Here is a 144,179-nt window from a genome sequence, read left to right as displayed (position 1 = left end):
GGCCTTGCCGTCCGTAGGGCTGGCGTTCCCGCTCGGGTATCAGCGCCGGGCTGGGTGAGCACCGCCCCGGGGTGGTGTTCAGGACGAACTCCCGCAGCCTCGCGGGTCTGCGTCGTGTCCGACGGGGATGTCCAGCCCCCTCCTCACGCGGTTGTGTGACGGTGACGCGGAAACTTGCATCGGCAAGGGAGGCCGCGTGCCCCCAACCACCTCTGGTCGGGCTCGGGGGCGATTCCTCTTCGTCCTCGTCTGGGTCGGATATGATGGGTTCGGGGTCAGGGGTCGCTCTGGCGGGGTCGTCGGAGTCGTCCGCCGCGACTTCTGTCACCCGGTACCTGGCGTGGCGGGGCCGGCCCCTTCTCCGCCGGCGTGGCGTGGTGTGAGTCACCGTAGGTTCCTTATGCCGCGGGGGCGGCTCGCTCTCGGGGGCCTCCCCTCGTGGCGCGGTTTCTGCGGGACAGGGTTCCTCGCCGGGGTCGTGGGGTGCGTCCGCGTCCAGTTCCCCGTCGCTGAGGTACTCGGGCTCGTCTGGAGCGGTGTCCTCGGCTTCCTCTCGCTGTTGCTCCAGTCCTCCAGGAGGGAGTGCATCAAGGGGGATGTCTGGTCCGTCTGCCGTGTCCCCATGTTCGGGTTCGGCCGGGAGTGGTTCCCCGGGGGTCGCCGCCACTCGCAGGTGGTCCCGGTGGATGTTCTGCACGCGGCCGCCACCCAAGTCCACCATGTAGGACGTCGCCCCCAGGCGCCGCGTCACGGTGTAGGGCCCCTCCCAGCGGGGAGCGAGTCCGGCGCAGTAATTGCGCGGCGCTGCCGACAGGGGGTACGCTCGGGCGTACACCCGATCGCCGGCCCGCAGTTGTGCCGGGGGTCGCGCTGTCTGGGGCGTGATTCACTGACTGTAGCGGGCTTGTCTTGCGCGTGCTGCGTCGTGCTCCTGGGTTCGTCGCTCGTCGCGCTCCTCCGGTTGCTCTCCTGGGTGCGGTACGCCGTGTGTTGCCAGCTCGCCGGGCAGCGGCAGGTTACGCCCCTGGATCATCTCGGCGGGGGTCAACCCAGTGGCCGCGTTCACGCGCCGCCGAACGCAGAACAGTGCGTCGGCGACGTGGCGGTCCCACTGGGTGTGGTCCTCCCCTAGGCGCAGCCGCAGTTGAGTTTTCAGATCCTGATTCTTGCGCTCAGTCGGATTGGCCCTGGGGTGGTATGAGGGTGTGGTGTGGTGGATGATGTGTGCCTCTTGCCACCACCCTCTCCACCGGGCCCCCAGGAACTGGCTGCCGTTGTCCGTCAAGACGGACTCCGGGTAGCCGAAACGAGTGAGGAACTCGCACGTCAGGACTTCGATGATGGTGGACGCCCGTGCGTTGCCGCAGGGGTAGGCTTCTGTCCAGCGGGTGAACATGTCGGTCACGACCACTAGGAAGCGCTTACCCCACGGCGAGCGGGGGTACGGCCCCATCACGTCCAGTGCGAGCGTCTGGAACGGTGTTGACGGCTGGCGAGGCTGCTGTTGCTGCGTGCCGTCGCCTCTGCGGGCCTTGCGGCGCTGGCAGATCTCGCACTCCCGGACGTAGACCCGGACATTCCGGTTCACCCCCGGCCAGTGGTAGTACCGGCAGACGGCTCTCCGGGTCTGGTCCGAGCCCGGGTGTCCGGCGAGGTCATGATCATGGTAGAATCGCAGTGCTGCCTCGCGCGCTTCGGGTGGGACGTAGGTCTTCCACTCGTCCTCTTCATGACCTGGTCGCCCCGGAGCTGCCAGGCGGGGTGCTCTCCTCCGCGCGCTGTCTCGCGGCGCCGGTCGGCGTCCGGCGAGCGGCGCTGGGCCGTGAGGACGCGCTGCTCCAGGTCGGCCTCGGTACTGGGAGGGTCTTCGGTCCCTTCTACGCCGAGCGTGAGGCGGGTGCAGGTAGGGTGTCCGTCGGCAGTCGTGCTGGTGTGGGATGGAGGCAGGATTTCGTCCCACTCCTCCTCGTCCAGCACCTCCCGTCTGCCGTCTGGCTCGCGCGAGAGCAGGTCGGGGAGCTGATTTTCCGCGCCTGGCACGTGCTCGACCGTAAAGTCGAACGACTGTAGGAGCAGCGGATCAGCTTCCCCTTCCTCCCCTGCATGGTGTGGGCCAGGTGAGGCAGCGGTTGTCGGTGCGGAGGGTGAAATGCCTGCCCTCCAGGTGTGGACGGTATTTCTTCACGGCCCACACCACCGCCAAGCACTCCTGTTCGTTGCTGTGGTACCGCCTCTCCGCCGCGCCGAACTTCGCGCTGGCGTAGTCCACCACCTGCCGTTCTCCGTGGTCGTTCACCTGGTACAGCACGGCTCCGGTTCCCAGGGCGCTTGCGTCCGTCTGGAGGACGAGTGGGCGCTCGGGGTCGATGCGGGCCAGTGTGTGGCACCGGGTGAACGCGCTCTTGACGGCCTCGAATGCCGTCTGGGCGGGCGAGCCCCAGTGGTAGCGGACTTGGGGCGACAACAGGTCCGTCAGAGGCGCGATGACTTGTGAAAAATTCGGAATATAGTTCCGGAGCCAGTTCAGCAGCCCGATGAAGCGCTGCAGTTGCTTCCGGGTGCGTGGGACTTCGGCCATCGCGATCTGCTGGAGGTGTCCTAGTTGGGGGCGGTTCCCCTCCGCGTTGACCACGTGGCCCAGGAAACGACCTCGGCGGCTCCTAGATGACATTTGGCTGGGTTGGCTGTCAGGTGGTTTGTGGCCAACTGCTCCATCACCAAGGCCAGATGGCGGCAGTGGTCCTCCCAGGTGTCTGAGTATACTATGACGTCGTCCAGGTATGCTAGGGCGAACTGTCCGATGTAGCCCTCCAGCACACGGGTCATCGTGCACTGGAAGGTGGACGGGGCGCACTTTAGGCCGAACGGCATGGCTCTGAACTGGAACCTCCGTCCGTCTGGCACCGTGAACACCGTCTTCTCCCGGTCCCCGCGTCGTATGGGCACTTGCCAGTACCCGGACTTCAGGTCCAAGGTGCTGAAGACCTGGGCCCTTCCCAAGCCGGCTACGGCGGCCTCGACGCTAATCTGGGGGGGCGGGGCGCTGACGGTCACGGCATTTAACGGCCGGAAGTCCACACAGAATCTGCTTGTCCCGTCTTTCTTGTTGGCCAGCACAATGCACGCATTGTACCGGCTGTGGGACGGCTCGATGACTCCGTCGTGCAGCATCTCATCCACCTGTTCCCGGATGATTCGCTGCTCGCGAAACCCGTAGCCGCGGGGCGGGTCGAACACTGGGTCATCAGTCAGGGTGGGGTTGGAGTGTTCGGTGACGGTGGTCCGCCTCAAGGTTCCGTCCACGGCAAACACTTCGGGTCGGGCGGCGAGGACCTTGTTTACCTCAGCCTGGTAGGACGGGGGGACGTCGTGGCGCACGTCCGCCAGGGTCAGCACCGCGTCCTGTCGGGGGGGCGTCTGTCCTAGTGCGTACACCACGTACCTCTCGGCTCTTCCCAGGTTGAGGCGGGGGGGGTCCTAGCTCCAAGACCGCATCTTGCTGGACCAACCAGGGGAGTCCTAGCACCACCTCCTCACACAAGTCTTGCACGACTATTGCGGACACACTACTGTTCAATTCCTGCGTACTCACCACGATCTCAGCATGCCCCAGCATCCGCCCGGTGTGTGTGGTGGTAGCCAGGCGCAGCTCGCCGCTGCCCAGACGCAACGCGCCTGCGGGCACGAACGCGGGGCGTACGAACACGTCGCTCGCTCCGGTGTCGACGAGCGCGGCAGCTGGCCGGCCATTCACCTCCACGGGGATGCGGAACAGGTTGTCCCGCGGGCGGCCCAGCTGTCCCAAGGTCGGGAGGGCGCGCACCCCGCCAGGCGCGGGGTTGATGGTATGTGCGGGGGGAGGGGGCTCTAATCCCGGCCCCCCCGGGGGCCGTTTCCCGACTGGGCCGGGCTGGTACGCTGTGGCGGAGGTGGTACCACGTGCGTCTCCTGGCGCGGCGGTGTGGCGGGTCGCGCCGCCCGGAATCCCCGCGGGCACTCGCTGTGCCAGAGAGGTTCGCCACGCGGGCAACCCAAGCGACACAGGGGGACTTGCTCTCGTGCTCCGGCGTCCCGCGGTCGCTCCGCTCGCCAATTTGGCGGCGCCTCGATGGCTCGTAGTCCTCGGTGTTGGTGTGAGGGTGAGTCCCGTAGTGCAGTGTTCCGCCGGGCTTCTGGTGGGCTGTCACCCCCTCGGGTGCTCGTGGTCGGGCCGCGCTTGCAGGCTCTCTGGAAGTTGCGTTCCGTCTCGCGTGCTTCCTGCACGTACTCCGCTACACCGCCGGTGTGGCAGCGACGCAGGAAGGGCTGCAGCTCGTCCCTCACTAAGCCCGTGATGATGGGCAGTGCCCCGGACAGGGGAGTGCCGGGCGAGATGCGGCGAAACAATTGTAGTTTAGTGGCGATGAACGCCTCCACTGCCTCGCTGTCCTTCTGCCGATCCCCATAGAATGAGGCGGAACACTCGACGAGGGGCGATCCCGTGTCGAACCGGTGTCGGAACGTGTCCGTAAACTCGCCCCATGGCATGGCAAACCGGCCCCACATGCTCCACCAGCTCCGAGCGGTCCCTCGCAGCTGCTCGCTGACCCGCTCTGCCCACTCCGATTGGTGCGTCCGGCACCCGGTCAGGCGCGCCTCGCACTGCGTCAGGAATTCCCCTGGGTCCTCGTGCAGGGCTCCGGCGAACTCTGGCAGAGTCGCTCTGCGGGGCGGCAGGGCTCATGCCAGGTCTTCCAGGCCGGGCCACACGCACTTGGCCTCGGTGATGTCCAGCGCGTGCGTCGCGCGGCCAGGGTGCGAGCTCCAGTCGCTGGCGTGGGTGGTTGGGGGGGCGGTGATGGCCGGGGTGGTACGGCTCGGTAGGGGTGTGTGGTCCACCGGTGGTGTTCGCGCCTGTAATTCTGTCTCCGTGCTGTCGTGCCACGTTTCTATGAGCGCTTCGACCTTGATTGCCGGCAAGTTGTAATCCGGTGCGCATTTACATGTCTGTAGAGGGTTCGCTTTCCCCGTTACCAGGTCCCTGCCCTGTGGCCAGTAGCAGACTCGACAGGTGTTCATCTTGAGTCTGTCTGCCATTGCGTCGCACGGCGCGTCGGTGTTGACAGTCGCTTCGTGCGCGCACCTGGCTCTGTTTACAAACAGACTCCCGATGAATGAAGAGGGGTGAGGGGGGTTAGCGCGCGCGCTGATTCGGGCCGCTGGCCGAGAGGCGCCCGGACAGCCGCACAAAAGGGAGAGCCGAGACTGGCCACTGCGAAGGGGGGATGCGGATAGCCGTGTGTAGCGGCGGCCGAGAGCGCCCGGACAGCCGCAGAAAGCGGAGAGCGCGAGGATGTGAAGATGGGTGGTGGGGGGGGGGGGGGGGGGGGGGGGGTGGTGTGCGGGCGAGGATGTTCGCTGAAGCCCTAAAGAGGGGGGGTGGGGGTGAAAGTGAAAGTTGGCGAGGGTCGGCGCGGGCGGTGACGCGCGCTTCCGGGTGGTCCCTTTGTCGCTGCCCTCCTGTGTGCCAAATTCCACTGCGCGCGTCCAAAATGGCCGTCTTCTGTCCCCTTTGTCTGATTTTCGGCTGTAGTTATGCCCAACGCAAGGGCGCCATTTGCTGTCACCCGACCTATGTGAAAGGCCCGGGGGGTACCTGACGGGCGCTACGGGTGTCGCGATGCTCTGGTTGTCCGGAGGGGCGCCAGGCTAGCGGGCTGCTAGGCCGTTGGTGTGGGGTCGTGGGTACTCTGCCCCCGCGTGCCCCGCCAGGTACACGGCTTGAATCTACCCTGAATGGCTCTTCCTTGACTGCGAAGGCCGCTCGGCCGTGTGGAGGACGGGAGACTCCGGAAAATTAGTATACACGAGTTGGTGAGAACTACCTTTAATCTTGTCCCGCTACAAAACACTCTCACCAACACTTGGCGACGTCTAGCCGTTACACAATTAACATAGAAAAAACATAACACTACGCGACACTGATTGTTACCGCGGCAGTCTCGCGGGACGCGGGTCGATGCTCGCTGGAGACGGCCAGCGCTGAACATTAACGGGTGCAGGGGGGGCTCTATGAGCGGGCTCCTAAATTAGGCGAAACACTTACGTGAGTGATACGATCTGCCGCACGGTATCACGATGAAGACGGTCGGGATAGGCCCGGTTCCGTAAAATACGCGCCGAGTCGACGTGGGCAGCTATGAGTTAATGAGGTTTAAATTTAAAGATTTAGTATAGAATAAAAATTAATAAAATGAAAGAAACTTTGGTGCTGCCCACGGACACACGTCTGTTCCCGGCGTGGAGTGGTTCGAGACTGCCGGACATGGCCGCCTCACAAGGAAGAGAAACTTTCTCTTCTTTGTGAGTCGGCGTCAAAAAACATATATTAATTTAATTTACTATATTACCAGTTAAAACATGTTCCAGGTGCCCAATTAAAATGTAGCACCTGCTAATTGGGTGCTTAAGGCTTAACAATAGTTTTAATGTATTTAATTATTTAAAATGTGACATCAAGTTGGCGACTGTATTTATCAACATATTCTCTCACTGTGAGCTGTAATAGTTGGATTTCTTCTAATCTGACACGATCCTAGTCACGGACATTTTAATTAAGGCCAGTGGCCGCGGTGACTTTTAATAAGGTTTGTTGTCTATTGGGGTCACGCCCGGGACGCTCGCCTGACTCAATCCGGCTGGGCTAGGGGCGCGCTCCGAAAACGGGATACGGTACTGACGGTGTGGAGCACGGGCTTAAAGGCCATGGTCGGTACGACGTCACCTGTAAACACTTTAATTTTAACTTCTGCTTGGACATCAGTTTTTTCGCACTCTCTCTTCTTTTCTTGTCCCTATCCCGTTCCTTTTGCAGGTGTATTTCTCTCCTTTCTATGTCCTTAAGCTTCTCATGGAGCTTTCTCATTCGATCTGTTGAACTCATTTTATCTGAAAAACAAACAGCGACATTTTGGTGATATACAGACGTACTCCTAATTAAGTTATATGTTCTTATTTTATGATATAACAGTCAAGTGCATAACCTCCATTTGACATGTGCAATTTTTAATACATAATACAAAAAATTATTTGTATATATCTTTTCTGTCATGGGTGTGACAATCAACTAAAGTTTTACTTAATTCCCAAATCATTGAAAGATAAATTTCTGTATAAACAGCAAGTCTTAACATTTTAAAGGGTTCCTACAAAATTGTCTTACAAAATGTATGCAATTTCTTGTGTTAAGAAAGCTGAATCAATATTTTTATGTTGTGGTGTCATAAAGTAGTCACGGGTGTGACATAAAAAGAAGCAAATTTACTTTTTACTTTTGTGCCTTTTTCTGTCACAGGTGTGACAAGACAACATTAAACTATTATGCCAATAATATTATAGATACCACTTACCTCTATCAAAAGTTTTTTCCAGTTTCAATAAGAGTAGACTTGTTGCTCCAATTTGTAAATAGTTCACCTCAATTATGTAAACATTGTAGTCAATATCACTGTTGCCAAAACACCCTAAAAAGGTGTGACTACTTAAACAATGAATGCCAACATACAAGCATTAAAAATTACAATCAAATTTAATTTAAAAGTAAAATTATTTGTTTAGGCACATAACATGAATCATAAATGATAAGATGAGAATTTAATATTTAATATTTTAATTTTTATGCTGAGGCTCACTTTTGCATCCGTATCAGGGCCTTAACTATGAGGGGGGGGGGGGGGGCAAGAGGGGCATACGCCTCGGGCGCAAAGCTGTGGGGGCGCCGAAATCGCTTGCATTGTAATTCCTACTACAACTGGTAACTGGTAAAATGTTTTTTTAACTTGCATGCCAGGAATGTCTAATCTGATTTACAATATAACGTCTCAACATATTTAATGAACAAGTCTAGTGATTTTACGGACTACTTTATGGACATAGTGGGTTCATGCATGGAAGTTACAGTAGCACAGAAACTGTTATATGTAGGTATGGAAAATGCTTAAATAGGACCATTTTTCCGTGGGAGGGCCCCCGGACCCCCCGCTTTATTGGTGTGGTATGTGCAAAGATAATGTAAAAGGGGGGGGGGGGGGCGCATGAATCCATTCTGCCCCGGGTGCCAGACACTCTAGTTGTGGCCCTGCACCCTATTGCCAAATTTTCCTCTTGTAATTTATGCAACTTACCAGAATCTGAATCCAATTTACATTCTTGAGCTAACTTCAGAATGCGCTGAGTTCGAGATAAGAACTTGTCTGTCATGTTGACTTATTTACACATTATGCACTCACTGGAAGAAGTTTGAACACTTTTATAGAGAACATCACATGTACTAACTAGAACGAAACTAAACACACTGATTTGGGGACAACATTTGACATCGTCCGGGCCTGCGGCCCCTTTTTTAGTCCGATATGCCACCGCCCAAAAACCACCCAATCTCCATTCAAACCTCCCGCCTACCCGTGCGTACGTGTGCATGCGTGTGTGTTCGCCCGGCAAGAGGGCGCTGTCGAGCCAGTGCGCCGCACCCCTAAAATATAAGTAAATATAATTGTGTTGTTTGTTTTTATACTCCCTTAGTGCAACGTGACGGCAGATCGGCCGGGGGAGGGTTTTATGTACTTTTAATTAAAATAAGGTAACAAAATAGAATAGCGTTTCCGGACATTCCCGAGGAAACCCGAAGCCAGACAATAATTAAATTTACATCTTAATAATTATAATTTGTACAATCTTTTCTCTTTATTCAAAAATTGTCACATAATTTTTAATTCATTCTTGTCATGTTAATTTAGTTTCCCGTGGCACGAATTCGCAAATATCTTTTAACGGCAATTGTTTCGGCGGGAGGACGCCATGTTAGCCGAGCGAGCCATTATCTCAGCCCAGTCCGCCGCCATCAACGACCGAGAGTAGTAGCAATTGCACTCCGGGGACCTCACCGCTTGTTTCACCGCCAAGTAATTCTGTTTCAATTTAATTCCGTATAAATCGTTTTCTTTTTGTCCTCGGAGCTCCTTTCGGTCGCGGGACTGCATAAATAATTGTCTTACGACCAGTAACGGTCTTTTCTCTTTTGGATTACGGAATGTGAGATGTGACCACGTGGAGGTCTTCATACCTAAACCGATTCGTGCCGCGGGCGTTTTAAACAGTTTCAATCGTGTACATGTGTAAGTTGCATTCGCCGAATAAATCAGGTGTGTAAATCTAATGTATTATTTTCTTATTTATATCTGTTCGACCACGTGGCGTGTGACGGCGTGTGGGACGCCTGAGAGCCCACTGCGTAGGTAATAGCGTGCCCGAAGCTGAGAGCGGGCAGAGATTCGTGCGAGGTGTATTCAGGGGGGTAATTAAAATCACGCCTCACATGGGCGATGTCACGACCCTGGGAAAGAGTCTCACATCGGTCCGTGCACGTGGCACGGTGGCGCCCATAAAACCCGAGCATGCATTACAATTCAATCAGTAAATATCAGAGACTACGGCCCCCGTATCAAGAGGTGCCGCCACGAGTGGCACCGTAACAAGTGTCTCCCAAGAGCGTGGGGCGTGATAGAATTCGCCTAGTACCGAGACCTGTACGAGCGCTGAGATAGGCGGTTGCTGCGCGGAGCGCGCGGAACTAAAGTTCGCGCTGGAACAATTGTTCGCGCGGAGCGCATAGCGGGACTCTGGCGCGCCAGTCACATGACCAGCCGAGCGCACACGCTTCCAGGAATCCGCGCACAAACAACACATTCCAAGCGCAGTAAGTAACACAGTCAGGGGCATAGCCAGGGTTTTTTTTTAGGGGTTCAACCCCACCCCCCCTAGCTCCAAATCTTTAATTAATTTCTTATTTACCACTCAAAAAAATTTCATATTAAAATTAATAAAATTTTTACCATTACAATATTTAAATATAAGTACCGAAAATTGCTAAAATAGCACTATTTTACACCTTAAAATCAAAATTTTCCCAAGGGAGAACCCCCGGACCACCCGCTTAAATACGGGGAGGGGGGGGGGGGTGGCATGCTTCTTAACACCCCCCATACACAAATCCTGGCTATGCCACTGAACACAGTGCTGATGTGGATGTGAGGACTGTTCGTGCGGAGAGTACCACGTGCATAGATATGTATCCGGATGAGTGTATCGGTTGTTACTACCCCTGCCCGAGTTGGGACTTGTACGGCAGGACCGCCGCCGGGTATGAGTGTGGCAATTGCACCGAGTACCGCATACACGGCGTGACGAAGTGTGGCGCTAGTTCGTGTCCCGGAGGAATTAACGAGGGCTACCTCTGCCAGGAATGTGCCAGCCTGTGGCATCGTAGCTGTATCAGCGAGCGTGAAAGGACCATACTGCGCAAGTTTTTCACCTTCACGTGCGCGCGATGTACCGCCTACCTAGCCACCCAGGCGCGAGTACCAGGCAGAGACGCCGAAAATTTCTTCTTCACGACACGTCTCGACGCATCCCGGTCCGCCGACGACGCTCAAGCCGAAATCGACCCTGATCAACTCGCCGACGCATCACGTGCCAACGACGCCGACACCAGCATCTCGAAGGTACATCCCAACGTCACCCGCACCGTCACATATTCCGACGCCTACCGCCCTGACGAAGACGCCCGTCGTCCCGACGCCGAAACTCATCGACTTGACGCCTCCCGACGCAAGTATGATCCCGCACTACCCGCAAGACCACGTTTCGTCGACCCGACACCACTCATCTCGACACCGACGCTTGCCATCCCGACGCCAATTCCGCTCCCGCCACCTCCTGTCCTGGAGCCGCCAACCTCGGCACCTCTCATTGACCTGGCTTCTGCCGACACTGGTCCGAACACATCATCGCCAGCAAGACCACGTTTCGCCGACCCGACGCCACACATCCCGACTGTGATGACGCTTGACTCGCCAAAGCTAATTGAGCGACGCATGACGCCGACAGTCCCGCCGCAGTCTGCCACGCCGTCCAGAACCCGCCTCGTGTCGGAGACACCTCCCGACGCCGGAATGACCTCGCCACCGCACCGAACCGCCGTCCCGATGCCACCCAGGTCCATTCCGACGCAACCCGCAACGTCTCCGCCGCACGACTCGCCACGGACGCCACCAGACTCGACGCCGACGCTTCGCGCCACCTTGTCGCCACCACCTGGCTTCGACGTCATCCGGCCTTCGTCACCGCCAACCGAGTGCTCAGTCGCAAACGGGACGCTTTGCGACAAGATGTCCAGGGCCCTGATGCCGAGACGCCTGAGCGCTGCCCCACCACCTGGATTCGCTTCTCTGTGCCCACCTGGATTTGCGCCTCTGTGCCCTCCTGGCTTCGAGGCACAGACGGATGAACCTGACCGAACGAGACGGACGCGCGCGACGCCGACCCCACCCTCGTGCCCACCTGACGCGATGCCAGGAAAGTCCGAGACGCCACGACGCCCGATTTCGACGCCGAGCGCCGCAGTATCGGTACGCCGATCAAGTGCCTCGCCACCCGAGACGCCACGCGCATGCCGCAAGTTGGCAACATCGAGACGCCGCAGCTACGAGGTTGCCTGAGGTCCCTTCATACGCCTGACGCAATGCAGGTCGACGCCACGACACCTGGAGGCCCGACCGTCCCACCACCGAACGTGACAACCACCCGTGCACCTGTCACCCGTATGTCACGACGGGCCGTGAAGCGCCAGCATGTCGGCGACGCTGAACCAGGCCGTGCCGAACGCCGTCCGCGCTTGCTTGTTCGCCGCCTCTCCTGCCGGCCGGCACCCTGGCCACCGCCGCGCGCTGTGAGACGCAACAGCCGCCGCAGACGGAGATTCGGAGCTCGGAGCAACTGGTGGGTCTCCACACCCAAGGTTAGTCAGCCAGCGCCCATTCTACCCGTGTGTATTGTCCGTCATGTAAACATTACTCGCCCGCCATCATGTGAACATTGTTCGCCCGTCACGTCAACATTGCCACCTGCCCGCACACACGTAAACAATAACATTGCCACATGCGCGAGGTAAACATTACAGGCCTAGCCCCTCAACCATCTGTCACTCAGCCCTTCAGCCCTGTCATATTAGCCTAATTTCGGGGGGGGGGGGGGGGGGGGGGGGGGGGGGCGGCAATTGACATTGTCCGGGCCTGCGGCCCCTTTTTTAGTCCGATATGCCACCACCAGACTTGCCAACTTTTGAAACCCTCAATTAGTAAAATACATAAAAAATAATATAACACGCGTAAACTGCTCACGGCAATTGAAAAATTAATAAACTTTCATATCACATTTTTTCTAGTAATCAAAATTATGTAATCATTTTAACATACTTGCATTAACATTGCAGACCAACAATCATTCTCATTATTTACCATTATGGAAACATTTTTGCTTAGTATCACATCAAAGAAATAACTTTGTTCCTTGTGGTACCCTACAAATCAACAGAGTGTACCTTTGTTACAATATACACTGATATCAGTTAACTTCCAGTAGAATCTCCCTGGAGTACTGGTAATGAAAGCAACCTTGACACTATCATTTTCAAACTTGCATCACAAAATGATACTACTACCTACTAGTGGATATAATTTGGATTCAGAGTCATTGCTGCCGTCGGTCGCGACTGAAAATGCCACAGTTTGTAAATTACAACCAATTTTATAATTGCATCTGTTGCCATTTCTTTCACGATAGCCGTCGACTTTGTTGTTGCGCAACCAAATTTTTTTTGCTACTTCAGAATTTGAAAACATTTTTCTGAATAACGGGACGGCGTGATCCGAAACATTTAAAGGAATATTATTTTCAACCAAAAAGTTTGTTAACATACATTTTGCACGTATTACAGCATTGTCTGTGCTGTTATTTTTAGCGAAGTAATCACTAACCTTTGAACTGACTGCGACACTTTTAACATTTGCGAGATGTTTTGAACAGTTCACGTGGAGATTGATGTCATATCTTCCGCCGTGCCCAATGTTGATGTCGCATCTAAACACTGCTTGATTTAAGAATACACTGAAAATCCCGCGTGTATGTATCACGAAATGCCGGAGAATAATGCGTATCACGTTTCGGGGGCATTTTCTTCTTCACTTGATTCCACTTCCGTTAATTGTGCACATAACACGTTTTTATTACAAACATGCAATAAATTTGTTTCCTAACCTGTAATAAACAAAATCAAAATTGGCTCAACTTTAACTGAAGAATCACAACATACGCTTATGCACGACACCATCTTGCCAAACTAAAAATGCTATTTAAACTGGTTCGTGATTGGTTGTAAGCGCATCAATGTAACTCAGGCGGCCAATAAGGAAAGATATACAATCGAACAACAAATTACGTGGTTCGCTGGCCTTCGACCAATAATATAACTCAATTACCGCACTCGTTTCCACAGCAACAACACATGGCAACAGCTTTCACAAACCATACAATAAAACATTTAAGGCAGACGGAAAATACATGTTTTAATAAACGTCTCGTACTTAAAAGTCGTAAAAAATGCAGACATCCTCGTACAATCGTAAAACGAACGTGATTTTCGTACATTTTACGAAAAAATCGTAAAGGTTGGCAAGTCTGCACCACCCAAACACCACCCACCCTCCATTCAAACTTCCCGCCTACCCGTACGTACGGGTGCGTGCCTGCGTGTTCGCCCGGCAAGAGGGCGCTGTCGAGCCAGTGCGCCGCACCCCTAAAATATAAGTAAATATAATTGTGTTGTTTGTTTTTATACTCCCTAAGTGCAACGTGACGGCTGATCGGCCGGGAGGGTTTTATGTACTATTAATTAAAATAAGGTGTTACGTTGTATGTTTTTGCCCGGCTAACCACACATAGAAACGTAACAAAACAAACAATGTTCCTGAGGTTCTGCTTTATTTGGAAATTAAAGAGTTTATTAAATTATCTTTGTTTATTTCTTTAAAAAAATGTTTTTTCTCATCGTTACATGGCTTCAATACACAATTTTACAAATGAATTTAATTAGAAAAACTTCGTTACTTGTACAGTTTTTGTCTTTTCTTATACGAATTTTAACGATATCTTTGAATTTTGATAGGATGAGGTCCAAATACATACCACAGCACCATACATATTGCCGTTGATGGTCGAGGAGTCTTGTCACTCGCCAAAGAAGAAAAAAAAAACTTAGTAATGTCCCTTGGTTAATTACCTAACTCAAGGTACCGTTGATCGCGGACCGAAATCACACGAGTCGGGCCGATGCCGACGCCTAGGGCCTAAATTTCTAATACATAGTCCGAAAAAAAAATGCAATTAGGTTAAAAAACTACGGTGTGGCCTCAGCCCCTAGGCGTTAAATTGTCCCTTAATAATTTTTCATTTGTTTCGTGACTTGCCGACGACGCGACCGAGTTCGGCGACGATCAAGCAACAAGTGAGTTGGTCGACGAGATTACCTTCCCTTGTAAAGGTGAAAACAAGGGAGGCAACCCCGTGGGCCAACTGACCAATCAGCGTACATAATTCCAAAACATGACCATATAAGGAAATTCGTGCGGGCACATCACTTGACGCCAGGGCTTGCCCTGATTGGCTGGCTAGTGGTAGCCTCCAGAGACCCTTCCAGACGGTCGCTACAGCTGTACGTACAACGTGACGCGTAAATCCCAAACACGCATTTACAAAGTTAAAAATAGCTTTCTGGCGCCAGAGTGTCGCGCCTGTCCGCTCTTCCTTCTGTACCTTCCAGACTATTCTCAAAATATTACACTAGCAATATCCAATAGAATATAAAATTACCCAAAAAATTCAAATACAATGTTAAAAATTTAGTAAACAAAGTTGAAATTCATATAAAAACTTTTGTTTAAAAATGATGTCCTGTAAAATTATAATCTATACTGCTTTAATTACTGACATTAATTATCAAATGTTAACATTAATTATTATGAACTAGAGTTAACCCTCAAATTAATAATTAAGTATCTCAAGGAAATAAGTATTTTAAGGCTTTCCATGAAATTTAACCAAAGTAATTAATAACAATTCTTAACATATCTGAACTGTTTTCTATATCAACAAAAAAAAATATCCTTCACCTCAAATTTATTCTTAATATTCTTATGACCCATTTTGCAATGCTACATAACCCCCCCTACTTTTTGATTGAATTTGCAAAATTAAATCAAAAAGTACAAAAGTGTAAATTGTTGAAACAAAAGAAATAACATACCATAACAAAAGTGTAAACAAATGTAACAAATTAACATCAACATTAGAAATGCAAATCTTGACACAATAATAGCAAACCATGACTTTTCATATTATAAATCCTTAAAACAAATTTACAAAATTATAACCCAAACATTGAAAAATTACTTACAAAAAATTATTTAAATTCTCCATACCAAATTAAAGTGGCACATCAATCTTTAACAAAAAACACAACACTTGATTATAGAGCATCAAACTGTAAGTGTTGCATTCCTCACTTAAATTTCCACAAACAACAAGTTGACAATTCTACATTCATGGCATGACAAACAATTCATTATGACACAGTCGTATGTTTATATTCTTGAAAAACCAATTACATGAACTAATGTCCTTCCTCAGGTTTCAAATCATACCTCCCCTTTCAGCAACAGCAGCACATATATTAACATTGATGAGGGGTGGGAGCGACCAAGGAAAAGGGACTCACCCTTGCAAAAAAAAACATCGGACTCCATGCCGGAAACATATTTAAAATTAACCTCCTGGCCCCCCAACTGCCTCACAAACCACACTACACAAAAAAAATATCTGCTGATTATTTAGGGGCAATACAAAAAAATTCACCTAAACTCTGGCCATCATGAACACACAACTGCTTCTGCAGCTTCAAAACTCGACGACTGTTATGCATTAACTTTTAGTATTACATTTCATACCTTTAATATAGGATATTGACACCCTGTTATTTAATTCAAAACAAACATTTAGCATTACCAATATGTGTAGCATTTTAATTTAAAATATCAAACATTTTCAAACTTTTATCATTTTCCGAAAACATAACTCATAATAAATTTCAGTTAACATCTTCCCATGAGACAACATTAAACAAACAAAACATTTCATTGGAATTTCATGTTCATTTGTCATTTAAAAAATATGCAAAATGTTCACTATAGTTTACTTTAGTCCAACATGATAAAATTCTTGATGACATTAATTTGTTTACAATATCAACATAAACATACTTTACACAATAATCAAACCTTGCATAGCTGATTGTCCAAATTGTTTCATTGACTCACACTAAAAAAGTACATACTCAACTTGCTTAAAATTTACCCTTTTTATTTTACACTTAATTAATTTTCCATGGTCTGAGTAAAGAGACGTGCCAATTAGCATCATTTACTCTGTAAACATTGTGGCCTACCACAGCCTTTATTTCATATGGCCCATCATACAATTTGAAAAACTTGGGTATCTTACCATCTATAAGGGATGACAACTTGTGTGAAGCAATTAAGACTTCATCCCCTTCCTTGAAACTCGTTTGGAAGAGCATAGCACCAACTGCCTCACCTGATGCATCATAAGTAATATAAAACATTTGTTTATATATAAATTCAAAAAACTGTTTCTTAAATATTGCAATATTAATTCCTTGTCAAAAAGCCAAAAATTTGAAAACATCTCTCTTACTACAAAGTGTCAACAACTCTTCACAAACGGTTATCTCCCTCTCATCAGTGCAAAATACAAATAACTTTGAAACTGGTTTCTCTACAAGCTTCAAGCAGACACCCCCTGGTCAACGAAGAATCCTCAATAACAGCAAAAAACTCTGAACAACTTACTTAAACTCCAGGAATTACGTCTCCATGACTACCTCAACGACGATGAATAAACACAAAAACTTCAACATCTTCAAAAACTTACACCTCGGCAGAAACCTCGACGACGACAACAAATCTTCAACTCCAGGAATTACGTCTCCATGACCACCTTAACGACGATAAAAACTTCAACTCCAGGAATTACGTCTCCACGACCACCTTAAACGACGACAAATACAAAAACTTCAACTTCGACGACGACAAATAACCTCAAAACAAATTATTTCCTTTAAAATCCCTTAAAAACCGCTGTTACTCTAATTCTCTGCTGCTTATGATAAACTCCTCAAATCCCATGAAATAACCACTTTAACTCACAAATTCACCAATAAGAATATCTCCACTCCTCATATCTGCACCAACAAAACATTGACAACATTATCACTTCAAAACTGTTGACACAAAATTTTCCTATATTTCATCCCAAAGAAACAACTTCTAATGTTACCCTGTCCATTCCCTCTAATATTACTCAGCTTTTCCTCTACTAATCTTTCAAAAATATGCAAAATGTTCACTATAGTTCACTAGTCCAACATGATAAAATTCTTGATGACCTTAATTTGTTTACAAAATCAACATAAACATACTTTAAACATTGCACAGCTGATTGTTCATAATAATGTTTCATTGAATTATTCTAAAAAAATACATACACAACTGGCAAATATATATATATATATATATATATATTTTAATGTTTTCCATTCATTCTTCTTATGTATTGTCCATTGCAATGCAACACCATCCACATCCAATTTAGTGATAAACAATTCTACCTGTTGCTTATCTGAGCCACTAAAATAGCTAACTATTTTCTCACATTTGGTTACAAATTGTATCAGAGTGACCCCTCGGTCATCACCAAACAATTTCGGCACTGTCCGTCCAAAAGTGTTCACTTCATCTACAGTCAAAACTGAACCTCCAATGCTACCCTCCTTTGAATTTTCTGTAAACGTCCTTTCAACATTAGCTTCAAAATTCCCCTTAACTTCCTGAACCACTTTCAACTGTAAATCTGTGACACCATCTTGATTTTCGACAATTCTGTTTTGTACTCTCTCACCATTATGTACCAACTCCGAAATTTTTTTACGATGCTCCTGAACTGTTTTACCTGTTTGTATCAAATTTTCCTGAACTTGATTCACTGTTTTTTCACATGTGTTTAACCTAGACTGTACCTCCTCAATCTGCACTTCACAATCATTTACTTTACAGACACAGGAAGATATTTGTTCATTAAGATCATTCTTAAGTGCATTAAATCGGCTCTCAAATGTATTGATTAATTTTTTTTCAGTGGCATCTCATTTTTGTTCCATTATATGTCTAAATTCAGTCTGACCCTGTAACATGTTATGCATCCCTTGTGACATGTTATGCATCATTATCATTAATTTTTCTAACATTTGATTAGACATACTTGACCCCCCCATAACCTCTACTGGACTACCATTTGCAGGCTGTTCCATGTTTTCCGACTGCTCCTGCACTAATTCAATATTCAAATTAGGATCGGACATTCCTGAAGTTTCAGGAAAACCCGCAAGGTCATCCTGACTGTCTGTACTCATTTTTCTTTTGGTTTTACTATTATAAATGACCAAAAAACGTAAACAACCCTTTAAAAACACATTAAAAAAAAACTTTAACAATGATAACCACAAATACAAAATTTAGACCATAAAAATGTAAGTTTCTGTCCAATTTAGACTTGCTGTTTCCGGCGATTCATCCCTCGTTGTCCCGCGAAGTACCGATTCCTCCCTCGTTGTCCTGCGAAGTACCGAGATGATCTATGTTGCTGGAATCGTGTCCCACGATGTTCTGCGAAGCGCTGTTCTACGAAGTTCTAAAATGTAGTTCTCGTTGCATTCTTTCCCACGATGTCCCGCGCTGTTAAACGGTGAATGCTGGCTTCTCACCAACGAGCATTACTCCTACGGAAAGAGTGGTAACTTCCATGTTAAATGCGTGTCACATTAAGCAGACTGCTATGGAGCGACCGCAGCGATACCATGTGTGTCGTGGTAAAACCTGAACTAACAAGCGTGCGGCGCATGCTCATAAGGAGCCCTTTTTTTTAGCTGCCACGTGCTTGCTTTTCCCGCCATACAGAAAATTAACGATTTGTTTGTAAACAAAGATGCAGAGAAGCAAAACATTCTTCACAAAGGATGTTACTTTATATTATTTTCTAAACTAAATTGGTCAATTACTTTTATATTGCCTTATAAAACACTTGTAATGAATTTTCTCGGCAATCATTATGTACTAAATCGAAACAGGCGTAACTCGGACCTATTGCATCTCTGCATGTTTATTTCTAAAAGTTACACTCGTTAAATACTTAACCTTCTTTAAGCTTTAAATTGCAAAGAAAGGCTAATAGTCTTGTTAAGGTGCCTGATATTATCTGGTTTGTACCATATGAAACCCCGACATCTGTCATGTTAACCATGTATATATTGCCAGAATGGAATCACTTTCGTGAGCATTTTGTTTGGTTTAAGTTACCATGCGCATGTATAAAACGTACCTATATTTTAAAAACATACAGGCTTCTAACCCAGGTGTGAATACATTTAATTACACTTTTTAACACATAGGTCAGGAATGTTCTGTTATGAAATGAATCTAGTTATCATGTTCGTTACTAAAGTTTTTTTTCTCCTGTAGGCCTGACTAAATCCTACTTTGTTACCATTAAAACCAATTTTACCACAACTGGTTTTACAGTTTCAACCCCCCCCCCCCCCCCCCCCCCTTCAGTGGTTTTATACACAGTTAAACATTAATAACATATTACCTCAAAATGCTGAATTACATGGTACACAAATAGGTCAAAATTGCATTTTGTAATAGATTCTCACTTATAGAATGGGCCTTAAATATTGGCCAGCGCATACAGCTGGCTTCACAAGGAGGTGGGAGGGAGAGTTTCACCACAAACTATGTGGCATTCCTACAGACCATGACATCTTTCTGCACACTGCAAGCCCAACCAAACCCCTGCTTGGCAGGTCCTCACAAGGCAGCAGTAGCTAGGTAGGTAAACTATCTTTCAGGCGGAGCAGCAGTATAGCCATACAGACTATACATTAACATATTGAGAAGCGAGAACATGTTTATACTTTACTAACTACTCAGTGAAATTGCGCTGTTGCACTGCATTGCCAGTCGCCACTTCTCAGAATATTTTTTTGCAGAATAAGAAGCATCTTGAAGGTTGGGATATAATGTAGGCTAACATTGACCCATAATCAACACCGTTAATATTTGTTGAACTATTCAGGTTTTTAATCAGAATATATAAAACTAAAGCAGAATAATTAAATATAGCAGTTTTTGCCTAAGTCATGAACATACATTTATCCAGACGGATCAATAATGCTGTGTACTCTGTTTTGCAAAAATCTGGCTTCTGGGAGCCCTAGTAGATCAAGCTGTCAAAACAACTGTCCAAAAGTTGGCAAAAACAGTTAACCATGATCACTCTGATGTTTGATATGAAACCTATTTCAATGAATGAATTAATGAATGTCTTATTTATGTGCCATACTTTCTGAAAAAAGGAAAGAGGAAATTGAATTTGCTGTAAATAAAAAAATGTACCTTCAGACATGTTATACCAATATATTTAAATTTCATTCAAGATAACAAATTAAAAGGTTCACTGTTCACAAGGCACAAAACCTAAACCCTATGTTTACTGGTGCCAATAAAATGTGTAAATATAGTTGTCTTGTTTTCCTATATTTACAAAATTAATGTTAAAATTATATTTCAACAATCAAAAACAACACTGTTACAACAAATTAATGCTGTATAATAGTGTAAATATGTACCAAGGTAATTTTTCCAGTTGTTAGGGTTTCACCCACTCACTTTTGTGGTGCTGTAGTGCCATAACTGTCACAGGGTATACTGAAAGCTCCAAAGTCAGGTTATGACCTACTTGGGCCAGATTATTTTGAAATGCAGAATATATTTCATGCAAAGGTAACCTGAATAGGCTATTTATATGTATTACTAGTTTACCTGAGTCAAACAACATAATTTACTCTACTAATTAGTTTATTACATCCGCCAGATCATTTCAGAGTACAATTTTCTACAAATATATTGTACAAGTGAATTTTATACATTAAATATCATGATGAGCAAAAAATCAACCAATATATGAAGAAATGTTTACACTCTTCAGCAGCGAGAAGAAGAAAAGTTATTATTTTATTTATTTATTTTTTAAAATGTCCAAGTCGACTACAAAAATATACAATTATATTGTACATGTAGTATAGGACTCGTCAAGAATATTAAACATTATGAATACACATTTAAGTACAATCATATACACATAAACGTAAATAATTAAATAGTAAAAAACAAATAATGTACATTATATAATAATAATAATAATACATTTTTAGCATAGTTTTGCTTCCATAATATAATTAATAGAATAAAATCTGAACTCAACAGCAAATCTTTCAGTATGTTTTTTTTTTTTTTAATACACAAAGTTGGTTTTCTGATTAAAAATGTGGTGGAAGTTTATTGTAAAAACATATAGCAGAGTATCTCGGACTATTTGCAAAACATTTTGTACGATGTTGTAATATATGAAAATTATTTTTTGATCTAGTCGAATAATTATGTAAATTGAAATTCTGCAGTTCATTCAATTGTGAATGAGCAAATATATGTAATTCATAAATGTATAACAATGGTAATGTTAAGACACCTAAGCTTTTGAAAAGTTGTCTGCATGAGGTACGATTATTTACATGCATTATTATACGTACAAATATTTTCTGTATTTGAACAATTTTAGATGAGTCCGTGGAATTACCCAAAAATATTATTCCATATCGTAAGGTTCAACATAACCAAAGTAAATAATTTTTAAAGCATTTAGATTAGTCCATTTTGAAAATGTTCTCATAGCAAATAATATTGAGCTCATTTTTTTAGTTAAATGAGCAATATGAGATTTCCAATTAGGTTCTTCTCAATATATTTACCTAGTATTTTGGTTGAATTTGATTGAGATATATTATAACCATTAATCGATACAGTTGGGTCTTGCAAATTGTATAAGTTATTAAGTTTAAAATGCAGCCACGTTTTTGTGTTATTAAGAATTAATTCATTAGCCTTAAACCAATCTATGATGTCCCTAGTTAAAATTTTAATATTTGCAATAAAACTTAAAGGGTTATCTCCATGTATAGATATATTAGTGTCGTCAGCATATAATACAACATTTTTAGGCAAATCGTTAACGTATATAAGAAAAAGCAAAGGTCCTAGTACCAAGGGCAGATCCAGAATGAAGGTCAGGGGAGGGCCAAATTAAATTTTATAATACAATATTCACACATTTAGAATTTAAAAATATTTAGTTTATTTTATTTGTAGTTCAAAAACGTCCTGTTATCTATAGCACTGCAGTAAAATAACACTTAAGTTTGGAGAAACTATGGTAAGGAATTAGGAGAAAACTATATGTATATTCCGGGTTCAGGGGAGGGCCATGCCACTATGGCCCCCCCTCTGGATCCGCCAATGCCTAGTACAGAACCCTGAGGAACACCAACAGATATGTTTTGCCTATCTGAATGAACATTATATTTTATGTTGGTTAAGGGATCTATATGTTGTACTACTACTAGTGAACGCTGAGACAAGTAAGATGTTAACCAATTAAGCACTGTATCTCTTACACCATATGTGCTTAACTTTTTAATTAATATTTTATGGTTAACACTATCACAAGCCTTACTTAGGTCACAAAATAGCCCAACAGGATGATTCCTTCTGTGTAGGTCCATAGATAATGCTGATAAATTCATAAAGTGCAGTTATCGTCGATTTACAACGCCTGAATCCATGTTGACTGCCCACTAAAATTATATTTTTCTCAAAAAATGACAATCTATTAAACATTAATAATTCTAATATTTTTGAGAATGAGGACAGAAGAGATATTGGACTGTAATTCTGACAGGCGTCACAAAGACCTTTTTTATGCAAGGGAATAACTTTTGTAACACTTCCATAAGGTAGGAAAATAACCTTGCATAAAAGATTCATTATAAAGATATAACAATGGGTCAACTATATAATCAATACCAGTCTTTAATAATAAAATCAGGTACAGCATCTAAACCTGATGAACGTTTACCTTTTGATTTATGAACTACAGTCATTCAGGGTAACTTTGAACCATTGGGGTTAACTTTGCACCACCCTTCAAATTTCATTCCCTTTGTGTAACACAAAATATACATTTACTATTATTTCTCTTTGGTGGTTGTATACTGAAGCTTGGTTCTTGTTCTATTATTAAAAATGTAAGTTGGTTAGACTGGAGTCTAAATATTTTTTCAGTCACTTGTTATCTATGGTATTGTTTTGGTGTGTCTTTTAGAGTTCTATTTTCAAGTTGATGATAAAGATTAGGTAAGTGTAATTTATTATTGTTTGCATGTTTATTCTCAACATTGTTGATTAATAATTGTGCACTAAGAATCTTTAACTTTTTTTTTTAATTTAAGTTATTGAAATTAACAATAGACATTCACATAACCTCTTAACCACACATTTAGGGTAACTTTGAACCGGCTCAAAGTTAGACAGTAGTGTTACTGCACTGATAATAAACACAAAAACTGCCAAGTTTTGAGTTAAATAACTTACCTGACATAGGCTATTAGGCCTACATAAAAATTAATCTGTTCACTTAATTACATATGTTCACTTAATTATATACAAGGGTGGAATATAGTGCTTTAGAAAAAATTTCATTCTGTAGACTTTGGGAATTGTTTTGGCAGACAAAACTTTGTTTAGGGCTAACTTAAATCTTTATAATACTGTACCAGTTTATTATGTAATCATTTAATGATTACATAGTTTTGAAAAACCTACCATATAATCATTTGAAACATTAATAAATGTTAATTCTGTTTGTTGTAGGCCAAAATGCCAAAAGTGAAACCTGGTGGTTCAGTCAGCCCAGGAGTACGACGATATGGAACCAAGAGTCGCTACACAACAGAGGAACTGGAGAGGATCCTCAGTGACATAAAATGTGGCAAAATCAGTCAACGAGAAGCATCAAAGTTGTACAACATCCCAAGAAACACATTGAGGAATAAACTATTAGGACAACACAACAAGAAAGTAGGAAGACCAACAATATTCTCAAAGGAGGAAGAACTGTTTTTCATTCAACACATTCTGTACCTTAGTGATGAAGGCATTCCAATATCTCTGTTTGATGTTCGGTGTGTTGTAAAATGCTATCTGGATACCCAAAACAGAAAAGTGCAACAATTCAAGGGGAATATGCCGGGTTGGGACTGGAGTCAGTCATTTTTGGAACGACACAAAGCTGCTCTGAAACAGAGACTCGAAACAAATATCAGCAGAAGACGGGCACAAGTGAATGAAGAGACATTAAATGAATTCTTCAACAATTTTGAAGGTGAAGTTAGTGAAGTTTCAGCATGTAATATTTACAATTATGATGAAACTGGCTTCCACGATAACCCCAGTAGAAGAAAACTTCTGTTTCGCAGAAGCTGTCGTCACCCAGAAAGAATACGCAATTCTACGAAGAGTTGCTACACTGTTGTATTTTGTGGAAGTGCTGATGGCAATTTCATTCCACCTTATGTCATAATGAAAGGTACTCAGAAATGGTCTGACTGGGTGTATGGTGCACCGGAAGGAACACGTCTGAACACATCAAAATCAGGTTGGATCGACAACAAAGTTTTTGATGATTGGTTTGAATACCATTTCCTTCCTATTGCAAAGACAAAACCTGGAAAAATTATACTTATTGGTGATAACATGTCTGCACATCTGTCCATTTACACACTCAAACTTGCAGCAGAAAATGATGTCAGGCTATTGTTTTTTCCACCAAATTCCACTCACTTACTGCAGCCACTTGACGTAGCATACTTCTCTAGTCTGAAAACATACTGGCGTCAAGTTCTATCTAGTTGGAGAGAAACTAAAGGTGGGAAAAAAGTGGTGGCATTACCAAAAGCAGTCTTCTGCCAGCTATTGAAGGCTACACTTGAAAAGGGGCAAGAAACAGGATGTAACAACTTGAGGAAAGGATTCGAGTGTTCAGGACTAAACCCGGTAAACAGAGACAAAGTTCTACAGAAACTTCCAATGTATGCCCGAACTACTGACGAAGTACGAGAAGATGTTGGAAATGAGTTCAGAAAATACATCGAGTCAGTAAGAACAAATGATTTAAGCGCTGTTCACAGAGCTAGAAAGTTTTGCTTGCCAGTGAGAGCTGGCAAGAGTGTTTCTGTAGAGGAAGTTGAAGCCTACTATGCAAACAAAGAAACGGAGGAAAAACAGAAAATGACTAGCAAAGGAAGAGGTGGAGCAAGAACTCGAGGAGGCAGATTAAAGTCATCTTCAGTTAGAACACAAGGAGGACGTTTGCAGAGTAGAAATGACTTGTTCATTAGAAATTTCAGACGGAAATCCATCTAATGCTCCTGTTACTTCTGCGCAGGAAAGCACAGAAGTAATGTTGGACCACAGTGATGTAGTAGCAGAAGTGGAGAACACCAGTCAACTGGCATATGCGATTAATGAACCATCAACTTCTATTGCCACAATAGTAATTGAGCATCAGGCAGTAGGTGAAAATATTTCTCACACAGAACTTGCAAGTGTTGCGAGTTTACCTTCTAACATATACAGTGTTGAAGACTATGTTGTTGTCCATTATGAGGGGGTACTTTATCCAGGGCAGATTATTAAATTAGAGAACAATTTGTGCATGGTTCGATGCATGGAGAAGTCTGGCATCAATTGGAAATGGCCTAAAAATAATGATGATTTGTGGTATGAAAAAACTGATGTTTTTAAAAAATTGTCCCCACAGTGTATAACACCTGCAAGTAATCGTGGAGTTTTTCAGGTTACTGATCCCTTGCTTTGTGCTAAAGTGCTTTTTTAACCAAAAAACTTAACTGAAAAAATGTTTGTTTTTTTAGTTATACTTCTGTAGTAGAGCACTTAGTTATAGTCATTTCAAATGTTAAATTAAATGCTACATTTAGTATTCTATCAAAACATTTTTGTTAATTTATTCAGGTAATATTATTTATGTATTTATTTTATCAATGTGGTCTGTGTTATGTAGAAACGTTTGAAGATTGTTTTTTTTAATCACTTTTCAGTGTTTTTCCGTACAAAAAATTACACTTTAATACTTAAACTTTATTATTTCTCTTTCTCATCATTGCCCATTATAATACATCAACATCTAATTTTAAAAGTGCATTATATTAATTGTTGGAAACTGTTGGCCTAGATTTTTAGTGTATGTTGTTTGTTTCTTCCAGTGGTGCAAAGTTAACCAGACTTCTAACTTCCACAAAATAATGCATTTCTCATGGGAAAATGTTCCCTGGTTCAAAGTTACCCTGATTGTCAGTGTAACTTTGCACCACGATAAAATTGAAATTTTTGCTATATAATTAATAACTTATTGCATTCTTAGCAACATGTAACTATTATTTAGGAGTACTACTTCCATTTTATACCTTTTACCATACGAATACCAAAACAACACAAGTTAGACAACTGTTTATAGACAGAATGTGGTTCAAAGTTACCCTGAATGACTGTACTGACAATAACTCAATTTTAGTTACAGGAAATATGAAAATAGAAGACGATGTATAGGTTGTGCCAGAAATGGAGGCTGTATTGTACACATTATTATTAATAATCTGATGAACACGGAGTTGGTTATGCACTATTTTATAAAAATATTCACTAAACTCATTAGAAACAAATCTTTGCTCTTCTGGTTTTGAACGACAGTATCTTACTGCACATTTTCGCTCATAGGCATATCGTCCAGACATTATTATCTTTCCACGTTTTCTTGCTAACCAAATATTTTAAAATGATTTCTAATTTACCAGATGCAAGTTGTTGTTTACCACTTAAACACAACATGGCGCCAGCAAGTCAACCCTTGCGAGTCAAATAAATATCCTACTCATTTTAGCGGAGTATTTTCAAAGCAAATTATTTTTATTATAATACTGAATAATTTTAAAAATTGATGTAGAAACTTCGTTACAACTACAAGTAGCTATGCTATACTTGTTGAAGTCTTTAGTGTGATTGTGTGATATTGCATTTAGCGCGGTCACCTGTATCATGGCGAATGACGAACTAACAAAAAAAAAGGGTCCATCATAAAAAAAAAGCCTGTGCAACGATTTCCTATTCCAGTTTCCTCCCCATGCTTCTCATGCTTGTTTTCGTTTGTTGATGTTTACAAGTACGACGCGAAGATCACACGATCCACTCTCGAATCACTCGTTCACAAGTTATAATTTTGCCGATGTTCCAAAAGGTATTACCATAGTTAATTTAGCCATGATTGGCTTTTACTTGATAAGTTTTTACTGTTTTTCCGAATGTTTATTTTATCATCAGGCAGTGTCTAAATTCGTGCCCCGCGGCTGGGCAGCCATGTTGTTACGTTGTATGTTTTTGCCCGGCTAACCACACATAGAAACGTAACAAAACAAACAATGTTCCTGAGGTTCTGCTTTATTTGGAAATAAAAGAGTTTATTAAATTATCTTTGTTTATTTCTTTAAAAAAATGTTTTTTCTCATCGTTACATGGCTTCAATACACAATTTTACAAATGAATTTAATTAGAAAAACTTCGTTACTTGTACAGTTTTTGTCTTTTCTTATACGAATTTTAACGATATCTTTGAATTTTGATAGGATGAGGTCCAAATACATACCACAGCACCATACATATTGCCGTTGATGGTCGAGGAGTCTTGTCACTCGCCAAAGAAGAAAAAAAAACTTAGTAATGTCCCTTGGTTAATTACCTAACTCAAGGTACCGTTGATCGCGGACCGAAATCACACGAGTCGGGCCGATGCCGACGCCTAGGGCCTAAATTTCTAATACATAGTCCGAAAAAAAAATGCAATTAGGTTAAAAAACTACGGCGTGGCCTCAGCCCCTAGGCGTTAAATTGTCCCTTAATAATTTTTCATTTGTTTCGTGACTTGCCGACGACGCGACCGAGTTCGGCGACGATCGAGCAACAAGTGAGTTGGTCGACGAGATTACCTTCCCTTGTAAAGGTGAAAACAAGGGAGGCAACCCCGTGGGCCAACTGACCAATCAGCGTACCGTAAACTGGGGTGAATAGGGACAGTTTTTAATTGTTTTTACAAGTAACTTTTAAATGTAATTTTTTTTGTGAACAGGCAGTATTTTTTCCTTCTTGCACTACCCTTAAGCTATTCATAGCCTGTTATAAATGTTTGCTACCTGCGGTCATTTAACATATATTAATTTTTTTATTGGTGTCCCTATTCACCCCAATGTCGGGGTTAATAGGGACAATGGTGTATCATTAATGGTAGTCCCTATTTTTTAATCACTGGAGTGTATAGGGACATAATTTACAAAGCATCAAGCAGACATTTACATTTGTACCAAATAAGGAAATAGTAATTATTTAATTTTACATGCCATTTTCTATTTTATTTAATGAATGGAGGCTCCTAACGAAATGTTGACAATATTGATCTGTTTACAAAAAAATAATAATATTTGGAACACATGTCAATAATTATAAGAATCATGAAACTGCTCTCAAATTTACACTGAGTTCAAGTCGAAAGTGGATTTGGAGTGAATGAGTAACGTCCCCTGCGCACAGTTGGTTCATTCAGGACAGCTAAAATGTCATTCTTTGAGAAGTCACTTTCATCTGGCACATTGGGAAAAACAAATATGTTTGAGCACTTGGTTGATTGCCGCAGAAATGTTCCAATGTACCGGTGCTCATCCGTCTCAAATTTCTTCACTATCCTTCCTATGAAAATCTTGATGCCCCGATCGTATGCAAATCTGACTTTTACCCAGTCCCCTTCTGTTGGATATTTTTCTCCTTCCTTGCCGTTAGGTATCTCACATTCACTGGATGCGTGTCTATTTAAAACCAATTCATCATGTTCTGACATCACATGTTCTGATTCAGAATCACTTGTATCAGATCCCTCTAAATCTGCAACTGTCACACTACGCCCTGCAGGGACATTTAGTCTCTTTTTTCTGCCCCTTGTTACTTCTTCATCAGAAGTTCCATACCTCATAGTTTTTAGGAATTCTGTTAGGCTGCTGTCTACAGTCTGTTCTTTTTGTTCATCCTCATTATGTCCAGAAGGTAGCTTGTCGAGCACTCTTTTCCTGTTGAGAGGAAAAATGCCTGCCTTAGCAAATCCAGCCTGGATGTTATGTTCAAGTTCCCTCTCCATCAAATTCATGGTCTTTTTCAGGAGGGAAGGGAAATATTTCTTATCAAATGGCTTGTGTTTTCCTTGAGCCTTTGCCTTCGTTTCTTCTAGAACTTTTCTCCAGCTCATCTTGAGAGGCCTGAATAGACTGACATCCAAAGGCTGTGTCAGATGTGTCGAGTTTGGAGGAAGGAAAACAAACAAGATTTCATTTTCCTCGCATAATCTGACTACTGTAGGAGATAAGTGTGAGCTTAAGTTGTCACCTATAAGAAGTTTCTTTCCTTCGAATTGACGACAGTATGGGATGATAACTCGTTTGAACCAGTCGAGAAAGCAGTTGCCATCCATCCAACCGGACTTACTACGATTGTAAAAGGTTCCAGGAGGTCCACCTTCACTCCACAAATCGTACAAATATGTGGACTTGTAAATCACATATGGAGACAACATCTTCCCAGAAGCAGTTGCAGCAAACATGACAGATACACTTGCTTTACTCTGATTCATTACTCATTCGGGGTACTTGCAGCCTCTTTTGAAAATGAGTTTCCGCCGGCCTGGGTCGTCGGAGAGTGCTGTCTCATCATAATTAATTATTAAATGTGATGGTATGCCATCTGCAGTCGCTTCTAGTTCATCAAAGAACTTATTGATGACAGGAGGTGAGACTTCAGCTCTGCTCCTTTTAATGTTTTGACATAATCTTTGAGAGAGGTCAGTTTTGTGTCGAGTTAAAAAGCGAAGTGCCCACTCATAGCCAGGCATGTTGTTTTTGAATTTTGCTATGGTCTTGCCCTCTCTGTCTAAGTGGTATTTGACAAAACAGCGTAAGTCGAACGCACTTAGAGGATATCCCCATCCAGCACAAGTTTGGAGGCACTCAACAATATCCTTCTCAAAATCTGAAGGGAGCAAAGTTTGACCACCTTTACTCTTGAAATCAATATGTTTACCTTCATTGTCTCTAAACTGCTTCAAATAACGATGCAGGGCAGACTTTGAAACTCCAAATTTTTCTTCAGCCTTCCTAAGAGTCATGCCATTTTTAACTGCTTGCACTGCCAGATTCACCTTTTTCCTGTCTATAGGACGATGCTCTTTTGAACGAGGATCCCTTTTGTATTTTCTAGGCATTTTAATCACTGAAAAAGAAAGTAAAGTCCTAAATTACAACTTACAAAAAAAAATTTAGAACTGAATAATGTTAGTTATAATAAATTTAATTTAATAATATGACTAATAACAAAAACTGTAACAACAAAATTTTTGTAAGTGATTTGTACAAGTTGATTTTATGTCCCCATTCACCCCATTTTTATGAAGAAATTACAAGCTTGATAAAAATCAACTGATATTTTTTTTAAAAATAGGAGGATCTTTAATATTTTTTGTGTAAAAACTTACCAGACAACACTAAAAGCTGACATTTACTTCAAGAAAACATAGAAGCTGAAATAAGCTTGTAGCAAACAACATTTGTGATGGCACAATATGGCCTCCCAATTCAACAGCTGTTAACTAGGGCTGCCAACATGAAATAAAAGCTACAAAATACAATTGCACTTGCTATTTTAGATAAACAAACAATTTTTTAACGTAGTCTACTATATATAAATTTAATACTCATTAGTTTAAGCAAAATATATTATAAATATAGTTTTTCCCAGTTTTTGTCCCTATTCACCCTAATGTCCCCATTCACCCCAGGTTACGGTACATAATTCCAAAACATGACCATATAAGGAAATTCGTGCGGGCACATCACTTGACGCCAGGGCTTGCCCTGATTGGCTGGCTAGTGGTAGCCTCCAGAGACCCTTCCAGACGGTCGCTACAGCTGTGCGTACAACGTGACGCGTAAATCCCAAACACGCATTTACAAAGTGAAAAATAGCTTTCTGGCGCCAGAGTGTCGCGCCTGTTCGCTCTTCCTTCTGTACCTTCCAGACTATTCTCAAAATATTACACTAGCAATATCCAATAGAATATAAAATTACCCAAAAAATTCAAATACAATGTTAAAAATTTAGTAAACAAAGTTGAAATTCATATAAAAACTTTTGTTTAAAAATGATGTCCTGTAAAATTATAATCTATACTGCTTTAATTACTGACATTAATTATCAAATGTTAACATTAATTATTATGAACTAGAGTTAACCCTCAAATTAATAATTAAGTATCTCAAGGAAATAAGTATTTTAAGGCTTTCCATGAAATTTAACCAAAGTAATTAATAACAATTCTTAACATATCTGAACTGTTTTCTATATCAACAAAAAAAAATATCCTTCACCTCAAATTTATTCTTAATATTCTTATGACCCATTTTGCAATGCTACAAAGGTAACAAAATAGAATAGCGTTTCCGGACATTCCCGAGGAAACCCGAAGCCAGACAATAATTAAATTTACATCTTAATAATTATAATTTGTACAATCTTTTCTCTTTATTCAAAAATTGTCACATAATTTTTAATTCATTCTTGTCATGTTAATTTAGTTTCCCGTGGCAAAAATTCGCAAATATCTTTTAACGGCAATTGTTTCGGTGGAAGGATGCCATGTTAGCCGAGCGAGCCATTATCTCAGCCCAGTCCGCCGCCATCAACGACCGAGAGTAGACGCAATTGCACTCCGGGGACCTCACCACTTGTTTCACCGCTAAGTAATTATGTTTCAATTTAATTCCGTATAAATCATTTTCTTTTTGTCCTCGGAGCTCCTCTCCGTCGGGGGACTGCATAAATAATTGTCTTACGACCAGTAACGGGTCTTTTCTCTCTTGTATTACGGAATGTGAGATGTGACCACGTGGAGGTCTTCATACCTAAACCGATTCGTGCCGCGGGCGTTTTAAACAGTTTCAATCGTGTACGTGTGTAAGTTGCATTCGCCGAATAAATCAGGTGTGTAAATCTAATGTATTATTTTCTTATTTATATCTATTCGACCACGTGGAGTGTGACGGCGTGTGGGACGCCTGAGAGCCCACTGTGTAGGTAATAGCGTGCTCGACGCTGAGAGCGGGCAGGGATACGTGCTAGGTGTATTCAGGGGGAAATTAAAATCACGCCTCACATGGGCGACATCACGACCCTGGGAAAAAGTCTCACATCGGTCCGTGCACGTGGCACGGTGGTGCCCATAAAACCAGAGCACGCTTTACAATTCAATCAGTAAATATCAGAGACTACGGCCCCCGTATCAAGAGGTGCCGCCACAAGTGGCACCGTAACACATTCATTTACATACTGAATGGAAAAACTGATAAAGTGGGCACGTTTACAATTTCCGGTTCAATTTTCAAGACTATGAGAACGACTCTGTAAGTCGGCTTTTTTGTAAGCTGGTGTATCACTTCGCTGTCTATCTGCAGATGAGACATCACATAGGTAGTTTGAAGCCTGGACCAGCTAACAACCTGACACCATGAATATTATGTAACAGTCAGTGTCGCTGTAGTCGACAGAACCAGATAAGTTTCTTTCGGAAACAGTATACCATTACATAACTTTAGAATAAGATAAAAATAAGAGGGAGATGAGAGGTTGAACATTGCCGTGAGATATCAGTGTCCTCCGATTTCGTTCAGCAGAGCCTAAGAGGCCAAATGTCACAAAAAATGAAGCAAAATTAGGATTGGTCGTACAAGCCCGCTCTGGTCCTGTAAGAAAATTTAATTATATGAAGTCTCAAGGGCCCACGGCGGGCGTATACAACCAATGCCAATTTTGAGAAATTTTTACTATTCAATTACACAAAAATGATATAAAATAACAGAAAAAATTGCATTTTACTAGTAACAAACAGATTATGCTGAAATTTCTTCGCTGGTCCAGACAAAAATTTGAACATGTGTTCTTGGTTGTTAAAGTGTTAAGCTCACACATAAACCTTTAGGTTTTACGTCTACGCGAAGAAAACAACATAAAGTTTGTGGCTCTACCACCTAACTCGACACACTTGCTACAGCCATTAGATATGGCATATTTTCGTCCTATGAAAAGCCAATGGCGAAAGGTTCTTGCAGATTGGAAATAGAGTGCATGCACATGGTAGTAAATGTGCGGCCATACATAAGGATCAGTTCCCAAGACTGCTTAAGAGCCTAATTGATGCCATTGGAAACAGTAGGTCAAATTTGAAAGCAGGCTTCAAAACGTCAGGGATATATCTTTTGGATAGGACTCAAGTCCTTAGGAGAATGCCATCTTACATTTTGAACGAATTGGATCATGTGACAGGTGTCATTGGAGATAGTTTGCTTCAAAAGCTTGAAGAGACACGAAATGCAGCAACACAAAAAAGAACAGTACAAAGGCGCAAGAAGTTGAATGTCCCTCCTGGTAAAAGTATTGGCTCAAGTGATATTGGTGTAGGTGATGTACCTGCCAGCACATCCACAGCATCTGAAAATGTTGAAAGTCAACAGCACGTCCGACAGCATTATCAGTACACATTCGAGAAAAGGACTCTATTGATGGCGACGAAAGCAGTAGAGAATTTTCTGTGCACAATAGCGATGAAGGCATGGACACCAGTTCATTCAGGATGATTCTGATGAACCAAGTGATGAAAGAACCATTACCAGTACATCCAACAAACAACATGATGGGGTAGACATACAACCGTAAAATATATGCTGGTTACATATGAGGATCGTCTGTATCCAGGGATTATCACCAGCAAAACTGCCAATGGGTACATGGTTAAGGCAATGGTGGAAAGTAAAAAAAAAATTGGAAATGGCCCACAGTACTGGATGTGATCGAGTATTCTCTAGATGAAATTGTCCAGCTAATTAACACTCCAAAGCAAATGGGGTCCCGGGTGTCTTCAGAGTGCCTGAAGCAAACATTTACAGTGAAGATGTATGGTGAATTAACAGCCTGTTACAATAAACATGTGTGGTAAAGTAAAACCCAGTTTGTGTTTTAAAATGTTTTAATTTTCAACATACTACATGTGGGAAATATCTAGTTTAAGTTTGAGATCACAGTTATAAAAGGTTACTTTATGTTTTTGCACTTTTCTGTGTTATTCTTATAACAGTTACTGTTGTCACAAAGTCACCCCCACATGTGGGGTGAGTTTGTGACAATTTCAGATGTACTTTACAAATAAAGTGTTTGTCTTATCGTGTATTTCTCTTCGTCATCTTGAATAGAATATGTATATAATATTGCACAGCTAAGTATGTATTCGGAAATATTTTGGTAAAAATTCAAAAAGTGTCACAAAGTAACCACCCTTTATGGTACCTATGTAGTCTCCGTTTATACACAATTAAAAATTATTTGCACTCATCTCAGGTCCATGGTTCGAATCCTGGGGTAAACCTGTTGATGCTGCTGGTACAGTGGCATGCTGGTGTTCTCCACAAAGCCACAATCTAGCCATAACTAGCCTAACTGGGTCATGGTTCAAATTCCCAATATTGCACACCAAGTTTCACTGACTTGCAGTGCAATTCAGAATTTTCAGTTTAAGAGCAAAGTGAATCTGATGGTTTGAAATGAATAAATAATAACAAAAAACACCCAAGCATATAATTACAGCTGTTCTCGTGGCACATTTAATGGTGCAACACATCAATTCCCCATCACAATACAAGTTGTTTGCAGTTGCCAATGTTTATCTAGGGGAAAGAAAATATTAATACTGATTCTGCTGGCAGATCACATAAAAGTTAGTGAAAAGGAATTAGGGGGGCTGGAGTTAATATCACAGTATTAAAAGTTCTGTTCAATGCATTGTGCGAGCAGCATCTCAAACCAATAGCTATGATAAGTACAAAATGTAAAGTGGTTTCTCAACAGATATATGCACGAGAACTAACGAATTCCTTAGAGTCGTCCGGGCCCGTAAAATTTCATCCCGTGAGGTAGTTGGTCGGCCCGTTAAGATTATGCAGTTAGGTTAGAGCCTACACTGAAAATAAACCATGGGCAGGTTGAGGTTAAAACAAAAAATAATTTGATGGACTTCCATAGGACACCATCTGTCTTGTCCCAAGGTCAGTTGGAAAAATCTTATTTCATACAATTCTCACTAAGGAAAAAGATTGACACCCTAAATATTAACAATGGCGGGCATCCACTTAAGGCCGGGCTTCAACCAAATTCACTCCGGCCGCGGTATAGGCATTTACATGCAAAACAAATTCCCGCGCGATTTCTACAATTTTTGTGAAAACGGCGTCAAACAAAAGCTATGTTGTAGATTTTGAAGACCTTAACAGCGCTATATCTTTAAAAGTTTTAATTTTTTATTTCAAGATGGTGATATTATGTGATATAATATTCAAAGTATCATATTTTTCAGGCTATTCATTTAATCGCTTAAACGGCTGTACTGGAACCTTGACTGAGTTGAATTCTTTAAAAAAGTCAGCGGGACTGATACTCTATCTTTAAAAACATAGTCACAGGATGATTATTTGTAATGGAAACATTGAGGCCGCGAGGCCCAGCACGTGGTTGTGGGCGAGGGGTGCCAGGGGGGAAGAGGATGACGCGCTAGGTGGCGGAGACAGGCTGCCGTGTTGCCAGCTCCTTCCTGGAAGGTCACCCACCCCTCGCGACTGTGAGCCAGGGAGACGAACACGGGCTAGTCATCTGTCACGCCTTGCGCGCGAGGTACTGACATTTCTGACAGTTCTGCATTTACAACTTCACTGGTTAGTGTTTAACTCTTTACAGGACAGAAAATAAAAACAAAAACTGATAGCATGATGGTCATGTATTAAAAACAGTATAAATTGTTCTCGCGCAGTTCGTCTTCACAAATTAAATTTGTTCATTATTTTAAATAGCTTTTTCTGTGGTCGTTTTTTCGTATATAATTTAGGAGGATTTTATGTCACACTGTTATGCACACCGGCGCTTCATCGAAACAATCCTGTCTAAACCAAATGTTTATTAAAATTTTTAACTTCACATTTATTGTGACACAGATCTCAAATTCCTATCTGAATATCTACACATACTTGATCAATTTTTATTTTAATAACGAGTTTAAAAAATAACATAGAATAGCTTTTGCTATCTTTAGGTTTAGGCTTCTCCTGAAAATGCAAATGTTTCTGAAGACGCACAAACTATTACATTATGAAGGTTTGCTTCAAACTTTGATATTATTGGTAGACCTGAGTAGATAAAAAAATATAGCGACACTCACATTCTGTCAATTAGAACTTTTTGTAATAAATTTTTTTTATGGCGTTGAGGCCCGTGGTTAGTTGCGCCCTCGGCTACCTTGCATGAGGGGAAGGGATGGGGAAAGGTGTTTGGCGCCAGCGTCTCACCGAGGTCACTCATTCTCTCTTTTTTAGTATTAGTGTGACGCTCGACTACGTATGACTTATTCAATGAAATTTATCAAGTCTTGGTACGCAGTGTGCGATTATCGGCAGCACAAAATGTCTCAAGAAACGGCCACAATTATCAAAGCGAAAGAAATCCGCAAAAAAAGAAAATGATTCTGGCACGTAGGCCTACTGCTAAAAATAAAAAGTATGTACATGTGTTATATATATATTATATATACACGGATATGAGACATTTATATTTGACATACTGTAAAACTTTTAAAATATTATTGAAAACAGAATACTGGAAATTAATTTTTAACATTTGTAAGAGTTGTTAAATATATTTGCTCTAAAACCATTTCAAACGAATTTAACGTTTCATTTTATGCGTAAAAATAAGCCTATAGTTTGAAAATGTATTAATGATACATTACACATTTGTTCTAGTGACAATGTTAGCCGTAAAATTGCGGATGCATGCGGGGCAATTTTGATTTTTATATGCAGCTATAGTAGTATATAATAGGGGCGCCGAGCGCACGGGTTCTGGGTGTGGATTGTGATTGTCTGTCCGCCATATTGGATTGTGACGTCACGGCGGCCATCTTGGATGAGTGTAACGGGACATAGCGTAACGGGACAAGTTTGACCTTGACCCCGGCGGCCATTTTGGATCCGCCATCTTGGATCCGCCATTTTGGATGACGTCATTGTGTTCTCGAAAATTCCGGCATTGTGTTTTCCGCCATATTGGATGATGACGTCACCGTTGCATTTTCCGTTACGGCCGCCATCTTTAACTTTTTTATTTATTATCCGATTTTAATGAAATTTTTTTTAAAATTTATAAAAAAAATTCAATTAATAAAAAATATTTAAAAATCATACATTAACGACACGGAGCTCGGAGTCCTCAGTTCGAACCCGACGAACGCAAAAAAAAATAAAAATGGCGACCGATCCTTCCTCCGTGGTGACTTTTGGCAGACTAACTCCCACCACTTTTCTTAAAGCATATATATCGTCACCTAGTATGACGTCATGTCCGCCATCTTGTCTTCGTTGCTGGAGACCACCATCTTGTTTTCGTCGGCGAGAGTGCGCTGACGCCATGTTAGTTTAGTTCTTATCCGCTAGAGTGCAGTAATCATTTATTATTACTGAGGTTCCCGCCATCTTGAAATTTGGCCGCCATCTTGGAAATCCGTAATTATTTAGCTAGGAATTCGGGAAAAGTTCCAAAATTCATTAAATAAATCACTCATTAACTGACATATTGATTCGACGGATTCCCGTCTTTGGTTCGATACCCGATCGATGCAATAATGTTTAATTTTATGTAAAAAAAATAATTGCCATAAACCATGTTCAAAATTCATTAAATAAATTGACAATAAATATACTGATTGAATAGATCGAATAAGGTCCTTGGTTCGATCCCTGACCGATACCAAAAAACAACTTTAATTTTAAAAAAGTATCACTAAAGTGTAAGGTTTGAGAAAATAAAAACTCCACAAGTTCTTTTAAAAAAACTTTTATTACATACATACTACACTACTACAAGTACAAAAAAAATACACAGACAAATTACTAAAGCCTTGCGGATTTCTCGACGTCTGCATCTGCCACCCACGAATTGAAGCGAGGTGGAAAGCCCCACCACTTGACGTAGGACAGTCCATTTCTTCGTTTTATAATCTTCTCCACCAAGTACGTATCGGGATACAACGTAGGCTGAATCTCTTCGGCATAGAAGCCGCCATGGATAGGTTTGTGGTCCAAATCTTCGAGGTAGTAGGTCCTAGGCTCTGATTCACGAACATGTGTCACACGGAAAAGTTCGGGACTCCAGTTTGCAGTGAAACCTTTCTCGAAGATACCTTTCTGCTTGGAGATTCGCACAATGTCACCGACGTTAGCTTTACGCTTTCGTGGATCTTTCTTCTTCGTGTTGGGAAAAACTGTTTGAAGCAGGCGATTATCCTTTACGTCCTTTGGCTTCATTTTCGTGGTAGAATGCACAGTGGAATTATACTCGCTTATTAGTTTCGGCAAGATGTCAAGCCACTTGTAATTTCCGTTAGCCGTGAACTGCCGCCACATCTTGGAACGCAAAGTTCTGTTAAACCTTTCGACAACGGAGGCTTTGACGTTACTAAATGTAGAGTAGTGTTTGATGCCATACTTCTTCATCAAAGCCTTGAAGGTCGCATTGTAGAATTCTTTCCCGAGGTCCGTTTGCAGGTGCGACGGTACACGTCCATCATGCAAAATAATGTTCATGGCCTTGGCTACGTCAGTTGCAGTCTTTGATTTGACAGGTCTAGCCCAAGCGAACTTGCTATAAACATCGATGACTGTCAACATGTACTTGAAACCTTTATTCAATCGGGAATATGGTATCATCTCAACAAGGTCCGCCTGGAATAAATCATCAATTCCACGAACTATGACTTTGCGACGAAGGTATTTCCGTCTAGCAGGAGCATGAAGTTCGCGAGCGATTCCGGTTCGACTCATTGTATGTAGCCGGCTTCCTTCAGTTCTTCAAGTATGGAGACTATTTCGTTGATGTGCGAATAGTTTCCTACACTAAGCGATGCATGTAGAATTCTAAGGCGATCAACTAATTCATTAGGGTCGTCCCAATATACATAGTCAAATGTCTGACCACTTTCTAGCTTTTTTAAACCTTGGCCATGTATTGTTAGTTCACTGAAGAGATTAGCGAGAATGTCGATTTTTTCATGATCTACGTCTTTATATACACCACTATCTGGATCGTTATCGCGAAAATGTGCATTGGTTAGCTCTAGCAGTTTTTTGTACTCTTGTAAGTCGTTGTGAGAATATCCTTTAGGCTCCCTGCGAAACAGCAATTCGTACAGACCCGGAGTTCCGCGCGTTTTGAACTCTGCTACGCGCACGATATTTCCTGGTAGAAAGTCTATTTCTTTAGCACCGAGGAACCATTTATTATGTTTTCTGTACACTCCGTAGGTCGTGTCATTATTCCGGCTCGTAAACGATATCAGGTATGGTCGGACCATTGCATTAACTTGATGTCCCTTTTTCGGTATTTTTTTCTTGTGCATGGACTCTGTACTTGTTAAGTCCTCTTCTTCTCGATCTGGTTCATACTTTCTCTTCTTTACAGTCGACATTTCATCTTCAACTTCTGTCTTCACAATGAAGGCTGGTTCTTCCTTGTTTTTAAGTTCGTCGAGGCGACTAGTGATTGGTTTAAATATCTCCTCATTTTCCATCTCACGTGCAAGTCTGGTTCGTCTAGCAAGTAAATATTTTTCGCGAACAGACTGTATAGCTCGATGAAGGTCACTGGCCAGGTCCGACATTGTACTGGCTGAAAACTTATTGCAAGACCTCCTTTTATACTTTTCTATTCGTTCGCAGAAACTTCTTTCTTGTGTTTGGCCAAATCTGAATTTGTTGTCGATTGAGATAGTGATGCTTTCAGACTACTTTGAAAAGTCCTCAGATCGTCCCGTCTTTGTGCATTCGAAACTTCGATCATGTCGCGAATGCGAGAATCCGAAGCTTCCACGCGCTGGTCTATGGCTACGAGGTACTCAAGTAATTCCTTTTTCACCCCGTCTATTTTTTGAGCCAGTAGCGAAATGTATTTGCGGATAACGTCGTCATGAGACTTGAGAGCAGTACGTAAGTCTCGACTGCTACGACCGAATTTCGAAATGCTATGACTCATGTTTGGTGATAAACTGATCGAAACCTCGTCTGTACCTGCCCTTATATAGAGGCCAGTCTTTGACTATAACTAGGAATCCGTGTTCTTCTTTCCAACACAAGGAGCACATGTCTTTGAATTCCTGGAATGTCATGTCGGTGTTTACGTGATCATCATAAGCGTGGCGTAAATTAAGTTCGTCCATGCGAAACAAAACTATGACATTTGCGTTGTCTCGTAGGAGATGTTTTGGAATACGACTGTACGTCTGACACAGGTAAACGCAGTCTACCTTGGCGTGTCTGCCCATGGAAAAGTACTCTTGTATTATGCCTTGTTTCTCGCACATCACATCGTCGAAAACAAACACGGAATTGGCTTTTGCTTCGCTTGGAGGTACAACATCGGTATTATCGCTAAACGGAAAATACTCCAGACCATCCACAGATCGTAGAACAGTTGCTAGGCGCTGGTACTTTGGCTGTTGCAACGACTTGGAATACAAGTAAACGTTCTCGAACCGAAGACCGTTTGGCTCCTCCAGTAAACTCAGTAAAACACACGTTTTACCGCAGTTGGACGGACCCGCCATTATGCAACGTACGGCAGAAGGCAACAGTAAGCCATGTCGTGATTCACGCGCACTAAATACATCGTCTTGCGTAATGCGCACGGGCAAACACACGTCTTGCTTGACGACCTGTATTGTACTAAGGTAAATGTATAAAAGAAGCGTATTTATACTTTCTGGTCAGTTGTGCGTAATGACTCGAAGAGGTAAGAACAAAAAACACATCGGCGCAGGACTCGTGAACTCTCTGATAAACAATCTACCATTCGAGCTACACATTCCCGGCTACAGATTTTGCGGCCCCGGCACGAAACTAGCGAAAAGGTTAGCTCGTGGTGACGTGGGCATTAATTCTCTCGACGAAAAGTGCAAGCAGCACGATATCGCATATTCATTAAGCAAGGATCTGGAATCCAGGCACCGGGCCGACGAGATATTGGCACAGGAAGCCGAAGATATAAGTAAATCGTCGAACGCGGGACTAGGAGAGAAAATCGCAGCGTGGGGCGTATCTAAGATCATGAAGGCAAAGACGAAATTAGGACTGGGTGCTCGTCGAACCAGCTACATCAAGTCAAAGACTAACTCACGCAAGACCAAGAAGCGCAAGATCGGTGCAGGCGTGCAAAAAGCCAAGCAAAAACTACAGACTCTCGACAAGAAGATTATAGGAGGATTTCTTCCTTTGCTTTTGCCTGCATTGGGTGCTCTCGGAGGCCTTATCGGTGCAACGAGCGGTATAGTGCGGGCAGTCAACACTTCGAAGAATGAGCGCAAGCAGTTAAAAGAAGCACAGCGACACAATGCCAGCATGGAAGCCATTGCCATCGGTAAAAAAAACGGCGCAGGACTGTACTTGCATCCTCACAAGACAGGACGAGGCATGAGAAAGAAACGTGTAAAGAGAAAATCCTAAGTTCCCTACCGAAACGACCGCTCACCAACGTAGATTTAATAAAGTACGCACGCAAACTGAAAATACCAAATTTCCGCGGCGTGTTTATGCGAGACACTTTGCCCAGCAAGCCAAAGACACGTGAGTGCGCCATAATTAATTTAGACACGTCGGCGGGTCGCGGCACGCACTGGGTGGCGTACATAAAGTCTGGAAAAAAAGCTACTTACTACGACAGTTTTGGAAATTTACGCCCTCCGCCCGAACTTAGGCGGTACCTGGGCCGGTCCACTACGTTGTTTTACAATTACGAAACGGAACAGAAGCCTAATCAAACAAACTGCGGACACTTGTGTCTTCGCTTTTTAACAAACAAAAATTAGCTGACAAATAAAAATTGCTACTTAAAGGTTGTACAGTGATGTTAATTTATTAGTCATGTCGATAACACTTACCCTGACAGGTCACGCATCTGAGCTGCGGGCGGTTCATTTCCCGCCTCTGGATTTAGACGGAGAATGGTGTATCGGACTCGTAGATTTTCAAACGTATAATGCCATACCGAACATTGACGAAGAAAATTGCAAGATTTGCTTCCTGAAAAGTGATGGGACCGCTCATGAAATACGGTTACCTGTTGGCTCTTACGAAATTGACGACATTGCAAATTACATCAGGGATATGTTACCACAGGATGTAGACTTTCAACTGCGTGGAAATCCAAACACTCAAAAAAGCATTCTAACATGCAGTGAAAATGTCGACTTTACGAAACCTGGCACCATAGGTACCATGCTCGGATTCGAATCAAAGGTTTATGATACGGGAAGAACGTACGAATCTACGCGCGCAGTAAACATTTTGCCTGTGAATGTCATAAGAATAAACTGTAATTTGGCAAGTGGAACGTATCTCAACGGAAGACTAAGCAACATGCTGCACGAGTTTTCGCCGATGGTCCCGCCAGGATATAAACTGGTCGAAGTACCGCAAAGTATCATTTACGTTCCAGTCGTCGTGAAGTGCGCACACGAAGTCGTCGTCCGAATCGTTGACCAGCGAGGACGATTGGTGAATTTTCAAGACGAAGAAATTACATTACGTCTGCACTTGAAGCGATGGGCATAAAGTTCGTAACACCGAACAATTATAAAAGAAATCGTATTGCCGTGAACAAGAACAGTTCTCTACCAGACATCGGTGCATTAACACCTGACAACATAAAGTATCTTCTCAGTATTGGACAAGTGCCGAATAAATATGGAAGACGAAATCCTCAACGTGGAAGATCCGGTCATTTTTGATGACAGCATTACGAAAATGGAATTGCACGAGTACCAGCCTTTCCTGCTCGGACCGTACGCACTACCATCGGAAGTACGCATTGCAGTACAGCACCAAGATATTTGTACTTTACCTTCGCAGTCATTTCTACGTATAAGAGGCACGCTTACAAAAGCGGATGGTACGCATCCGACAACGACGTCAATATCCTGCAATGGTATTCTACACCTAATCGAGCGCATTACTTATGTACTCAATGGCGTCGAGGTAGACCAGACGAGAGATGTAGGCATAACATCTGCTATGAAAAATTACCTTTCGCTCACGCCAAATGAACTGTCTGCTGCAAAGATGGCCGGTTGGGCTCTCGAGGATGAATATAAGCTTCCGGTTTATGCCGAAGGGAAGTTCGAAGTTTGTGTTCCTCTGTCCATGCTTCTTGGATTCGCTGAGGACTACAAGCATATAATCATTAATTCGAAACAAGAGCTCGTACTGCTTCTAGCCAACACGCACATTAATGCAATTGTCGCCGCTGCAGAAAACCCTCAAGATGTCTCGCTAACACTACAGTCTATCGAGTGGATGCTGCCCCACATCCAAGTGAGCACCGTTGAACGAGTCAAGATGTTGAAGAACATAGAAAATGGCAAGAATTTCGATGTGCCATTCCGATCCTGGAGCCTGGAAACTTATCCTGGCTTGCCTCATAGTCAGCGTATCAATTGGATAGTAAAGTCCAGCTTCGCTACGGAAAAACCAAGATACATCATCGTCGGGCTTCAGACCGGAAGACAGCTCAATGCAGGAGTAAGTCGCTCCGTATTCGATAACTGTCAAATACGTAATGTAAAAATATTTTTAAACAGCGAAAGTTATCCGTACGTTGACATGAACATGGACTTTGAAAGTGGAAGATTCCTTCTAGCATATCAAATGTATGCCAAGTTTCAGCAAGCTTACTATGGACGGAGACAGTCACCGATACTGAGTCCCGACAGTTTCAAGAACAAGGCACCGTTAATGGTGTTTGACGTTTCCAAACAGGATGATCGAATAAATTCAAACATCATCGACTGTAGGATTGAGATAACGACTAGCGGAAATATTCCACCAAACACCTATGCTTTTTGTCTGATACTTCACGATCGGCTTGCATCGTACAATTGTCGAGACAAACTTGTGAAAATCCTGACATAAATACTGTTTCGTTTTCGATAATAATTTAGTTACGACCGAGCATTGCTAGCGACAAGATGTACTGCAACCTGCAAGGTTTCCAGAGTCAAAATGGATTCGTGCTCAAGGAAATTAGCGTCACCTCTGGAGACAAGACTCGAACCCGCAGCTTCCGACCTCCGTATCCTTGGAAACTACTAGACGAAAAAAGCAAACGGTCGAACGAATGGCTATGTAAATATTATCACGGACTAGAGTGGGACGAAGGAAAAATTCCGTACCACCAAGTGAAAAACACTATTGGAGATTTACTAGTTCAAAACGAAATAATCTACGTAGCCGGACCCGAACAGAAGAAATGGCTGAGCAAGTTGTGTGACGACGGAGCAGCTGAAATCGTAGATATACAGACCGACTACGGCTGTCCTTCCCTGCGCAAGCTTAGTGCAATATACGACATGCAGCCATGTGACAAGTTTGAACGTGTCTCTGCCTGTACAAACTCGCAGCTAATGCAGAAATGGCACACACAATGTTAGTAGGAGCCTGCATATATTACTGCTACATCAAAAACTTCTCCCGACTTGTGAGACCCCAGGTTACAAAACATCAACATAAGATTTATATGTGTAAGATGTGCTTTAAGTATTTTGCTAATCGACCTCGAAAATCAGGACTCACAGCTATACAGTGTCTTGAACAGCACAAGATTAAATGCGGAAATAAATCTTAACCAAGGCTTTAGTAATTTGTCTGTGTATTTTTTTTGTACTTGTAGTAGTGTAGTATGTATGTAATAAAAGTTTTTTTAAAAGAACTTGTGGAGTTTTTATTTTCTCAAACCTTACACTTTAGTGATACTTTTTTAAAATTAAAGTTGTTTTTTGGTATCGGTCAGGGATCGAACCAAGGACCTTATTCGATCTATTCAATCAGTATATTTATTGTCAATTTATTTAATGAATTTTGAACATGGTTTATGGCAATTATTTTTTTTACATAAAATTAAACATTATTGCATCGATCGGGTATCGAACCAAAGACGGGAATCCGTCGAATCAATATGTCAGTTAATGAGTGATTTATTTAATGAATTTTGGAACTTTTCCCGAATTCCTAGCTAAATAATTACGGATTTCCAAGATGGCGGCCAAATTTCAAGATGGCGGGAACCTCAGTAATAATAAATGATTACTGCACTCTAGCGGATAAGAACTAAACTAACATGGCGTCAGCGCACTCTCGCCGACGAAAACAAGATGGTGGTCTTCAGCAACGAAGACAAGATGGCGGACATGACGTCATACTAGGTGACGATATATATGCTTTAAGAAAAGTGGTGGGAGTTAGTCTGCCAAAAGTCACCACGGAGGAAGGATCGGTCGCCATTTTTATTTTTTTTTGCGTTCGTCGGGTTCGAACTGAGGACTCCGAGCTCCGTGTCGTTAATGTATGATTTTTAAATATTTTTTATTAATTGAATTTTTTTTATAAATTTTAAAAAAAATTTCATTAAAATCGGATAATAAATAAAAAAGTTAAAGATGGCGGCCGTAACGGAAAATGCAACGGTGACGTCATCATCCAATATGGCGGAAAACACAATGCCGGAATTTTCGAGAACACAATGACGTCATCCAAAATGGCGGATCCAAGATGGCGGATCCAAAATGGCCGCCGGGGTCAAGGTCAAACTTGTCCCGTTACGCTATGTCCCGTTACACTCATCCAAGATGGCCGCCGTGACGTCACAATCCAATATGGCGGACAGACAATCACAATCCACACCCAGAACCCGTGCGCTCGGCGCCCCTATTATATACTACTAGCTATAAATACCATTTTTATTAGGATGCAATTTTGTCTATAATTTTTTTGTAATCTTTACTGTCAATTTTACGAGCTGGCACTTATTTTCAGCGACAATAGATTATAAAACAGAAACTGAGAAAACAATCCCGAAATATTTCTGTAAAATATGCTTTATGTTATTCATTTTTTAAATTTTACCATGAATAAATTATTTTATACGTCTATGTAAAACAAACATTTTATTAAAAATTTTAATTTAATGTAAAAATCAATTTACGTTAAAAGTAGTAATAATTTAGAATTTCTGAGTTTCGGTGACGCCTTTGCCCACTCACCGATGGATTGCCATTGTGATTATACACACGTCTTATATTTACTATAATGTGACTGAAAAACGTTATATAATTAACGTTTATTTTTATTTAATAGTAATGAATAGTATTAAAAATGTATATTATTGTCATGTTATAATTGCATGTCTGACATCTAACAGGTGCACAAGTTAGTATATTTAGGAGTATTATTTCTGTGACAAAACAACTTATGTAATTAATGTTGATTACATCGAATCACTGCAAGTCACTTTTGGAGAAAGAACTAATATCGTGAAACGAACAAAAATGCTAGCTGATTGTGAGCTATGGCACAAAATGAGACGTGTGCGGTTAAAAGTCAGTAATTTCGGCGTTGTTTGTCGCCGGAAAGAATCTATGTCCTGTTCAAATCATGTTAAACAGTTACCTACTTTACATGCCCCCGTTTTCGACACTGGCAATGGAGTACGGTGGTCGCAATGAGCATATTGCCATTCAGAGGTTTCAAGCACAAACCGGATTAGTTGTACAGAAGTGTGGTTTATTTTTGGATCTCTAATACGGATATTTCAGTGCTAGCCCTGACGGACTTGACCAAGGGCTCCAAGAAACTGCAATAAGAAAAAGAAAGTTTTTTCCACGTGTCAATGAAACGGAAGTTTAATTATTAAACGTTCACACCTTTATTTTTATGAGCTGCAAGGGACTTTAAACATACATAGCGCGAATACTGTTACTTCATGGTAATGTCTGTTGTTCGTCAGAATTTACAAGTAGAAAGAGTAGAAAGAGATGAGCTCATGCGGGAAACAGAAATGTTGCCGAAACTGACTAGATTTTATCGTAGGTGTTTTCTGCCTGAGATAGTGGTGCCAAATCAAAGCATAGACAGAGCCATTAGAGAACCAGGCTACATTTTGGAAGCTGAAAGAAGCTTGGCAGAGAAACAGCAATCAAGACGTCAAAAACTGACCCGGAAAAAGCAAGGGATAAATGAATGTAAATATAATTGAAGTAAGATATTTTTGTTCTTTGAAACTCTAGACGATTGCCATAAAATGTTCTGTTGTGTTCAAATTTGTTCTAACATCGAAAACATTAAGTTAAACGAAAGAAAACAATTTTTTTTGGAAGTAACTGTACATGAGTTTTTATAAGGTTATAATTTTATCTGAAGTTTATATTTTAATTCTGTGGAGACATACCTTTTAAAATATTGTTTACAATGAATTTCGAAGAACTGATTATAGTTGTTTATTTTGATTATAGTTATTTATTTGTTTTGTATGTAGTAGTAATATACGTGTCTTTTGGTCTCTATGCTGATATAAACTGTGTTTCTACTATCAGTTATAGCCTATGGTTTTTCTTCTCATTTTTCTATTTTGTATGATATATTATACTGAATGAGTAAATGTCACTATTATTTTGAATTCTTTGTAAAATATGAAATATAAAACATGATTTTCAAACCTAATGTATTTTCTTTAACTGTGGTTCACATTTCGCAACAACTTAAGAAGTGGTCATTCTACGTAATAACTATTTGTAGTACCGGTAAATGTAATAATTAATACACGGTTACCATTAGTTGTAGGTACAATCATTAGCATTAAACATTATGGCAGAGGGAACATACATTTTTTAAAGAAAAGTTAATCTAATATTGTGTTAATCCTGATTTAGACACATTTTTCACAATACCAATCTTTTGAGCATTGTCATAGCCACATCCTCTGATAAGATCCTTCATAAAGATTAACTCATATTGCTGAATTTACTGATCAATAAAGAAAAATATTTGTAAAATTTACAGCTTTGAAACGTATGGAACCGTATTTATGTTTCAAAAATACATAAAACATTTCTTGTAATTATTTTGACACATTCTCAGCTGATATTAATTGCCTGAAAATAATTTTTAAAAATCAACGCAAACAACTTTAATTATTATGTAATACTTTAGCTGTGAAGTTATATGTGGATGAAAATTATACAAATTCTGGCAGGTTTCATTAATGTTTTATTATTATGAGGTTTTTTTTCTTGCAGCAATTGAATATTAAAAACGTAAATCGGTTTCAGCTAAAAATGCCCTACACTTAACTGAAATTAATGATAAAAACATATAAATACGTTAATGTGTAGTTCTTACTAACTTATAACAAACTTCTTTATCTTGGAGAGATCTCAGTTTCGCAAAAAACTTCGTTTTCAAAGTATAGTTATATTTCAATGATACATACAAACACACACATACATATATATATGTATATATATACATATGTATATATATGTATATATATAATTATTTTTCATGCATTAAGCACAATTTTACTCTACTGAAAATCTCTGTGTGTATTAATAAATGCTGATTTATCATTATTTGCTTGGTAATGGGAAACTAGAAGGAAATATATATATTTTTAATGAGGTTTGGATGGCCACTTCTAGAAAATTGAGAAAATGACAAAGTAAATACGAACCTTCGTACACACGTACTGATTTCACGTTACTTCTATGTAGGGACTCGGAAATTTCGTGAATTAATCTGGAATCAGGATAGAATTAAATGTTTTAAATGTGCTCAACCCATGTTTGCTTTTCCTTTGGCTGATTTCTTATCCTAGTTGATCAGCACTACCTGATTTACTTTTTTTTCTTCTCCTAGTTGGGCATCGCAGAGGGGTAGCTAATAACTATCGCCCAAAAAGGAACTCAGTGGAACAGTATAAATGTTTTCATACTAGCTTGCGACAAAATGAATGCGCGAAATTTACCTATCTCTATTTATAGGCCTATACAGACTGATAATACTGGCTGTGATTCGATTCGCCAGTAGTATAGGAATGTATGTCCGGGCACAGGCGCCAGGCGCTGGTGTCGGTGCCGGGTCAGTGACCGACCGACCTCTGAAGTCACGGCGGCCATCTTGGACTAAAAAATTCCTTAAAATTTCTCAGAAATGACTCAAAATGACTCAAAATGTCCCATTTTCCAGGGAAAAATTCCCGTCTCGAGGGAAAATTTACCGTTTTTAGATCTTAAAAATACCAGCGGGTAGAAATATCCATATTGAGGCTTAAGCATCCATGTCTACAGCTTCCGATAAGCCTCTGACGTCATAATTTAATATGTCATCATGTAATATGACGTTACAGTTGCAATTTCCGTTACGGCAGCCATCTTGAAAATCATTATTTACTATCCTATTTTAATGAAAAAATTAAAAAATTAATAAAAAAGCTATTTATGAAAAAATTTAATTTTTTTCATTAAAATCGGATAATAAATAATGATTTTTAAGATGGCTGCCGTAACGGAAATTGCAACGGTGACGTCTTATTACATGATGACATATTCAATGATGACGTCAGAGGCTTATCGGAAGCTGTAGACATGGATGCTTAAGCCTCAATATGGATATTTCTAGCCGCTGGTATTTTTAAGTTCTAAAAACGGTAAATTTTCCCTCAAGACGGGAATTTTTTTCCCTGAAAAACGGGAAATTTTTACAAATTTTGAGTCATTTTTGAGGAATGTTTAGTCATTTTGAGGAACTTTTGAGTCCAAGATGGCCGCCGTGACGTCAGAGGTCGGTCTGTCATTGATCTGGCACCGTCACCAGCGCCGGCGTCTGTGCCCGGACATACATTCCTATACTTCTTTCGCCTCTTTTTACTTTTCCGTCCCTGTTTCAGGTAAGAGGTTTAACAGATTTGGTAACCAACCTTGTTTTGTCTAATCTGGTATTTGTCAGTCTGCATTTATTGTAGGTCTTGTCCGCACTGGCCTGTAGATCATAAAAGACCAACTATAAAAATTTCCATGTTCACATATTATATAGTTCGTTAGGAACGCTGCATCTGCAAAGTTGTTGACAGCTCGTCAAGCATAACTTTACCGTCGTTACAGCCAATATATGACTGAAACACTGTTGATTCTTATACTGGAAAGCTTAGACAGTACTCTGTAATTTTTTTTCAATCAAACTGAAATATTCATGCACACAAAATTACAGATATTTGTAAATATGTACATTTGCACGAAAGCAAATCGCTGCAAATGTGGGATTGTATTATTGCCCGGGCATTTATTCTTTGGGTTGTCCCAGTACCTGAATTAGTTACAGTTATTTATAAACATTTCCCTGTATAACTTTCCACGACTAAATGCGCACGCACAAAAGCACAATAAACAATTATGAAGTCCAATTTCTAAATATTATTACATTTTCCAAGGGTTAAAAATGTACCCTTGTACAAAAAAGTCGTAATATAATATTATATTGCAATATTCGTAAGCGCGACAGTAAATATCCAGCTTTGTTTAGAAAAACGCAAATCATAAATTCAAAAATAACCATAACAATGTTTTGTAGAAATTTACTATATTTTCTCTAGTAATATTACGAAATATTTCTTGGCAACCGATTTCTAAAGGAATTTTGTGAAAATGTCCAAAAACATTTTTTTTCTGTGTAAGGAATACTATATTTAATTATAATAAATTATTTTTATACTACTAATTAACAGATTACTTCAGTTTACAAATTTGCAAGCTAAGAACACATATCCATGAACGATACGGAGTACTTGATTTACCTATTGTACTTGCACTTGGCAATTCTTTTATAAACTCTAAGTTTTAATACATACTTGTATTAGGTCCTCATTTTTTACATTTCGTTACATTGCCAATGTGTAGCAAGTATATGTATGTATGTACATCGTATTTTATTTCTTACGAAATATTTGTGTCTTGAAATAAATAAATATATTTCAAGAAACGCATCTCGACTACTGTTTAATTTTTTAATAAATGACAAATTGTTTAATGTTATGAAAATAGTCCTGCCCTATAACTCGTATATATATATATATGTGTGTGTGTTTGTATATATATATATATATAATCATGTTTATATATAAACATAATTCAAACCTTTGGTCACAAGTGTAATATTCGCATACATTATGTGGATAAGTTAAAATATTTTTAATTAAAAAAAATAGGTTTGTTCATAAAATGAAATGTGTGTGTAGGAAAACCCGCCAGAGTGACGGGGCTTATGTTATGGGACGTGTAAGTGCATGTCATCCTTGAACGTGACATGCAATAGATTTCAGTTTAACTGACCATTGGTTGTAGGATTATAATTTAAAAAAAACGTTATCAATGTCGTATTATCAGAATTCATCTCCAAAAAAATCCTGCTCTATATGATGCCTAATGAAGATTCCGGCTGTCCCGGGCACCGGGCTTCTAGTGCTGAAGCTCTGCTGAGTGGGTGTGCCTCGCCTAACCGTCCGCCCCTAGCTAGGCACGCGGCTGTTCTCCTCAGTTGGACACAGAGCTGGCAACACCGGATGAACACCTGATCCCGCCGGCGCCCCCCTTCCACCCTTCTGCTCACTCGCTGCCACGGTCTTATCTCTGTCTGCGATCTCTCGCTCTCAGCTCCACCCCAGAGCTATCTGGTGACCGTGATTCACAACCGCGACCTTGAAGCTTGCCCTTAAAAAGAGTACCCAACACAAAATATTTGTGTTATAATCAAGGTACACTTAAAATGGGAAAGCTACATTGAACAAATTAGTAAAAGACTTGTATCTTGTTACTTAATAAGACAACTAGCTACAAAATGCAGTAGGTATAAAATATTTAAAAGCTGCTAATGCATATTTCCATTCATACATTACTTATGCTATAATATTCTGGAGAACAAACTACCAAGAAGTAAATGCCATTTTTGTATTACAAAAAAGAACAACCAGAATAATACTAAAGATTCACAGATACATTGTAAGCCACTCTTCAGAAAACTTAGTATTCTTCCTGTACCTTGCATTTATATATACAATTTGGTGCTGTGTATTTATAAAAATATAAACATTTAATACAAAATAAATTCACAGATTCACACATACAATAGGTACATGGTATAAACTAAATTTACCCATGAAGCTAGTGAAACATATCACCACATCAAATTTAGAACATCATAAAGGAGAAAAACTATTCAATAACCTACTGCAGAATCTTAAAGAAAAAAAAATTTCAACACTTTAATCAAGGTGGTGTTTTTAATTTTATACTACAAAATTGTTACTTCTGTACAACAGAATATTTAAATAGGACGACTTAACTTCTTTCCTTAAAACTTTATTAATAAAAACAATTTTTTTCTTTCCTTTCCATTATCAACACAATTTCAATGTTTGCAAGATTAAGAAATTAGCATATTACCTAACACAATCTTTATCTCATCTGTATTACCATTTGTACCTCTATTTGTATATGGTTGGATCTATTTTTGACTGTAAAGCATGTATATGTATTACTGTTTTAATTTTATCTGTGTATACATGTATCTAAGTACTTTATCATTAAAGGCTGTGTTAGTATCTGTATTATTAACAACATTGTGATGTATTATTATTATTATGCCTGTACTTGTAACTATGCACGCATATATAAAATTTAACAGTTTTTTTTATGTTTCCCGTACCGTTATGTTTAAACATTTTAAACATTTATACGGTCAAACAACAAACAAAGATGGTGTACATACCAAAAAAATAATTTAAAAAAAACTATAAAAACTAGATAATCAAGAACACACTCTCAGAGGATGGTAATTTTAAATTAAAGTCTTTTTACACATTGTTTTGCAGATATAACTTGACGTCGTCCGGGCCTGCGGCCCCTTTGAGCCCGATATGACACCGCCCAACCACCATCTCTATTCAAACCTCCCGCTCGTGCGTGCGTGTGTGCGTGTGTGTCTAGCCCGGCAAGAGGGCGCTTAGAAGCAGTGCGGCGACCCCTAAAATTGCTACATTTAATATTAATTGTAAACCTTTTTGTTTGTTTTCATCCGCCTTTGCCCCAGTGCTGTGCAATCTATTTGTGTTTCTTTAATTTAAATATGTTACTTGAAATAACCACAGACGTTGCCCGGGCGGACCCGAACAGGCACGGACTTGGACGAGGGTAGGAATGTTTTTATATAAATTATCATTAAATAAGTAACTATTAACAAACTTTAAACTATCAGTAATTTTTATATATTTTTTAATGTTGATCTGTAATTTGCTTAACTTTCGCCGGGGCACGGAATCGTAGGATATAGTAACGGTAATTGTGTTGGCGCGAAGGGCGCCATGTTGCCACCTGCGAGCGATGAGCTCACCCCAGTCCATCTTCATCACTGACCGAGAGCAGACGCGCCAGCACCCCGGGGACCTCAACCTTTGTTCATCACTGACCAAGTAATTTCTGTATCGTTAATTCTTTTTAAATCGCTTTCGTTCGTCATCCTCGGGGCAGCTCTCGGTCAGCGGGCTGTTTAATTAATTAATTGCCTCAGTCGAGTAATCGTGTAATAAGTAAATTTTGTAGCATGGCCACGTGTGTGGACCATGCCTTCACCTAAGTCGATTCGTGCCTCAGGCTTTTTCTACCGTGAAACGTGTAACGGACGTGGAGATAACGTGTTAGTGAAATTAAATCTGGGAATGAATATAAATTGAGTATTTTTATTTAACCACGTGGTGAGTGACTTAGCCTAGGAGTGTGGCGTGCCCGACGCCTAGAGCGGGCCAGGTCTGGATAGGTAGGGTAGAAAGGGCTGGTAACTCGTCCCCACTTGGGCTACGTCACGCCCTGAGCGAGAGACTCCGCCGGGTCCACGTGCCCTTCCACGTGGTGGCGCCCATACTTAACATCTTAAAATCACCGGGAACGTGCGCGCAGCCCTCAAACTAATTCCATCCATAATTAATAGCTGTGTTGAAATGGAGTGGGTAAGTTCCACTAGCAAGGCTGGCTACTACGGGGGTGCAGATCGGGCTTACAGTAGCACCAGGAAAAATAAAGTGGTTGAGAACACCATGTTTAAACTATGAGCTGAGGTTGCAAGAATGCAGGATATACAAATAAATTAATTTAAAAAAAAATCTGTAAAGAAGCCAAATATATTTTACTCTTTGTAGTGTTATAAAAATACAATAACATAAAAACTCATAAAAATGATTTCAAAAACACACATGATTGACACACTGCTTAAAAAATGCAAAAAATTAAGAAACAACCACCATAATAGTGCAAAAACACTACCGTGATTGAGTGATTGTTACTTTACATTATTAGCTATTGGTACCTAACAATTAATTAGTTCAACACTGCAACAAAGTTACATTAAACTTGAAAACAAATGACTTTTTCTGAAGCTGAAGATTTAACTAAACGAACACCTGAAAGGATGAAAAACTAATAATAATAATAATAATAATAATAATAATAATAATAATAATAATACCACATCAGCACTTTAAGCATCTCATTAAATTACAAATTAATAACAAATAATTTACACCCTTAGCTGTTACAAAACTTTGTACTATGATGACAAGCATAAATACATAGTTAAAACATGTTATTATAAAAAAAGTTCTCCAAGAAAAATTTGTATCTTTTACTTAGATTTTCTTTTCACAGATATATAAATATAAGACAAATTGTACCAGCAGAGCTATTAAGAACATATTACAACTAAAATAGTTGTAAATCCTATATCCAGCCAAAAGAAACAGTAATTTACTTTCTTCTTATCAACACATATCTATGTCAGAAAATAATTCTGACATTCTTCTAATCTGCACATTAGAGATTACATTATCAACAAACCAGGAAATATTTTTTTAAGTTAAATTAATAATGAGCTCCTATTTATAATACATAAGATCATAAATAAGAATAAACATTTCCAGCTATTAAACATAAATTAATATCAGCATCATTTTGAAAGAAATTAATTATGATAGCACTACCCTAAACCTACCATCAAATAGGTAATAATAAATTACTTTCCCATTAAACACATTAATAAAAAAATTAGACAAAATTTAGTTGTGACACCATCTAATTATTGATGTCATGGTGTGTACGTCTTGGGAAAAATTCTGTTTTCCTTAAAAATCACACATTGTACGTACTAAAGGCTGGTGTGCAAGTTAAAAATCTAACATTTTTATCGTGCAAGATGATGTAAAAAAAAAGTTAAAATCATATTCTAAGTGTCAATGAAATAATAAACATTCAACTGTATAGCAACAGAAAGCATGGTATGCAAGGGACTTTTTCTGTTGGCAGCAGAAATTTATTTTAGCAGGAGTCTTCCAATATATTTCTGTATGTGAAACACCTAAACATGTATAGAATGATTTTATAAAAAGTATTTCAATTAAAATTTAACTAAAATTGATTAAGAATATTTACACAAAAAAACAAAAGGTTTAAAAGGCAGAGAGAAAGCATCACGTTTTTTATGCTCCATACTCATTTTGATGAAGCAGGTAACTCCTACCTCGCATCTTGGAGCACATCACAAGCATGAATAATCACGTAATCATAATAGCCCTGCAGGTACACTGTTTATGTCAAACACATAAGACATAGGAGTGATAGAAGGCCTTCTCTTTCTCACAAGGTAAAAAAAACCAAATTCTTAAACTACAGCTTTAGTTTTGTGTCTATTGGTTACCTTAACAGTAACTTGAAAGTGATATCACAGTACTAAGACAGTATTTTTTACTGCAAAAGGAACCATCATGTTACAACTTTTATAAAAATTTAATATGCAGATGTCACAGAATAAAAAATAAATTATACAACTGTATAGTGCTAAAACAAATACTACAAATACAAATAGACTATCAATTAAAAAATTCAATAGACAGTTAGACAATTCACATTTTTACCCACGACGGAACGGAGGTGTATGAGTTTAGGGCGAGAGGTTGTTAGTGTTTGCCAAAAACAAATGTTCCCATTTATCTCCAAAACAGTTTGACTGATTTAGATATGGTTTTCTGTAAAAGGTTTGCGAATTATTGGTGATGGTTCTTAGATAGGTGTTATAATGTTAACTTGCCAGAGGATGCTTAATAAACATTTTATATATAAAATTGGATGTTGTATACATGACGTTGATAAACTCCAACACTGTTTGACTGATCGCCATAAAAATTGGCACATTGAAGTGTTTTTTCATGGCCAAGGTTTTTATGCTAGCCATTTTTTTTTTTGTAACTTGCCACTAGATGGAGCTGCAGCTCATCAACTTCTAAACAGTTCAACCGATCATCATGGGTAAACTAAAAATCATAGGTCATAGACATACAAGCAGTTATTGTGTGTCATTTCTGTATGTCCAGCATACTGTCATATAGCGCTTTACATTTTGCTTTAACTCGCGGACAATATATCACCCTGTGTTCAGCCCGGGTAATGCAGAGTACCGCAGCTAGTTTACTATTACGTTGTTCATATAATTATTTATTCTTACACGAAAATATAAAATAGTTGCAGTTTGCAATATCTACAAGGTATTGCAATTCAAAACTTCACTCTCAAGAGAAAATGGTGTCTGCCGCATGGGGTTGCAATTAAAAAAAAAAGTAATTGGTAAAATGTAGGGGTATAATATTTTGTAAGACACCAAACATACAGGACAGACAAATAGACAGAAATTTAGATAGTAACAAAGCAAATCTCTAAAATATTTAAAATAAAAAGCATTTTAAAAAGGTTGATTTTGTCACAAACTGTCATATAAACAATTATGACTTTTCTTAGTGCTTCCTACCTTTATGTACCTATTTGCTTCTTGTAGAGTTAGACACAGCAATAATGTCAAATATAGGTACTACACATATTCACCTACCTAGTGATATAATCAGTCGGGCCTGCCATTCCCTGCCCCGAAAGGAACTAAAATTTTGCAGTTTTATGAGTTTGTGACTAAATGAAATTGCATTGGGTACATAAAAAATGTAGTCTTTATTGATATAAATTGGTGCATCTCTACGAGACACATAATAGGTTTTCTATTCTGCTATATTTTAACTGAAATTGGGAACAGAGATGGCAATGGCAGCCCTGATGGATTTTCTTGGGTTTGTCTTTATATTAATAGGTAGGTGAATATGTGTAGTACCTATATTTAATATTATTGCTGTATCTATCTCTACGAGAAACAAATAGGTACATGAAGGTAGGAAGCACTAAGAAAAGTAATAAATATGTAGTTAGTTATATGACAGAATTCCTGACAAATCAACACTTTTTAAAATGCTTTTTATTTTTATCTTTTGTTGATTACTTCCTTTTAGTCGGGGGTTTTACAAAAATTTTATTTAATCCTTTTTCAATAACGTTTATATCAATTGCGGGGTATTTTAAAATTTTTAATTTTGCTTTTTTCACCTATGTATTTTCAGCTAGAAAATGTATTATTTGAAACTACAATGATAAAAGCAGAAATACTAGAGTTCAAAATATGCTTGCACAGTTTATTAATCCATTACATTACCTCTACTCAAATTTTTTTTTTTTTTACCACTGACGAAGCTTATATGGGGATTGAAAACAATCTTAAATAAAATGATATATAGCATGTTTCAGCACACAAACAGAATCTAAATTGCTTAATGGAATTTTGGAGAAAGCTCCTACTTAGTGAAAAAACTATGGAGTTCACTTGAATAACATTAAAAACCTGTTTCTTCTAGAACACAATTTTTAATTATTGTAATTCGAGCTTTAAAATTTTACTTCTTTCCCAAGTTTTTATGACTTACGGGCTTTTTCTGAAATTCTAACATGATACCTCCGTTGCATTTTTCATTTTGTCACCAATATTTCCAACAGCTATTCACTAAGTATAATTTAATGGATAAATATGCACAGAATGTTAAAAAAAATATTTCTGTAGTTTACATTGTAGAGCAGCTAGTATGAACAGTTTGTGTCCAGATGGATTACATAGAAGACTCTACAAAAACCTTTTTTTTGTATCAATGGCATAGTGAAATATCAACCATATTATTGTATTTTTGTACGTTACGTGCCATGTGTTTCCAGGGAAAATGATCTATGATTGTGCAAGGCAAATCTTTTATTGATATACCCACCCTGTTCTTGATCAGCTGGCATGAATAGCACATCCAAATATACAATTAGACAAAAGTTAGGCATGGGCATTTTTAATAATTTTGTAAATTTTGGAAAAATGTTGTCCAAGTGTTTGTAATAATTATTAACCACTTGCACGACCATAGTGACATATGCTGCTCTACAGTACCGTGACATAAGAATACAAGATATATTCAGCAAATACGCATTTCTAAGGCTGGCATTCATGATAGTTTTGGTTGTAGATCTGCAAACACAGTTATGTGAAAGACAAGGTCACCTCATAAATAGTTCACCATTGTAACAAGGTTCATGAAAGAATTCTTCAAGATCCACGATGATGCAGCCGTTTGTGAGACTTAAAAAATTTGGAGTCCCATAATGGAAGCGGTAACTTGCAAGTCCAGCTCTGACTAGCGGTGACTAGGAACAATACAAACACAAAATCATTAGGAAAAGGCAAAGCAAAAATTGCTTTTTAATACATTATTAGCTACAAAACAGTTTTATAAAAATATATAGTGTGTAAACTTAATTTATTTGTGACTAATCTGCCGACAGCAATTCATTGCAATCTGTAGGCACACATAATTTTCAAATGATAAGCTGTTCCTTGCATCTAGGGACTAAAACAACTAGGTATCTGTTTAGCGATAGTTAGGGAAGGGAATTTTTTGGTACTTTCAAGTAGCATAAAGCGGTATTTTCATATTAAGTGTTTTAATGATTTCGCAATAGTTTTCTCATGATGTATAAACAATTTTAACCTTCTGATGCTTCCAATTAAGTGAATTAATAAATGAGGAAGTGTTTTTTTTAATTGAGGAAACAACATAATACATAAGAAAACTTAGTAAATACAGTAACATTTCAGTTATTGCAAATAATTACAAAAAAAAAGTTTAAAAAATTCACAGACAACCCTTAGCAAATACTTGTAAAAACAATGTAATTCATTGAAACACTTGGCGAATAATATTTTATCTTTAACATAATGTCTATGTCTGAGGAAACAGAAGTTTAACTTTCAAAATAAATTGCAGTGAACATTTCAACATTTTCTTGTTTCAAACGATGACGCTTATCTCTTAGAATGTTGTTATAGTTAGAAAAAAACCTTTCACAGTCAACGTTAGCACATGGTACCCAAACAGACTGCAAAGCAGCACGAGCAAAGTCAGGATGGTACACTGAAACCGCCATAAGGAGTGAAACAATGTCAACAGTTTGGTTTTCACTCAACTTTGTTTGCACAAGGAACTGCAGTTCCTTGTACCCCTGAAGTAAAATGTCTTCACATCTTGGAGAGCAAGAACAATTTTTTCAACTTTTTGCCGAGTTCGGGAGAGATGCTTTCGAGCACAATTTCTGAGGGATCAAATACAGCAACATTTTGATATAATTTCTGAGAAGGATCACCTGCCTTTAATGACAGGAGTTTTGTTGATGTATGTGATGCTGCTGTCACCAAGGCAGATGTGATTTTCCCTTTGAAGACCATTTATTCACAAGCAATCAAGAGCTCATTTACTTTCTGCTCAAAGTTTCCACTTGTAGCAAGCTGCAAAACCTGCTCTATTTTGTGGATTTCACCACTCAGTGTGTGACTGCAAGGATATGATGACCCTTCCAGTTTCTTGATAAGGTGTACAGTAGCCTCACACACTTCTTTTACAAAAACTGCCTGGATTTTCACACACTTAACATCATCCCTTGATGCAGTAGAGAGTAGTGTTGTTGATACAGGAAATTTCATCAAAAATTCAACAATGGCCTCAAGATTGTCGGCGAGTTAGGAAGTGGAGTCGTACCAGGAAGACCACCTTGTCAACACTGGCATTGGAAACAGGGGAATGTCCTCACAACTAAATTGAGCTTGTGAGCCCAGCACTGCACAATAAGCACATGGCCGGCCATGATGTCTTTTAGTGTGTCAAAACACTTTGCCATGTATCTGGCCGAGTCTGAAACAAGCGCTAACACGTTGTCAAAGTCAATATTGTACTTCTTTAGGGAATCCAAAATATCCCTGGAGCAGTTTTTGGCATTTGCTGTTTCCAGAGTATGGACATCACTAACAACCGTATCAATTTTGTCACTGCTATCAATTACTTTAAATAGCACAACAAATACACAGCTTCCTCTTGAGTCCGTAGTTTCATCACACAGAATTACTAACAGTTTGCTTTCACCTTTTCTCTTACTACATCATCTCTCTCTTGCTGCATTGATTGCAGATGCTTTTCTTTTAGTACTCTTAGACAAGGAATATCACCAGCACCTTCAACAAACACGTTCAGGAAATCTTTCAGATGCGGATTTTCAAGTTTTTTTTTAGCGGAATATTTGCCTTCAGAAAAGTTTCCGTCACTCGTTTGCCGAGGTATTCAGCCGTTTTTTCCTTCCTTTCCGCACTACTGAAGCATGTAGCGATCAAAGTCTGTAATTTTGCTTCAGGGCAACCTTTTCGTGCACTGATGTGCTTGGCAGATTTTAGGTGTTTTTCTATAGAATCTTTACGCTCCCACGCAAACTGGTCCTTGCAAAATTTGCACATTACGGTGAGGCTATCCGAGCAATAGAAACCGTTTTTCTGATATTGAAATGCCCTGTCGCGAGCACTCAATTTATTGTTCGGCATTTTCGATCCCTATTCTCACTTAAAATCACCTTTGGAATGTTTTTAATTCACCATGATCAAATCACCGATATTTGCCAGCAGTACAAGACAATTTGTTTATTTACATCTACATATGTACGTGCGCTAGGAAAGTTTTACCGTGACTGCTGTCTGGCAGGTGCGCACTGCGAAGGTCGTTTTACTTCCGAGATGGGTTGCGAGGGGGGTAGTGAAGTGTGTTGACTATGAGGGAGGGAAAGCTATTTTTAGAGTAGAGCGGCCCGAAAGATATTCGCCTAGCAACACAGTGACGTCATCCTGTCTGCATTCCAACCACCTGCATCTCTCTTTGTCACTATTGCCCTCTTCTTTATCAAGTCACGCTTGGCCAAGCCAGTCTGCATCATCCCGCCCCTCCCGCCGGCCGTTACATAAATACAGTGAAACCTTGCTATTACGAGAGTTGACAATGGCAAGAGAAATCCTTGTAACTATGAGTACTCGTAATAACCGAACATAGAAAATTGAAGTCCAAGTTAGATTCCTGAACTTTCCAAAAATGTTTCAATTTCACACCATATCTCGAAAACGGTGCACTTTAGTGAAAAATCAGATAGAATAAAAGTTGTAGCAAATTAAATTACGAATAGAATAAGTCTCCATGAAATCTTTTGTATCTACGACGGTTTTTGTTTTAATCACGAATGAAATGGTTCGACGTAATGGCCGCGCTCTGAGACGTGCAGCTAAAATAATCACCATGCCCTGCATGAACAAGGAGAGGAGGTGGATGGGAGAAAAATGGGCGGGGAAAGAGGGAGGGGAGGAGGGGAGGAGGGAAGGATGTCTATTATCCACTATACTCGCTGCATAAGCTGAAGCTGTTTCTGAAAGGAAATACCAGCGTGTGTAGTGGATTTCATAGTATGGCACAGCTCAGACGCTGTTGCAATGAGACTAGAAATTTTCCACAATTCAAGGATGGATTGCTACAATACATGCACAAATTGCTGAAAAATGGTTGCAGTGTCATGCATGAAATATTGTCATTAAAAGCGTTATGCACGGGAAAACAATTTAGTTGATGCAGGTAGTAGGCCTAAGTGGAATATAAGCTTCATGCGTCACAAAAACCTGTCAAGATGGACAAGAAAATTGCTTATGTTGGAGGGGGAGAAATGGTCACGACAGCTCACACGTTTATTTTTAGATTTCCCCCTCTACCGAAAGCTAGACAGAAACTGTCAAGGGGGGGGGGGGAAGCGAAGGGGAAGGGAAACTTGTCGCCTTCAAGTGATAGCGCTAAACAGAGAGAGAGAGCATGTTGTTTGTCATCACCAGTCCCCCCCCCCCCCCCCCCCCCCGCACATCCTTCTTCAACCGTCCCTCTTCAACTTGCTAGAGACCCAGTCCGCTGACGCGACGTAGCGACCACAGACCAAGGAGAGAGAGAGTAGCGAGTAGCGACACATCACGCGCAACTACCCCCCCCCCCCCCCCCAATCGCTCCTCTTGCTGGCTGTGTTTACTACGTGAAATTTTTCTTTCTTTCTTTGGAGATGCCATTCAAATCATCGTACTTACGAGAGGACCGACAAAGAAGCACTCCTAATTACAAGTATGATTTACGTAGTCAAAACTGACGGTGCATTACAAAATTGTCGTAATTTCGAAGGTCTCGTAGTAGCGAGGTTCTACAGTAGATAATCCAGTTTTTCCACACCGTTCGCATTGTGATTTTATTACCCTGTTGCATTTGCCATCAAATACCACAGATTTGTAATTAAGTGTATGTTTAAAACTGTTTTATTAACAATAATGTGCAAGTTTTGCTATTTTTCGTGACTATGCTATATTTTGCATTTTGCCTGAGAATTCACGAATAATTCACGACCGTGAAAAATTCCCTTCCCTAGCGATAGTAGATTCTGTTTTTGGGAAAATTCATCCAAAATTTATAAAATTATTAAAAATGCCCATGCCTAATTTTTGTCTAATTGTATATTTGGATGTGCTATTCATGCTAGCTGATCAAGAACAGGGTGGGTAAATCAATAAAAGATTTGCCTTGCACAATCATAGATCATTTTCCCTGGAAACACATGGCACGTAACGTACAAAAAATACAATAATTTGGAAACTACAGAAATATTTTTTAACATTCTGTGCATGTTTATGCTTAACCAACACAGTGAACCAATCGAATGTGTTTGACATTTGTGCCAGATACGAGAATGTTAGTATTTGAGCAGGTTCTAAATTTGAGACCCCTCCCAACCATACTAAAGCCATGAAGCAAAAGGCAGATTAAGAACATTGTATCCTGCTAAAAGAATGTCTTCCTGAAGGTTGCTGTTTCATTTGTAATTTGCCTCTCTTCCTGGTCAAACACTACTAATCAGGTAATTTCTCATCTGTGATAAGAAAATCTTTATCCCTTTAAAATTGTTTTTAGGCCTTAAGAGACATTTTGCAAACTAACATAATTTAAGTATACATGTAAAGGCCAACTAGCAATTACGTAGTGCAAATTTTGACAGTTGATGATTCATACTTAAGCTATTTGATTTACACATGTTCTAAATACAAGCTTTCATGTATTTACTATAATGTACTAATAAAAATAAATTATAACAACAAAGTATAAAGTTATTTTAAAACTATAAAAACTTTAAACTGGCACACTGGCAAACTGACACATGAGCTGCAAGGAAGCTAATGCAACTATTTCTCCCAGTCCAATATAAAACATTCTTACATGAAACTGTACAGAACTGGAAGACCAAAATTAGGCTGACAAAAAGTGAATTCATAAAAAAAAAGGTTAAATCAAAAGTTAACATTAAAAAAAGATAACTTTTTATACAGCTACTAAAATGTTGCACCACAATTTACTGTTAATACAGTACTTAAAATAAATAACTACAAATAAACGATGAATGCAACTTCTCAAATAAAAGGGTAACTAGGTATATAAAATAATTATTTGCAAACACTAAAAAGAATCCTTATACTATAACTACAACTCTGGTGGATTAAATAACAAAATTTCTTTATATTTACAGTTGTAAAACATGGCAAGTAAATATTAAATAGCACATAAAGCAGTCAAGAATGTTACTCTACATTTCTAGCCCCCTGTGATTTACACAATTTTCTAAGCAACTTAACACTTAATAATATTGCTAATGGTAACTATGGTGAAGACCTTACACCTTATTAATTATGGTAGAATCTGTTAAATAAAAACAATGGTTGTGAAAACATATGGTAGTGTAATTAATATTGAAACATTGAAACATTTAGTTTTGATTTTTATACGCAAATTTTTAATGAATATGAATGGAATGAAACATTTTGGGCTAAATAAATATTAGTGTAAATAACAAATGTTAATTTGGTTTATATGGAATTCCTGTACTTTGTATGTATCAGTACAATAATATAATTTATACAGTGTATATATAAATATATTACAGTTTTTTAAATTTCTATAAAAATACTCTATTCAAAATCAGTAAAATACTGTATAAAAAATTAAATCTCATATGTATTATACTTTAGTAAGTAAATAATTTAAGTCAAAGAAATTATGCTGTGGCATTAGTAAAGTACATAATTAAAAACAGATAAAGTTCATTATGAAAGAATAAAAAATATTTTCTTCAGTGATAAATGTTTTATAACACAGCAGATACTATGTTGACTAGTACAAACTTAAAATGTGTTTTTTTTTTGTTTATTAATCCATAGTTATCTGACTACTACGCACATCATGAGATGAAGCAGTCGTGATGATACACACGTTACCAGTAACACAGACCATGCCACCCATTGACTAAATGACTCCATTTCAGACCACTGCACATTATTTAATACCAAGTTTGATACTTAAGGCAATACTGAAGGCACTTGAACCTTAGCTGATTTTACACACATCAAAACAGATACACTTGAATATGCACACACACTCTCTATACCAATAATTAGAGCCAATATTAAATGTTTTAATTTTTTAAACGATGTTGTTTTTAAAATGGAAAATTTTTATATTTTCATTTTCACAAATTTGTAGAGGTGAATAGGAATGGCATTTTTACTTCGGGACGGTATTCGGTTGGGAAAGATATCGGATGATCAGGATCGGGAGCAACAGCATTGAAATTATGACACTTAACTTGGTATACAGAAAAAAAATATTAACCATTAATATGTCTCTCAAAAACATCTCATCCATCCCATACACCAATAGTAGTCTAAATGATATCAAGTTAACAAAAATAAAAACATTGATACATAAGAACAAATAGTAAGTAACACATAATGGAAATAAAAATAAATATACTATTACCTACTACTTATTTCCCAAAATTTACTTTTGATCATACATGATGACCAACTGCCAAAATTTAAAACTGCTCTGATGTTTCTGAAAGAAACAGGAATTTATGGCTTAAATATTTTAAACCAACATGGTGTCTTTCAGTTTCTTTGATAAAAATGGAGTTTTGTGTCTTTTCAAATGTGACGTGTTTGGCAACATTGTTAATTACTGCTTTCATAAAATTAATTTTTAAACATAACCTAATGATATGTTAAAAATGTTTACGTTAGTAAAAAGTACAAAAATATTATTTAAAATATGTTTGATCACAATAAGTACTTTAGTCAGAGTTTTTTTTTTAACAGCATTTATGAATGATGGTTGAATTATGTTTCACAGATGTTTGTTTTTGTGATATCTTTGTGCTTTGTCTGCTCAATACATGTGCAATGTTGTGGTTTGTTACGTGATGTAGATTGTGGTGAAAATTTAAGCATATAATGATTTATAATAAAAAAAAATTAGTTTGGTGGAAATTATTACTATTAAAAAATTTGTTTTTCCAGATGTATTATCCCGGGGACAAAAATTATTTTCCCAACGTTCAGGAATGGTCTCTTTCCAGACTTTTACCCCGAGATTCTGGATCCCATCCACCTATACAAATTTAGGTTAGTAAGATAAGAACAATACTGAAAAAAAAACACACACACACACACACACACACACACACACACACACACACACACACACACACACACACACACACACACACACACACACACACACACACACACACACACACACACACACACACACACACACACACACACACACACACACACACACACACACACACACACACACACACACACACACACACACACACACACACACACACACACACACACACACACACACACACACACACACACACACACACACACACACACACACACACACACACACACACACACACACACACACACACACACACACACACACACACACACACACACACACACACACACACACACACACACACACACACACACACACACACACACACACACACACACACACACACACACACACACACACACACACACACACACACACACACACACACACACACACACACACACACACACACACACACACACACACACACACACACACACACACACACACACACACACACACACACACACACACACACACACACACACACACACACACACACACACACACACACACACACACACACACACACACACAGAGAAGAGTGTCCATGGGTGTGTTTTTTTTTTACACAAATCTACAGTTTTACACCAAACTCAATAAAATTTTGTACATTGACTTTCAAAACATGAGGATGGTCACTGCCTACCTGAGATTTTAAAAAAACTACCCCTATACCCTTAAATGCAGTCTCTTCACTGTGAAAGCCACTGCAATGCCGGATACTTCCTCTAGTTGAACATAAATGATAAAATAAATCTTTCTATTTGATATTTTAAAAAGAGAATATAATACATCCATATTTTGATATATATATGAGTTTGGGGAAAATTTACATGGAACAAAATAAAAACCAACAAGAGTTTAGGATTTTAAAGTAAATATATATCACAATAAATGAAGTATAATTGAGGGCATAATATAAATTAATTTTAATCATGCACATTTTATAAATAATAATATGTGTATGATTAATATAGAATATTAAACAGAAATTTTTCTTTAAACTACTTGTTCCACACCTTTGGTACCAGCAACTTACTAACATAGGGCTATTCAGAGAATTTTGAATCTTTAGGGATAAAAATATAAAATGTGTAAGTTGAGTTTCATTTAGTTTAATTTACAATTTACTTGCATTTGTTGGGACTATGGCTCACTGTAACATATTACTCCTACCAATTAGGGAAATGGCCACCTTACATGTTATACCTCAAGTTATGACAGGTCGTAGAGTAAATGTTAGCAACTTATCTGGATAACAAATCAGCAGTTCTTTCTAATATTCCTTCACCATTCACAAACACGTATGTATTCAAAAATAGGTTATCTACATTTTCATAAAATCCCTGCATGAATAAGTCACACACAGTATTTTGATCATTACCTACTGCTCACAAATTATAATAATCAAGCATTTACTCTGCAAACAGGTTTGCTGAAGGCTAAGTTAACAGCAACATTTTCCAAGCATAAGAATGCAATCAACATAAACTGGTAAAAGAGTAAAATAAGTATGGAAGATATGAGACAGTACAGTAAAATCTCGTTATAACCAAGTCTTATAAAGCAAGAGATTTTGTTCTTTATACTGAAATTTCTTTAAACTGAAATATCCCAACGTACATATACTATTCCCATGAGAAAAACATTAAATAATTTCAATCTCTGTAAAAGAATATACAGTAGAATCTTGTTAATCCGTGATGCGCTAATTCGGGAATTGAATAATCCAGGACGATTAAAAGTGCAGAAAAAAAAAGAGAAGTAAAAATTGTCAGCGCTTAAAATTAACGTCACGCGGGCCCGCGGCCGGCAAACACTGCAAGCCATCGTGTGGGCCGCCAAACTCTGCAAGGCTGTTTGTACCGACCCTTTGTGTTGCCCCCCTTTCAGTTGTCATATTTGTCACTCTTTAAACTTGAGGGGGATGTCCTGACTTCTGCTTCTCGTCTCCTGTTTGTTTGAATTTTGTTTCACGTGCTGCTGAATTACTTTCCGCCTGCCAACGCACGGCAGGCGCCTGGCGAGTGACGTGTCTGGCTGGCATTCGGCTGGACGAATAGGGGAGACGCCTACCCAAAATTTATGTGTGCTAGATCAGCACGATCTTATCTTTCTCTCTTCAGCTGTTGGAAATGACCTGAACTAATGGCAAGGCAGTGCCGTTTTTTTAAGCCGAGACACTAATTCGAATACGGCCCTTACGTGTGATTTTTTTGTGCCTTTGTTTACTTCCTACAAGATTTCCATTTTTTTCTTTTGAAGAATACTGTTTCCTTTTTTTTTAATTGTCCATGATGATAAAAATTAAACTGAAACTTGGTTAGAAAAATAATAAATGCATAAATAAATACAGCACGTCACTGAAAATCACTGACGGCAACAAAATGTAAACAATCAATAATGGAAACGGAAACCGAACAGACCAAAGACTGAAAGATATGTGCAGAAGATGGAAACCATTGAGTCGCTGATATTGCCATTTTTAGCGGCATCTAGTTTTCCAGTGAGTTAACTTTGTGTAAGTTTTTCATAAATGTTGCCGCTATGGAAAAGCCGTTGGCCGTATCTCGCCACAAATAAAATAAGTGAAGTGCGCACATCTAAACATACAGTTCCTACTACTAGTAGTGTATTTTTTAAGTCTATGGCCGCGAGTAAAAGCAGTTGGTCATATCTTGGGTAGAAAAAAAGAAAACAAATGCACATCACACTTTGCAATGCCATTTTCAATGTAAATAGACAACAAAATAAAGCCATTGAATGCTTGAATCATTGATATTATGCCAAGAGAATGACAGTAAGTAAATATTTTGACGCATAGACTAAATATTCGGTAAATGCGCATGATATTGACGAAGAAAACCGGTAAAATTCTTTCGTTGTAACGAAAATCTATTTCGTAAATTTGAAATATTTTAACCTTGTATGTGTACAGTCATTGGAGAGGAATTTCAAATCATTCCTTAAAGTGAAATTATCGTTAATGTGAAGTTCGTTATATCACTATTTTACGGTAATTCCCAAAATTTTAGTCAATGGTCATGGTACAAATCTGCCAGTGCAGATGGGAAGACAAAGAGAATTTGACACCTAGCTTTCAAACATTTTTTCAACATAAAAAAATTCTACTTCATAAGCTGCTAATGACAGACCATTTGGAAAAACCAAAAGCAACAGGTAAACTCAGAAGAGAACATTCACGATACTCACAAACCACCAGCAGCTAGAAAAACCTTAATCAAGAGCCACGCAAATAAAAAACAATCATACACTCAAAGACTCCAAATAAAAAATCCTAAAGTTTACCAGTAAATAAGAAGCACAGAATTTCTTGAACAAGTCACGTCTCATGCGTTACAAATAAATATGTATAAACCCACCAATTTCTTTTGGAATGTTGAGTAATTATGTTGAATGCCATTCCACATACAGCATGTAATAATGACTAGATTTAGTCATGTTTAAGTTAAAATTAAAACACATCTATGGCATCTCATCACTTACCAAGAGGCACCTTTACAAAAAAAAAATCAGAAAATGAACAGGCAAGTAGGTATCTTAAGAATACCATGCATCCAGATGTTTTCTTTAAATTTCAAGGTAGCACTGGTCTAATGACCACCTATTTCACTTTCTCTAACAAGTCATGAATTTGACATGCACCCATTTGCAGATACCAAAGAAGTACGGATGAGTTTCTGAAGCATTAAAGCTTTAAGAATACCTTGTGTTTAATGCTGTGAAGAGAACAGCAAAACACCACAAATCTTTTAGTACAATGTAAGCAAGAAACTATCCCAAGTTATCAAATTCCAAACTGACACTTCAAAAACATTCATCATAGAGCAAAATTATTTATAATCAAATTTATGACATAATTTGTGTCTAGTACAATATGTACTTCATAAAATTCTACTTTAAAATTAATTTAAATAAGTTTAGTTGGCTTGAATTTAGTTTGAAGGCAGCTTTTATAATACTGTTTATATTTTATGCAAGACAAAGGCTTAGATGTGACTAAGGCATGTCACAGATTGTGCACACAGTTGTACATGTTGCCTTGAAATTCATTTCATGAGACATGAAGTACCACCAATCTCGTGAAGGCAAACATGTGTGTTTCCTTTTTACAATTTCACCAACAACATGCAAGAATAATTGCAACAAAGTATCAGGTCTGTAAATGTTTGGGTTTACAGGCTACACACAATAGGCTTGCATAGCTGCCAGTCAAATATGCTTTGTTACAAACTATCTTGCTAAAGGCACCTGACCACATAAATGCAACTTAGAGAAAAAAAAGTCATTAATAAAGGTTTTTCACTCTTGTTTCAAGCAACCTTCAAAAGTTTTTTTTTGTACAATGGCATAATGTAATATTCATACTGAAAAGTTTGCAAATTTGGACTGAGTTGCCAACAAAAACAGCAAAGCGGTGGTTGAAAAACTAAAAACAAGATGCGTGGTCATTAGACAGCCATCAGGTTGTCGTCGGTAAGGATGTTAAGAACAAGGTTGCCCTCTGCGACCTCGCCTTCAGCCTTCCCCTTGCACATCAGCTGCGCCTGAATGTGCGAGGGCTCGTGGTTCCTCGTGGCTGGCAGCAGCACCTTCCCCAAGAACCTGTCCATCCACAGAGTGCGCTGACTGTACACCTGGAAGGAAAACCAACAAGCCAATGCTCAATCACCAAGGAGTATGGTGCCTAAGGCTCCATGTCATACACCATGGTTGTCATTTTGGTTTTTGGTCGTAGCAATCATTTGAGGGCTTTTCAAATAGCTTCTCTTGCATTTAAATTTTTGTCTCAAATTTTCTCGACATGTGTTAACAAAATATTATCTAATGGTGTTAAAAAGTCATAAGAGTGTTCATAGTTATGATTATGATCACTAGCGTGACATCTTACAGCTCGAAAAAAAATTCTTAGTAAATATATGGTCAGGAAACTTATGACCGAATTCAAATGCAAAGGAACTATCAAATAGTAATGACACTAATGAGTTAATGACAACAAAATAAAAATTACCAATTCAGCATATGAGACCAAGCTTTAAGATATTTGGCATGTATCAAGTCATTTTTTAATATTAACATTAAAAGGAAACATTATTATACTTGTAAGAATTTAGGTTTTTGTTATTTTCATTATAAAAAAAAAGATTTGTTACAAATATTGCTGCATAATAAATTGGCAGTCAAATTCACATTTTCAATGTTTTGAGGTACATTGAGCAAGCCGATGTTACCTGCTAGTTCACTAGACATACTAAAACTACTCTAAAATAAAAGAAAGTAATTTTTTTGGTGTAAAAATTAAAAACAAACTGAGATAAATTACAATTACATCATGAAAAAAACTCATGAAACTGTAAAAAAATTAGTAAATTACATGTCCCTACCGGATGCTGAAATAAAATCCACACCAGGTTTCCAAATTATTGACCTTTTTCATTTGACTTTCGATCTGGGTTGAATCCAATTAACTCAACTTGGCTCAGCTCAACCAATTAGGACCCAACTATCTCTAAACTTTATAAAACTGTAATCAAAACTTTCAGTGAGCAGAATAATTAATAAACATAGGGTCGCCACTGATCAGTATTAAAAAAAATTAAAAAAGAATTAAATCATGGACAATAATTTTTACACTTCAATCCTATGAGAAGTAATGTAATGTATGCTGAACAACTTACCACAATTTCTATCGGCTTCTCCGTTTTCTTGCGGTAAAATACAAAGGAACAGTTCCATTCTGGCTCGCTGGTGTTCATGGCGACTGGCGTTCGGAACGTTTCACCTTCACACTTGATGCTGCAGTATGGATTCACAGCTAAGAAAAAAAAAAATGTTTTTTATAAGCACACAATTAAATAGTAGATGAAAAATACAGAATGTCCAGCAAAAACACAAAAAGAATTTCCATACTCTTCCAGGTCTTTGATAATATTTTTCCTTGACCAAAGCAAGTCATACTTTCATAGACAACAGCCAGTATCAATTTTTATGCTGCTTCTTAACTTTGCCATAGTCAAAATGAACTCACAGATTTTTAAATATTGTGACAAAACTATTTACATTAACAAAAATCCTAGAGCCCATTGTTATGGTAAACATGCCACCACCGGCAAGCAGGTCATGCTGCAGTGTCAGCACCGGCAGCATCGTCAGGGCTGATAAGTGGTGCAGTGCTGCAAATTTGCGTGGCCGGCCGCCACTGTAATACGGGGCAGGAACCTGGAACTTTTTGAGAATGCCACAGACTCGAGGTTACAAATAAGACAGCCACATTTAGACATGGGGCTTTTTGTCGGGTGGTTCTCAAGACTGAGCCCTAGCTGTGCTTCGGTACCTCTCGCCCTCTCAGTCCGCCTTGTCGAGAAGCCTGCTGTAGCCGCAAATCAAAACAACAGTGAAGGTGAAAGTCTTACTAAAAATGTGTGATACAAAAGTAGTTAGGTTACACACATAAGATGTGTTATTAAATTGTTAACTTAACTGGAGATTCTTTCAGAGATTTCCGGGAGACAAAGGAATTGATATTGGCTGGCATTGAGGCCACCAATGGGTAATGAACAAAACTACACTATGCACAAACTGATGTTCCATAAATCACATTCAGACATTCTATGTATCATACACAGATTTCAGCACCACATGCCAAACACCACAAATCTGCTCAAAAAGATTTAAAATACTAACATGGCAAAAATACTGAACCTAAAAACAATATGTATGACATTTATCTAACAATTTAATTTAAATTTTCTGACCTAACACATATTTTCCTGACTATCCCCGATTTTTCAAAATTTTTTGATAATTCAGGTTATTCCTATTTTCTCTGCTGGAGGATAACCTGAATTTGATCATTGAAATGAATTCTGAAATATGAACACATTAGATTTAATATGAATAAAAGCTGGAAGTATTTGATTAGGCAATGAATAAATGAATGAAGACTTGAACCTCTTGAGCCAACTATGTGGATGGGAAAGTGGCGGAATGCATTGTAGTGGTAAACTAGAAAACCCACAGGTGCATTACATTGACCATCACATTTCCATTCAAGAAAAAAATTGAGGTTTGACCCCGCTGGGATAGCGAGGCGGATAGCCTTGGTGGGAAGCAAGTTATGTTACCACCTGAACACTACGGCCTCTTTTAATTATTAAAGAACTGAAATTGAAATGCATATCCGATACCAGTTATTTGTGACACACAGACACCAAAACAATTACTAAATACGGCCAGTGTCTGTTGAAAAAACGAAAACTGCTAAGAAAAACTTACCCTTTGAGTTTGTGACAAATACATACATGTGAACATTTCAGCCCTCTTCAACTGGTTTGCCGACACTATGTTGACGACAGTGACCCACTGTGGACCCTGGGTGCAGCACCAGAACACTGGCAGCTTCGGCACATCACTCTTCAGTTCCCTGTCAGCACGATAAAAACACCATCCCACCTCCACCTTGAATAACCACACACACACTGACAAGATCGGTAAAACCTAACTCGACCGTGATATTCTATGACTAAATGTAGAGTTCTGTGCAAATGTTGATTATATAAAAACTAATAAACCACATAGACGAACAATTTTTATGAGATGAGAAGAAAATACCAACAAAATAAATTTATAACAAAGACCAGACAGCAAGACATACAGAACATGAAAAACACACACAGACCACACAGAAATAAATATAAAACACTCAAATTTCCTGTTATTTTATGACCTTTGTCATGAGTAAAGAACACAAGATTAGCACACCAATATATTTATAAAAAAAAAAAAACAATACAATTTTATTTTGAATATGAATGTATAAATATAGTCATTCTTATCAGTTAAAACCAGAATAATAAAAATAAAGAACAAACTTTTTAAAACATAAGTTCATCTCCCTACTAGCAAATTACATATGAACTAAGATTAACAAAATCATTTTTTTACATCACAAATTTAGTAATTAAATGTGACTTAAAAATTAATTGGTACCCCTGTAAATTTATTAATTAATTTTAATCTTTTAATCAACGGTTCTGTTTTACTAACATTGTTAGAATATTTTCAGATGTATATGCTAATTTATTTAAGTTTGATTATGAAGAAATATTTAAAAAATGAAATGAATAGTGTTGAATATTGCCATTTTCCCAAATAAGTACATGCTGTAATCTCAAATAATATAATTTTTGTGATTGATGCATCATTACCTAGGGCAATGTTTTACAAAAATGCAAAATTTTGGATTTTCAATTTTTGATACCTTGAATAATAGAGGCACCGGGATATCAAATTTTAAATCTCTATATGAAGAAAATTGCACTACATTATACACTATTCTTATTTCAAAAACAGAACATGGACTTTGTTACTGGATGCAAAATAAGAACTAAAAACATCCTCCCGCCTTCCACCAAGCAAAACATGCAACTGAAGGCACCTCAGTTGAATGTTGTTGGCCGCGAAGAGTCGCAGCAGGTAGTGCCCGTTGTCCCCAGGCTTGTGCGTGACTGGCATGATGATGTACCGCCCGCAGCTCAGCACGCCTCGGTAGAATATCTGTCTGCGACGTATTGGCTCACAACGCACCACGTACGGCGTGTGCTCCCACAGCTTGTGCAGGCGGTACCTGCGGTTCATTTCCACCTGCACGACAACATGTTCAACATGATGGTATCACAGTTATACACATTAATACTTCCTTCGCAGAATGTTTACATCATAACACTATTAACAATTGAAGGGTTTGCATCAAAATGTATCTATATGGGGAAACAAAAAAAAATCTGTTTTAAAAATCCACATTTATTAGTTTGAAGAGTGTAAAATTTGTATTATAAAGGAATGGAGTTTTGGAGCTAGATCCTGTTTGATGCAGACCCTTTAGTCACACTATTTAAGGCTCAATCAAATTTCTATTAAATAAAAAAATCAATATTTTATATTAATATTTCTGAAGATAACTTAAAATAATAGTAACTTACATATAATATTTGAACTGCATTATTTTTAAACTGAATACTTATGCAGTATTCAAAGAAAAATGATAATTTTGGGAAAGAATAATTTATTATTAATTATTCGTAATACATAATCACTCACAATGTTTACTTTTCACTTCACTCAACCAGTACTAACCAATCCTCCCTCACCACCATTCCAGAAACTATTTTTAAATTTACAGCACACTAATAAACAAACTGCACCACAGGAAACAACTTCACTAGAAAGACTATGATAGTTCAAAATACTTCTACATTATAACAAAACATTTATTAAAATTAAGAGTAAATTAGATATATATACCATGTCCATGAAACATTATCCTGCAGCCATTAACAAATAATTCTAAATCAGTGTTAGTACAAAAAGGTAAACACGAAGTTAACAGAGACTGTATAAAATTACTAACGCAAAAAAAACTGTAGATGCACAGATCGAGTATTCAGAGCACTCGCCTAACACCAAGCTAATGTGATCTATTCCCAGCGGGGTCAAACCTGCATTTTTCGCAAGGGTGAAATGTGCTGGGTGTTGCAGAATTCTGGTGGGTTTTCAGTGCTCCATTAGCATCAGTTCTAATAACTTAAATGTCGGTGAGGACAAAATCATTGTCTAGCCAACTGTAAATCATGCAGTGTTGGCTGCACTGTCACATGGAAACATACCCACCTTGATGATGGAGAAGCCAATGAGAAGTGAGTGACCATCAACTGATGATTGCTGATTCAGGTCACCTTGCAGAAGTTGAACCATTATTTCCTCCTCTTCATGCTTTATGTCAAACACATACTGTGAACACACCACAATTTCATTAGACTACATACAATATGCACTAAACCAATTTATAATAAGAAAATATCTGGTATGTGGTACAGTATACAATAATTCAGCATGGTAATAAACCATTAGCAAATAAAAATACACATTTTGGTGCATTAATGGGGAGTGTTAATATAGTTGTCCATGGGCAGCTCATGATTGTAAACATATTTAGTGTGGTCTGCGTGCTCGTGTACCTGGTCTGAAACTGTGGAGCATAATGTATATATTATTGAAAAAACAAGATCATTTATTGAGACTGCCAAATTTCCAAAAAACTGTGAGTTATTAATGAGCTGAACACAATTGTACTATCATCTATTGTTTTTAGTATTTAAAAATACAGTAAACCCTCGATAAGTCGGATTAAAAGGGGGGAGAAGTTGTCCGAGTTATGATTTGTCCGAGTTATCGAGTGGATAATTTTAGGTTACACCCAAAGATAGCTACATACCAGTGTTACGAAATAAAAGTATACAAAGTGGTATCAGTTTAAAGACAGTTGCAATGTAATAGATAATTTATTATTCAGCGTCTTTTAAGTAAAGCACGGCAAACATTCTGCAGCGAAACACAAGTCCGTAGCTGCGTATGGCCGCTAGCAAGGTCAACTGTGAGCAGCGAGCACGAGACGGCCAGGCAAGGTCACAGTAGTCTGCTGGCGCGCTGTGCGTATCTATCAACTCAGCTGTTGCTGCGTTGCCGCCAAACGTACCTCATACACAACACCGGGCATAAAAAATTTATAGTTTTTCCAATTTTGAAGGCTCAAAATATCGGCGCTGCTTATACATACCAATATACGGTATAAAAACTGTGAATTTTAGGCTACCACAAACTTTCGGACCTTCATTTAATACAAGTACCAATTTAATCACTGTCAGAATCAGTAACACTTTTCGGGATCGGGAACACTACACTTTCCTTAGGCCTACTGTATGAACATGATGGAAACTCGTCTACACTTTGTGGCACTGTGGTGGGAGCTGTCAGAGTTGACAGAGGTGTTGCCTGGAAGAACTTTCAATCTTCAGCTGCATGGTCTTGTGGTGCTGCTTTCAAATCACAATTTCTTGTGCTGAACGGAAATGATGATAGAATGGCTGTAGTTCAGTGTCAGTGGTTGAATCAATAATGCTAATTAGAGTATCTAACGCATCTCTGGCACTTGATAATTTTGATTTTGAGAGGGGTTCTAATTCCTCTTCTTCATCTGTGCTATGTTCTGTGTTAGGATACATAACCTCTCGAACAATTTCTTCGTCAGGCAGTATCTGACAACGAAGTTCTGCCTTGTCAGCATCTAACCACTCGCGGATATCTGCTTCTGTGGGGCCAGTTTCGCCACATGCCAACAATGTCTCCTGGTAATCAGTGGCCTCGAACCCCTTAAAGTCGTGCTCTACGTCTTTGTCGAAGAGAACCTTATTCCATCCATTGACTAGCGTGGACATTTTTATTTCCCTCCAAGCCGAGGCCCAATTAAAATGGCTGACTTTATGTTGTAGGCCCGAAGTTTTTGCAGTGTTCTCTGGCCCCGTGTGTCCTCTTTTTCATCTTGTGGTTCCTCCAATACAACCATCACCTCAAAAAGAAATTTCTTTTGTACAATCTCTTCGAGGCCAAGATAATTCCCTGATCCATAGGCTGAATCAGGGATGTTGTGTTTGGAGGCAGTGCCATACATTTAATTTTGCCGTCACTACTACACATCTTCTCACTTTGGGGGTGGGAAGGGGCATTATTGACGAGCAACAAAGCTTTGACTTCATCGGGAGAAATCTTCAAAACATCCTCCTGGAATCGACGCACTTCAGGTACAAAGTGGTTTTGAAACCAGTCATTTGTGATTTCTTGTGTGAACCACGCATTCTTTGAGTTGTAATAGTGAACAGGCAGGTTATTCATAATGTCATTGAGGACACGCGGCTTGCGAGATTTTCCCACAACAACTGATTTAAGGCGGTGACTTCCATCAGCGTTTGCACACAGTAAAGCTGAAAGTCTCTCATTACTAAGTTTTCGTCCAGGTGCAGTACTCTCATGCTTGTAGGCCTGTGTGTTTTCTGGTAATCTCCAAAACAGTCCCGTCTCGTCAACGTTGTATAGTTGTGCACGAGATAGGTTTTCTTCTTCAAATAGATCATTAAGCCGCTTTCTAAATGGCTCAACACTATCAGTATCAGCACTTAGGGCTTCGCCAAACATTCTCTTGTTGATTATGCCGTGTCTGTTGCGAAAATGCCACAACCAGACATCACTTGCTCGGAACTCTATGTTCAGGTGCATCGCTAGTCTTTCAGCGGCTGCTTGCAGCTCTACACCACGCACTGCGACGCCACTTGATCGTTGCTGTACATACCATTTGTTAACTGCTTCTTCAAGATCTGTTTCTGTAGGCTGCTTAAGCCGTTTTCTGCTGGAAACAATTTTTTCCAGTCACACTTGAACACAAACTGCTTAAACTTGTCTTTACTTTTTTTTATGTCCGACACTGTTTGTTTCGCGATACCGTACTCGAGACATAGATTCGCCACAGAAACACCAGACTCAAGTTTTTTTATCAATTTTAATTTTTCAGCAACAGTCAAAGTCACACACTTTCTTTTAGGCCCCATTGTGAAATGTGAATGTTCATAACACGAAAAAATCGCGGCGTGCGGAACTGGGGAAGTGTAACGAGTGTTAACAATAAGCTAGCCGCATACTGACATGTACACCTGCTGTGTAACAGCACGTGACGCACAGTAGTCCGTGCACCGGCCGCCAAGACCTTGGAAGAGGGGAAGAGAAGGACGTGTTCTAGCTAGCAGCCGACCGGCTATGACGCCACGTCTCCGCCGGCAAGGCAGCGTTGTCAAGTCTCTGACATCGGAATTGCCACTTTATTCCCCTTCAAAGAATCAGCCCATTTACGCTGTACATACTTTGTTTTTTTGCACATTATTGAACACCGCTATTGCTATTGTGGTGTCTTATACGTTAAAGAAATTAATAATGTCTGTTGCAAATTTTTTAAATTTATTTATTTATTTTTAATGGTTGTCCGACTTATCCGATGTCCTGAACATCGAGGTCCGACTAATCAAGGGTTAACTGTATTTCTAAAAATTAATAAATTTACGAGTTGCAAAGAATTAGAAGTCTCTCAATACGTTTGCCATGCAAACAAACCTTTTTATCCATATTTTCCAAGCCAGATATTTATATAACGAGGGAGGGAAGAACGTGATAGAGATATGACACCTTCTGAGTCAATAGGGGACCAACATTTTTGGTCACTAAGCATGAAAGAAGAACCACTTATTAATATCAACAACAAACAGAGCAAGGCCAAATACATCAAATTAAATTTCACTTTTGACCAATACACAAACAAAGCAGCAGAAAATGAAGACATACAGCAGCAGTGTAGGGGCTGTAATAATACAACTGCAAAGTGTTGAGTCATTATAACTTACTTCTCTCTCTCCTTTAGGCGATGTGTCCATAAATTAATTATTACTTCAATCTTAAAAGCTAAACCTAGAATTAATGACATCCATACAGATAGATATGGTAGTTAATATTTCCAAAAAGGTTAATAAAAAAATAGTAAAGTGAGAAGATGTGCACTATTAGAGCAGTCACTTTTGAACGGAATATCGGCAGAAGCTCAGACACTTCTAAATATGGACTATATCGGATTTGGCACAGTGCTAGAAGAAAACGCTTGGAAGTGTGCACCTGTGGGTTCCTGAGGAAGCTGTCCGGGAAGGCGGAACAGCCTCCAGACCGGTCGGAAGAAGTCCCCTTCATCCCAGATGACCAGGTGCCAGCGGCGGAGAACTCCGCCCAACGCCGGCCCACAGCGAATATGTTCGAGGGCACCAAGCGACAGACGACCAGGTCCGTGAAGTGGCTCACAAAGTCCTCCAGAGGCATCCTTGCATGGAACCACAATTAGTCAATAAGACATGCAAACGTGGTGCAGTAAAACCTATTAACAAGTTCCCAGTTAAGAAAATTTCCTGTCAATTAGATCAAACTATTTTTACTTTGAACTAAAAAGCTACCTTTATTTTAACTCTTTGAGAAGTTTCCCTGGTAAATAGGTAAAAGTTATTAATCTCAGAACATTGAAAAACTTTGTAACAAAGTTTGATATACTATCGGCATCTATAATTATAAAGAGAGAGAGAGAGAGAGAGAGATAGAGAGGAGATTGATTGTTAGTTTGTAAGACATTAACTCAAACACTACTGGACCGATTTAGAAATTTTTTTTAATGTTTATGAAGCTTAGTTATTCCAAATATACAGAGAATATTTTTATTAAAAAGAAAAAGTTTTCCTAAGATAAAGAAATATTTCTAACTGATACTGCTTTCTGGGCTTACACTGATTAAATGTTTATTTATATATATATATATATGTGTGTGTGTGTGTGTGTGTGTGTATATATATATATATAAATATATAATCGGGGGGGGGGGGGGGAACTATTTAATGTGGGAGAAAAAACTGAGTTCGTAAGGGATATAAGGGATAGCCCAACTAAGTTTTATTACAGATTTATTAATTAATCACTAACATTTACAACACTAATATATAATCTTACTTAAAAAGCCTAATCACCAATTAGTCACACTTAAAAATGTTTTTTCTCAAATCACTCAACGTCTGTCAAGTTCCGCAGTTTGCACTCCTCACTGGAGCTAGGCTCAACAGAGGTTCGCCCTTTACCTTGCACCTGTCTACACACACTACAGTCTGGCGCCACTCAGTTGCCGCACTCTCACGTTCCAGTCGAACTTCGCATCTCGCCACTCTTGGGGGAGGACAAGGTGGGGGGGGGGGGGGGGGGGTGTTTCTCGTCTCTCACCCTCTTTGCCGATGTCACACTTCCCTTCGCTCAGAATCCGTTTGGAACTCATCGCAGGACTCACGCGGCATCAGTCACAGATCTTGTCGCGGAACTCTCGCCGCACTCGCGGCATCCACAGCACTCTGTCGCTGAACTAGCTCGGAACTTCCGCGGAGGTCGGCGTCACTGTTTTAAGTACTGTGGCGCCCTTCTCAGACCAACAAAAGCAGCTGTGACGAGTTGCGTCATCCCGGTCTGACCCGACGCCCGAACAGTCCAGAAGGGCGGTGTCAATTCACGCTGCTCCCTGCAGAATTGCCAAGGCCGTTCAGCAATAGATAACAGCGCCGAGGCAGGATGATGCGCGGGGAGCGGAGTGGTGGCGGGAGGAAGGGGGGCAGCGACGACCCTTGTATTCTGACCAGGCACGCGTAGCATGCCTTACATCAATGGATGGCACGTGACGTCAGTGGCCGTGCGGAGCAGCAAGCCAGCTCCGAACCTGGTATCGCGGTCTAGTATCTCGCGTTTGGAACAATATCTTTATCTACCTATGTGAAACCAGTTACTGGTACAAGTAGTTCTTTCAAAACACCAATACATATACAACCAATAAACAAAATAAATTAAAATAAAAAACAATATTTCTCACAAATATCTTAAGTATCATGTATGTTTATAACCCCCCGCTGGGTTCTTAGGATCTTAAATCATCTCCCATTTTCCAAACACCTTCCTGCCTTCATTCTTGTTCTACCTTCCTGGTTCATAATTAAAGAAAACTGGACAATCAATTCACAATTTGGAACCACACAACCAGTTTCCTGATGGATGGTCCAACTAATGTGCCTCCAGGGACAAGAATTAAAAACTTGGGCTGGCATTGTAGCTCACTTTGATGGTACTATTCAAACAGGACATAATAGTCATAATTGTTGAGCCCAAAAAAAATTACATCCAGATTGATTGCAATATAACAACCCAAGCTAATGCCCTCCTCAATTTGTAAATTACTGTATTATGTATTAAGGATTTTTTAGTTTTTTGTAATCAAAAATAATACTTTGTTAGGTTTTCTATCCTTATGCAAATACTAGCTGTTCATACTTTTGAGCAGTGATCGTGAGTTAGGAATGTGTTTGTTGGCTGTTCATTACTTTAATTCACATTTTTAATATATCTGATAGTTAATTTATTTTATTGTGAAAGTCATTGAAAGTATTTTTGCTAAATTTTACTTACTCATTTCAATTTTCATGTGCTTTCACATTTTTCTTTTTGTATTTTTTCTATGGTTTTTTGACTAAAATTAGGATGATGCAATAAGTTTGTTAATTGCATGAGCATTTGAGAGAGACAGATGTATTTTGTACTTGGAAAAGTAGATAATGTGATGTGTTTTGAGGGTGAAATTGCAAAGCATCATGGTCGTTTTCATGGCCATTGATTGTAATTGTATGCTGCTCTGTGATTGGTTGCTGATGGCACCATGAGAGCAGTTTTTTTCCCAGTGGGCAAGAACCTGGAGTCGTAGGTGTTCATGTCAGTCGTTACTAGGGCATATGCGAGAGTAGTCGTGTTGAGTGGCAGCTCACCTAATTTTATGTGGTCAGTGAAGAATTTCACGCCTGTGGTCCGGGTCTTCCTGAGAACACAGGCGAGAGTGCAGACTCAAAATGGAGCCTTAGTAAATTGGTGACTATGCCCAGCAGACAATGGTCTCTCGGCCATTGGTACTCTGTGTCACAAGTGACTGCAAGATTTCATCAAGACCAGTAAGTAAATATTGTGTCCAAGTGATGAAATGATTTGTTTTGAGAAGTTTGTGCTGCGAGTGTTTGTTTTCAGAAAATGGGGGATTTAATTACAATTAATACCTATTTTAACTTATATTCCAGCTAATATTTTTATTGTCTCACTTTGGGTCCTAGCTAAATGTGTTTCCATGCTACACCAGTTTATAACTTTACACAAAGCTAATTCATAACAAACAAGCACATGCGCCTAGACAGGATACGGTGACATCACAGGCAAAACCAATAGTTCCTGTGCTACAAACATAGTTATACAGGCATGATCTATACATTGTGGGCTCAACCATTGTTAACACATTATTAGTCTTATAGTTATTAGTAATTCAAATCTGATGGTATTCTGTCACACAAGAAAGTTTGACGGACTATCATTGTAACGAGAAATAGACGTTTTTTACGTATAAAGTAGTATTCTATGGAACTAAAATTATTCTCGGCACCCAGAGAAATTCTTCCAAGTGTTCATGTATGTACATCCTAGACCAATTCTGGGCTAGCCAGAGGACTGGGGTGTTACAGTACTAATTCTTTTATGTGTTTAAAGATTACAGTTTCATTTAAAAATACATAATTATGTTCATATAATTTTTTGTATACAGTAAAGAGTGTTTTTTTTTATAGCATTCCATATTCAAGCTATTACACCTATGTAAGCTACAGCATTCCAGTTGTTTGCTAACTATGTTACAGCATGCATGTTTTGGTGGTTTTCTTTGATAAGTTTCAATAATGTAGATGCAAATTTTACAAGTAATTTGAACAATATGTCTTCTTGATGAAATATTTACATTTATTACCAAGCAATGCCAAATTTCCTTGGAAAAGGGATACTTTTTTGATAGAAGCTGTATGGTTTGCTGTTTTATAATTTAATTGTGCTCATTTTTATTTCAACAATTACTTTGTCGAAGTTAAGAAAAAAAAGACCCCTGTTTTTGGTAAATATCTTATGTCACTGCTTTTCCGCAAAGCAAAAATAAAATTATAAAAATACCATCTGTATTTACCCTGAAAAAAGAGTTAATAAATAAATAAATATATAACAGTTGATGAGAAATCACACTTTAAAATTACATTACAATACCTTTCCATGGATGAAGCTGCCACCATTTGTTGTTTAGCCATACTGGTTTCCGCGTTTATTTTGGAGATCTTTAGTCAACGGAAGTATTGTTTTAAAATAAAAGTAGTTAATATGGCAGCACAATGCAGTTGAGGGAAATATTAATGTTTCTATTTTCTGTTTGTTGATTGTTTGTCCAAATGTTTTTGAATTAAAAAAGTATTTTTTTTTTTTTACATTTCATTAAAGTAGTGTTTTGAATCACGTAGTAACGAACGATTAATAGGTTAAGATTACATTTGCGGTGTAAAAAAATACTTTACAATATTGTGAAAGGTTGGTTGGGTTAGTATAGCTACATTAAAAATACTGTGGGCCCAGACCATTAGCTGGAAGCAAAAAAAAAAAAGCTTCACCTGATTAACCATGTAAACATGGAGACGTGGTCATTCCCTGCTTAATACAGTGAAACATTAACAGTTCTAGATAAAAAATAATGACATAAAAAATGCAATAATGCAACATTGCAACTCAAACCAAGCCTTAAGTGTCCAATTACATTCATAGTTAAAAATCTGTATCAATATCACAATACAAAATATCAATTAAGAAAAAAGAGAATTTTTTTTTTAAATTTGTGGGCTTACATGAAACATATAAACTATACATTTTATAAAAATGATTGCTTACCAAAATTCTCCTTCTTCATTAAAGGTTAATCCAATCCTTTCTCTTTGAGAGTCTTTGACTTTTGCCCACTCTGGATTAGTAGACAACAATTTTGATAACTCTGAGGTGGAGAAAGCATATTCTCCACTGCCTTCGACACTGTAAAACAAATTTTTATACCATACTTAGTACGTAATATATGTGCATCAATATTATTATCTATGACACTGTTATCACATGGCTATACCCTCTTGAGCAATCAAAATTAAGGGGTATTTAAGGACCCCTTTACTTCATCACATTCACCACTATCAAGGGATAGAATATATCATTTGTAATATCACAAGATAGCTCCAGAAAATAATTGTTAAATTGTTAATGAATAAAAAATAACTTATTTTCTTAGATCAATTCTTAAGATAGGCCCTATTGTCTGTTATTGTCTTTGGAACACATAGCATAGTGTCTATCTGAAATTTATAGCATTAACATTTAATTTGATTTCAAACTACATTTACTTTACAAGTTCATAGTAAAACAACAAACCTTTTTAGTTTAAAGGTGAGACCCAAAATATGAAAACATGAATTTTAAAACATGTTTTATATATAAAATCTAATCACGTGACCCAAATTTCACAAATTTTAGGTACTGCGCATATGCAGTAAAGCATTGTTTGCTGCCAAGTAGGAAACAAAAGAACATTAAAGTACTCATGTTTATCCATTACTTGCACACTATCAATCTTTATTAAGGAGTTTTTAAGGATTCTTATTGAAATTTAAAGATTTCTAATGACCCTTCTTCAATTAACAACAAATGAAGGATATTAAGGCAGCATATGAACCCTGTAACATAACCTTTTTTAAATTGTATTTGCACTTGCCAAATAAAATATACTTCTCTGAATGTTGAAATTATGCTTGAAAATGTATACAATTGTAAAGTTAAAGTGAAAACAATTATAATCACATAAATACTTAAAACTGACAAATATCACAGCTGTGTGAATTGTTTAAAAATTTAGTTATTCTTTTATAGTTAAAATCTTAAAATACTTATACCATTTTAAGTAACACACTGTGATATGGTTTCAAATATAGCCTAAAAAAATAAAAAAAATAAAAATCAACAGTAAAGGAAAACCACATAACAAAACAAACCTTTTTGGAGTAGAGCATATCCTAATTCCTCTCGGATCCAGTAAACGCACCATTGCAAATTTTTCACGACCACTGCACAGAAACAAGTTGCGCTCATGAAATTCAGTTTTTAAGTACTCAATGCTAGTTTGCTCACTTAACTGGTATTATAATATAAAATATAAATTGCAGCAAAATTTATGAACATTTTTAGTTATATTAATTGATTTGAAAAATGAGAAAAAAATTAACACATATCTATTAGGTTACATCATCTCTTAGGTGACCAGTGCTGGATTAAAACTAGTTAATATTATGCTGGTGTTCATTATACATTTTTTTTTGAACAAATCAATGAAGTTCATGATAACATGCATTTTTATATTAATGGGAAAAGTATTTTGAGTTCCTGTATTTTGAATATTATTAATAAGGATTGCTGAACACAAATTTTTTTAATGAAAAATAAATTGTATATCCCGTAACAGATCGATAACTAAATGAAATACATACACACTAGAAATCTGTTAACATTGTTAGCTTTCCAGCAGTGTGCTTTGATGTACAGAAGGTTTGCTAAGCTATGTTATGTATAAATTCCACCAACTTCTTTCTGAAAAACGTATGTAGTAATGATGGCTAAAAAAAGAAGGGAAGATACTTTTGCTATGAGCTGGCTTTAATAAATTTTTTAATTCATTATAGATTTTTTTTTTAAACATAAGTAAAAATCAACCACCACCACTGCCTTAAACTACATGCATATTGTATATAACAAAATTTATCAAGCTAGGCCCCATAGATAAATGGAAACAAGTTGCTAGGAACAAACAGACTCAGTCAAATAGTAGGCAGAGCCATACAAAATATGGAATCAAAAAGCTGTGACTCGGTATGGCACGGTAACACATCAACTCTTCTAAAAACATGATTGTTGTTTTTTTACACTTACCCTCATTTTCACTGCTCTTTAAGCACTACATAATCAATCTATTTTCAACTAGTATAGAAATCAAAGAAATATGCAATGCCAAAGGATATTTTGCAACCACCTTGGCAGTGGCCCACTGATACATATTCCCTTACCCAACTTTTCCTTCTGTCCAGCTTACCTCTGGGGCTAACTAGACGTTTGTCCCGCACTAATGCTGGAGTAACCTGAACTGGAACTAGTTACTTGTACGGTGATTGGCCAAAACTGTGTAGATACTACAGCAATATATAAACTCAGTAAGGGGTGCTTGCCTCCGGTGCTGTACCTGAACAACTGTCTGAGGCCTGTCTCTCCCAAGTGAACCTTCTTCACCCCGGTGATAGGGTACGCATAGCCTTTGGTCAGCCCTACTTCGGTTCGCTTACCGGCCTCCTGCTCGTCTGAAACCTCCATTCAATACACAACCTCCATGAATACACAACTATTACAAATGTATGGACAGCTTCAAATTAAAATACATAATCATAAACTCTTGTAAATAAAAATCATTAAAAATAACCCCATAAAAAATTACAATGCAGGCAAATAACATTTATTCAGTTTTTGAATCAAACCAAGGCAGACCACTTGGTTGGGTAAACTCTTGTTTTATTGTTGAAATGTATATATAACTGTATTTCATTCTGCATGGAAATTTCTGTTATAGATCACTGTAACTATTGGTTTCTAACTTTCTATAAATAGGTACCTAAAGTAAATCTTTGGTAGTAATTAAGAGTATATTTTTATATAAAATTTATAATGACAATTTAATGTCACATAATAATCTTTGTTACTCATCTCACTCTTAAATAAATTAACAAAACATAACAGAACATAAAAGTAATAGTTATCCAAGTGCCAAAATAGTGAACAGAAGTAATGACCAATAGCAAGCTCTCCTTTCATTATAAAATCTGTGTAGCAACTGTCTTTTCCAAATTTATTTTTTCACATTTTTTTTAAGATGGTTACTTCAGAGATTTAATGATGAAAGAAATCTCAATAATCCACAGTCTAAGTTCATAATTTTTGCACTTGGATCACTATTACTTATTACCATACAATCTTGGCAAGTTAATATTCCTCAAAGGATGTTATTGAGGTTTCTTATGACACAAAGTGTAACCAGCAAAAAAATCTTAAATAAATCTTCCCCACTGCAAGTACATAATATAAGAACATTATATATATATATATAAAGAACATATAATTTACTTTTTTAGCAAACAACTGTAGATCACAAAGTAAACATGCAGTGAGTCCAAACTCACATTTATTATGAAACTAGATTTACAGAAAATAATGCTACAATGACAAATGAAAGACAATGTCCATTTTGTATCAAGTTTTCTTAGAAATTTCTAAAGGTGTAATTTGGAATTAATCAATACTGACCAATTAATTAGAATTGATCAAGACCACCATAATAAATGGTCTTGGAGAATGATATCTAACAGTGTGATCTTTACTGCTAAAATACAGACCGTTATCTCTTATCTACGATGTGTCATCTGAGTTCGTCCAGGAAAAGACTATCTAATCCTGCCCGTGTTATCACAAAACAAACGATACAAGCTGAACGCAGTCCCCAGTCGGGCTTGTGCCTAGTGTCACAAGAAGATGGAACGAGAGTGGCGTCCGAGTGGTGGAAGCACCTGCTTGTAACCAGCATGGGAAGCAAGCCTCCAGAGGTGATGGGCCGCCCCATCGGGGCCAGGACACACGTGTGGCTGGCCCACCTGCTGCCCAGCGTCGCGTTGTGCGTGGTTTATGTCCTGAATGTCTCCAGCACCGCTGGGAGCGTGTTTCAACTAGCGAGTGACAGTCTGGGCTTGTGGGCGACCCTCACGATGCTCGTATTCTACCTGCCCTCCCTGGTCTACTTCATCATGACCGTGTCCAACATACAGTTCTGGGAGCAATACCAGGACAATAGACAGGCGGCCAAGTGGTTCGCTTTCCGCCTGGCACAGCTTGCATTTTTCCCTGTGTGGGCACTCTACAGGTAATAAAAAATTTGCAACACACATCACCTTCATGTGTTTTTTTAAAATAAAATTATCATCTTTTAAATTTCTCAATATTTGTTAGTATTTTTTAATTGCAAACTAAAGCCTTGGTTTAAAACTTTTCTAAACACCAGGTAAATGTTTTTTTGTAAACTAAAGTAATTTTAAAAAACAGATAAATGGTAAATAGTATAAAACAACCAATTTGAGAAAAATGAGACGTATACATGAGTTCCAAAGTGTTTATTTAAACAAAAAAGAGCAGAATTCACCCCCTTAGTCACCAATATTTTTAAATGTTACTTATAAATAAAACATTTTTTTCAGTAAAGCAATTCATTTGACTATAGCAGTTTTAAGTACGAGTCTGCCAGTAATTGAAAAATATTCTATATTCATAAATGATTTTATATTTGATTCAACATTTCAAATTAAATATTTTTTATTTTTGTTACCAATAGATTCTTAGACTCCTGTGAAGTGTGGGGAAAAATTTTTTTCACTGTATATCAAAATTTGATAAGAAAAATATTCATTATTCAATTAAAAATCTGATTCAAATGAAAAAAAAAAACCCTCCCAGAAGCCTAATTTTAAGGTTGTTCAATTCTCCAGTGTGTAATTCAATGCTACTTATAATACAATAAATACATATATACAATATTCTAAAATACTGTAAGATGTCTTGAAATTGCTACAAATATATTATGTATGAACTACGCATCTTCCACTGTTTGCGCATGGACAGCCACTTCCACAGGCGTCCATTGAGAGCTGCTACGCTTACAAAAATTGGACAATGAAACTGCACAATGAAATAAAATATAGAAGTATATAAAATAGCAACTATCACCACAAATCTACACAAGAAATTAAAAGTCAAGTATGAACTAAAGTTGAAAATATCAATATTCATGTTGAAGAACTTTATAAACAACGTGTATCAACATAAATAATAAAAACTAAGTAATAACTTTACTGTGTATAATAGTAGAAAAAGTATCACAATGGCTTCATACCATCATAAATAATATGTAACTGTTTGAATAATTCTCCAGAAACAAATATGGCTACCAACATTTAAGCTTAGAGAATAAGTCTTTAAAAAGTTATCAAATTACCATTAAATGTATAAGTTATTATCATTATTTGCACACAAAATACATTTCTACTTATCTGCTTGGCAGTTAAGTGCATGTAATGTAGCTGATTAGGGCAAAGCTACTAATCCCCTTAACACTGACTAAATAGTAGCACAAAACTTAAGCTTTCTCGTAACAGCTTAAACCGACCACTTATAAGAATATTTACAAGAAATCCCTTTGCTTGCCATGTTTACATACCCACCAAAAGCAATATGCAATACTTGGGGTTGCATCAATACAGTAGAACCCTGTTATAATGTTTTTCAAGGGAGCACAAGAAAAAAACATTATAAGCAGGAAAACGTTATAAGCAGGAAATCTCAATTTAGCACTTAACAATGTTTGAGCTTTGTACCAATGGACTCACCAAGCTATGTAAACAACTTTAATGTTAAAGCCACAGATAGTATACTTGATACATGAATTTTCTGAAACAAGCCAACAATTTTTCAACTTCGTCTTGTTCCCTGGTTAAATTTTGTTTTTCTTTAAAGATACACTGCCACATTCTTTGTAAAATTATCTCACGATTCATGATGACAACATTAAGAGTGAGAAAGTCTTCTCCTTTGCCACCTGAAAATGTTTAATTTTGGGATTCCTACATATGAATGAAAAAAATATTATTTGTAAGCAATAGAAAACACTTTTAGTTATGCCCTCGCTTAATTGTTGGCAACTTAAATATCGTAGGACTATGTACGTGCATCTGAATACCCACTGGAATGGCAAGGAAGAGAAGAGTTGACTAAGGGTGCCAACTGACACGTAACTATGAACATTGTGTACCTTCAGTATATTGCATAAAATTGTATTTTAACAAACTTCATGTATTGTATGGCAGTGATTGTAAACATAAACATACATAAAGGAAACTTTTTATCGCAAGTGTTGAAATAATTTGGTTTTTAAACATTTTTTCCCCATTTATTGAATGTTAGAAAGCAAACATAATAAGCAGGAAATTACACTATTTATAAACGTTATATGCAGGAAATAAATACATTGTCCTTATGGGGGAAATATTGGGACTTTAAAAATATGACATTATAAGCAGGAAAACATTATATGCAGGAACATTATAACAGGGTTCTACTGTACATGGAAAACATATATCACATTGACATGCAATCTATTCATGGATGCCGGTTACTTGGATTATGTTAGAATTAGTTGCGACAAACCGACATAAGTATGAACCATAATTCAAAATCTTCCCCTTCACCAACATCTGGATCCACCACCACTGACTTAACTATATACTAACGCTAGCTGCAGTATATGGCATTGCCTGGGTTACACACAGGGTGATACATTGTCCGTGAGTTAAAGCAAAATGAATAGCGACATGGAAATAACAGAAATGACACACAATAAATGTTTGTAGTCTATGACATATGATTTCTGTTTCCCATGGCAATTGATTGACCAGTTTAGAAGTTGATGCGCTGCAGCACCATCTAGCGGCGAGTTACAAAAAAAAAATGGATAGCATAAAAACCTTCTCCATGAAAACACACTTTGATGAGCCAACTTTCATGGCAATCGGTCAAATGGTGTCGGAGTTTATCAACATCATAAACGCCAACATCAAATTTTAAAGATATATACATATAGAGATTAGTGAAGGGAATAATCACTTTTTTTTAAATCCAATTAACTCCTTGGACCTGAATAGTAAGACATAAACTATGTAACATATGAGAAAAAACAAGGGACAAACAATTTTAAGAAACAACATTTTTTATCTTTATTAAAAAAAAAGCATATTTTTGTCACAATTTTTCCCTGTAGAGTTAAATAATCAATCTGATACACTTTAAAAGGTGGAAAACTAAATTTCTTTTACAATTTCTGCAGGGCTTAATAAACATACGCCTATACAACTACAAAGGCATAATTAAATTTCAAGAATTTTTTCTTCATCAAAAATATTTTTTCAAATCTTTTATCTCAATTAAAAAGTCATCTGTATACTAAATAAGGGTTCCTACATACTTACATCAGCCAATTTCCCTAAGTTTTCACTGTTTCCCTGTCCCACATAACTTCTTTTCATTGGTTTATCTGGCAAGATAATAGATATATTATAATACACATTATAAACTGCCAGTAAAAAAATTGGCACAATACCACCACGTGTGTAAGAAGTGAAACTTCACACTTCAATAATCCACCTGACGATAAAACATAATAATAATTCACTTGAATAATAAAGTACACAACATAGGTTTAAAATAATATAGACAAACAAGGTGATGAAAAAAACCTGCAGAAAGTCTTACAGTTGTGTGTCTGACTCTCTACTTTATTTTGTTATTCCCCTTTCTCAACATTCATACTCTCTGCCATCCTAATCATGCTCGTTGCACTTTTCGTTACTCTGTAAAGAAGTTTCACTTCCAAAACTTTGATACATACCGTATATACTCGTGTATAGCGCGCCCTTTTTTTCCCTCAAGTAAAGGAAAAAAATAAGGATGCGCGCTATACACGGAAAAAAAAAAAAGGCAGGGAGGAGTGGAAGTCGTTAACTGCCGGTTGACGGGTGACGTTTCTGGCCAGCCCCCACACATACGCACAAGCAACAAGGCCTCTCTTTCACACACACACACACACACACACACACACACACACACGCACGCACACGCACACGCACGCACACACGCACGTGCGCGCGCAAGCTCGCAGGTCTCTTGTTTATTTTTAGACCTCCCTCTCTACAGCTAGTAAAATAAAAGAGAGAGAGAGAGAATGTTGACACCAGTCCCCCTCCCACTTCCTTCGCTTCGTCGCAGCTGCTACCGGTGAGTCATCTCGTCCTCCGTGTCACATTCCTGCCTGCCTCCCTTCCTCCCGCCCACGTACCAGTTGTGACGATACAGCGCTTCATTATCTTCCGTCTACACAGCAGAGTTTAAGTATTTTCCTGACGCATCACCACACATCAATTTAAATTATCATTTGTTTCATACGTAATTACTTAACAGGTACCACAAAATGTTAGTACAATTTATTTACGGGAAAAAAAAATTTTTTTCTTTGGAATTTGTTGCAAAAATCGTGGTGCGCGCTATAAACGAGGGCGCGCTATACACGAGTAAATACGGTAATTGAAATTAACTTGTATTTTTTTTTTACCAATATGTATTTGCTTTGACTTGGGTTGTAAATGAAACACGGAGTTTGGTCTAGTGTCTCGCACTGCGCAGGTTCTCCAAGCAAATATTCTGGTCGGTGGAGGCGGTGCGACAGGAGTCTGCACTCAGGGAGGAGGCGCTGGCGATGCTGGCGACGCCCAGTCGCACCGAGCTGTTCCTGTACATGGAGGCCTTCCTGCAGTGCGCCCCTCAGTCACTGCTGCAGATCTACGGCATGCTGCATGCCTACACCTTCGGCATTCAGATCAGTACGTCCACTGCAGACCAGCGTTCACCACAACAACCGGGATGGGTTTCTAGAACCTCTGATTGCTCAGGACCATGTTTTCTGCACACTAGCCGGTGAATTTGTGACGAGTTTCAACTGTGGTTCAGTTGGTTTTTTTTTACTTGCGTCTTGACAGTCAGGTCATCGGAAAAGGTTAACACTCAATTTAATTAAACCAGGGGTATCGGCCTGTAATCAAGGAACCATTCCGGCCTATTTCAGTGGTTGTTAACTGCTCGAGAGTTCTCCACGACTTTTCCAACCTACTTCATTCAATTGCAGAAGAATTAATATGTAATAGGCAATGAGTATTATAATTATTAAGGAACAAATTAATAAAGGAACATGAGCAATGCATTAAGAACATAGTTATAAAAAAATGATTTATGCAAAAATGGTTGGGATATCAACTGTTTCTGGTTTTAAAGTAGGAAAAAACTGGCATATCAAATGTATTTTCCCCTAACAGGCTGGGCTCAAGTACAACTGGTGATCACATCGCTCGTCATCATGGCCACCAACATCGCCTCCTTCCAAAGGTTCGAGAGCCAGAAGCCCGCGGGGCGCACCGAGCCGTGGAAAAAGACGACTCCTCTGGTGGAAGCCATCGAGCAGCCCCTGATACAGCCGGCAGTCCCTGCCACTCGTCACTCCGACAGTCACGCCAGCAGCTCCCGACCTTCTGTCCCAGATGTACCCGCACCGCCAAGACCCATGTCTGCCCCGGTGCCCATATCTCGGTCAAGTTACCGGACCATGCCCCTGCCATCTCGCAAGAAATTAGTGAAGGTTGGAATCTCATTTACAAATAAAATATACATACTTGTTTGAATTTAAGAAGAACACTTCAGGAAGCCCTGCTTGAAACCTCCTTTCAGATCATTCCATCACTTCTAAAAGCAAACTGCCAAAAGCCAATAGTTTGTACTTGAAAGCTCTGTTTGTAAAGATTTGCTTTCCATTTTTTGCAATTCTCCCACAACATATTAGAACCAGTGCTGATGCTGGCCTAAAGAATTGTACCCAAGTGCTTATCACATGACACTGTGGAAATGTACTGATTTTTTATGACTATTATTTTAATTTGCATTAATCTAAAATAAACTCATTTAAATGACTCACCAATCGAAACTAAACCTTTTAACAAGCTGTTGTGACATGGACACACTTTTATTAGTCCACCGCCAAGGATTGTAAGTATATATACTGGGCAATGATGGTTTCAATACTTGCGGTAGTATGCACCAGTATCTGGGTTCATACCTAATTGAACATTTTCGATAGATCATCTTGAAATCCACTATCAGGATACTTTCAGTAAAGTCTTAATAGCATTATCATGAGCCTTGTGACCTGTATGCATGCATTGAGCAATGGCACTGTTACATTGCGGGAAATATTGAAATTTTGCATTCATACTTAACAGTTTTTGAATATACATATAGAAAAAAAAAACAGACTAATTTTAGCAGACCTTTTTAAACATATAATTTTTTAAGACATTATGCCTAGGAACAAAGGAACTTTTTTCTTGATTATGTTGCCAAATAAATTTGGTACATACTAGAGTGTGAATACATTCATCTTTCCCAGTTCATGGGCAGTGATTTTTTCCCAACGGTGGTTTCTTAACGTATAAGTCTCTAAGGCTTGGTTTCACATGCCGAACTGGTTAATTCGTTATTCTCATTACCAATATTTCAGGGCTTTCCATGAAATTTTATTTTTAACCTCTAGCACATTTTATTTTTCATCATATATTTTCTCAACACACTTTTATAAATATTATCTAATAGTGGAAATAAGTCAGGCCATTGATTATAATTATCAACATTTGCATGAAATTGTTCAACTCGAAAATAAATTTTAGTAAATATCTGGTGAGAAAATATGTATTCCTACAAATTGTAATGAATTTACAGGAAAAGCCCTCAAATAATAGAAATGACAAGAAAATTACATAACAAATTCGTCATATGAGACTGTCTCTTATGTATTTGTTTGTGTGTGGTGTGTGTGTGTGTGTGAGAAGGTGATGGATGAAGACGAGCCCCTGGGGAAGCTGATATCCACAGTGTCGTGGTTCTTCCACCTGCTGTGCCGGATGCTGTCTATAGCATCCTTCGCACACTTTCACCCTCTGCCGTGCCTGGGTGTGGTGATTGCGCACTATGCCACCATGCTGGGCTACTTGCTGCGCAAGACGCGCTGCCCGGACATCACTACCGTCACCCGGCAGATGTGCCTCGCATACGTGTACGTGTTCGCCCTCATCGAGCATTGGACCAAGTTCACCAAGACCCCCGTTTTTTACTCCTTCTACTTCATACTCGTCGGAGCTGAGAACCTGGCCATGGGCATCACGTGGTACATGTTTGATGAGTGGGAGGGATTCTGGTACAACTACGTGTTCATCTTCATATTCGTCAGCTTGGCTCTCAGCATACTGTCCGCATTTGTGTACTTCAACATATTCAAGCCAAAGTCTAAGCTTTACGACCCAAACACACTCAGTCGCCAAATAAGTACTATGAAATAATGGGTAACATTTATTTGGAGTGTAAAATCTCATGAATGGAAATTTCGCTAGATTATCCATGAGACAAATAAGGTGTGTTTATGTTCATAATTGTTTGCATGAGATCTTGCAGATACTGCAATTTAATGTGTTAATATAACTACAGCATTTGAAAACCATGGGATTATAAAAAATAAAATCTTAGGGCTACATGACCATTGTTATGGAAGTGAGAAAATGACAATCAAAAAGTGCTCTTTCATCAAGAACTCTGAGTAATTAAAAAAAGAAAGAATGAAAAAAAAGAATGCTGTGTGTGTGTATAGCACAAATTTAAAACTTTAATAATTTTTAACACGGATTGGATGGTTATTAGTTATCATGTATGATTTTTCAATAATAATTTACACTATATTTGGTAAGATTTTAAAAAATTAAATTCTTTCTGTATGAACATACTTTCTGAAAAATCATCATGTATTTGAACAAGCAATACTGCTTTATTTAGAACTCACAAAAAAATCTAGTCCTTTTGGAAAAAAGAAAAAGAGAAAAAAAAAACCTCCTAACTGTAAGAAACTGAAGACTTTAATTATATATTATTAACCAGCATAGCATTATTAAATGAACAGACTTAAAAGTAGTATTTTCAATATGAATAAGTGCATTTAATTTAATAAAAGTTAAACTAGGTACAGAGTTTTTTACCTTGTAAAATTCTAATATACATAAAGAAATTTATAAAAAAATTATTTATGACTTTTTTTTCCTGGCAAACTTGTTGGCTGCGAGTAAAACATAAAATAAATGTAAGTGAAATGTTAAACCAATATGACACTACATACCCTGAATGGGAACCAAACTTTACCCTGGTTTCATTAAGGAAAATTGTCCCATTCCAAGTGTTTATTTTAAATTTATACTAAACATTGAATCAAAAATGCCTCAGTGGCCAGCTCATGTAACTTTCTAACAAGGTAAAGTAGAAATGAAGACATACCTTCTAATAACACAGCGAAATCCATCAGGCACAATTATATTCCAAAAGTGTAGAAAGTACATAGTGAATCTGTCTTTACTCTACGGTAAGTGCTACACAAACTGTCATTTCACACACAGTTGGCCTGCTGGAACCCAATAAACCTTTCCACAATAATTTATATATACTCCACAAAAGACTATACACCCGCCCCTCAAAAAACACTTCGAATTGTCGGTTCTGAAGTAACGATGCCAACAAATTATGGCCTGATTTGAAGAAGCACGGTTATAGATTCGAAGTAGTGCTTTTTTCTTTTACGTGAATTTTTTTCCCTTGCGTGCACAATGGCAACAACACTTGTGTAGCATTAAATACAATGCAACAAATTAATAATGTGACACATCAACAAACAATATTTTTATCTTTCATTTATAGCTATTCACTTCCTTAATTGCGTATTTATCTCAGATGACGCCCCGACTGTTCAGCCAACGTTTATATTACGCCAACCCATATGTCAGCAGCAACTCTAGAGAGAAAAGCCAGAAGCTTACAGGGCTACTTCACCTCAAGTCTACTAGGGTGCGCGTGGCATATCATCGCAGACACACGTTCAGTAAACAACAGAGTCAGGAATTACGTAAAAAAAATTATATGAATTTCTAAAATCTTATTAGACTTGCAATGCATCTCAATAAATAACATAATTATTTTGTAACTCAGAAATGTTGTTAAGGGCCTCTTAGGAATGTTATTCGCAAGACATATTGAATAAACAATGTGGTCCCTAAATGTTTTGAATTTAATCTTTGGTTGTTTGATCTCAAAATGTTACTCAACAATTTTAAAGTACTTCAAAGATATTTAGATATATATTAGTACTATAAATTGATTTTAATGAGTAGCATTCTGATTAAAATTTTTGTCAGCAATCACAGTACCTGATTGGAAAACAAATTATTTTGATTAAAATACACACTTATGGGAAAAAATGTATTTGATTAGCACTGTTTTGATCAGAGCTCAGTTTTCCTGGAACAAATTAGAGACTTACTTGAGGAGCGGATGTACAATACATAAAAATTAAACTTTTATATATGTTGCATATACGTAAAAGTTTTTTGGGATTTTTTTTATCACTAGCAGAACTATTTGAAAAACTCTTAAAACACAAACATTTTAATTTCAATCAAATTGGCATGTGTGACATCCTTGACACATTATGTATTAAACAAACGGTTTTTGCTAATTACCAAACAAAATACAAAATGTTAAAAATAGTCAATAATAAGAAAACCACAAGAATTGAAGTTGGTCCCACATTTTGCTAACATGCGTTAACTTAACATAATGCACATGTAACAATTTTGAGAGGTATTATACGAAGACTAGTCTACAGATATTCCTAGTACACCTAGAATGGAAATAAAATTATCTGCTGGAGATATTTTTACAGACCATGTTTGTGACAGTCACATGCCTGCAACCAACAAAATTATTTTATTTTAAGGGAACCATCTAGCCAGGGGAGTATTTGTGGTAGTGAGATTGAATGATACATGTGATGCTCTCTGATACATCTAGTGCAGTATTGCCTCCAACACAAGGCTCTGAACTAGCATGCTGACTTCTCATTAAGCATAGGGCAACTATGAAACTTAGAATGGTAACCCTAATGTAGATAAACGGTGAAATACACATACAAAATGGTACTTTCAAGTGTCTACTGGGAGTGCATACATAAAAATTATTATAAAGACATTCATTTTGGCTATTTTCACTGTCTAAAAAAAAAAGTTTGAAAATGAAATCCAGATACTAAACTACTATTCCAGCCTCAACATATTCTTAAATGCTTTCTTTAAACACACACCACTTGGATAGCTAATACAGCCTTTAAATAGTGTGGGTTCTTCTGAAGCTTTGCGCAAAAACGTGTGCTCACATAGGATAGGGCCTTTAATAAGTGTTGAACAACGTACTTTAAATTCTTGGTTAACTAAATATTTTGTAATTATTTATAAAAAAAAAGTATGGAGGAATAAATACTTACAGCAATGGTGGCACACAAGACAGAGTTCATTTCATTCTGCATCATTTCAAACAGGTCATTCCGTTTCTCCTCTATGTCTTGAAGTGCTCCGACTGCCAGGTCGATTGTCTGAGTCACGCCACCAGTGAAATCCACCAACGCATCACAAAGGTGACCTCCCAGAAGGGCTTCATACGATCCCAGCAACCTGCACAATACCAGGCCATCATCTTGTACAAGCAGGCTGTAGCACACACAGATAATACTGTCTCACCTTCCATCACAAATACTGCAGAAACATCACAACATCTAAAACTTTCAGTAATAAATTTTCAAGATTTATCAATGAACATTTCCTTCAGAGATAATTAAAATTTACATTCAGTAATTTCTTACAGGTTTTTAATTTTATAATGCAGCATATCATACTAACGCAAGAAATTCAAAGTGCCTCGTTCATCGTTTTCTGTGTAAATTATTTTTTTTTTGAGTTAGTTAATAATATTTATGAATAAACTAATTACAGTTTATAACATTTCATAAACATCAAGGTCATTAGGGACCGATGAGGGATGAAAGATCAAGATGGAGCAGTGTACGAGTGCATTGGTGGGCCAAAGGGGAGCATTCCGAGAAAACCCACTGACATACCGAAACATCTGCTGTGTTATCTACTTGTGAAAAATCCTGGTTTTCTTTCCATTTACTCGAACCCAGGACACTTGGGTGGGAGGCAAGTGACCATGTATGTGGCAGTTTGAACTGATATCATCATACATAAGTGTCTATAGCCAATTTCAGGATTTTCGGAGGACCTTTGAATAAAGTTTTCTTACAACTATTTTTTTTATAACCACACATAAATAAATATATAGGGTGAGTCTGAATTTGACTGACAAACTCAGCTGCAGGTACTTAATAATAAAATAAGTTAAAAACATATAAACATCTTATGGTCTTAAGTGCTTCCCAAGGCTTGTGCACGTTTTTGAAGTTGGAGATGAACAATAATTTTATTGTCAACAAGCTAATGCCCAGCATGGAATGCTATGCCTCTTACAATTTCTTTGTAATTTGTTTGAAGTAGGTACACAGATGCAAAGCATTTCATTCTCTCTCTGTGTGTTTCTATAAATTTCACTATATATATATATGAACCTGTTACGAGTAAGGAAAATGGGTTCGTAAGGATAGCTCAATTACATTTATAGAATTTTATTAGCTAGCAATATTTACATTACCAATTAAATCACCACACTTAATGTGTGTTTAAAATCACTAAGTATCTGTGAAATCCACAGTCCACACTCCTCACAGGAGCTAGGTCTGCCCCTTACCACGCACCTGTCCACACACACAGTCTCGTGTCACTAGGTTACACATGCAGGATCCTGTAGCTCCGGGTCGTGCTGCTCACAACATAAGTATGAATATGACTTATGCAAGGGATTGAAATCGAATCAGCCACCCTTGTCTTGCAACATAACCATGCTGCCTCAATGACCCACAGCACAATGTTTTAATATTTTACAATAATTTTGATGTCCACTAGCTTTATGTCTTGTCTTCAGCAACATCATCAGAAACAGACACAAAATGAACAAAATGCAGTGAAGTTGGTTAAGGAAGGAACCAACCATCATAGCATTTGCCTGGAGTTATCTCAATAACCTATGGAAAACATAAATCAGGATTAATGGACTGGGATTCGAACCCGGGGAGTTGGTATATGACAGAGTAGTCTTCTATACTGTGTCTCATCCTTAGATTGCGGTGTACATTTAAATGGGGGCTTACAATCTCTTTACAATGCATAATTTCTACAATTAGCACTGTCCTTGTTTTAGTTTAAACACAACTTTGTAATGTTATTAAAAAAATTTTATATGTATCTGAAACAGTGTATTTTGTATAGTGAAATTTGGCATTAGAATTCTGGAGAAATATTTCACAGTTGTTGTCCATCATCTGATAAAATTCATTTTTCATTTTCAAGGAGTCGTATTTGAAACATGCCATCTTGGTTTCAATGATTTTTTGCCAGCAATTTTTTAATATCATTTAATACTTAAAACTTTTTGCTCTTTTGAGCATAGCACATAATTTTATGGAGTGCCTTGTTACTTATAGTGACTGACCCCTACCGCCTTGGTGAGATGTCATGAGATTTGGCTCGACCACGTTTGCCCCCCCCCCCCCAAATCAAACCAACCACAAGTAAGATTTTTCAAAACGCGTTATTTTTAGTGTAAATACGTTAATCTGTGCTTAATTGCATTTAACTTAATAAAAAAAACATAATTTGCTTAGTTATTTTTATTTAAGACTAGTTAAGACCAGTTATTAAGACAGAACGTAGTCTAGAATCACAGTGAGAAAATCACACAATAAAATACTTAAATAGGAACTACTAAAATTCATAAAAGAATATTCCTTCTAATTCAGTCCACACTGACTTATGTGTGGCCTCAAAAATGACTTTGTGTCGTTCGCATAACCACGATAAATATTATTGTGTAGGATTTAACCATATTTTAGTGGAGAAACAAATTTTACTTAATTTAATGCAGTTTTCTCACTATTTTACACTGTTTCTTGCAGAAAAAAAAACTTATGTGATATTTACAGAGACACCCTTTCTCCACCACGTGAGACTGGGTGAGATTCGGTTCAAACCACTCCCCCCCTAAACACCTCACATAATGGATTCCCCCTAAAATACTAATTAGTTATTGCAAATTAATTATCTTTCTTTGTCAGAATGACTGAAACTATAATAATAATGTCAAAATACATTAATTAACGGTCTTAAAAAACAATAGTAAATATTTCTTTTTTAACATATTATGATTAAAGATTGTAAAAAAACTGAGGATTTAAAATGTTAATAAGATGGGTAGTATCAATCTGGCAACATCAGTCGCCATTTACTCTGTACTGCAATCTGTGTGTGAGACGGGCAGCGGAGGAATACCCACTTGGCGTAAGCCTTTTCGACGAGCGAGGTCCAGAACTCGTGCTCGTGGCAGGACTGCGTGAACAGCAACTGGCCGTCCACAGTGGGAAGCAGGTCATCCACAGCCACATCCACCCACGAGCCAAACCTCCAGAACCGAAAGTGGAAGATGCCCAGGTGGTCCGCCGGCTTCTCGGGGTCCCACTCTTGCGTCCGGTAGTCTGGAATCACCTGTCACCACGTTCACCATCACAGCCACCATTTTTCCATGATTGATCTCTTTGTCTCAAGCCAGACACAACTGTCCCCTACATGCACCAAGGTTGGAGGCTTTCCTTCCTTCATAGTGGGTTGCACACAAATGGGTCACACTGCTACTAGTTATTACTGGTTTACAGTCACTTCTGGACTTGCAAAAAGAAATCTGTGGGCTCTTTGTCAAAATGAAGCAAATGTAAACGAGCTTAAATCTACTTATATTCAGCATGCTTCTCAAAAAATTGAATTCCTCCAACAATTATCACGTGTTCACCTAATATCTGTTCATATATTATTGACGTCGACTGGGGCTACGCCCTCCCTAAGCCCGATGTGCCTCACGCCGTCGCCACCCCTCTCCTCCCATCACCACCCTCTCAAACCTCCCACCCCGTGTGCAGGTGTGTGTGTGTGTGTGTGTGTGCATGTGAGGCGCTAACAAGAGGCGAGATTAGAGTCTGTGCCACGACCCCTTTTATTTTATCATTCAATTTTAATGTTTACGTAATTGCTACCTGTCTTTTCTTTAAATAATATTCCCTAAGGAGTATGTTTGCAGTGCTAGTGGTAAGGACGGTGCAGCGCCCCACGCGGCAGGCAATGGAACTACCCGCAACCAGTTTGAACCATAATCCCAATTAAAATAATTAATACTCAACATAAATAATTAAGGAAACCTTGTTATAATTTTATTATAGAATTTTAGTGTATTTGTTTTAGTTAAATAAGTGGTAATAAATAACAGGAGAGGCTAACGGTAAATCCAGCGCTTTCCGGCCACCATGCTGCTCTGGCCTCTTCAGTCGCTTCCGTTCGTCACCCGGGGTAGGATGCTTGGTGAGCACCGCACAACTGCATATTTTTCTTAATCAACTGATCTTTTAACATCCGCCGGACTTTTTATAATTCTTAAAACCTTTTTGTATCTGCGAGGCCTACTCAGGGTGGCCGACTCGTTTAATAAATATTTAAGTTCAATTCGAACATTTAATCACGAACCGCATCCTAAACTCACGAGGCCAGGCCACGAGGTGACCTGGTCAGCCTGTAAACTGATTCTCCCGCCGTTGGCGTTATTAAGTTTCATTGAGTGTATGTAGGTGTAGCGCAATTGGAGACGTGTTGTAACGTTCCTGAAAAAAAAAGGAGTACGTCGAACTTGTGATTTTTAGTCAAGTGACCACGTGTCCCTGCTCCTGAACCTCGAGGCGTGTGGAACGCCTTAAGAGCCCACTGGAGCGATATCGCGTGCTAAGGGAACCGGGCCTAGCCCTATACGGGTCACGTCACGCCCTGAAGGGAGTCTCCGCCGGGTCCACGTGCCCACATCACGTGGTGGCGCCCACTCCGACTTTTAATTTGTTCGTTCCCTTACATCCCTAGTACGACATTATATGAAATGTCCAATATTTCAAGCAAAAATTTATTATATATTATGAGCAACCATCCCATAAAGTATATTATACTTATCGAAACTGATTTATTATGATGTAGTAACTTTATTGCACATTAGGAAATCAATTTTTTTTTAACAATTTTAAACATATACATATCAGTACACATTATGCATTAATTATAGAACGTCAGCGATAAGAAGAGTACAAAGATAAATACACTGCATATTCATGAACTGTAATGTAAAATGAACTATTATTTCTATCAATTAGAAAAAATCCTGTAAAGAAATTTATTCATCAGTAAAATTATTAAGATGCAGTTTTGGAGGCAAATCATAGTCAAACTATAAAACTTGGAGGCAAAAATTAATTTACTTTATTTTTTTTTTTCCCGCTAAATTAAAGCTATAGATTAAGGATATCTAAAAATTGTTGAAATAAGTAATTTATTTCTAAAAATATTACAATAATAAAAGAAGTACTAGAAGGTACTACAATTGGCATAAAAATTTCAATATTTCTTTAAAGACTTCCTTATTTCATTTTCAAAAGTTATGGCAACCCTAATGCCATGTCATACTGTTAACTACATTGTCATTCTCATTAAGAATACAGTAATATAAAAAAAAAATCAAGCACATTTTGATGTTTTAAACTTTTACACAAGCAGAAAGGAAATAGTTCTCCAATCAAAATATTCCTTCTCACAAAAACTTACGGCAACTTCATAAATAAAAGAAATTAATAATAATAACCAATAAGATAAGCTAAGCATACTGTACCTTGTGACATATTTCTTTCATTCCTGCAAGCATCGAGAAAGCAGATATCATCCACGCACTGCTCAGATGTCCCTTGGCTATGGTTCTGGAGACCATGTGCTTCCCAAACAAGCATGGTGCTTCAACCAGCTCCTGTGGACACAAAGTATGGGCACTTATCAAGTTAAGACGAGCGACTCATACTATTTAAATGCTGTACACTACTGTCTGCTGCACCTGGCTATAAAGTAAGAGGGTAAAAGTTCCATATCACGTATCCAAGTTCATCCCTTGATCCTGATGGCATGATTCTGTATATATTGATCCTGTGGTACATGATGCTTGCTGGTTTAATTTAGTAAGTTGAAAGATATTGGACATAACAAAAACTTGTGATACAACAATGAATTATGATCGTAAGTCCAATACGAAAGAAAAATGTTTACATACAGCACAAAGATATATGACAAGTAGTAATAAGCACCTTTATAGATATATGCTGTATGTACATAGTTTTAATATTGTGCTAATGTGATACGTAACCTGATAGAAAACAAGATTCCAATAGAATAATCTAAATGTGAGTGGTTTGATTGGAGCCAGAATATAGACTTTTGACTTATTATTCAGACACTTCATAAAAAAAAAAAACAAATGCTAGGAACACACAAATGATAATGCTGTTAACTGCTCTTACGTTTGGCCTTTTCCACACAATATTCGTGGGAAGATCTTTTATGTTGCCGATGCTCGAGTTGGTGGGGGGAAATAACGGGTCGTTGAACAAGCAGCCCAGCTTCTTGTGATGCTTGAGCAATTTCTCATAACTCTGGTCCTTGAAATATCTGATTCCTCTCCTACCCATTTCAAAGAATGGCGTCTGCAAAAGGAAAAATATATATTCCAAATGTATAGCTGAAAACAGAAAAAATTAAAGAATTAAACATATGGGTGCTCCTACATATATAACTGCACTGTTTGTTTCAGCATTAGGGCACGATCAAGTTTCTGAAAAATAAACAATTGAGTTAAAGTAAAGGACTATCTTTATAGAGCTCTATCTGCTGTAATTTTATTTGGTTTCAGTTTACTAAGCATCACCCAATAGAACAGATAATAATTATATCAGCTTTGTCAATAATAAATAAGTACATTTACACTTAACTATCAAGAAAAAAACAACATAAAGGTAACTTATAATGCCTATTAACTACACAACACAGCAAACCTTAATTGGCCTGAACCAAAATCTATCAGGTTATATAGTATTATAGTACAAACACTAATACAAAACTAAAACAATGTTTGATGATGTCATATTTTAGTTTATCTTTATTTGTAAGTCTATCTTAGATAGTAAGCAAGTTACAAATAATTTGTTTCTCTTCATTTCCTTCTGAAGGTTAATGATTCAGAGACATAAGAAGCTGTAAAGATTTCCCCTTTTATTCTATAGAAATGCAACCTGATTATCTCGCGCAGGTAAACTGGATGTAAAATATCACCATTTTGGCCGCTGCAAGTATGGGGCTCACTGACCTTACGTGTTTTGGCCAGCTGCAGATGTGCCTACCTGCTGGGCATCAGGTTGTCCATAATTGCTTTTGGTACCGATGGAGGAGTGTGTCCATATACTTGCAGCGACCATTTTTGTACTTGTCTGTTTATGTCGAGGCCACCGCTTAAGCCCTCGGCTGTTGGTGGGCATGTGACCAATTAAATAAATACAAAATAAAATAAATAAATAAAACATAATGCAAGCACATATAAAACTAATGCTCCTCGAAAAAAAAAAATTTTCCTTACAGGAAATAAATTGTAATGAATATTTTAGATGCAAAGGAATTAATATTTTTTTTATAAGAGTCTAATCATGAAGATTAATGGAATATAGCTTATAAAAGAAGCGGTACACACTTATAATACCTTTCAAATAATTATCTTTAAAGTATATAAGGTTAAGAAATAATGTTTTTGATGAGTTTTATTTGAGTCTTGACCTTTTTCTTGGGGCTACAACCAAGCATTGGGTAAATATGTAGAGTAACGGTATTTGCGAAAAAAAATGCTAAAAATCTGAAAATACTTTTAACATATGCTCTTTCACTTCCTCTTTTCAAAACAACCGGCGGAGATAAGAAATTCCAAACACTTTAGGAGATATCGAATTTTTTAATTTTGCAATACAAGACCTGTGCAACCATTCGACCTTAGCAATTTTTGTTATTTTGCCGTGTGTTTGAGAATGCGTAATTAATAAAATGGTAGATAAGGTCAGGTCAGTTACATTATTAATACTTTCAACCTAAGCCGACATTAAAAATAATATGAATTTCAATGGTTGTTTATTTTAAAGTATTTATAATGTAACTGACCCGACCAAACAAACCGGGACAAAGGATGAACAGTAGGAACTCACGTAATTTTTTTTTAACTTATTACTTAAGCAACAAATCAAAATAACAAAAATAAAACATTAAAATTTGAAACGTTAAAAACTCATCTAAGTTAGAGGCGGGTACCAGTACAATTCCTTTGCCATTAGTAGAAAATCACGTAGTCGTTCACCTACGTTGCGAAAAAAAAAAAATCATACTCGTAAACAAGAAACAATGGTGGCCGCATGGCAGGTATTGTGATGAAAATTAAAAAATTCGATATCTCCTAAAGTATTTGGAATTTATTATCTCCGCCGGGTTTAATGAAAAGAGGAAATTAAAGAGCATAAAATAAAAGTATTTTCGGAATTTTTAAATCTTTTTTAACAAATATCGCCGAACTATGAAAATTAAAAAATTCGATATCTCCTAAAGTATTTGGAATTTCTTATCTCCGCCGGTTTTTTGAAAAGAGGAAATGAAAGAGCATATAATAAAAGTATTTTCGGATTTTTAGCATTTTTTTTCGCATATACCACTACTCTACATATTTACCGTAACAGGGGAAAATGCTATTTTGGGTGTTCAGAGCAGCCAGGTATAAGAGAGTAAGGAATGGGCCGAGAAAAAAGGCTATAAAATGTTGGGTTTTATAGAGGGGAAGAGAAATAGTTGTTGGAAAATTTAAACGATCTGACGAACATAAAGAGGGAGGAGCTATTTCTTGATGAGGTCTGAGAGGACATTGTACAAAGCGTAAGAGGTGTGTAGTTTAGGAAATTAACAGGAGTTTAATGCAAATAAAAACCAACTTGCCCAACTGCAAGATATTTCAATAGAAATTCTATTCAGCAGATAAATCACATAGATATATATTAAGAAACAATAAATAAAATTAAAAAAACCTTAACTTTAACCTTAACATACATATACACTAGCGAGTAAAGGGCGGGGCATTGGAATTATTAAGAAAACATTAAAATATTAGGCCTACTAACTATGCACTTACAAACTGCTTCCTTAATAACGAATTTTCATATACGGAAACGAGTGTTTACGATATTGAAGGCTTATGTCACAACTACAGAGTTTATTTCAAAACACGAAATGCTAAACAAAGTTTCTATTTAACTAGACCATTTGATTTCATGTTTATTTATAGAATTAAAATTTTAAAGTGTTTCTTTCAACACATTAAATGTAAGGGTGCAACTAAGTGTGCACTTTTCATGGCCATTAAAAATACAATACGCAAACACACAGCATTTTTTAGTGAGAGGCAAGACATAAGAGATAGCGACACTAAGTAACTATTAAGAAGTTGTCTAGAAATTTATCTAAGTGATATAGTGTGTTACGATAGCTAACTATATGCTGTTACATGTTGGAAGAGGTTCGGATGAGATCATCCATTCCATGAAAGTTGATCTTAACGTCCTCCTGCGGCAGTAAAACCCAGTCCACGTCCCACCAGTACTATTTCCCCAATGGCGGAAAACACCCTCCAAACAGACAACAAGTCAGAGAGGAGGGATAGGGGGAGTTCCAGCTGCGCCTACGTGGAGGACGGACGTGTCCCGGACCTGCTCTACGAGAACTTCCAGATCTACGCATCAGCTGTGGCTAGCACCTAGTGCTGCCCAGCGCTCACCGCCCAAGCTGTGGATAGCATTTATTAGTGCTACCCAGCGATTTTTGAAAGGTGCCTGTGTGCCACATGCGCACAGGCGGTAAAGGTTAAGCAGAGGTATTTCTGTGTAAGTGTGACAAGCCTGGCGACACCCGGAGATTAGTTCTCCTACAGCCTAGCCCGAACCCGGCTAACTTAGCCCCGGGGGAAGGTCAGTGGGTGCACCAAGGTGTGAGGTGACCATGACGAACGACATCTCTGACAGCGAGGACCACGCAGGAACAGGCATGGACGAAACTGGCTGGACACTAGCCTCCTCAAAAAGGGCTAAGCGCTCGCACATGGAGGTGTCCTGTGCGAGCAGTGACGATGAGGCGGGATCCGCCCCCCCCCCCCCCACCGCAAATACTGCAGACTCCCGCGGCCCCGACCAAGGCTCCACAAATGAAACCCCTGTTCGTGTTCCTAAATCAGGGACACCAATACCCCTCAGTGTACTCTGCACTGAAGGGCGCGCTCGACGAAAAATTCACGTGCCAACACCGCGGCCATGATGAGATGCAGGTCAACACTGCTAACATCGCGGAGTACCACCGAGCGATTAAGGCCCTTCAGGCCATTGGTGCTCAGCACTCGGTACTCCTACAGAGTGGAGAAATTCCAAAAAAAATTGGTGCTCCGCAGCGTGCACCGTTTTACTCCACATGACTTCCTTCAGCAGGAGTTTGCCGCGGCCGACCTACCCGTCCAGAACTGCTGGTTCTTAGAGAACCGCCACAAGCGCGAAAAGTGCGACGCGCTCGTAATCGAGGTGCCGCAGTCCTGCGACAGCGCGAAAATCTATGCGCTGCGCGAATTCGCAGGAATGTTAATCCGAGTTGACGACTACAAGCGCCCCTCCGGCCCCAACCAGTGCAGTAACTGCCAGCGGTTTGGTCACGTAGGGAAGGGCTGCAATGCCAGCCCAGTTTGTAGGTGGTGCAGCAGCCCCCACTGCGCTCCCGACTGCCCACAAGGGGGAGTGGCAGACCACAAGCGGTGCACTCACTGCAAGCTGCAGCACTGCGCTAACTACAAGGGCTGCGAGGAGTACAAGAGGGCGAGTCGCAGGCACCTTTCCCCATAGGTCCGCAAGGCGCGCGAGCAGCAATCTCGCCGCGACATGCGGGCCAACAGGCAAGCGGCAGCGCAGGCCCCGCAGCAGCAGCGACCAGCGCCTCCTAAACACTTCGGCCCACCGAGACCGAACCCATGGGGGCCACCAAGGCACCCCCCGCACCCGACACTAGGTCAGCACCTGCCCACGACAAGTAACAACAGGTTCGCACCCCTTCAGAAGCAGCAGCACTGGGAGCCTGGCTAAAATGAGCTGGACTACCCAGTGCTGGCAAACAACCTGTGGCAGCGCGGGAAGAGACAGCCCCAGACCAGGATGTTCAAAAAGAATGCCACTGGCCACAAGAATGGCAAGGGCAAATACCCCCAGCCCACGGAGGACAGGCCCCACCAGCCTGCCCAGGACAAACTGCTGGCAGCCAAGACTGCCCCAGCAGCCCCGACAAGGCACACGCCCGTGCCCGCACAGCCACAGGCAGCTCCTGCGCCTGTGGAGACCATGGCGGTTGAAGAGGCCCCAGTGCAGCCAACTGCCCCGCCCGAGCCCCGCAATTAGGTCTCGCGGACTTCATGAAAGTCCTGGAGCAATCCAACACTTTCACCACCGACTCAAGCCTTGCAGCGACCATAATACCCATGTGTCAGCTCATGGTGATCTGGTGCGACCAATCTGTCCCTCTGGCAGACAAAATACAAGCCACAATGGGCTTCGTCCAAACCCTTGCTGCCAAGCTCAATGGCAATAACTAATCTGGACCCGAGCTGTCACACAACTCTGGCCAATAGTCTTAAGTTACATTCCCTCCTATTCTGGAATGCACGCGGCATTAAAAATAAAATACCGGAACTAATAAACCATCTGGATAAATATAAAATTAAAATAGCTGCGATAAATGAAACGCATCTAAAGCCGACAGATAGGCTGACTATACTCAATTATGTAATATACAGGCGCGACCGCGATGCACGAGGCGGCGGAGTGGCTCTTGCTGTACACACAAGTGTACAACACTCTGTTTGCCAGCTCCCCGACTTCCAACACCTCGAGGCAGTAGAAATCAATCTAAACACAAATAGACAACCGATTAAACTAGTCTCTATGTATGCTCCACCAGGTAGGTCCCTCAGCGAGGCTGATCTGGACGCTCTGTATGGGGCGGCCCCGAGCCTCCTCGCTGTAGGTGACATCAACGCAAAACACATAGAGTGGAACTGCAGGAGCACTACAGTGAATGGCAGACTACTCTACACCCACCAACTTAATAGAAATTACCATGTACATGCTCCCTCCGAGCCCACACATGACACCGGCAGACTGAATAGCATGCCTGATATTTTAGATATCGCCCTGAACAAACGTATCAACACGGGATTCGAACTCGAGGTTGTACACGACATGTCATCGGATCAATTTCCAGTTTATTTGATATTCGATGGCGCCAACGTAAATTCCAACCCACCACAAAAAATCAGGGATTACAGAAATGCGGACTGGCAAGGATTTATAAACTACCTTACAATAAATCTCCCAGATGCGACCGAAATAAACATTGAAAATGGCGATAATTTAAATTCCGCGATCCTAGAGTTAACAAACAAAATCCAGGATGGTATAAGCCAGTGCATCCCGGAAAAGGAGGTTAGGTTAGCACACGACGAGCTGCCAGAATACATCCGCAGCTTGATTTCACAAAAAAAATCGACTGCGGCGTGAATACACACGGCGTTGCACACAGCAGACGAAACGCCGAATAAATGAATTACAAACAGTCATTTCCGATGAAATTTCACTCTGGCGAAGCAGCCAGTGGGAAACTAAAATCGCAAGACTCGACACCCAGGACGGAAGCGCCTGGACAATGACAAAGCGAATTTTAAACAAATCGGATAAAATCCCGCCCCTCCAAACAAACAATAACATAGTCTTCCAGCCACGTGACAAAGCACAAGCTTTCGCTGACACACTGGAAACAGCATTCCAGCCCAACATGCAGCCTTGCGACAGGCTATTCACATCGCAAATTTACCGCGAAATCCGTGTTAAATTGCGACAACCCACAATCTCTGCGCCTCTGCTCACACAGGCGCAAGAAATAAAGCGCGCTATCAAGAAAATGAAGCCGCGAAAAGCTCCCGGGAATGACGGCATTCAGGCTGTTCTCAAACAACTCCCGAACGAAACACTAGAATATCTAGCCGAATGCATAAATGCAATGTTTAGGTTAAATATTTTCCTCTCGCAGTGGAAAGAGGCTAGAGTTATAGTCTTCCACAAGCCAGGCAAAAACAAAACACTGCCACAGAATTACAGACCTATCAGTCTGCTAAGCACTGTGTCTAAAGTCGTGGAGAGTATTATACTACACAGACTGAATGTACACATTCACGAGAATAACATACTGCCGAATGAACAGTTCGGCTTTCGCAGTACACATTCGACAGTGCATCAGCTAGTGCGCCTGACTGAGGAAATCACAAGCGCATTTAACGTACAAGACTACGTAGTTGCTACGTTCATAGATGTAGAAAAAGCCTTCAAAAGAGTATTCCATGCGGGGCTAATCTACAAACTTTACCAAACAGGATTCCCGGACTGCTATATCAAGCTAGTCGCGTCATACTTAGCAGGCAGAACCTTTAGAGTATTTACTGAAGCAGCTCTATCTGACCTAAAACAAATAAGAGCAGGTGTTCCACACGGAAGCATCTAAGGCCCTGTGTTATTTAATGTATATGTCAGTGACATGCCATGCCCCGTACACCGACTAGTAAAGCTGGGCTGCTATGCAGATGACACAGTGCTGTATAGCAGGTCCAACAACCTCCAGCTAGCTACAAACAGACTACAAGTCGCGCTCACTGAGTTTGAACGATGGTGCACGACTTGGCGCATCAAAGTAAACACAACCAAGTCAGAGACTATTGTGTTTACCCGCAAAAATCTCCCGCCAGCACAACATAGGCCGCAAATACGTTTGTTTGACGAACTAACACCACATAAGGACGTAGTGAAATATCTAGGCGTATACATGGATAGGAAGCTACTCTGGCGCCACCACATTTACACTAAGCGAGCACAAGCGCAGGCTAGGATTAGTGCACTATATCCAGTCATGAGCAGACGATGCGGCAACAAGGTCAAAACCGGCCTACTGCTGTACAAAGCTCTAATTCGCCCAATAATCACATATGCAGCCCCAGTCGGGGTAACAGCTGCCCCTACACACTTACTCAAACTACAGCGAATACAGAACAGGTGTATTCGAATCTCTACCGATGCCCCGAGGTTTTGTCCAGTAGAAGCATTACATAGGGAAACCGAGTCGGAAACTCTGCAAGACTTTTACATTCGCACAACACAAACTTTCTATGATAAATGCGAAAACAATTTAAACCCACATGTTTCCTCACTTGGTAATTATGATACAGACGTTGCACAAAAATACAAACGCCCGAAATCCATCCTGGCGCACACCGACCCCCATAGTGGCCTGTGATTGTCTGGTAGCTCCGGCCAATCACAGCGCACCTGCGCGCAGCCGAGGCCAGACCCCAACACCGCGGTTGCGGACTGGCGAGAAAATTCAGCGCAGATCGACACTCGTATTCTAGCAGCTCCAGATTTAGAATTAAACATACTATTTTTTAAGTATAATTTTAAGAATTAATTAATGGGATTCTGACCATGTACTTGACCACGTCCTGCGGTGCAAATAAGCAACATTGGACCAGCCAATGATTGACATGCCCAGGCTGGCAGCATAATGTGTCGGATCCCACCACTCCCAGTACACTACCTGAGCTGTAACCCAGCAGCGAGGCCCGACAGACACAGACGCACGACACGGTAAGACAATAATGCCTTCAGCTTTGTGCCGAGTACATTGGAGTGCGTATCCGCGTAGAATTGGCTACAAAATTTACCCATTATTTTTTAGAAATGCATATCTTTATCTATATAAGTGAGTAGACTCACCAATGGTTTATAGGTGTTTGACCATGTGTCTGACCACGTCCTGCGGTGCAAATAAGCAACATTGGACTAGCCAATGATTGACATGCCCAGGCTGGCAGCACAACGTGTCGGCATGCATGGCTGCGGCAACTGGGGCAACTTGAGTGCTGCGGACATATAATTATGTCATTTTGCCGCCACCCGTCCCTATGGAATAGTTACGGGTAATGCCTAGCGGGCTAAGGGCGTAGCTTTAGATTCGTTGTCCGGTGGGCGCCAGGCTAGCTTGGAAGAACTAGACCGTGAGGAGGTTCGTGGGTTCGCTGCCCCAGCGTGCCCCGCTAGGTATGTCGGCTTACGGTGGTGATTGGCTTACTGAGTGGATACAGGATGCACCCTAGGCAGTGTAGGAGACTGCATACCTATACATGTGACACTGAAATTACACACGAGTTGGACTGAATTATTTTAATAATGCGCCGTTATGCACGCTTGACACACAGCACTGGTACACGTTTATGACATATCACTACATAGCACTACATGATTCCGTTACTCAACTGCCCTAATCTCCGCGGGTCGGTATGGTTACCGGAGGCGGCCAGTACCGTGAGTTAACCCGTGATGTGGTTGCGCGGGGTGTTTGTTAAAGCGGTCGGGATAGGCCCGGCTCTGCCGAAAATGGTCCGGGGACACGTGAGCAGTGGTAAAGCGAGGTTGTCATATATTTACTTACTGAACATAAAGACTTATCGGTGCACTTAAAATGTAAGCTACTCACGGGACACACGTCCGCCCCGGCCGCAAGTGTTCAGAGACTGCCGAAGATGGCCGCCACGCGGGGGTGGGTGGACTCGTCCCCCCCCCCCCCCGTGCCGCGCGCCAACACCTTTACTTTATCTTAAAGTTATAATTTTATATAATACATCCTTCCAGGTACTTAATTAAATATTAGTACCTGGAAACTGTTTGCTGAGGGCTTAATATTTCTATCACTTATAAACTGTTTGAAAATATAGTCGCATGGAAGACTGTTTACAAGCATTAACACTGATGAGATCCTGGGTTTCATTTAATGGCACTGACAAATATCCTGGTAATTAGCATCTTATGTTTTAATTGTTACGTAGGTCAGGTAGCGAATCCCTCACTTGAATCGTTCCGGATGTGGCTGGGGCGCGCTCCGAACGGGAGGGTCACTGATCGGGTGAGAACCGGCTGAAGGTAGCGTCGGTACGACGTCAATTTAACATGCGCATATTTTTAATAATTAAGTGAGCAGTCTCACAGTCGTTTAATAGGTGTCTGACCATGTGCCTGACCACGTCCTGCGGTGCAAATAAGCAACATTGGAATAGCCAATGATTGAAATGCCCAGGCTGGCAGCACAATGTGTCGGGCATACATGGCCGCGGCGACTGGGGCAACCTGGGAGCTGAGGTCATATAATATATTTAAATTTTTTCACTTCACTTGGCTGGCTGGCAGCCAGGCGGGAAACGACTAAAGTCGCCCCCGAAACAACCAGTACTGCCCAAACAATGCGCACAGCAATGTGCAAGCCCCCAACCCCCCGCATGGTAGACTCTTTTCTACTCTGTCCAACTCTTCATCCTGAACCATCCTTCTGTTTCCCGTAATCAACCTGCTTGCCAATAATGCATGAATTTTTGCATCCCGCATGTAAGTGCCCAGGGTTTTCCCTGTGTCTATGCAGGTTTTACCTGGGCCCAACTTATCTAGTTTTTAGTCTAGAATAGTCAGTGAGGGGAGTCAGTCATGGCGCCAATTGCTGCCATGGCTGGCCAATCCCCTCCTAGCTTACTATGCATGCACCCTCTCTCGCATGGCTAACCCCTGCATGATTAGAGCATATAGGCTTCGGCCTGAGACGCACTTAGAGTCTCTCCCTAACCCAGACCCCTCCCAAATTCACTTAGTTTTAATTTAGGTTAGGAAAAAAAAAACAAGTCAGAGAAGCCATAGTTTTAATAAGCAAATAACTAAGTGCACTGTGTGTGTTTATCCATAATTCTTCTTTTAAATTCTTAAGTTAATCCATGCTGTTAATTGTATTTTCTAAAGTAGTTATAGTAAAGCGAGAGGTTACAGTAAGCGACAGTCAATCTCCAATTCGACTCAGTTTTTAAAACTATTTATTAACATTAAAAATTTAACTACTTAATTTTTAGGCCTTCAGCAACATAATTTCTCATTAGGTTTTTATTTAAGGGATTTGTGAAGTGTTTAGTTATTTAGATTCATGTAAAATTATATTTAGTTATTTTATGCTGTTTGGTGGGAGGCGGCACTGTAACCCACTAATTCAAAAGATAAAAACCAACAACTCCAGGCATTCTTCAGTCATCATCAGGCTGTGGTCTGAGGTGGATAAATCGTCACATGGGGAGGCATCACTGTTAATTTATTGAACACAATACTTCTGATAATTATTACTAATTTTTACTAATTACCCATGCGCGTCCCCAGACCATTTACGATACATAGCATAAACTGGCCATCATTAGTGTCACCTGCCATGTGATCCTTCCTTTTTATGGCACTGACCAACTACAGAACTGCGTAAAACGGTCGTGCATTCGTCTGCTGGCTTTTTAAGTAGGTAATATTTTTTTCTGCCAATTTAATATAGAATCACGGCACCCACTGCAGAACCTGAGCTACCTATGTGTTTTAACCACCCTCATTTCTTAAAGAAGACTGTTGCGAAGACTAAGCATAGAGTGCCACTATTGATTAGTTGTGTTTAATGTTTCGTTCTTTCGAGTGCTATTGTAGTTTGTACACACAAACTTTAATTCTGTAAACCAAGTCATGTGTGGGAATAAAAACCACATGTTTTTCAAATGTTTTGTGTCTTCAGTGACACTTTTCAGCTAAACCTACGATGCGAGTGTCTGGTGTGTATTGGACTTTTAATTAACCTCAGTCTCCGAGCCATGTTGGGGCCGACGACCCACGAGACATCATTGGTTAGACCCAAGAGCTAGCCTGGTGCCCTCCCAGAGCAAAGTCAAACCTCAATTGCCAGGCACATGCCGGGTCTCGAATACAAACCTGCAGGTGTTGGCAATCTTAAAGCTAGATGCACTTATGCAAAAAATGGACATAATAATTATGTCCCTGTAAAATAAAGAAATTAGGTATAAATATCAGTTGGGAGTGTGGAATAGCTATGCACACACTATGATGTTTTTGACAGTGTCCATCAATGCGTCCTGTTATATTGTCAGTGAGAAGTTACTGATAACGAAGGTGAGATGCAGTTAACTTGACCAGAATTAAAATCAGAGCATTGATGCTTAACTGTGCTGCATAGAAGAGGATATAGACTACAGAATCACTCAAGAATGTGAGAATTAGTTTATTAATGTCGTGAGGGGCATTGATAAATGATGTTCATCTGGCTTTATATCATCTGGGAACCCTAAAAATACTGTGATACCACTCCCAACATTATAATATAGAGTATACCGAAAGCCTAGTCTCAACCCTAACAGTAGCTGGCCTCGCTGGCGGAATTAACTCACTTAAATTCTTCTATTTCTTATAATTCTTAAGTGTGTAATGGTAACAACCATTTATCTACCAGGGGTAGTTTCCATCAACCATGGACCATAGTGGCATGCATCATTTGCAATATAACTGAGCCATCCATTCATTGGCAAATATAATTTCTTATAATTTTTTCCCCCTAATCTGACCTCTATGCAAAACAGCATTATTTTCGACATTACTGCCAAACCCAATTACTTCAACATAAACTGATTGACCTCGCAGATTGTGTTTCGAATAAAGGAGTGGGCCAAGTGAATACTATCTCCCTTAAAGTGGTAAAATGTATTGAGGTAGGGAGGCACCAGGCTAGCTCTAGGTGTCTAACCACTGTGTTGTTGTCATGGGGTCGTCAGTCCCAACATGGTCTAGTAGGTCCAGTGGCTAAATTACATTCATAATTACTGTTTCACAATGGCAATCCCTAATCTTTAAAGACAACTGATCCTTAGATGATCTTAATACAGGAAGAAACGCACACTAATTTATCAGACACATAGTTGAACTATGAATTTGTTGAGCACCAGTCGATGTATTTAATGAATAAACTGTGCATCAGCTCACAGATAGTAGAGCATAAAGTCTCAGGGTAAAAGAGGTTTTTCCTGAAGAATGAGAAGAGGTACAATTACCATGCTGTGCTACGGGCTAAACCCAAGCAGTAGGCATCCGGGACAACTTGCTATGAATAAAAACAGTATAAAATTATATGTGTATATATAACCGTGCAAAGAAGCACCAATGAAAGACATCAGCAGATTGGAGTAATGGAGTTAAGTTTTAAAAGATCGAGATAATTCCTACCATGAAAATCGGTTTGGAAAGGTTTGGGAAAGAAGTTTAAAAAAATCGGTTGTCTGTAAAGTCGGTTTACGGACGATAGTTTAATGTGATGTCATAACGAGACATTGATGAAATGATTGCATACTTTTATGAATAAAATTGAATAATTTTTATTGAATTATCACTATTTTGTATGGATACAAAGGAGTGAAATGAAATCTACAATTTAATTGATAAATTTACTTTTTTTTGCACTCATTAATTAAAATATTTTTATTAATTTAACGAACAGGTTCTTTTAACTATAACTTTCATACAAAGGAGTGAAATGAAATCTACAATTTAATTGATAAATTTACTTTTATTTGCACTCATTAATTCAAATATCGCAATCCCAGAATAATACTGTCGTAACTCCCAAAAATGCCATTTTGAGGTAAGTGCGCAGCCTGACTCACCGTTTTGACACGCATAGAACAGTAAAACTGTCGTATCTCTAAGTACGAAGGACATCAGTCAATAAACAAAACCACAGTATAGATCTAATCGTTTTACAGTGGGTATTAACACAAAGACTGTCGTATGTATAACACCACAGATTATCTGTCAGAGAATGGGTATTGGATTGATTGTAAAACTGTAGTAACTCCAGTTACCACAGTTTTGTTGTTAAAAGAAAATATTTTTTAAAGTTTGGTACTGTGATAACTCCAGTTATAACAGTTTTATTGTTAAGAGAAAATATATTTTGAAGGTTGGTACTGTATGTTACAGCTGGTGACCGCCATTATTAACCAAAGTGCTGTTGATTTTTGTACGACCAACGTGAATTATGTGCTGTTAAGGTTACGTAAGTGTCAAGTATGTTGTGCAACATGTGTAAATGCGTCTTCCCGACCCGGGGGAAGCTGTTAACTCACATAAGTACTTGCAATGGCCGTATGAATTCCAGTCATATGCAGAAGAAGGGAGTAACTGTTCAGAGTTAACATCACAACTTGGACCAACGGACAAAAATAACATTTTAGAGCCTGAAAACACATCATATACCACAAAGAGGATTGATCATCTAGCGACAAAACCTCTGAGGTAAGACAGATGCATAATTATTATAAACTAAATAAAATGGATCAGTAATTTATTATATTGCACTAGCATGTCCTTAGGGAGTAGGGCTAGTGTTTGTTGTACACCAAAAAGAATGGAATGACACATGAGTTGATATTCATTTTCAGGTTTTGGAAAACAACGAAGATAATCTTATAATACAGGTTACGTCAGATGTATAAAAGAATTGTATGTATCATTCAGTACAACATGCAGAAAATTACGATATCTGAAAACAAGCTGGTGTAAAATGGAACAAGAAAAAGACAGCGCAATGAGAATAACTGGTTGACAAATACCAGGAAGACGAAAAGGAACAAAGGTGAAAGTTATACATCTTCAAGAGGTAAAGAGATTCCTGCACATGATATGAAGACACCATGCAAGGATAAGTGCTGTTTGCAGTGTCACACAAAACTTACACAAGACCAGAGGTTAATAATTCATACAATATTTTGGGAATTGGGGGATATAACGAAGCAGCGCACATTTATAGTTAACAACATGATGAAAATAGAACCCACAAACAAAAGTATGTGTACACGTGCAAACAATTATGCATATTACTTTATTGTCGAAGATATAAAAGTAAGAGTTTGCAAAACATTCTTCATGAATACTTTAGGAGTGAGCGAGAGGTATGCTTATACAGCATGGGACAAGCTAGACGAACTAGGCATAGTAGGTTCAGACAATCGTGGCAAGAATAATAACCACATAAAAACAGATGTTATATTAGATGGGATTCGCAGCCACATAAAATCCTTCCCTGTAATAGAAAGCCACTACTTACGTGCTCAAACAAGGCGGTGTTATTTATATGGAAGCCTATCGATCGATTTCTCACATGTACCGACTGTATGAAGAAAAATGTAGCATATCAAATGAGGTATGTGCTAAGGAACACACGTATGCAAGCGTGTTCAACAACGAATTTAATTTAGGTTTTTTTACACCGAAGAAGGACCAGTGTGTACTTTGCGAGCAATACAATAACGCCAGTCTTGAGGAACGTGTGCAGCTCGAAGATAGACATCAAAACCACATTAAATGTAAAATAATGTCACGTGAAATAAAAAGGGCTGATGTTGAAGTAGCACTCAAAAACAGGCAAATAAGAGTATGTGACTTTGATTTGCAGTATGTACTCCAGACACCTTGTGGGGATGTTTCTGTAATGTACTATAAGAGGAGACTAAACGTTTATAATTTCACAATATTTGATAATGCATCAAAGGATGGCTATTGTTACCTGTGGAATGAGGGATCTGGAAACAAAGGAGCAATAGAAATTGCATCATGTGTGTATGAATTAGAGCTGTTGCAAACCGTATGTATTCGTTACTGAGTAACGGGTGCGGCATCTAGCAACGAGTAACGAAACGTTACACACTAATGCATTTCGTTACTCGCATCTTTCGTATGTTTTACGCATGCGCGCGCTTATTCGTTACAAAGAACAATGTTTGTTTATTATTAATAAAAGTATAATTTGGAAATTCGTCGTCCAAGTTTTTTACTGTTTATTAAAGGTATTGTGTGTGTAGACAAAGTTTTAGATTGGAAAAGAAAAAACGTAAGAAAGTATTTTTTACAAATTATAAATATGTATGTTTTTGTTTTTTATTATCGCTTATTTTCACGTTTCATGTTCTTATCTTAAAATATATATTATAATAAAGCCGCTCTAATGAGATTTAATTGTTTTTGGTTAACAAAAGCTGTTAATTATCAAATATTTTAAATTGTTTATATTCTATTTATTATTATTTACGCGACGTCATACTGTACGCGTACGAAATACGACTCGATTCGTTGCTGTTACATAACATAGCATGTTATGCGGTATCAGAAGTAACGAGTAACGATACGAAAGTAACGAGTACTAATTGTTATAGTAACGAATACATACGGGTACACTTTTTTTCGTTACTTTTACACCTCTAGTATGAATCAACGAGCATTACTCGTATGAATGTATAAAGTGTAGAGACTGCACAGATTTCATATTCTACAGCGATAATTGTTGTGCTCAAAACAAAAACAAATTCCTAGCTACAATGTATCTGTTCGCCATCCAGACACTGCAGAAGGTAGAGTCCATTACACACAAATATTTGATTGTCGGACACACACAGAATGCTGGAGATTCGATGCATTCTTGTATTGAAAAACAAAAAAAGAGAGCTTTGAAAAGTGGTCTTGTTTATGTACCTTCGCAGTGGACTGGGATTGTTCAGTGTTCCAAAAAGACAGGAAATCCTTATCATGTGAGGGAAATGAACTTTACCGACTTTCATGACTTCAAGACATTATCTGCAAAAATGGGAAGTAATTTGACGTCGTACCGACCATGGCCTTTAAGCCCGTGCTCCGCACCGCCAGTACCGTATCCCGTTTTCGGAGCGCGCCCCTTGCCCAGCCGGATTGAGTCAGGCGAGCGCCTCGGGCGTGACCCCAATAGACAACAAACCAAATTAACAGTCACCGCGGCCACTGGCCTTAATTAAAATGCCCGTGAATGTCGGAATAGGAGAAGTCCCTCTAAAACAATTCACAGTGGGACAACATGGTAGTAAATTTAGTCGCCAACTTGATGTTTCATTTTAAATAATTAAATACATTAAAACTATTGTTAAGCCTTAAGCACCCAATTACCAGGTGCTACATTTTAATTGGGCACCTGGAACATGTTTTAACTGGTAATATAGTAAATTAAATTAATATAAGTTTTTTGACGCCGACTCACAAAGAAGAGAAAGTTTCTCTTCCTTGCGAGGCGGCCATGTCCGGCAGTCTCGAACCACTCCGCGCCGGGAACAGACGTGTGTCCGTGGGCAGCATCCAAGTTTCTTTCATTTTATTACTTTTTATTCTGTACTAAATCTTTAAATTTAAAACCTTTTGTTTAATTCACCGCTGCCCACGTCGACTCGGCGCGTATTTTGCGGAGCCGGGCCTATCCCGACCGTCTTAAGTGTGATCATAGGCGTGCGCAGGACTTCAGTATTGATGGTGCCAGATTACTCAACAGCCTTGTCATTCACGGACCCCGAGCCTAAAGCGGGGGGTCCGGGGGTCCTCCCCCGGAAAAATTTGGATTTGAAAGCGCAAAAGGGTGCTATTTAAGGTGTTTCCGAACAAAAACATTAAATACACAGATGTAAAATTTTTAACATTTTTTATGACAAATTATGGCTTTGAACGTTATAATCACCAGGAAAACTACTAAACTATTTACAGTTTTAAGCTTTGTTGAGCCATAAAGTAAATTGCACAAATTGTTTGCACGGAATTCATGCTGGTGGCTTTGAAAAACCGTACTTATATGTTTTCTGAAGACGCCAAATAAATGCTAGAAAAAACATTCTCAAATGTTAAGTTTTAAAATCAACAAATTAAGGGAGTTTTTGTAACATACCTAAAATATGTAAAATAATAAAATAATAAAAATACACAAATAAGAGTGGGCAAAAGTTTTAACTTTTGGAATACAACAAAAATGTTTTGTCGGCGACTGCATATAAGTCATCAAGTAAGCCTATCCTTTTAACTAACTAAACTCTCTTTTTTTAAATAAACCCTGGCGGACGGCGGCTATTATTCCGTGCGCCTGCCGAGTGGAGTGAACAGTGAAGTATTTACATTTCAGAAGTTTCGTAGCCGCGGCCCGCGTTTACAACACAAGTAATTGCAACTGGCTTGTTTCCGTGTGTATAGTTGGTTCGAATGATAATTGATATACTGATAGTGTTATGAGCACAATCTGTAACTCAACACGATTGGAAAACATATTTTTGTGGAAATAATACGGATCTTTGTAAGTATGTATTATTTCTGCTTCTAAAAAACAAAATAACGTTAACCCTAATGGTGGTGCCAAGGCACCTGTGGCACCTACCGTGCGCACGCCTATGAGTGTGATACCGCGATACGTATCGTAGCACAAAACGTACGGTACGGGCCGACTCCAGCGAAAGTGTTTTTACTTAAGGACGCCGTGCATATGCCTGCCGGCTGCACACACGTAAGTGTTTCGCCGAATTTAGGAGCCCGCTCATAGAGCACCCCCTGCACCCGTTAATGTTCGGCGCTGGCCGTCTCCAGCGAGCATCGACCCGCGTCCCGCGAGACTGCCGCGGTAACCATTAATGTCGAGTAGCGTTGTTTTTTCTGTGTTAATCGTGTAACGGCTAGACGTCGCCAAGTGTTGGTGAGAGTGTTTTGTAGCGGGACTAGATTAAAGGTAATTCTCACCAACTCGTGTATACTAATTTTCCGGAGTCTCCCGTCCTCCACACGGCCGAGCGGCCTTCACAGTCAAGAGAGAACCATTCAGGGTAGATTCAAGCCGTGTACCTGGCGGGGCACGCGGGGGCAGAGTACCCACGACCCAACACCAACGGCCTAGCAGTCCGCTAGCCTGGCGCCCCTCCGGACAACAAGAGCACCGCGACGCCCGTAGCGCCCGTCAGGTACCCCCCGGGCCTTTCACATAGGTCGGGTGACGGCAAATTTCACTTTTGATGAACATGGAGATGTAGTGAAATGGAATGACATTCGCGTACTAAAAGTAAAGAAAGATCAAAAATATGTGTAATTTTATAAGACAGATTTTGAAAGTGACGAATTCAAATCTATCCATATTAGGGGACGTCGAAGAGGTCGTCCGTTTTCTGAGGGTTTTTCACTCACTCCTGCCTACATAGCAAGGCCATTCATCTCTTCTGAAAAGAAGAAGGACCTTTCATCATTATGTACTGATGGAATAATTCCAAGTGTATATCACGAGTTCTATCAGTCCCTACCAACAACTACTGATCAGTCAAAGCGAAGCAACAATCCCAATGAGGATACTTTCGAATGTGAAAGCGAGTAGCTAGTGTTTTTTGTTGTTGATGAAAACTCTTTACAAACAACTGCAATAATGTGTTGCATTGATGATACTTGTATTTTAAGTGTAATTTGGGGCAGTGTAATTAATGTTTTTTCTCTATAGTAACTACAGTATATTCAACAAACTAGAAGTATTTAAATAGTCACTGACAGTTAACTTGTTGTATCTACATTTTTTTAATGTTCAAATTCGACTGCAGTTGTGTTGAATTAACTTGTATTATAAGTATTATAAGTGTAATTAAAGAAAATGTAACATTTAGTTTTTGTTGTCTTTACTAACCAGAATGTCATTAATAATCATTCATAATAAACATTGTTGTAATTCTTTATTTGCACTTGTCACCAACAGTTAAACTGTTGTAACTTCTTTCATTATTTTTTTAAAATATTTATTTTCAATTTCAGAAGTCTATCAGAAGGTATATTCGAAGAATTGCAATAACAACACATGCCACAAAAATTACGAAAGGGAGGTAGCTGACCCTGATTTATCATGACACTTTCAAATTTTTAAACCCAATTTACTCAAAACATTGAATTCGTAGTTACGACAGTCTTATTCTTGGGGTGCGATATGTTTATTACATTAACGAACAGATTATTTTAACTATATCTTTTGTAAATGTTTGCTATTTTACTTCTTCCAATCTGTGTTATTCTGTTAAGGATAGGACGATGATAGGAAAAGTAGGAAACGAATGGGAGTGTTTCAAGTTTAATGTGCCTTGAAAAAATCAAATCGATGGTTGTTCCAATCGAGTGGAAGAGAGATAGATGCGGCGCAAGCGTACAATGAGCGTAACGGGACAACGAGTCATCCTTTTTCGTGCGTGCAGCCGGCGTTCATCGATTTATTAGACGTTGTCACGTCAAAAAGGGTTTCGGAAAGAAAATTACTATATGGAACCAAAATAAAGAATGTTAATTCGAAAGTTCAAGTTTCATCACTTAATGATGTGTCCGCCATTGAGTGCAACCTCCATTAGACTACTGTTAGGAGCTGGCATGGGAGAGGGGATAATTTTATTCCTGCACCAAAATCATACCAGAAAAAATTATATAAAATGAAATTACATAAATGTTTAAAACTGAATACATGACACTTACTTATATAATATAAAATAAGGCTTCTGTGAAATTGGCTAAAGGCCCAAATTATGATGTTGTAAGAAAGAAAGTAATAACTATTTCAAAAACACTTTTAATTTTGTATTTACTATTTATAATTTTGTATTTACTATTTATAATTTTGTATTTTGTATTTACTCCATTTATATAAACTTAATGGTATTATGAAAAGGCAACATGCTTAAATGACACTGTAATTTAATTAATGTTCGCAAGGAGAATTAATAGGGTGACATGGGACTCCTTTGTCGGCACTAAGGGCGCGGTTACACGGGACCCTGAACTACTTCAGGTGAACATGTTTAAGTAAACACGTTTACAAACGCGAAAGTGTGCGGTTACACGGTAGTTGCTGAAAAGTGTGTTAAAACCGATTGTCTACTGTCAACGAATGACTGTGTTGTTGATCTCTATTTTTTAATTGCATCCAGAAAACGCGGGATTTTCTCACTTGTTTATACAGCATTATCAGCAGAAATGAAATGTGTTTACATATTGCTCAATATTTTTTTACAAATCGGGAATTCAAACATGCACAGTAAAATTTTTAAACTTATTTTTTATTATTTTCTGAGCGAGAGTACCTATCTCAGTTTTAAGAAAATTAAGGTCAGGATAAAATGAAAAATATGTATAATTATCTGTTGGTTTTTTTGTTGCATTCGGTAAAATATTACTCGAACTTGTGCCAGAAACACTTTCCATCTAGAATTTCTGCAAAAGACTGTTTATATTCTAACCAGCCAATCAGAGGCTAATGTAGAAGATATGTCGATCTGAACTACTTTGCCAACCTGTTTAAGTTAAATGAGAAATGGCCTCGAACGAAACATGTTCAGACTGTGTAACCGCACTCAACAGCTGAACATGTTCACCTGAAGTAGTTCAGACTCCCGTGTAACCGCGCCCTAAGTCCGACGCTCATCTGCCGTGTGGCGTCAGCTTCGGAGTGGAAGCTTAGTTTCGAGAGGTCGAAGTGAAAGGTTGAAAGAAACCATGAGATATATTAAAGGTATGAATCAGTGGACGTGTGTAGTGGGGCGCGAGATATTGAAATATTCTCTTAACTCTGAATAGCAAAATGGACAATAAATATATATAAGACATTGGTATGTGTAATTAATTTGTGGATGGAGCACAAATATCATCCAGCGTAGGCATAAAGGCAGATTGGAAACGACAGGGTCCATGGTAGGACAAGTGTTGAAGTTGGCATGGCCGGAGAATAGCTGAAATCTGAGGTAAGGCCTCACCACACTTATCTCCCAGCACTCAGCACTGAAATTGACACGAACGCATTGAGGTTTGTTTAAACATGGTTTCTTTAAGGGGCCACACACATATTCTATGACGAATATTGCCTTGTGATTATAATATTGGCGGTATTAAGGCTGGATTCCGAGACACAAAAATAATAGTTTTGTTTTGAGTATGCTTCTCCTGTAATCTTACCATTTTTTTTTAGTGCATGATAGGACACTGTCAGAGAGAATAGATTTTGGTGTCTTATCTGTTAACAATCTGTTTCCCAAATTCCGTGCACATGCAGAGGTAACTTTTATGTTTATTTTGTCTAGATGGAGTAATGGTGTCTGAACCATTAACATGTATATAGTCATTTTTGTAATAATCGGGGGATGAACCAAGTTTGTTGGTGTGTCAAATGAAACTTTATGAAAGCGAAACTATGCGGGAATAAATTATGTACACTTTAATGGTCATAAAATCAAATAATCACAACTTAAATAGTACGTGAGCAAATTTGAATGGTGGTTCTATTTTGGTACAATGGTGCAGCTATCTACAATACTTTTGCCATATAGGCCAGTCAAGAAGAGGCAAAGTAAGCACTTTTTACCAGCAGACCTGAAAACTTGATATAAGGGTAATTCAAGGACGCTGAATCGAATGGTGTTATTTTTTTTGGAGAAAAGGGTTAAAAATTGGTTTGACTCAGTTTTTCTCAGAATCTAGGCGTTTAAGCGAAAAACGTTTGAAACAAAAGTTGCGGAGAATCAAAAAATACACAAAAAAGGTTCTAAATCCATCTTCGTATTTGTAAACATGAGCGAGAAATATTGGAGAGAAATTAGTAAAGCGTACCTAATAGTAAAAGTGGGGCTAGTGTGCGGGCGAACGTACGTGTGAACTAAACACGAACGAAGGGTCTTCGACTAATCTCGGGCCTCTACGTTATGACTAGAGAGTGCGAATGAGAGACGGAACCATTTGACTCTCATTTTTATTATCTCACGCGTTAGCGAGTATTTTTCGTCTTTGGCCGTCAAGTGTCGAGCGTTATATATATAAATATAAATAAATAAATATAAATATATATATATAAGTAGTATAGGAATGGATATCCGGGCACAGGCTTCAGGCTGAGGTGCGAGGTGCCGAGCCACATCACTGAATGTGACGTCACGGCGGCCATCTTGGATGAGTGTGACTTTGACCTTTGACCTCGACCTTGAAATTTGACCCACAACAATTGCCAAAATTTGCCAAAATTTGCCCAAAATTCCTCAAAATTTCCATTTTTTTTGGAAAAAAATTCTGCCAAAAAATCTCAAAAAATTCCACAAATCAAAAATTAGGATTTCGAAAATCCTCAAAAATCATTTTGCTTTAGAAAGAACCCAAATGCCTAAAAGCAGCTTAAAAGTCCTAAGAGCTAGCCTCTTTAAGCCATCGAAGTCATGACCTTGAAAATTAGGATGCCATGGCAGCCATTTTTAATCATGACGTCACCGTTGCAATTTCCATTACATCTGCCATGTTGAAAATCTTTATATATTATCCGATTTTAATGAAATTTTTTTTTACAATTTATAAAAAAATTCAATTAATAAAATTTTAGTAAAAACTATTTTAAAAACATACATTTACGGCATTGAGCTCGGAGTCCTCGGTTCGAACCCGGTGAGGGCATAAAAAAATAAAAATGGTGTCCAAACCTTCCCTTATGGTGGCTGCAGGCAGACTGACCCCCGCCACTTATGTCAAAGTATATATCGTCACCTTGTATGACATCATGTCCGCCATCTTGAAAATCCGTAATTTTTATATTAGAAAATCAGTAATGTTTTTAAAATTCATTAAAAAAATAACTAATCAAATCGAATAATAAAAATCTAATAAAATATTACTTATAAACCACTGTTGCGCATATCGTTATGGTCGCCATCTTGGATTATATAAATGTCACATGTTTCGTTATGCCCTGCCATCTTGGTTGAGTACGATGTCATCGTTACACTTTACATTACGACCGTCATATTGGATTCTATTAATGTTGCATGTTTCCTTAAGGCCACCATCTTGAAAATCTGTAATTTTAATGCAAGAAATTGGGAAAAAATTCCAAAATTCACCGAAAAAATCACACATTACTTTACATATTGAATCAATATTTGGTTCGATCTCTGAACGAAGCTAAAAATAAATTGAATTTAACTACCAGAAAAGTGTCAGGTTCGAGGAATTAAACACCGCCAGTTCTTTTACAAACATAATATTTATTTCATAATTTATATTCTACTACAGGATCACTTGCGATAGCCAGCAATCTTATAATCATTTAGTTCCGCATCGGTGTGAAATGACTAATTCTTAGCTACAATCGGTTTATACTAGACAGAGACCAACCAGAACCTTTACTGACATAGTCCTCCTCTTCTTGACAGAGTTTCTGGATACCGTGTTTAACAGTTTGCTTCACATCGTCAGAACTGTAAATTACTGCAGCCGAAGTCTTGAATGCACACTTCTTCTCTTTGACATCTAACGGATATGGCTTTCCATATATACAGTCCAACCACAAGTTATATTTCAAAGGTCCGTTTGTTGCTACATCATCAGTAAGCTGATTGATTATGTTTTGTCTGATATCGTCAAGAAAATTACATATGTCTTTTGACTCACTCATCGTATTTAGATAATAGTAGTCCTTCAATGTTCCACGAAATGCAGACTGCGCCAAGTAGAAGCCATTAACATTCACCTGTAGAGCACCGATAACAGTCTTAGGTGTAGTTCCATATCCAGACGCCATACCAATCGGTTGCTGCTCATCCGTTTTTTTTGCCTGTACGCTCACGAGCCTTCAACCTAAACCGAGGAGTCGAAATTTCTGCAGGTAGTTCAGCAGTAGGCGCACGGACTTTACCGTTGCATTTTTTCGCATGTCGTCGCAAACTATCAATTCGAGTAAACCATTCATGACACTCATCGCAGCGAATCTTCATGCGAGATGGATTCTTCTTGCATTTACTCCGTTCATGTCTTCGTGCATCATGGGAAAATTCAAACGTCATATCGCAGTAGCTGAAAGAATACCATTCTGATCTAGACGAACCTTCCAGACCCGAACCAGATGTCGATGTTGCTGCAATTTTACCATTTCCAGGCATACTCTTATGCACATCAATCATTCGTTGCTGCACCGAAACCTTTACTTTCTGCCGCGCAGCTGGTCCTTTGCATGTCTTCATGTGCGTTTTCATATTATCTTTTCTGGAAAACTGCTTATGACATTTCTTACAAACAAACATTTTACGATATAAGTTCTTGGCACATTCGCTTTTCTCGTGTCGTCGAGCATTGCTGTTGTTTGGGAAAATCTTGTCGCAGTAACAGCACCGATGTTCGTTAGTTGTTGTCAATTCAGCAACCATTGAAGTCTCCATCGAGGTCGAAACGTCGTTCATCGTGGTTTCCTGCACAGCCAGCACTACCGGCATTAAAGTTTCATCTGCTGGTGATATCTCGACTGTTGAAGTCTCCTGCAGTGTTGAAGTTGACATTGCCAACGGGATCTGCTCCACCATCAACGTCGCTGACGTCATGGTTCCCGTACTTGATGGTACAATATCCATCGAGTTCGACGTTAAAGACGGTAAAGATGCCATCGAGGTCTCGAGAACAGGTAATTACGCGACTTATGCACCAGAAGAAACAAACTAGGTGATCCTTAAACCGTCGACGTCAGTAACATACTGAGCGACCTGCTGTCTAGGACTTGCTTATATACATGCAGCGGATGGAATAATATGCTAGTCAAATAAAGATCCATTTACTATAATACTATAGTCAAAACAACATTTAAAAAAGAGGATCATAAGATCGAAAAATTTCGATGAGGTGTTATACGTTCTAGTCTCATGAATTCGATCTCTACAATATACGCTAGGCTCCAAGAGCTACAATTCGCGCCATCAGATCCAAAGCTCCAGCACTCAATGTACGCAATGTACGCGCAATACACGCAATTTACACGCAATAAATGTAATGAACACACAGTACACGCAGGAAACAAAATGAAGAAATAGTACACACACTAATCGGAACGAACACGTAATGTTCTCGCAATTGACGCACAATGTACGCAAAGTACACGCAATGTACGCAATATACGAAATGTACACACAATGACTACGCATCATTCGATCAGGACAAGCATGTAATAAAAATGAAGCACGTTTGGACGGAAATTCTATAAAACGAAAACTCGTTTAACGAAAAGGAGGCGCATTCTCTCGTTCATTCAACTCGGTAGGATGCGATCGTCAATGATAAGTTAAGATATAATAGTAGTATACGAATGACGGTCCGAGATCAGGCTTCAGGCTGTGGTGCCGGTGCCGGTGTCCGCCATCTTGGATTGTGACGTCACGGCGGCCATCTTGGATGGTTGTGACCTTGACCTTTGACCTTGACCTTGACATTTGACCTTCAAAATGTGTCAAAATTCTCCAAAATTGGGCAAAATTTACCCAAAATTCCTCAAAAATCTTCAAAATTTCCATTTATGTGGAAAAAAATTCCGCCAAAAAATTTCAAAAAATTCCACAAATTAAAAATTTCTCATTTCGAGGGAAAAATTTCCCGTTTCGAGTGAAAAATTCCCGTTTTTAGTCCTTAAAAATCCCAGCGGCTGAAAATTCCTAAAACTGGCTTAAGCATCCTTAACTCAAGCCTCAGTTAAGCCATTTCTAGGAATAAGGATACCATGACCGCCATCTTGGATTATGTCGCCACCGTTGCAATTTTAGTTACGGTCGCCATCTTTAAAATCTTCATTTACTATCTGATTTTAATGAATTTTTTTTTAAAATTATAAAAAAATTCAAATAATAAAATTTTAATAAAAAATATTTAAAAAGCATACATTAACGACACGGAGCTCGGAGTCCGCGGTTCGAACCCGGTGGGTGCAAAAAAAATTAAAAATGACGACAGATCCTTCCCCCTAGGTGGCTGCTGGCAGACTGACCCCCACCACTTTTACCAATGCACATATACCATCAGGTAGTATGACGTCATGTCCGCCATCTTGTCTTCGATGCTGGAAGCCAACATCATTGTATCGTCGGCTAGAGTGCGCTGACACCATGCTAGTTTAATTCTTACCCACTAGAGTGCAGTAATCATTTATTACTGTGACACCCGCCATCTTGTCATTTGGCCGCCATCTTGAAAATCCGTAATTATTTAGCTAGAAATTCGGGAAAAGTTCCAAAATTCATTAAATAAATCACTCATTAATTTACATATTGATTCGATCGATTCCCGTCCTCGGTTCGATACCCGATCGTTGCAATAATGTTTAATCTTATGTAAAAAAAATAATTTAAATAAACCATGTTCAACATTCGTAAAGAGACTCTAAATCCTCTACGACCACCATCCTATCAGACATCAAGACCATCATATTGGAAATGTGTAATTTTAATGCTAGAGATCCGGGAAAAAGTTCAGAAATCATTAAATAAATTTCCGATCAATATACTGATTAATTAGATCGACTAAGGTCCTTGGTACGATCTAGGATGATGCAAAAAAAATTAAATATAACATCAATTTAACATAAAAGTAACAGGTTCGAGGAATTAAACACCGCAAGTTCTTTTACAAACATAATATTTATTACATAATTTCTATTCTACTACAGGATCACTTACGAAAGCCAGCAATCTTATAATCATTTAGTTCCGCAGCGGTGTGAAATGACTAATTCTTAGCTACAATCGGTTTATACTAGACAGAGTCCAGCCAGAACCTTTACAGACATAGTCCACCTCTTCTTGACAGAGTTTCTGGATACCGTTTTTAACAGTTTGCTTCACATCGTTAGAACTGTAAATTACTGCAGCCGATGTCTTGAATGCACACTTCTTCACTTTGTCATCGAACGGATATGGCTTTCCATATATACAGTCCAACCACAAGTTATATTTCAAAGGTCCGTTTGTTGCTACATCATCAGTAAGCTGATTGATTATCTTCTGTCTGATATCGTCAAGAAAATTACAACTGTCCTTCGACTCACCGAACGTATTTAGATAATAGTAGTCTTTCAACGTTCCACGAAATGCAGACTGCGCCAAGTAGAAGCCATTTCGTTCACTTGTAATGCTCCGAACACAGTCTTAGGTTTAGTTCCATGTTCAGACGTCATAACAATCGGTTGCTGGGCATCTGTTTTTTTTTGGTTGTACACTTTCGTGTCTCCAATCTAAAGCGAGGAGTCGAAATGTCGGCAGGTAGTTCAGCAGTAGGAGCACAGACTCCACCTTTACATTTTTTCGCATGATGTCGCAAACTATCGATTCGAGTAAACCATTCATGACAATCATCACATCGAAACTTTATACGAGAAGGATTCTTTTTGCATTTGCTCCGCTCATGTCTTCGTGCATCATGGAAAAATGCGAACGACGTATCACAGTAGCTGCAAGGATACCGTGCTGATGTAGACGAACCTTTCAGACCCGATCCAGATATGGACGTTGCAACAGTAGTACCATTTCCAGGCATACTCTTATGAACATCGATGCATCGCTGTTGCACCGAAACCTTTACTTTCTGCCGCACAGCAGGACCTTTACATGCCTTCATGTGCGTTTTCATATTATCTTTTCTGGCAAACTGCTTATGACATTTCTCACAAACAAACATTTTACGATATAGGTTCTTGACACATTCGCTCCTCTCGTGTCGCCGAGCATTGCTGTTGTTTGAGAAAATCTTGTCGCAGTAACAGCACCGATGTTCGCTAGTTGTCAAATCAGCATCCATTGAAGTCTCCATCGAGGTCGTATCGTCGATCGTCGTGGTTTCCTGCACATCCAGCTCAGTAGTTATTAAGCTATCTTCTGCTGGTGGTATCACATCTATTGAAATCTCCTCCAATATTGACGTCGTCGTCGTTGCCAACGAGATCTGCTCCACCATTGTCGTCGCTGACGTCAAGGTTCCCGTAGACGATGGTACAACATCCATCGAGTTCGACGTTAAAGTCGGTAAAGATGCCATCGAGTTCTCAAGAACAGGTAATTACGCGACTTATGCACCAGATGAAATAATCTAGGTGATCCTTACACCGTCGACGACAGTAACAAACTGACCGACCTGCTGTCTAGGACTCGCTTATATACATGCACCGGATGGAATAATACGCTAGTCAAATCAAGAATCATTTACAATAATACTAGAGTCAAAACAACATAAAAAATAGAAGGACCAACAACGAAAAGGCAGCACATTCGGAAGCACCGACAACGAAAAGGCAGCACATTTAGAAGCACCGACAACGAAAAGGCAGCACATTTGGAAGCACCGACAACGAAAAGGCAGCACATTTGGAAGCACCGACAACGAAAAGGCAGCACATTTGGAAGCACCGACAACGAAAAGGCAGCACCGACAACGAAAAGGCAGCACATTTGGAAGCACCGACAACGAAAAGGCAGCACCGACAACGAAAAGGCAGCACCGACAACGAAAAGGCAGCACATTTGGAAGCACCGACAACGAAAAGGCAGCACCGACAACGAAAAGGCAGCACCGACAACGAAAAGGCAGCACATTTGGAAGCACTGACAACGAAAAGGCAGCACCGACAACGAAAAGGCAGCACCGACAACAAAAAAACAGCACATTTGGAAGCACCGACAACGAAAAGGCAGCACCGACAACGAAAAGGCAGCACCGACAACGAAAAGGCAGCACATTTGGAAGCACCGACAACGAAAAGGCAGCACCGACAACGAAAAGGCAGCACATTTGGAAGCACCGACAACGAAAAGGCAGCACCGACAACGAAAAGGCAGCACATTTGGAAGCACCGACAAAGAAAAAGGCAGCACCGACAACGAAAAGGCAGCACATTTGGAAGCACCGACAACGAAAAGGCCGCACCGCCAACGAAAAGGAAGCACATTTGGAAGCACCGACAACGAAAAGGTCGCACCGCCAACGAAAAGGAAGCACATTTGGAAGCACCGACAACAAGTCTACTCGGCTCCAAATGACTGCAAGGCTACATGGCTACAACACCACTTGGCTACAAAGCTTCAATTCTACTAGTCTACAAGACTTCTCCAACTGCCTACGCGTCTACAGAGCTCCAACTGCTCCAGCAACATTATGTTAAAAGACTACATGTGTACTTGGTTACGTAGCTACAAGTCTTCGAAGCTACTTGGTTATGTAGCTACAAGTCTACGAGGCTCAAATGCATCATGACTACGCGACTACGAGCTATGAGGTTACGAGACTACGTGACTACGAGTCTACATGTTTGCGAGACTGCGAGGCTACAGAGCTACGAAGCTTCTAGAACACAAGGTTACGTGATTACGAGGTTTCAGGACTACAAAGCCTTTCGAACACAAGGTTACGTGATTTCAAGGCTACTTGGTTACGTAGCTACACGTCTACGAGGCTCCAAGGCATCATGACTACAAAGATTCCAGAACACAAGGTTACGAGACTGTGAGGCTACAGGACTACGAAGCTTCCAGGACACGAGGCTACGTGGCTACGAGAATACATGACTAAATGACTACAATAGCGCCATTCAGTGGTGAGAGTTAATTTATCTCATGCAAAATAACCTGTTTCAGGTAGTATAGATTATTGTAAACAGATAACACCACGTGTTGCTTACAGGTATATATTATTTAGTTATTTTATGTGGGATGCGGGATGCTCACTATCGATCACAAAAGAAGGATGGCTTCGCTAGACACCAAGGAGAAGGAAGTTCGTCTTGCATGTTAGTACTTCACAGATGTCTCATGGTATATTATCTGACTGAGTAATTGTTGTTTATTTTTTTAATTCCACCTGGTAAAAAAAATTGCAAGTGCTGATTTAGTAGCAGAAATTCTCTAATTAAATGTAACTCCAAATAAAATATCATGACTCATTAGGTAAAAAATCCTTCATGCAGAGAGCGGTTTCTCAGATTAGACAGAAACACTTGAAGAAACCACAGGAATAATCAGGAGCACACGGAGAAAACCATCATATTGACAAGAATAATCAGGAGCAAACGTATTAACAAAAATAATCAGGAGCACACGGAGAAAACCATCACACTTTTCTTTGGTATAAAATAACAGAAAAAGTATTTAATAAAAAATTAAAATAAATTAATAAAAAATTAAAATGAAAAAAAATTTAAAAAAATACATAAACAGATTCTCTTAGCTTGTGAACTTCTCAGTGTAGAGCCAAGATAGAGTTCTAGTACAAGCCAGAAATTTAATAATTTTTTTTGTAATATATATTTTTTCATTTTAATTTTTTTTATTAATTTATTTTTATTTTATTTATAAAATTTTTTTTGGTGTTATTTTATGATATCAAAGAAAAGTGTGATGGTTTTCTCCGTGTGCTCCTGATTATTCTTGTCAAGAACCTGCTGTGTTTAATTCCTCGAAGCTGACACTTTTCTGGTATTTATTTAAATTTATTTTTAGCTTCGTTCAGAAATTGAACCAAGAACGGATATTGATCGAATCAATCAGTACATAAATGTGTGATTTTTTTTTGATGAATTATGGAATTTTTTCCGAATTTCTAGCTAAATAATTACACAATTCCAAGATGGCAGACGTAACGAAAAGTGAAATGAAGGTTTTAAAGTTTTTTATACAATTTTAATTAATATTTTTTTATTAATTTTTAAAAAATTCCCGATTTTCTAGCATTATAATTACGGATTTTCAAGATGGCGGACATGTCATACTAGGTTACGATATATATATATACTTTGACATAAGTGGTGGGGGGAGTTAATCTGCCAGCGGCTTCCTTGGAAGAAGGTTCGGTCGCCATTTTTTTGTTTTTTCCTCACCTGGTTCCAACCGAGGACTCTGAGCTCCATGTCGAAAATGTATGTTTTCAAAATATTTTAATAAAATTTCATTAATTGAATATTATTTAATTTTTTTTCATTTGAATCGTATAATAAATAAAGATTTTCAAGATGGCGGCCGTAACGGAAATTGCAACGATGACGTCAACTCCTAAATGGCGAAAAACAAATTGCCGGAATTTTCGAGAAAACAAAATGAAATCATCCAAGATGGCCGCCAGGTTAAAGGTTAAGGTCAAAGGTCAAGGTCACGCTCATCCAAGATGGCCGCCGTGATGTCACAATCCAAGATGGTGGTCGGCTCCACAGCTCCACCGCCTGGCACCTGCGCCAGGAGGAGCCTAAACATTCTACTTTATATGACATACTCCTAGATGACATCAGCGGTTTAGAGCGGCTAGCTCTTAGGAATTTTAAGCCGCTTTTAGGATTAAGTGTTCTTTTTAAGGCAAAATGACTTTAGAGGTTTTAGTTCCCTGTCAAATGTACAAAAATAGGCTACCGTGTGCCCCTTGATGATGAAAGTGTGGAAGTAGTCTCAATCTCTTCGTTTGGCCTTAGAGAAACATAATTTCGATGGTGGCACTCTTGAAAATTGTGGGTTTGAATGCTGCGGGCAAAAAAACAAAATAGCCGCCATCGAAACCCAATTTACTATGTATATATCATTAACCGTTGAAATTACGAAAAAAAATTAAACAAAAAATGTGGCTACACAGTTTATACACAGACAAAGTTATTACAACTTTTATGTAGGATCACCTGTTTTATCATAAAAAGTACTTTAATATATTTTTCAAAAATAAAAATGAATATGTCACAGTATGAGAGTTTTGCAAGCGCATATTTACATTCTTGACATTGTTTATATGACATGTTATTAGTTTAAAAAAAATGCACAGTATTATATGAAACTTTTGTTATATTTCTTTGTTTGAAAATATTGTTTCTGTTTCAGAGTAGAAGATAAGAAGACAGATGGATCCTGTATTTAATGCTCATTTGACAAATAAAAGGAAGGCAGACAACAAGCTATGCTGTTTCATCTGTAGTGCTAAATCATCAGAGAAATTCATTTCAGAACCTTCAAATGAAGCTTATGAAAAAATTGTATTTTAAAAAAAAACGGGCCAAATATGGCGAAGAGAACAGTGAATTTTTTTTGCAGAAGTTCGGAAGTGATTTTAGCGTAGAGACATTGAAACAAAACAATTTAAAGTGGCATCGATCTTGTTACAAAAATGTTACCCACAAAAAAAAAAAATTGATAGACTTCATAACAAGTATGAGTGTTTGCAGTCAACGTCTATACATCAAGAGGCATCTACAGAGTGTCTTCAACCTACTCAAACAAATGTACAGGTTCAGGCAAAAAGACCTCCCGTATTTGGAGAGGGCGTTGCGTGAGTTGTGGTGGGGATACGTCGATGGAGGTGATATCGATCGATAGCGGTAAACGTGCCATTGTCAGTAGGTGCAATGGCGTGGCGTGGTGAACATCGTGCGTTTGTTGTGGAGGAGTTTATTCGTAACGGAAGTTCTGTGATTAATACTCAGCGAGCATTTCGCATTCGGTTCGAACTTGGCCGGCATGATTCTGTTCCGGATAGAAAAACTATTCACGTTTTGGTATCAAACTTTAGAGCAACAGGTTCTGCACTGAAAAGAAAATCGCCTGGCCGACCTCGGACTGTTAAAACGCCGGAAAATGTGGCACATGTGAGAGCATCCATCCAGCAATCTCCAAAGCGTTCAGCACTTAACAGGCAGCTGCCCTGGGATTGTCTGATCGGAGTGTAAGAAGAATCCTGCACAGAGATCTTCACATGCACCTATACAAAATGATGGTTTCCCAAGAATTAAGTGAGGGAGATTTTGAAACTCGTAGAGCTTTGTGTGAGGACATTCTTCAGAACATTCTCCCTGGTGCTGTGTTGATTTCATCTGATGATGCCCACTTCCACTTGTCAGGTACTGTAAATAAACAAAATTTCCGCTACTGGGCAGCAGAAAACCCACAGGAACTTCAACAACGACGACTTCACAGCCCTAGTGTGACAGTTTGGTGCGCCGTTGCAGAATTCGGTGTGTGGGGTCCGTATTTTTTTTAATAAGATGGGCTTACGGTAACGGTTAATTCGAATCGCTACTGTCACATGATTGAGACCATCCTCCAACCTAAGTTAAACCAGTTTCTTAGAGACCATGCAGAGGGAGAAGTCTGGTTCCAACAAGATGGCGCCACAGCACACACTTCGCGGCGATCTCTAGCAATTTTGAGAGATTTGTTTCCTGGATGTCTTCTCTCTTTGCGAGGAGACATCGCCTGGCCCCCGAGATCACCTGATTTATCACCTTGTGACTTTTTTCTTTGGGGACATTTAAAGGCGCAAGTTTATAAACATCGTCCCACAACCCTGCAAGCACTTAAGGAGGCAATCACCCAGGAATTGGCTGCCATTCCACCGGAAATGACACGACGAACTATGGACAACTTCCGGGAAAGGCTTCGTCAATTATCTGACATAATGTCATTTATCTGACATAATGTTTAAAACCAAGTAATTTGAAATGGCATAGTATTTGTTGTTCACAATTAAAAGTATTTTTTTCTGTATCTTTCTTCGTTTGTTTGTACCTGCCTTTTGAAATATGGGAGGTAGTTTTGCCGGATCCTGTACTTTCCTCGGAGGCTACTAGATATACTTGGTCACAAACCATTACTTACGAAAAGGACAAGTTTTTTTTTGTGATCAGGCAGCGGACAGAAAAGAGAAACTAAGGAGAGATTAAACAGACAAATCTGGCCAAAACTTGCATAAATCCATTGAGTTTACAAATAATAATAAACTCAGAGTAAGGTTAAATGAAGCAATAAATATTAATGATGCCCATGCAATTGATGTCATGTACCATCGAAAATTTTGGACAAAATATGTCTTGAACATTCTTCGATCTGACAATCATAGATGTGATGAAAATTATCCGCACAAGCAGAGGAGTATTTGGTCAATGGTATCAGCTGTCGAATTCAACATTTTGGAAGAAAAATTGTCAGAAGGTAAAATTTTTGCAATGGATGTTCTTGAAGAAACATATAAGACTATTTGTGCTTCAAAAAATGTACAGGGATCGTCCATGTCACATAGGCAGTTAAAGGTATTTATTGAGACAGAGCTATCTGACAAGGAAATTGAATTTTCTCGCCCCAGACAGTTTAACAAACCAGAGCGAGTTTCCATGAAGTGTACCAGAGAATAATTGTTAGCAGAGGCTGAAAGTTATGGCGACCAAAAAATAACATAACTGAATGTTTTGTTTCAAGCTGCAAACATAATCAGAAATCTTGTACTGAAATTAAAGCTGTGGAATTTTGATGGCTCTGTTCCAAATGATATCAGTGGTATTATTCCAAATAAAATTAATTGCTTCTTTAAGTGGTGCATTGGGGGAAAGATCATTTCATCAGAGAAAAAGGAAAACCATGAAGAAGTAGACAGGCGAGCTTGTCACATGTCACAAATTATGATGGCAAATTGTCTCTCTCGCAGGCAACTTGAAAACAAGCAATCTACTCAGTTTTATCATACAAGGAACTTACCACTTCAAACAGCTATTGGTCTGACAATTCATGGGTCAACCCGCAGTCAGTTCCTAGTAAAACTTGTGCACAGTATTGGATGTAGCATTGATTATAGTCATGTTCTAAAGTTGGAAACACAAATTGCAGCAAGTGTTTTGAAAAGAATTTGTGACAATGGTGGAGTTTATATGCCACCAAACATTGTACCAAATAGATTTATACATTGTGCTGTGGACAACACCTTGACTTTTCTGAAGACACTTCAGATGGTAGGAGAACACTTCATGGGACTGTCATAACTGTGTATCAGGTTATGAAAGATTCTGATACATTTGTACCACTATCATTAGCTTCACCAAATGAATGTAGAGTAAAATCGTTTGACAGTGCACTGCCAACCATAATAACATGTACAAACCCACCTAACTGGAAAACCTGCTGTCCCCTTCCCGTGGTTTCAATCACTCAAATTAACCACCTGAACATTATTAGTGAGGCTGAACTAGGCGATGCTGTCTGGTTTTTTTTTAAGAAACTACATTCTGACTACGAACAAGAAGCCTACTACACATTCTCCAACATGGGCTGGCTATAACAGCCTCTTAATAGATCAGAAGCCAGTGTCAAGGGTAACCTTGCTTCCTATGATCCCAGAGACACCAACCAATCAATCAGTGCAGCTTACTGTGATGAAGCAATTGGAGAAACTGAATGGTTTAGTCCATGATACAAGTTCATATGTAGAGGCCACGAAGAAAAAGATAGTTGTTACAGTTGACATGGCTCTTTACAAACCAATAAAACAACTGGAAATGGCTGTCAATGACTATAAAGTAAAATGGCTTTTGAAGCCTGGTGAGCTGCATATTATAATTGCTCAACTCCGAACAATAGGAGAGCTCATTGAAGGTTCTGGTATACCTGAATTGTGGGTCGAATGTGGATTATATTCTGCTACAACAATGAAACAAATCCTTGACGGTAAACACATCATAAGAGCAATTGAAGCTCACATAACTACTGCTTCTGCGCTAACTATCCTACGTCTAGAAGAATTTGAGAAAAAATGTTCAGGACAACTAGACTGTTTGAAGCCTCATCTGCAAGAACTAGTAGAAGAACTGACAGCTAGTGATAATAAAGAGCTGGAAAAGGTACATGCTGTAGTAGTTTCTACTGTAAATGAAAGAAGACTTGTAGAAGAAATAGTACACTTTTCAGCAATAAGAAAGCTCAAGCATCCTGTTTTCAAATTAGCATGCACATATATGGATATGGTCCATGCAATTATGAACTTCATAAGAGCAGTAAGAACATCAGATTGGATGCTGTATTTAGCATCCCTCCACGAGTTTGTAAAATACTTCTTTACATTTAATAGATTGAACTATGCTCGGATGGTTACCCTATTTCCGTCAGAGATGAAAATCCTGGAATCCACAGATCCCGAGATTTGAAAACTCTTATGGAAGGCAATTGGGTCGTAAACAGAAGTAAAGTACCATTTTGTGCTTTAGGTGCTCATGAAGCTCTGGAACACCAAAACAGAAAACTTAAGGTACATGGGGGACTTGTTGGTATAACACTTAATGAGAATGCTCGAAATCAATTCTTCCTTGCTAATTCGGAACTATCTAGAATTGCAGGCGAAACTGAAAAACTGATAGGATTTCAAAATACAGAATTTAATAAACATCATGAGGTGTCCATTAAACTTCAACAGCGTCGGGATGATATTGTACTTAAACTAACGGAAGCATTTCAAAACTCGACAAATCCCTTCCAATGCAACTGATGATCTCATTCATATCCTAACTCAGCGAGTCTTTCCACAGGAAATAAAGGTGTCTTTAGACAGTGTTGCAGAAGTTGGTCAAGATCTGCATAATGTTTTCTTAGATCAACGAGTTCATACTGACAACATTTTGTTCTGGGCTCCTATGAAAAAGAATGTAATTAGAACATGTAAAACTGCAGCAAAAAAGGTTAAAATACCATCAAAGACAAAAAACCATTGCCATAAATACAGACTTATCTCTCATTTCAAGATTTTTGATAGCTTCCAGCAGCAGACTTGATATAGATTTGAGGCACAGTTTGAGCAACTACGAGTTTTCTGCACTACCGAAGTCGTTGTTTGCAGTTGATGGGAGTATGCACCATTGTATAGCTAAGTACTAACTTACGGATGCTCTTGAATCAATGCAAGAGATACCTGCCCAAGAAAACGAAGATGATCATGCTTCCACCACATGAGATGTTTTAGAAGAAAATGAAGTGCTACTGGGAAAAGCTGTGATAGTAGATTGCATGGTGCTTCTTCATACCTACCACAAACCTAACACAGTGAAGACATGTAGTGACCTTGGTGTAAGCTTCAGCCAATGGATCGGACAAAAATGCAGCAATTACAGTGAGGTCCATATCGTTTGCGACTCTTACAAAGAAAACTCAATGAAGAAAGCGATGCGAGAGATTCGGCAAAAGGACTCAGATCCAATTCAGTACAAGATTGGACCAGAAACGAATATTGTAAGTATACCAATGCACAAATTATTGGCCCATGATAAGACGAAGGACGAAGTAACAGAATTCCTTTCCGATCAGATTCTTCAATTTGGTGTGACCAACAACAAAAGGTTCGTACTCAGTTGGAGGGACAAAGCAGCTTAATCACATGGCGATGATATATCCAGTCTTGCAGGTACGCAGGAGGAGGCCGACACAAATATCATATCACATGCAGCTTATTTAACACAAAAAGGAATCAAAACTATTCATGTGTTCTCCCCCGATAGTGATGTACTGATTTTAGCACTAATGCGATACCCTCAACTTTCGAAGGATTTTGCATTTTTCCTTGGTCATGGCATGAAAAGGTTCGTTCAGCTAGGTTCAATTTACAGAGCACTTGGACCTCTGAAAGCCTCTGCTCTCCATGGATTACACGCACTTTCAGGAGCTGATGTAACAGGATCATTTGTTGGTAAAGGTAAAAGAATGACCGCACACACTCAGCCACATGTCACACAGGGCGATGATGAAAACAGGAAAGTCTCAACTTGAGTTAAACAAAGAATTAAGACATTAAAAAGAAGCAATAAACACTAGCAATTAACAAAAGAAACACATGACACATTCGACGGAAGGTCCAGTGATTAGACTAAGCGACTAGCTCCACGGGCCCCGGCACGTGCGTCCCTCCTGGAGGGCTAGGTCCTACTGCCGAGGCTACGGGACACTCGCAGCCACCCGAACCTTTCCCACATTCCTTTACGTGATACCTAGATGTGTCCCAGGGACTGATTCGTTAGTACATTTGGCGGCACGATGCCGTGCTGCGGTGATACCTAAACTCTAACATGACAGATTACACTTTGACGAGCCAATATTTCAATACTACATAACACTTAATAAACTGGGCTAGTGGCACGTAGGCCCGTGTCTCCGGCGACTCTACGTGATAGCTAAAAGTGTCCCAGGGACTGATTCGTTATTACTTTCGGTGGCACGTGTCGCCTTCTGGCTGCCCCGTGCGGGCCAAAACTAAGTAGCTGGTAAGTTAAGTTGGGGCGTCAAGCGCCGACGTAAAGTCTTGTACTCCCCACAGTACTTACGCATTATGTAGAACACTCATCTTGGAGCACTGATTTAATTAATTTAAATACCTCTTGGTAGATTGAGGCCGACCGCTGAACTGTACGTAAAAGTTTAAAAAGATATTACACTATTGAAAGCTACATGTCGGTGAAAGCAAAGGTTGATGATTCCGCATTGCGCAAAGGCTGCCTGCCTTTCGGAGCTCCTGAAGGACACTGACGGTGTCGCCGCGCGCGACCCCCCTCCCCCGCCAGCCCTCCCGTGGAAACGTGTAAATTTCGCGGGAAACTGAACCGGCCAGGTTCGGGACAAATCGCACAGTGAAACATGATTTTGCAAGGACTGACATATTAATTGATGAAAAATAATGTTTAATAAAACCTGTGAAAAAAATATACATAAATTAATTTGTTGTAGTGCGGCGGAGGGATATGCCACACCCAGCCGGATCCTTCCGCCGGCGCAGCACTCGTTGCATGGCGTTCGCCTCGTCGCACGAACTATACTTTGCTGCGCGCACGAGCGCGTTCGGTGCACACGCTTTTGCAAGACGTTGATGAGGCATAGCGGTCTATGCGACATAGAGGAGCATTGGCGGTCGGCGTTACTCTATTGCGTGTATAGATGATCTCCAGCTCTGATTGTCTGCAAGGTAGTTGGCATGGTGGGTTTATGGCTTTGGAAACAGCTTGGGCTGAAGGCTTATGATGTTACCTAATAATGTTTTCACACTTATTTAAAGTACAGTTGCTACTTGATCATTTGATTTGGGCAGTGATATTTTGTACATTTTAGGTATTGAAAATTTAATCTGCTTTCTTCCGGTAAAAATAAATGTTAATATTGTCCATAAATGTAACATAATAATAATATTTTTTTATGATTTTGTTTTATTTCACAGTTATAACTTATTCATATTTTTCTTATTTAATACACGTTTTTTTCATTAATGCCTTCATCTGTGTAATGACGTCATTGTATTGATCAAAAAGTAGATCGTTGCGTTCGCCATCTTGGGGATATTGTAAAAGAACCATAGAATTGGGGAAGGAATTTGTTTAAGTAGCCATCAACTGACAGTTGAATTTTCTGGAATTGAATTCCTTTAATCTGTTGTGAACCCACTTGGACGGACCAACGTAAGTATTGCTTAATTTTGTTACCGTGGCTTTTGTTTTAGTGTGAGGAAGTTGAGTCCACCATTTCTTGATTATGGTAGTACATTTTCGGTCGGTGTGTAATTCTTTGTCGCATTAGTTTTACTTTGTTTGGTTACCGTGGATATGTTTACTGTAAAATATTGCAAGGTTAGTTAACTTAGTTTTGAAGTTGTTTTGTTTTAGAATGAAATAGAATACAGTTGTCAAATAGGCCTTTATAAAATGATTTGATGGGTGACATGAATGATGTTTAGCAATTCATTACAGATTTGGTATTGTGATGCTGTTATTTTTTTAAAATATAATGCTTCTTGACTGTGCGGTTCCT

The 144,179-nt window shown here is 39.2% G+C and overlaps 5 protein-coding genes across 27 annotated transcripts in view; 4 read left to right on the top strand and 1 right to left on the bottom strand.

Annotated features, from left to right (window-relative positions):
* The first annotated feature begins 23,055 nt into the window (after positions 1-23,055).
* Positions 23,056-53,797, top strand: LOC134544837 (uncharacterized). Its single transcript, XM_063388519.1, has 3 exons — positions 23,056-23,309; positions 23,826-27,264; positions 52,944-53,797. The coding sequence occupies exon 2, from the start codon at positions 23,832-23,834 to the stop codon at positions 25,374-25,376; it is 1,545 nt and encodes a 514-aa protein (XP_063244589.1). The 5' UTR covers positions 23,056-23,309; positions 23,826-23,831; the 3' UTR covers positions 25,377-27,264; positions 52,944-53,797.
* Positions 53,798-66,793: 12,996 nt separating this feature from the next.
* On the bottom strand, positions 66,794-107,345 carry LOC134544770 (calpain-5-like). 5 transcript variants are annotated; one of them, XM_063388514.1, is made up of 14 exons: positions 107,157-107,345; positions 104,467-104,649; positions 103,791-103,922; positions 101,376-101,584; positions 98,419-98,605; positions 86,566-86,687; positions 85,328-85,399; positions 84,186-84,323; positions 79,500-79,698; positions 75,624-75,743; positions 74,392-74,597; positions 73,256-73,377; positions 71,633-71,769; positions 66,794-70,591 (listed from the first exon to the last, which is right to left on the bottom strand). In XM_063388514.1, exons 2-14 carry the CDS (start codon positions 104,632-104,634, stop codon positions 70,406-70,408), a joined length of 1,998 nt encoding a protein of 665 aa, XP_063244584.1. In that variant the 5' UTR covers positions 104,635-104,649; positions 107,157-107,345; the 3' UTR covers positions 66,794-70,405. The 5 variants fall into 5 exon arrangements, with proteins under 5 accessions (XP_063244584.1, XP_063244582.1, XP_063244585.1 ...); XM_063388512.1 differs by having other exon boundaries at positions 104,467-104,684; positions 107,157-107,326; XM_063388515.1 differs by lacking the exon at positions 107,157-107,345 and adding an exon at positions 106,189-106,538.
* Positions 93,249-96,011, top strand: LOC134544820 (uncharacterized). The gene is made up of 2 exons (XM_063388518.1): positions 93,249-93,654; positions 94,898-96,011. The coding sequence occupies exons 1-2, from the start codon at positions 93,316-93,318 to the stop codon at positions 95,402-95,404; spliced, it is 846 nt and encodes a 281-aa protein (XP_063244588.1). The 5' UTR covers positions 93,249-93,315; the 3' UTR covers positions 95,405-96,011.
* Positions 107,346-108,019: 674 nt separating the features above from the next.
* On the top strand, positions 108,020-109,449 carry LOC134534878 (uncharacterized). Its single transcript, XM_063373583.1, has 4 exons — positions 108,020-108,131; positions 108,271-108,413; positions 108,496-108,876; positions 109,183-109,449. The coding sequence occupies exons 1-4, from the start codon at positions 108,020-108,022 to the stop codon at positions 109,447-109,449; spliced, it is 903 nt and encodes a 300-aa protein (XP_063229653.1).
* A 34,205-nt stretch (positions 109,450-143,654) lies between these two features.
* Positions 143,655-144,179, top strand: part of LOC134544890 (protein PRRC2C) — a 355,574-nt gene continuing 355,049 nt past the window's right edge. For 9 of the 19 annotated variants that reach the window (XM_063388541.1, XM_063388539.1, XM_063388537.1 and 6 more), the window contains exon 1: positions 143,689-143,830. The gene's annotated coding sequence lies outside the window, so the exon portion shown is untranslated. Of the gene's footprint in view, positions 143,831-143,850; positions 143,999-144,179 lie in introns of those variants that run through there. The other 10 variants (XM_063388530.1, XM_063388527.1, XM_063388525.1 and 7 more) reach the window with 5 other exon arrangements.

The sequence above is a fragment of the Bacillus rossius genome, chromosome 1 (genome assembly GCF_032445375.1).
Source record: "Bacillus rossius redtenbacheri isolate Brsri chromosome 1, Brsri_v3, whole genome shotgun sequence".
Lineage (NCBI taxonomy): Eukaryota > Metazoa > Arthropoda > Insecta > Phasmatodea > Bacillidae > Bacillus > Bacillus rossius.
This window is presented reverse-complemented; position numbering and strand designations above follow the sequence as displayed.

Bases quoted from the DNA above. Each gene is read 5' to 3' on its own strand.
- LOC134544837 (XM_063388519.1), top strand. From the start codon at position 23,832: ATGCCAAAAGTGAAACCTGGTGGTTCAGTCAGCCCAGGAGTACGACGA.
- LOC134544820 (XM_063388518.1), top strand. From the start codon at position 93,316: ATGTATTTTCCCCTAACAGGCTGGGCTCAAGTACAACTGGTGATCACA. The intron at 93,655-94,897 runs GTTGGAATCTCA...GTGTGTGAGAAG, and splicing joins CTCGCAAGAAATTAGTGAAG to GTGATGGATGAAGACGAGCC.
- LOC134544770 (XM_063388514.1), bottom strand. From the start codon at position 104,634: ATGGGTAGGAGAGGAATCAGATATTTCAAGGACCAGAGTTATGAGAAA. The intron at 103,923-104,466 runs GTAAGAGCAGTT...TTGTGTCCACAG, and splicing joins TTGTGTGGAAAAGGCCAAAC to GAGCTGGTTGAAGCACCATG. The intron at 73,378-74,391 runs GTGCCTTCAGTT...TCGTGCTGACAG, and splicing joins GCCAACAACATTCAACTGAG to GGAACTGAAGAGTGATGTGC.
- LOC134534878 (XM_063373583.1), top strand. From the start codon at position 108,020: ATGACGAACGACATCTCTGACAGCGAGGACCACGCAGGAACAGGCATG. The intron at 108,132-108,270 runs GTGCGAGCAGTG...AATACCCCTCAG, and splicing joins CTCGCACATGGAGGTGTCCT to TGTACTCTGCACTGAAGGGC. The intron at 108,877-109,182 runs GCGAGTCGCAGG...AACCTGTGGCAG, and splicing joins GCTGCGAGGAGTACAAGAGG to CGCGGGAAGAGACAGCCCCA.